Source organism: Phocoena sinus, chromosome 3 (assembly GCF_008692025.1).
Source record: "Phocoena sinus isolate mPhoSin1 chromosome 3, mPhoSin1.pri, whole genome shotgun sequence".
Classification (NCBI taxonomy): Eukaryota; Metazoa; Chordata; class Mammalia; order Artiodactyla; family Phocoenidae; genus Phocoena; species Phocoena sinus.
The window spans coordinates 136,925,443-137,069,621 of NC_045765.1; the positions used below are offsets into that span (position 1 = coordinate 136,925,443).

Consider the following 144,179-nt stretch of genomic DNA (forward strand, 5'->3'; position numbering starts at 1 on the left):
TCCTGTAACCTTGCTATAAATGTTTATAATCTCCATGAGGTGTTTTTTTGTTGTCGTTGATTTTTTTTCTTCAGATTTTCTACATAGACAATTGTCATCTGCAAACAAAGACAGTTTTATTTCTTCCTTCCTAAACTGTATGTATTTTATTTTATTTGTCTTATTATACTAGCTAGGACTGATAGTACAATGTTGAAAAGCAGGAGGTAATAGGGGACATTCTTCCCTTGTTCCTGATCTTAATGGGAAAACTCCAAGTTTCTCATCATTAAGAATGATGTTAGCTATAGGTTTTTGGTAATTGTTCTTTATCAAAATTTGGAAGTTCCCTCTGTGTGTGGAGGGGAGAAGAAGCATTCTATAGTTCTGTGATTATGTCTCAGTCTTTTGGTGAATCTATCTGCTACACTGTGAGCTTCATCATTACTTCTAAATTCTACATCCCCCTGACCTTAGGTGGGACAGAATGGCTAGAGGAAAATTGATTTGGGTATTTCCCTTCTCCTACCTGGAAGGCTAGAGCTGGCCAGAGTTGGATATTTCCTTTCCCCTGGGTAGATTAGGTTCTGATAAAACCCAGAAGGTTAAGCTCTGATAAAATAGTTTTTCCTGAGAAGTCCTCATTAAGAAGACCAGAATGCTCTGGCATATTTCAAAATGGTTCTTTTTTCCTCCCCTTGCAGAAGCATAAGATTTTTCTCCAAAATTTACTCTGAGGATCTGGTAGAGCTTCTGGAAGTAAAACTCCTTCCAGAAGTGTGGGAGCACTCCTATGACTGGGTCCTCATGGAGTTTTTAACTCTCAAAGTCATACACACTGATCATCCAGCAATTTGCCAACTACTGTTTACATTGTTCTACCCTGGCACTTGTTCCTGTGGAGATTTCTGCTGATGGATTTCTGCTTCCATAAATTGTGACTCTCAATCTACCTGTCTGTCTCTTCAATATTTGGGGTAGTGGTTTGGACTGTGACCTCGGAATCTCTAGCAGATCTAAGAAGAATTGTTGATTTTTCAGTTTGTTCAGCTTTTTACTTGTTTTTAGGATGAAGTGGTAACTTCTAAACAGCTTACACGCTGTTTTCCAAACCCTCAATCTCAACTAAGTTTCTTTTTATTTTTAATCTGGATACCCAGTTATTACAACATTTGCTGAAAATATTTTCCTTTACCACTGGATTGCTTAAGTCACTTTGCTGAAAATCAAATCACCATACAAATATGGGTCTATTTCTGAGATTTCTATTCTGTTCCATTATCAGTCTTTTTCTCTGTCCCATGCTGTCTTGATATGCAGAATTATAGTAAGGCTTTAAATCATCCAATTTTGTTCTTCTTGAAGAGTGCCTTAAGTATTTTAAATTGTTTTGCATTGCTACATATATTTCAGAATCATTTGTAGATTTTACAAATAAATATGCTAAGATTATGGTTGGGATTGCATTGAATCTATACATCAATTTTGGGAGAATTAACATCTTAAAAATACTGGGTCTTCCAATTCATGAACATGGGGTATCTCTTTATGTAGGTCTTCTTAATTTCTGTCAACAATGTTTTGTTGTTTTCAGTGCAGAGATCTCATACATTTACTGTTTAATTCATCCTTAAGTATTATGCGTATTGTGACATGATTGCAAATGCAGTTTTTTAATATTTTATTTTCCAACTGTTTACTGCTAGTATGTAAAAGTACAATAGGTTGTTTTTTTCTGTTGTCTGTGTTTTTTTTTCCCTATCAGGCTTGTATCCTGCATCACTCTCAAATTTAACTATTATATCTGGTATTTTTTGTAGATTCCTTAGAATATTCTATACAAATAATCATATCATCTGTGAATTAAAGGCAATTTTATTTCTTCCTACCTGATCCTTACATCTTAAAATTTTTATTCTTTGTCTTATTCCAATGACTAGGACTTCCAACCAATGTTGAATACAAAGGGTGACTGTGGGTATTTTTGCCTTGTTTCCAATATTTGGGAGAAAATGTTCAATATTTTGGCAATGTGTATGATATTAGCTGTATATTTTTACATGTATCCTCTATCAGATTAAGGAAATCCCCTTTTATTCCTAGTTTGCTGGGAATGTTTATCATAAATTGGTGATGAATTTTCTCTAATGTTTCCTCTGCATTTATTGAAATAATTTTTATTTTGTTAATATAGTAATTTGTTAATATAGTTAATAAAATAGATTTTAAATGTTAAAATGGGCATTTCTAAGATAAACTGCTTAGTCAAGATTTAATGTGCTTTTTATGTTAATGTTTTGTTATGCTAATACTTCGTTATTAGCATATATACTTAATCTATAGTCACAAGGGATATTGTTCATTAGTTTCTTTCTTCTTTTTTTTCCCTTGCAGTGCCTTAGTCAGCCTTTCTACTAGTCTCATCATAATTTTGGAGAAACTTTTCCTCTTTATCATGAAATGTTTAGTGTAATATTGGGTTATTTCTTCATTAATGTTTCTTAGAATTTATCAGTGAAACCCTCTGGGGCTGCAGTTTATTCCATGATAAAATTTTCTATAATAATTCAATCTACTTAAGAGATCTAGGGATATTGTTCATATAAGTCACTGAGCTGCTGTGAATCTATAAATTTTTGTCTTTCACAATTTCAGCCACTATTTCTCCCTCCTCCTCTTCTGCCTCCTCCTTCTTCCTGCCATATTTTCTCCTTTCTCTCCTTAGGGGTACCAACTACACGTATATTAGAACTAATAATATTATTCTATAAGCCCCAGAGTCTCTTTTATGTTTTTAAAATCTTTTTCTCTATATTCTTTAGATAATTGCCTTCACCCAGTTGAGTCTCACTGATTATTTTCCTTGAAATATCCATTATATTATTAAGTGACATTTCTATTGAGGATGTTGTATTTTCAGCTCCAGAATTTCTATTTGTTTTTCCTTTTGAATGTTTTTATCTCTATGATTTGATTTCTTACCTTTTTAGTCATTGTGAGCATATTTTTCTTTACCTTAATTTGCCTCATTGAGTAACTCCTTAAAGTCCTTCTATGCTAATTTCAACATTTGGGTTATCTTGGTATTGGTATCTGCTAATTGTCCTTTCTCTTGAGAAAGGGTCATATTTTCCTGATTTTTCATATGTTGAGTGATTTGGGGTTATATACTGGACACTGGAAATGATATGCTGTGGATTCTATTATATTTCTCTGGCTAATTAATTTGATTGGATTCAAAGTACAAATTCTTCAGTAGCTCAGATCTCAGCTCAGTTATTTTATCTTTAGCTAGGGTCTGTTGCACACATGCATGTTTCAGTGGTTAGCCAGATAATTAGGCAGAGCTTGTCAGGAAAACTTGGGACTACAATATTCTGATTCTTCAGTTTCCAGAACTGACCGTCACTTTCCAATGGTTAAAGTCATCACTCTGTATTTTGGTGTTTCAGACTAGAAAGCCTGTGATTTCATCAGAGTTTCAGTCACTGCAGATGGCTGCTTACTGTAGTCTACACCTTCCTTCATAGACACAAATTGCCATTGTTCCAGAGACCTCATCTACATAAGACAATGGCTGGCATATGAAAAAAGGCATCTCTTTATTTATCAGTAAGGTTGCCAGAAGTCTTCCCTTATTCCAGAACTATGTCACATGCCCATCCTAAAACCAATCACCAACAAAAACAATAGTATATAGTGAGTTATATGGCCCTGAAGAGGAGGGTGGATTTACCAAATAAATTAGCAACCGTGTCACAAAGAGAAAGGCTGGCAATAGTTCTTGGATTGGCAGCCAGTAGTGTCTGCTACATAAATCTCAGCATTGCAAATGCACTGCAAAATACCAGGAGACATTTTTCACATAGACTAACACAGGAATGATGGACCCCAGAATTGTGCAATGTGGCACTGTTAAAATTAATTACTAGATAATTTTATGAAAATGGGATTGGGAAATTCATAAAGTGAAAATCAGTTTTATTTCCAGATAATGGAAGAACCACTTAAATGGAAGTGAGATTAGTGTTGATTAAGAATTCAATGTATGAACCCCCTAAGCATGGATATATAAGAAATAAGGAGAGCATTCTAAGGGGAAAGTACCCAGAGTAGTATAGAATCATACTGAGAAAATATATGGATAAAGAGAAATCATTAGACTAAGATTTTATTAAAAGTCTAAGTTTTCCCAAAATAAATAAAGCAAAACAAAATCATATTAAAAACAAAAACCACAAAGTGATTATAAAAGAAAACTTCTGTGTTTAAAGAAGTATCCTAGAGGAGACAGGACCAAAATATGCAAGGTGGAAGTCCAGTTAGTGCAATGGTGAGATAGGTATTAAAACTTAAGTCATCTTTCCACAGATGACAGGGAAGGTCAAAGATTATTTTCTTGGGGTAAATTCCTAGAAATCACCTGATGAAAGAGTTCATCAAAACCTATGGGACGCAGCAAAAGCAGTTCTAAGAGGGAAGTTTATAGCAATACAATCCTACCTTAAGAAACAGGAAACATCTCAAATAAACAATCTAACCTTGCACCTAAAGCAATTAGAGAAAGTAGAACAAAAAAACCCCAAGGTGAGCAGAAGGAACGAAATCATAAAGATCAGATCAGAAATAAATGAAGAAGAAATGAAGGAAACGATAGAAAAGATCAATAAAACTAGAAGCTGGTTCTTTGAGAAGATAAACAAAATTGATAAACCATTAGCCAGACTCATCAAGAAAAAAAGGGAGAAGACTCAAATCAATAGAATTAGAAACGAAAAAGGAGAAGTAACTACTGACACTGCAGAAATACAAAAGATCAGGAGAGATTACTACAAGCAACGCTATGCCAATAAAATGGACAACATAGAAGAAATGGACAAATTCTTAGAAATGCACAACCTGCCAAGACTGAACCAGGAAGAAATATAAAATATGAACAGACCAATCACAAGCACTGAAATTCAGACTGTGATTAAAAACCTTCCAACAAACAGAAGCCCAGGACCAGATGGCTTCACAGGCGAATTCTATCAAACATTTAGAGAAGAGCTAACACCTATCCTTCTCGAACTCTTCCAAAATATAGCAGAGGGAGGAACACTCCAAAACTCATTTTATGAGGCCACCATCACCCTGATACCAAAACCAGACAAAGATGTCACAAAGAAAGAAAACTACAGGCCAATATCACTGATGAACATAGATGCAAAAATCCTTAACAAAATACCAGCAAACAGAATCCAAGAGCAGATTAAAAGGATCATACACCATGATCAAGTGGGGTTTATCCCAGGAATGCAAGGATTCTTCAATATATGCAAATCAATCAACGTGATACACCATATTAACAAATTGAAGGAGAAAAACCATATGATCATCTCAATAGATGCAGAGAAAGCTTTTGACAAAATTCAACACCCATTTATGATAGAAACCCTGCAGAAAGTAGGCATAGAGTGAACTTTCCTCAACATAATAAAGGTCATATATGACAAACCTACAGCCAACATCGTCCTCAATGGTGAAAAACTGAAAGCATTTCCACGAAGACAACAACAAGACAAGGTTGCCCACTCTCACCACTCTTATTCAACATAGTTTTGGAAGTTTTAGCCACAGCAATCAGAGAAGAACAGAAAATAAAAGGAATCCAAGTCGGAAAAGAAGAAGTAAAGCTGTCACTGTTTGCAGATCACATGATGCTATACACAGAGAATTGTAAAGATGTTACCAGAAAACTACTAGAGCTAATCAATGAATTTGGTAAAGTAGCAGAATACAAAATTAATGCACACAAATCTCTTGCATTCCTATACACTAATGATGAAAAATTTGAAAGTGAAATTAAGAAAACACTCCCACTTACCACTGTAACAAAAAGAACAAAATATCTAGTAATAAACCTACCTAAGGAGACAAAAGACCTGTATGCAGAAAATTATAAGACACTGACGAAAGAAATTAAAAATGATACAAATAGATGGAGAGATATACCATGTTCTTGGATTGGAAGAATAAACATTGTGAAAATGACTCTACTACCCAAAGCAATCTACAGATTCAATGCAATCCCTATCAATGTACCACTGGCATTTTTCACAGAACTAGAACAAAAAATTTCACAATTTGTATAGAAACACAAAAGACCCCGAATAGCCAAAGCAATCTTGTGAATGAAAAATGGAGCTGGAGGAATCAGGCTCCCTGACTTCAGACTATACTACAAAGCTACAGTAATCAAGACAGTATGGTACTGGCACTAAAACAGAAACATAGATCAATGGAACAGGATAGAAAGCCCAGAGATAAACCCATGCACATATGGTCACCTTATCTTTGATAAAGGAGGCAGGAATGTACAGTGGAGAAAGGACAGCCTCTTCAATAAGTGGTGCTGGGAAAACTTGACAGGTACGTGTAAAAGTATGAGATTAGAACACTCCCTAAGACCATACACAAATATAAGCTCAAAATGAATTAAAGTCCTAAATGTAAGGCCAGAAACTATCAAACTCTTAGAGGAAAACATAGGCAGAACACTCTATGACATCAATCACAGAAACATCCTTTTTGACCCATCTCCTAGAGAAATGGAAATAAACACAAAAATAAACAAATGGGACCTAATGAAACTTAAAAGGTTTTGCACAGCAAAGGAAACCATAAACAAGACCAAAAGACAACCCTCAGAATGGGAGAATATATTTGCAAATGAAGCAACTGACAAAGAATTAATCTCCAAAATTTACAAGCAGCTTATGCAGCTCGATATCAAAAAAACAAACAACCCAATACAAAAATGGGCAGAAGACCTAAATAATTTCTCCAAAGAAGATATACAGATTACCAAAAAACACATGAAAGAATGCTCAAAATCATTAGAGAAATGCAAATCAAAACTACAATGAGATATCATCTCACACCGGTCAGAATGGCCATCATTAAAAAATCTAGAAACAACAAATGCTGCAGAGAATATGGAGAAAAGGGAACACTCTTGCACTGCTGGTGGGAATGTAAATTGATACAGCCACTATGGAGAACAGTATGGAGGTTCCTTAAAAAACTACAAATAGAACTACTATACGACCCAGCAATCCCACTACTGGGCATATACCCTAAGAAAACCATAATTCAAAAAGAGTCATGTACCAAAATGTTCATTGCAGCTCTATTTACAATAGCCCGGAGATGGAAGCAACCTAAGTGTCCATCATCGGATGAATGGATAAAGAAGATGTGGCACATATATACAATGGAATATTACTCAGCCATAAAAGGAAACGAAATTGAGTTATTTGTAGTGAGGTGGATGGACCTAGAGTCTGTCATACAGAGTGAAGTAAGTCAGAAAGAGAAAAACAAATATCATATGCTAACACATATATATGGAATCTAAGAAAAAAAAAAAGGTCATGAAGAAACTAGGGGTAAGATGGGAATAAAGACACAGACCTACTAGACAATGGACTTCAAGATATGGGGAGGGGGAAGGGGAAGGTGTGACAAAGCAAGAGAGTGGCATGGACATATATACACTACCAAATGTAAAATAGATAGCTAGTGGGAAGCAGCCGCATAGCACAGTGAGATCAGCTCAGTGCTTTGTGACCTCCTAGAGGGGTGGGATAGGGAGGGTGGGAGGGAGGGAGACGCAAGAGGGAAGAGATATGGGAACCTATGTATATGTATAACTGGTTCACTTTGTTATGAAGCAGAAACTAACACACCATTGTAAAGCAATTATACTCCAATAAAGATGTTAAAAAAATGAAACAAAATTAAAAAAAATAGAGTTCATCATTTTTCTGCTCGTTCATGTAGTGTTTTGATAATTTGTTTTCAATTAATTTCTATTGGCTGAGAACGTTCAACTGTAGATTATTTCAGTATCATTGAGGACTCTAAAATATAATTATAAATAAGTAATCAAACAGATTTGTCTTATCCCATCAGGGTCACCTATGGTTACTCTTGATTTCTTATCTTTAATCAAGTACCATGGACTTGACTTCCAACCCCTTCCCATCCTAAGTAACTAGATTTATGCCAAAGTCTTTTTTATAGTAACTTGTATAAGATTTTTTTAAAAAATCCATTTAGTCAGAGTTCCCCTTTATCTACATTTGCATTTACTCACTACATTTCTCACTCTATTACTTATCTTTCTAAAAACAAAAATTTTACACTACATTTGCTTCAAAAGATGGGTATAAGAGAAAAGAATATTGGAAAGTTGCAGCACGCAGCTTCTACAGGTTCTGTCACTAATTAGCTGGATAATCTTGGGCAAGTAATTTTTCCTTTCTGGACCATAGTTGCCTCCTGTGCAACTGTAAGGAGAAAAATGAAAATAGAGTATGATAGTAAATGGGCATTCAGTTCTATCATTCCATGATTCCACAAATAATTCAAGTGACAAGATCAGACTCTCAATGTTAAATGCTATTTGTTCCTACTAGTGCCATATGCAGTACTGGTAAAATACATCCTTCATTATTCTGGGTCTCACATGTTCGGTAATTTTAGAGCCAAAGGGTATCTACTCTTTTACCTAAATATTAGTGCTAGGCCTCAAAATTATTAGTGTTAGAACTAGAAATATAATCTAGATTTCCTAAGTTCCAGGGCTAGTGCCCTTCCCTCTTTTCCTATTCACCTGCAAATGTAATAATTATAATGATTACACTTATAAATATAATAATATACAAAAGCCTGACAAATATTCTGAGTTATTCTTTCCCCCCACAGGAACAACTGTAGAAGATACTATTAGAAGAGATAATTAAAACACAGATTAACAAGCATTTGCCATTCTACATCTAACTTGCATCTGGACAGACTTGGGCAGTCTCCAGCAATGTGAAAGTATAGAAAGTGAAGGCTGAGAAACTGCATATTTTCCTATAAGAGACAGTTCCAAGAAATACACCTCTGTCAGAAAATAAACCCAAAATAATATTCAACAGCATGTAGCACACACAACATCTGCTGAGGCAAAGACTGATTTGAGTTTCCATGTATCGCCCAGTTTCAAACACATTACTTTCTCATTCTATAAAAGATTCTCTCCCTTTTAAACAAAAGCATGTTACTATTACTAACTTTGATAATATCCATACAACAGTGCTGAAAGTAAAACATTACAAGAGAAGAGTGATGACTTATGTTAGGGTTCTTAAAGTGGTTTTGCTTTTAAAAAATGTGCACCAAAGGAGCAACCACTCCCTCCTGTCATTCCTACCTAAGCTTCCAGCCTCCTCCACTGAACCTTACACACCTTTAGAATTGAGAACAGTGCCTCGTCTACTTCTCTCCACAAAAAGAGGAAAGTGCCAAGGCTCAGGCTCTTGGTCTTACAGCTGCTTTGATGAAAGGCAGGGATCTGGATCAGAACCCCCTCCATCTGCATGCCAGCAGAGTGGCTGGGCTCTCTCCATCCCCCACCACTGGGCCCTAGGAGGGAACAGCCTGTGTGACAAAATATTTCACCTTCCCTTCATCCCTTCTTAATAGTAATTTACTTCCAGATTCTGCTCTTTCCTGATGGAAGTTAGAGGGTACAGAGCCTTTTCTTTCTCCACCTACCAACATAATGTCAGGCACAGATTTCCAATTTTCCCTAATAGTCACTCAGCAGAATAGCTTTGGAAAATCTACTTGGTGATAAAGACAATTCAAACAGGAAAAAATGGATTCCTTCCAAGTGACAGAAGCAAATATCTTCAAGACAAAAAATGATGTAAATGAAACTGGCTCCCAAAACTTTATACAGCAATTAATTTCTTCCTAAAACATCTATCTGCTGTCATGTGGATATAGCCTTGTGTATTTTCAGTAGGCCTAAAAGGGTAGTGTTTATCAATAAAATGTTCTTACGTACCAAAACTAATTATACTTTATGTTGCTAAATCTGAAAATTGCTTTATTAAAAAAAAATCTGAGGTTTCTGTCTTTACCAAATATGTGGCTTCCTTGCTGTCTGTATTTCATTTCCCTTGCTTATTTACCAAAAGATAAACTAGTCACTTTTTCCCACTGGCTTTGCTTAGTTATAATTTTTTTTAACATCACAGTCAACTTTATTTTGCATTTTGATAATGGGAGATCCTGTCCTTAGGTGTTCCATGTTTGTTCTAATTTAAAGTTTTACTTAATTTAAAAGTACATTAACAAAAATTCATCTGACAAACTCAAAATACAAAAGCAAAGTTGAAAATGACAGCAGTTTGTTACCTAAATTCTAATTCTTAAGCAGTGAGTAAATAGGGATTTTTTACCCCCATGGCCCCCTTTGTTCTCTGAAAAAATGAGATTGGGGTCTTGTGTTAAGAATCCTCACCAAAGGAAGTTCCAGTTGCTCACTGGGAATGTCCTCAAATAGTTTGAAATTTTTTTTCTCCACTAATTATGTAGAATCTATGTGCAGCCATCAGCCTTCAATTCCTAAGCAAGATAACCAAATTATTTTTTATCTTGGCACAAAATTAGCTCAGAAGTCAGGTCTCTGCCCCCAAGGGATAAAAGGAGAAGGGCAACTTAACACATAAAGCACATCCCCCAAGTTACGAGAAAAGGCTCTCTTTACCGTTACTGCTGCAGCATCAATAATGAAGCAGAAGAAGCAGTTGTGCAGAACAAATGTCTGCATTTAGAAAAGGAATAAAGAAGCAGAGGACATGCTTTCATTTGAGCCTACATTCAGAACCCTGAACTTTCTGGAAGAAATAATAAAATGAGGTATCTAAAAAAGAAAACTACAAAAAGACATCATTACAAAGTACCACTGCTGTTACCCACTGGATCTTCCCAACAGATACCCCCAAACTTTGCTAACTGGCATTTCTGAGGTTCAAAGTACTCAATCTGTGTACCCAGTGTTTTTCTATTCACAGGATTGTGTGGGAATCCTGCCATTTGGGCAGGTTACTCCACCTCCCTGGACTTCAACGTGTACTTCTAAGGTCAATACTCCTTTCTACTTCCTCCGCTATCTTATTCATTGATGACAAAGAACTCACAGTTTGTCTACAGTTTCTATTACTGTAACATTTAACTTTCTTTGATAAACCAAATGTTCATAGTTGCCTTCCAATTACAATAGACTACTTTCTCTGTTCCACTAAGTAATTCTTTTGCTAGCTTTATTTCTGTCAATCTAGAAGTTGACCTCTAAAACAGAGAGCATCCAGTACTAATTTGTATAAATAACAAAAATCTGTTATAGGTAAATATTGAACTAGTGCAAAAGTTGTTTATGTATTTGGAGGAAGGTGGTCAAAAGGTTTACAAAATAAATAAGTAGTAGGGATGTAATGCACAACATGATGACTATAGCTAACACTGTATAATATACAGGGACGTTGATAAGAGAGTAGATCCTAAGAGTTCTCACCCCAACGAGAAATTTTTTTTTCTTTTTCTTTTCTTTTTGTTTTATCTATATGATATGATGGATGTTAACTAAACCTGTTGTGGTAATCATTTCACAATATATGTAGATCAAATCATCATGCTGTATATCTTAAATTTATACAGAGATGCGTGTCAATTATTTATTTCTCAATAAAACTGGAATAAAAGAGAAAATAATGAAAATGAGCCACTGTAATTTTTGGCCATCTTCCTAATTCAAGCTTTGGAGTTAAAAAAATTATTTTTCAATCAATTCTAAATGATCTGACAGGCTTTATTTTTCAATAATTCAAAACAAAACTAGATAGCTAACAAGAAGTGCTTAAAGGTGTGTGTGTGTGTGTGTGTGTGTGTGTGTGTGTGTGTGTGTGTGTGTGTGTAATGATAGGAATGAGGGACTGCGTAAGGTGATTTCCCACAATTAAGTTTCTAATTGCAGAAAATATGAGATTAAAATATTTCTCATATATATTTTCCTATTTTTTAACCATGGCAAATATAGGTAAAACCAATACGAGATAAATACATAAATCCAGAAAATGTAATGCTATAAAGTAGGAAGAGCATACCCTAATCCATGCACAAGTGAGTATAATTTTGGTTAAAGACAAAATAATATTGCTTTCTCACAAGTTAGCCAAAGAAATATTTCTAAGTCCTTTTTCTCTCTGCCCATAAAATTTAAATATATCAAACCAAATTATCCAAACCTCCACTGATAACTGAAATAGGAACATAAAAGCCAGAATGGCAGAGACAAGAAGAAGCCCTTATAGATTCTTGATTAATTTTAAAATGACATATTTTGAACTATTATTCCAAGAGCAATCTCTTTACCCCTTAGCTAGGATTTATGTAGACGCTTTCCTAATTCGGGGGTAACTTCATATGTTAACCACAGGGACTTGCTCTTCTAAAGGCACGCATTGGAATAAACCCTGAGAATTCTCCAAACAGCATGCTAAATGCCCTGGAGATTCTGAAATGTTCCTTTTCTCCCTCCCTGTCCCACAGCCTCAGCAGGGGCCACTGTTGTTCTTGCAAGGAGATTACATCCATTAAGTATGTGAAAGCTGAAATTCTTGCAATTTGCTATTTTAGTGCATACGTACTGGCTCATCACTGTCATCCTGAACAGCTTGCTTCATCTTCCCAGGCCTTTTCTCTTCTTCTTTTTTCACCTATAAAGAACTAAGGAAGTTAAAAGTCTTTTCCAGCTATAAAGCTTTATCATTGTTCAGGGTGATAAAGTGAGAGGATAAAAGTGAAATCCTTGATCTGCGCTCCATATATTCTAGGCTATATTGATTTCTATAACAAATTATACTTCTGTCAAATTTGTGTAATTGTCTGAAAGGTGGTCAGCTCACAAAATTATCTGTATGTGTATTTAATTTGGGGAGTTTTGGTACCATAACCAGCTTTTATGCCCAACTGTATATTTCAAGCCTGCCTACATCTCTGTTCTTAAAGATTTGTTTTTATATAAAAACAAAGTAGGCCAGAAAATAATACTGTTAATTCCCCTCCTTCCTTTCTTTACTAAACTATAAGCAAAGGTCAGTTAGTACAACAAATTTACTCACAAAAAATTAATGATTTTTAAAGATTAGTAAAGATTTAAATCAGGAAACAGTTAAAGTTTCATACCAAACTAAAATGAAGAAAGCTAATTTTAATATAGAGCTTTTTATAGCTTTCCACAAATACATATCCTTTCTATGAACACAATTTCTACTTTACTGAATTCCTTTTCTAAATTTATCTATGTAAAAGTGTTCTATTGCACATTTGGTAACCAAAATGTCTACTCTTTAATTTTGTACTTCAAAATCATTCACCAAATCAAAAAACTTCCACGATAATCAATCAAAACTTAATACTAGATTCTACACTTCTTGAGGGCAAATGACGTGTGTCGCTATCTTTCGTACAGCTCAAGGAATATAGCACGTCAAGCAAGCACTAGATGCTCCCCAAGGTACTTTGTATTAAATTACACTCCCCTGTGGAGTTTTGCATATATACAAAATGTATTTTATTATACGCTGGTTATCAGAATATATATACCATAGTTGGTGTCCTGACTAGGACACAAAATTTACCCTCATTGCTTCATGTGAAGAGACTTGAACAAAATTACTAGTTATAGAGGTGTATGTATGTGAAAGGAAAGAGCAAAGGATGCTGCAGATTTGCAATAGAGAGGAACTGTTACCACCCCTTGCACTTCAGGGCTGAGGGGAGGAAATATTGTAGGAACTCCAGTGGTAGCTGGAGCCCTGGAGGAGAGGATCTGGCGGGACACAGCCACTCCTAGAAAAGTGACACTGAAACAAAGAGGAGGAGAGGAAGAAATACCCAGAAGTTCTCTAATCTTCTGAAGATCCCATTCTCCCACTGCCAAAACCAACTGCAAGTCATCCATCCATCCAAGGGACACTGGTGATGCACAGATGTCAGGACAGAGCTGAGCAGAAAAGGGCAGAAAATCGGTCTGGGGACCAACCCAAGAAAAACCAGCACCGTGCATATTGCATTCCTCCAAAACAATAATATTTCTGTTAATACTAATTTGTAATATTCTATGAATACTAATTCATTGATAATAAATCTTTGTCAAAGTCTATTTATCAGAGAAAAATTTGTCAAATAGGGAGAACGGATGTTAGGTCAAATTATATTTGATGATGTGTATGTTTTAATGGGAAGCACATGGCAGCAGATAGATTAGGGAACTCTTAGCGGGAAATAATTAACATAATGAGCTAGAAAACAAAAATGTGCATCCAGGAGTCTGAGAACAGAAGGAAAAGAAACCGAGTCAGGTTCAGTTAGCAGAAAGGACGTAGCCCAAATCCCCAGAGTTCAGGAGAAAGTGTAGGGGTTGTGCCAGGGCCATAAAGCCGTCAAAGATCGAGTCTTGCTCCTTCATGAAGCTGAGAATAGAGTTCAGGGTTTCCTTCAGCTCTTCCTGTAAGGAGTAGAACAACCAGAAAGAAATTTCAGGGGCTCTTCTTTCTCTTCTCAATCTCTCCATTTGCTGTCTGAGTCCTAAGATAACCCTGTTTCGTCCATCAATAATAAAGTGTCTAAGATCATTCATTTTTTTTTTTTTTTTTTTTTTTTTTTTTTGCGGTACGTGGGCCTCTGACTGTTGTGGCCTCTCCCGTTGCGAAGTGCAGGCTCAGCGGCCATGGCTCACGGGCCCAGCCGCTCCGCGGCATGTGGGATCTTCCCGGACCGGGGCACGAACCCGTGTCCGCTGCATCGACAGGCGGACTCTCAACCACTGCGCCACCAGGGAAGCCCTAAGATCATTCATTTGTTCATTCATTCATTCATTCATGCTCTTTGAAAGGTAAATTGCTCTCATTTATTGTAAAATCCTGCAAAATGTACAATGTCCAGCTAGCACACAGTAGGTATCAATAAACATTAGTTGAATAAAAACCAATTAGTGAATGGATGGAGAAATGAAGATACTACAAATGTTGTTATAAAACGTTGCAACTTTAAAGAAAACACTACGACCTGCCAATTAATTCACAAACATAAATGACTGAGATCAAAATGTTTAAAATTTTGATCTAGGGTACAGGACTAAGAAACCTAGAGAGCTTGAAGTGAAAGGAGGCACATTTCGACAAAGGGACAGCTGAGAACACAGAAAACAAACAGAACTCTTCAGAGACTTCACAGCTTTGTCAAGGGAAGGTTCTGTTTACCATCAGCTGGAAGGAGACAAACAGCAGCTTTGTGGAAATATGTTTGTTGTGTTTGGTGCCAAGATGCAGAGTTCAGTTTCCAGGAATTTTTGGTGATTTATTAAATGATTTAAACATCCTTATATAGAATATTTTTTCCTTCAAAAATTCCTTTTCACCATCTTGGCCATTTTTCCTTCTCAATGAGATCATTAAGTCTGTTTGAGAGCTAGGGAATAGGAAATTTACATTAGCTTCAAACTTTGTAAAAAATTGTTTAATCCAATACCTATGCTCTGAAATATCATACTGCTTTATGGAAACTTAATAGTAGAATACAGAAAACAGAATCAAATTATAAATCTACTTTTCTAGAAGTTGCCATAAATTTTCTGGAGGATAACTTATAAATTAGATTATGTATTTTTAAAAATCCTTGAATATTCTAGAAATATGTATATACATTGCTTTCCAATTGTGTTCATTTCACAGGCTTTGATAAAATAGCCCCCTTTGCCAAATAAATCTCAATATTTATTTGGCTAGTCAACTGGTACTTAATAATTCAACACTAAATTATTTTATTACTTTTCTCTGGCTAATCTACTATAACAAAGAAATATTAGTTTTTCCATAAGTAAAGCCTCCTAACCCTTTTTATCATTTCCCTGCTGGCATCTCAGACATTAGAGTGATGAGTGGTCAATGATAAGGACAAGAGGAGCAGAGAGGGGAAAAGAGAAAAGAGACAAGACAGGTGTTACCAAAAAATTAGGACAATAGCCCATAACCTAGTACCTGAGTTCCAAACTCTGTTCTACCACTGAGTGACTTGGGCATCAGTTGTTCATTCACCTATGAAATGAATGAGTTAGATTCAATTATTGCTAAGAGTCCCATTGGCTCTGCAGTATTACACTACTCTCCATGAGGTAAGACCTCTTTTCCTTTCATTTGAAACCCCTAGTTAAAAACCAATAAGATATCACTATTTTATTTTCCCCCAGATATTATGACTATTAGCATCATCTCTAGTTGCATCCTGGTAAGATCACAAGCCCCAACAAAGCCTTAAAACTGGCATCTTCCGTATCCCAAAGAAAAAACGAGCTGGAGTACATACTCATAAAGGCACACTTCAAAAATGAGGCCTGCACATGTCTACTTTGTAGAACAGCCTGGCTGACTTTTGACCTGACTTAGTATTATTTAAAGCAGCTTACTGACACTGCCAATAACATCGCACATAATAGAACACACATCTTGTAAGTGAACCACAGATAGTGCCAGGCAACATAAAGAATCCAACTGCTTCAACAGAATAGCTACTGAAGGATCTGGAAGCAAATACACAAACTGCTTCTCTGAGGTCAAATAACCACGTTTTAGGATTCTTCAGTGGCTGCTGCCATAGTCTTGCTTTTAAAAGCCTCAATAATTTCTCAAGACATCGTGTTTAACAAAAGGCCACATCTATTTCCCCCAGTAAAGATTTAGCCTAACATTACTGGATATGTTTAGGGCATAGAAATAAAGCATGCCTTCCAGAGGTTGGAAAGAAGAGAAAAACTGCCTTTTAGAATTAGTAGGTACCATTCTAATCTGAAGCTTGTACTGTCCTTTTCAATCGTTGCAGAGAAACAATTAATAAAGGAATCCATTAAGACCTGATTATTGCTGCTAAAAAAGGAAGGTAGAATTTCAGTCCTTTGAAGTAACTGAGAATGATTCAGGCCTCATTACAGAGATATAATCTACATTCATACATTTATGTTAGTGATTCAAATCTATTGGGAGAGATTGAATTCCGTTAAATAGTGCATCTTTCCTGTGGAACTTTTCTCAGGCTTTCTCGGGCTAACCTAAGAGGTGACCTAACAATGCAAAGCAGTGGAGTATTTAGGGATTCAACTGTGCTATAAAAGAAAGGCTGTACAGAAAAGAGAAAGAAGAATGAGATATAATCTAAAAAGCTATGTCAGCTTTTCCTTTGGGCTGTTTTGTAAATGCCCTTCCTGTCATCACGCTGTACAGAAGAGAGGCGAAAGGGCTCTAGAACTTTTAAACACTGCACCTGCTGCAAGCAGATTTTAATATGGAAGTTTTAAAGATGTATTTTTCCCATTTAGGACAGAATAAAAATACAAACCCTCTAACTTAAATGTCTGAACAGCTTCTTCTACTGGAGAAGAAAGTTGGTAGATGTGTGTGTGTGTGAAAGAGAGACAAGAGAGTGTGTATGTGTGAGAGAGAGAGACAGAGACAGAGAGAGACAGAGAGACTACTTTCGAGGTTTGGGGTGGGGGTTTGTCTATTGTGAGTTAAAAGAATTGAAAGGATCTCAAGCTGGCACCAATACTGTTGGTGCCCAGTGCAGAGAAACCTCAAAATAATAACTTCATGTGTTTTGTAACTTTTCATGGCAGGATTTTTATTGTACGGTTTCATCAAACATATTTTTATTTTCAAAAAAAATATGTAGGTTTAATTACTTGTCAATTCAAACATTTGGATTCTGCTGAACAACTGGGCTGAAACTATTTCCTTAGAAACACTACACTCTTTTTTAGGCATTTTTCAGCTCAGGTATAAAACAATGAACTAGAAAATTGAAATTAGCACTGTGAGTTTATTTTTAAATATCCATGCTTTAATGAAAGAACCAGACTTGTTTGACATATGCTCTTTATTTGCTTAACTCTCCAATTAATAGCTACAGAAATCAGAGCTAATTACATTGAATATAAAAATCTACTGTGTTTACCACATTGTCAAAGTCTTCTGAATAAGCATTGCAATGGTTTATAAATAATGCAGTTAAAATCCTGATTCTAGTATTAAAATGTTCTGTTTCAAAGGCTCTGAATGCACAGGAAACTATAAGAGCACGGTGTAAAGTCATTTTTCAAGTCACCAAACAACATAATTAGGCAATATTCCTAAAGCCCATTTCCAAAGGTAGATTTTTAAATTTCTTTGTCTTTTCTCCTGTTCAATGAAGACTGAGACCAAATGCACATTGCAGGGACTCTGGTTTGTAGTATATACACAAGCTCGCCTGATTAGTTCCCTCCGAATTACAGTTGCAGAGGTCAAACTCCCAAGTTCACCTTGAAGTGATTCACCCTCTTAGGATAGCTGCCTAAAAATTAGGTCGAACCATATGAAACTGCCACTTCTGAAGGTCAAAAACCATAAAATATTGGCAATTTCACATGCTTCAACATAACACACAGGTCCAACTGCCTTACAGAACATAAATACTTTATACCAATACATCTTCAGTCACTTCTTCCAGTCAGGCTGTCCCTAGTTTAGAGTAATTCTTAAAGAGACTCTCTAGGAATTCTTACTCAGATTGGAACGGATTATCACAGTATCTCCTTCTTTGTGCCTCTTAATCCTTGGCAAAGGCTGCCTAGCCAGGGACTTGATTCTGTCTGTACCTGAGACATGAGCAAGTTTATTAGCAATGAAGGAGTTTCAGGGTGGTGAATGTGAAAAAGAGAGGGAGACGGGTGGTACAGTTATTTTATAAAATAGAGCCCTTTAAACATTAAAATTTGAAGACAGAAGAAAGAAAATACCTCTTGATGGCAAAGGAAATTGCCTAGGAAACAGCAGAATATTCGGCAAAATCGTATGGTTAAATCTTCGCAATCTCAATAAAATGAGTTCGCTTTGAAGTGCACGCGTTATTCTGTAAACGACCCTTGTTAGCTATCAGAAATCGGTCATTTCGGTCCCTGATTTCACTTGCGCCGAGAGAGGCGACTTTTAGGGGTGGTGATAAATCTCCCTGAGCTTAAAAGTCAGAGAGGGCCAAAGTGTGAACTTTTTACTTCAGCAAAGGAAGCGAGAAATCAGTGATTCATTAAAGCAGAGACCTCCTTGGAAGCTGGCAGAAGAGGAGGAAAGGAAGCTAATTATGTCTTCCTTTTCTTTGCTCGCTCCCACCAAGTTTATAATCTACTGCCTTGGAGGGTTTATCCTCAGCATCTTCTGTTTTCTCCCTCAGCCCTCCCTTGCTTCTGTGAGCGAGGGGGGAAAAAAAAGTCAGCCAAACCCCAGGCTCCAGGTGGCTCTCAAGTACTTCACTGCCAAAAGGAAAAAATAAATAAAAAATCCTATACTGGAAAACAAGTGAGAAAGGGGCTCCCCAGAGGGGATTGGTTCAGACTGGAAGACAGCAAAATTCGGAAGGCGTGAGGATACTGCTCGCTCCGGTGACCAGCGCTGCGAGCACAAGGACGCTTTCGCAGCAATTAGCCCAAGCTGGAGGCGCTGGCGGAGCCTGCAGGCTGCGGCGGCCCGGGTGGCGAGGAAAGGACCCGCAGCCCCCGAGCTCCAGGCAGAGGCATCGCGCTCCCTTCTCCTCGCTCCCCTGCTCTCCCCACTCCCTGCCCCCTCCCCCTCCCTCTCCTCGGCGTTCCCAGCAGCCGAGGGTTTCAGATGTCCCACCGCCGTTTGACCCCCTTTCCCCCCGCCCGCCCCCCGCTTCTCCACCCCTGCAAATGAGGTTTGGCCAGCAGAGGCAGAGCCCACCTCTGGCTTAGAATCACTGACATTTAGACTCCAGGCTTCAACCTGTTTACAAGCGGGCTTTCCAAAGGAAGGGGGGCGGCGGGGGGAGGAAAATAGGGCCAAACAAAACACCAACCGCCATCCCCTCCAAACAAGAAGTGACTTTCTGGAGGCTTCAAATCAACAGGCACCACCAAAAAGAGAAAGCAAGAGGGGGAAGAGAACAACGGCGACCGGGCAGCTGACTCCAGTTCTGACAACTCAAAGGGACTCACTTTTAGAACTGGCCAGCAAGCTGGGGCTGTGCAGAGAGGGACCAGAAGGTGCCAACCGCAGAAGGGCGCAGATACCTCCCCCAGCCTCCCACCCCAGCCCCTTTGGGTTTTGTTCACCGTGCTGTCATCTGTTTTTCAGACCTTTTTCTGCATCTAACATGGTGAAGAAAGGAGTGAAGAAGAGAACAAAGTAACTCCCGGGGGAGCGAAGATCGAGGGTTACCCACACCACGACGGCCACCACCAGCTCCTGCTACTGCGGCCACCCACGTCCACATTCACCGGGAGACCGAGGGGCGCGCGGCAGCGGATCCGAGAAAGGAGCGAGAAGAGGCAGCCGGCCCTTCCGAGGAGTTATGGATGTTGGTGCTTTCACTTCTGGCCAGATCCGAGCCCAGAGGGAGCTAACCAGCGGCCGCCACCTCCAGCTGTCTCCTTGCCTCGCACCAGGTCTTACCGTTCCAGTATGTTCCTTCTGATGAGACAATTTCCAGTGCCGAGAGTTTCAGTACAATGTGGAAATGGATACTGACACATTGTGCCTCAGCCTTTCCCCACCTGCCCGGCTGCTGCTGCTGCTGCTTCTTGTTGCTGTTCTTAGTGTCTTCCGTCCCTGTCACCTGCCAAGCCCTTGGTCAGGGCATGGTGTCACCAGAGGCCACCAACTCCTCTTCTTCCTCGTCCTTCTCCTCTCCTTCCAGTGCGGGGAGGCATGTGCGGAGCTACAATCACCTCCAAGGAGATGTCCGCTGGAGAAAGCTCTTCTCTTTCACCAAGTACTTTCTCAAGATTGAGAACGGGAAGGTCAGCGGTACCAAGAAGGAGAACTGCCCGTACAGTAAGTAACAAATGCGCGCTCCCCTCCTTCCAATTATCCACCCCACCCCACGGAGGGGGGGGGAATCTGTTCCAGATGTGGCCAGCTAAATATTTACGTCCCCAACTCCTGTAAAATGATTAAGTGGAATACTTTCACACTAAATCACCCCCCCCCCCGGGTGTATACATTGCGCCGCCTAACCCCCTCCCCGTAGCGCGCTCCCTCCCACCCCCCACCCAGGCTCTTTGCCACCCTGCCCGCCCCGTCTCTCTGGCTTGTCACTCGCGGGACCACGCAGGGCGTCCAAGAGTTGTTGCAGTGCATAGATGCCCCTCTCTGTCTCCATCGCCCTTCCCCACCTCACCCCAAGGTCTCCCTTCCCTCCCTTCTGGAAATGGCTCAAGTAAACACATTTTGTTCTTTTGGCTGGCAATCTTATTAAGAGTTTCAGGACAGTTTCCTCAAGCTGAAAATAATTATCCGCTGTCAATTATAGGGACTTTATGGGAACTTTATTTAAGAAAGAAAAGTCAATTTCACTCTCCCCCACCCCCATCCCTTTACCCTACCACCCCTCTAGATAGGAGCAAGAGCATTTTTCTGGTTTTGATTTTTTTTTTTTTTTTTTTGGTCCCTCATGTTGGTTTGAGTGATTGCAGTCCATGAAGTTAGCTTTTCAGGCACCACCGCTGCTATTTGTCTTCTGCCTGCCTTCTCTCTTGGTAACATGATGCTCATGTCTGCATTGTCAATAGCATATGCGCTGCTTTGTGGTGTCCTGTTGTACTCGTTTCTTCTCAAACCTCTCATATTGCAGAGCCATAGTACTACGGCACTGTAAACATCTGGGACTGGAGTCACACAGACCTCACACAAATTTCATTGTCATTCTTTTATTTTCAAAGTAAAAGTCATAAGTCTGTTTCCATGGTGTTGGTTTATCCCATAGGATGAGGTTTTCACCTCAGTACAAATTATGCCCCATCCTTGGATTTCTTGCCTTTCTCCTTTCTCCCTCCCTCTTTCCTTCTTTAGCTCTTTCACTTCTTTCTTTCTTGCAGGGATGTGGGTTGGGTAGGGGGAGGGAGAACTAGAAGAGGAGGAGTGAACATTGTGTCTCTTCCTGAATCAGTCCAGCAAAGCCAGATTACTCTGTTGGCTTCCTTTCCTGCTTACTTTCAAGTGGTGAGACTTATTCATCCTCTATTGATTGCAATTTGAAAGGATCCCTGAGGCTATGTAATGGCACACTGAAGACAGTAGACAATAACATTTAAACATCTTTAATGACCATTTAGCATTATCTCAATGGTGGTTCCAAGTCACCTTTTCAAAGGATTTTTTTGTGTCAGTTGTTTGGGAATTCCAAGCATATATTTGCTAGCTAACTTAAATACATGAGTCATATACTTCATGATTCCTTAGCCCAGAAAGTTTCTGGTATTAATGGGAAAGACAGTTAACAAGAACTTAGCATTATCTTTTTAAAATAAAGATTTACAAGAAATAAGACATTTTTCTTACTTGGGGACTCACATACCTTCAACATTAACTTCTGTTCTTCCTCAGCTGCTATTTCCATTTACTAAAATTAACAATATGTTTACAAGTAATAAAAAAGATTTGTGTGTTTTAAAGTATTCCATTTGATGTTTACTGCCAGAGATGTACCTATAGTCCATTACCTATATTTTTTCCATTCTTATTCATAAGAAGTGGCTGAAATAATGTCATTTTTTTTTTTTGCTCCAAAGTAATTTGTTACTTGAATTTATTAGATACGATGTATAGATGTTATGGTTATTAATTTAAAATTTTAATACTTTTATTCACTTCTAAAACAAAAGAGTTGTGATATCATCCAGGTAGGACGATGGGGAAGAAGTGGCCCAAACACTTACTGAAGAGTGAGCTGGGAGATAAAAAAAAAAAAACTCACAGGGACTGAAATTCTTTGTATTTTTAGTTCATGGAAATAACTCAAAGAAATATAATAAAATTTCAGAGTGTTAACCTTGAGCAAAAATTTTTTTACACTAACTTGACTTTGCTATTGCTGTATTTTAAGTGTCTTTATGATGTGATGTAAGGAGCAATCTATAGTAGTTTATTTATGCAACTTAAATTACTGTTTTCTAAAATAATGATCACTGTGTGATTAACCATTTAGTAAATGGTTTCCAGTGTACACATTAAAATAACTTTTTACAGTAAGAATTATCTGCAAAGAGAAAAGTATCTGATTTTTATCGTGTAAAAACAAGTGTGGAAAATTTTCATCCTGTTTAAAATATACTAATACGTCTTCCATGTGATAAATGATAACTAATAGTCCCTGTTAAAATTATAATATCATATAGTAATGCAATCCTAATCAATGGTTGAAAATGAAAGGGGGTGGAGCTTGCTATGTTAAATAATGTCAAACCATAAATAAGTTAGGTTTTCCAAGAACATCTGTATCAAGACATAGCAAGTGAATAGTAGAGGCTGAAACAGCTTTCATTTCACATGTGGCTGGGTAATCAGAATGCTGCTACAGTTTCCAGCTGGACTGATTCAGCTGAACTACATGGTATCATTAAGATATTGTCTAAATGTTGCATAATTACATGAGAACAAACTTTTGCTATGCCTACAGGGTAACCAGCCAGCCAGCCCACCAAATGGTAGCCTGTTAAATATTAGGGTATCTAACCTCTGAAGAGTGTCAGTTCCTTGTCCAAAAACCACATTTCAGTAACATTTTCCTAAACAAGTTATTAATTATTCTCAATACACAAAGCTGTTCTTTTAAGGTTTGCTTATTTGAAGCTTAATTTTCTTTGTTACTTTTGACCCTAGTATTACTGCTGCTAAAATACAGTAATAGCTTATCTAAGAGGTTACATGTTTGTGATGGTCCTGGGTAATTAAACAACTGTTTTACTGGCTTTTTGCCAGCAAAATGCTAACAAAAGAGAAGTAAGGAAATCACCCATGAGCACTGAAAAATCATTTTTAACTTCTACCTCCAAAGTTGGTTCCCAGAAATTGGATGGTTCTAAAAATATTACATGTGCTAGAGAAACTCTTCTCCATCTTGAGTGATTATTATAAATTTTTAGGGGTGGGGTATTTTTTGTTTGCTCCTTTGCCATTATATGAGAGTAGAATAAAGGGAGCAGTGATGAATTATGTTTCTCCTGCTAGAAGTCTGAGAAAGCTTGAATAATTTAGAATAGCTGTGGCGTATCTGTCACTAGATATGCTCGGGCTCATTTAGGTTTGTTATATCATTCTTTACATCTAGAGCTTTGCCCTTGAAACATTACCACTCGTCTCCAGTTCTGGCCTACTAGAAAGGCTGGATACAGCTGTTAGGTACCCGTGCAACTGGAACCGGTGGACTTATTTCTGGATGTGAGTAAAACAGCTGTGGGCTACTCCCCTGATGGTCACTTATAGAAAAGGGGAGTCTAGTGAAAAGAAAATGTATCCCTAAACTTGAGAGAGCCAAGGATAGATACTCTCAAAATGGAAAGCCACAGTGCTTATGAGTCTTTTCAGGAAAGGAGTATGTGAGACATTAGAGAAATCAGTGTGCACTGAGTATGCAGTATGTGCCCTATTTCTTTAAATATATATCTCATTTAACACTCATAATAGTTCTGTGATTTAGATAGGACTATCCACATTTTTCAAATATGAAAACTAACCCTGAAAAAATGTAAATTACCCAAGGTCATTCAGCTAGAAATTGACAGAGCCAGATTAAGCCCAAGTCGATTTGGTTTTATCATTACTTATTTCTTCTACCTCGCTACTACTGACAACATTGCTGTCGATATATCAGAAGTAGACACCACAAAACTCTGAAAACCAAATTATCCAGATCCTTAATTGCTTTTTGCTATGCACACCAACTGTTCATCAGAAGGAAATTGGAAGAGCAGTAAAATGACAGTGGAACAGAGTGAGTATGTTAAAGTTATTATTGCAGGTGTCTGCATCTTATCAGAGAATGTTAGTGCATTCTCTGGGTGAAATCTCTCTTTTGATATTACATTTGAGAATATAACTGCTCATGGACACACAATGTACACATACATCCATCTCACAGAAGGCATTAGGAATACATGACTAAGAAAAATCCACGAATATCATTGTATATAGTAATTGTTTACAGCTGAGGGCCAAATGTTTAATTGTTCCCACATGTTATAAAACAATTTGATTGTAAGTACAAGTGTGAAATTGGGCTGCCGAAGAAACTTCTGATGTATGACTCTAAAAGGAGCAAATCTTAGAGACCTGAAGCTTTAAAATGACTCTGCAAATCAAAAAGGTATTTCACCACATAGAAATGACTGATTATGGTCTTGTAAATAAGGTTTACATTATTACTTTTTAATCAGGACTAGAGCTTATTTTAGGAAGTTAAATAAGAAAATAATTTTTGAGGAAAATAAGGACTTGAATATTATCTCCTAATAAATATACAACAGTTTTCTGGGAAGAAAAACCTATATACAACTTATGGCTTCCACTGGTGTCTTATTTAAGTTGTGGTTGTTTCTAGAGTTTGGTTGCATAATTTATAACTGGCAGCATTTAGTCATGAGGCTCGAGGATTTATGAAGGTGGAAGGCACTATTTAATGTTTACATGACACTGTCCTGTTACCTTTACTGCATTCCTACCATATGGACCCTCCACTTTGATGGATTTATCATAAATCCATTAAAATGCACAATTACAGAGAGTTTCCTCTTTATAAACCTGATTTATAACCATCTACTACAAGAAACTCAAGAAAACAGTTGGCAGAAATCACATGCCAATACTGGAGTATGAGAATTCAGAGACACCAATCTCCAGGTCTTGAGTATTTTAGTAATCTATTACCGAAAGGCATGCACCATTCTTTAAAAACAGGTGTTTTCAAAATGATGTTTAAGCACAGAGCTTAAAAGAAGAAGAATTGTGCCTTATACAGTGAAGGAAACTCCACTGCATGCATTTTTCCTCTACAATTTTACTACCCAGTTTAGAGCGAAAAGCCTTACTCCAGTTCATTTCTTCATTTTTTAATGAACTTAGGGTAGAACCTGAATGAGCACTTTAAATTCCTACACAAATACCTTAATGTTCAGAGGCAAACCCCATTTATTATCCAAACGTCTGACTTTCCACAAGCCAAAATGTTGGAAAAAAGTTGACGGCTCATTTGAAATGGAGCTAATGTTCCTCACATTTATGAGCTGCCTATGAATGTCTCCATCTTTCCTAAGCCTTAAATGTCTGTACACTTATCCAAAATTGCAGTACAAATGATATTTCTTTATTATGCTTCAGAAGGAAGAATAATACATGCGTATTAGTTCAAAGTGATTTTAATCTATCTTAACATTAATTCTGTGAACTTTGCAATGAAGAGTAATTCAGATGACGTTTTTAGTATTACTGTTGCAACATTTGTCAGCATTAATAGTTGATCTTTGCTTAGTGTAAGTAAAACATTAGCATTTCCCTCCCAGAAATTAAAGTTCTCCTTTAATTTTCCAGTAAAATTGGGCATAAGATTTATGTTAATTTTAATACAGTTTTATTACAATCTAGCAGAGTAATGAAACTCATTTTGTCTCAAGCTTTTTATGCAGAAGTATCTTAATTTTTCATGTATTGATATATTGCAATGTTTTAAGATCATTTACCTTTGCCATTTGACAAAAGGTGTTTGTTACTTGGCTTTGCAGATTAAAAATAATTACTTTTCATAATCGGGACTTGTTCTTTCAGTGCCTATTACCTCTACCTGTGCTGGTCAGTCAGTATAACAAGTGATAACCTAGAAACGTGCCTTTAAAATTAGTGTAAGAAAATATACCTGCACCTTGGGAAGCCACCAGTGACACTCTGGTACCGAATTAATGAATAAAATGTGTCAATGTTTTACAGAATTAGTTTAAAACCAAGTATTTATTTAGTACAGATTTTGTACAAATAGAAAATTTCAAGATATCTAAAAGGGAGCTGGGTCACCCACAAAATAATGACCTTAAAGATTTCCTTGCTTTTAAATCAGGTCAGTTGTATTCTTTCTTTGAACGCTATGTCCTAATTGGAACAATAAATCAAAGGTGACACTCAGAGTAGATTCCCATGTAAGGTGGACAACTGGACAGTGACTTTTTACTGCTGCTAACACGTGCATCCAATTACCATTTGATAGATTCATGGTGCTGGCAGTAAAGTATTGCCTCATTTTATACTTCACCTAATAATTCTTCAGCCTAAACCTGTCTACCTTTACCTATATCTAATCTGTCAGTATGTGTGTTATCATTAATGAGGAAGTTTCAAATGTTTGGCATGCTTCCTACAATGAGCAATGACATTAAGATATTAATGAATCATTTAATTAACCATAACAGATGAGGTAAAATATTAAGTCAATATATCCCCAACTTCACGTAACTGTCAACTAAATATAACCTAATAATTTCACTACAATGATAACTTAATTATGAATAGTGGGGGTTAACTGGAACTTAATTCTAAAGAGCAAAATTAAGAACTTTAAAAATACTATTAACTTTAATAATTCGAATTAATTAATCCTAACTGCAAAATTAAGAATTCTTTTAAACAGGCATTTTTCCATAATAATTATTATTTCCTATCATCATTATTCTTTTCTTTCAAGGACCTTACGTTAACATGTTTTACTGATAAACATATGTGTTAGTTCATCCTTAACCTTTTTTGAGGCACTGCCCCTGTTTGAGGATAACTTGACATATTCATAGAATCTACAATTCAAGACCCATCAGCTGCTTTCTAATAGTTCTATCTTGAGGCAGTTATATGTCTGAAATAGCAGCCGTCTGAGGCACTGTGAATCCCTGATATTTTATCACCCCTTCACCACTTCATTATTTTCTCCTCCTTTTTTTTTTTTTTTTCCTTTTCCCTCATGTCTAAACCCCTTACATACCACTTAAGCAAGAGAAAGTCATCCATTATCATTCTTTAGCATCCCATGTTACCTTTAGAACCAGTAGCCTAGCTGTTTTTGGATGTATCACTTGGGCACATCAACAACCAAAACATGTAGTTTATATTCTATGCAAAAAAGTCTTCAGCAATGCAAATTCAACATACTCCACCAGGTGCCTCTTCTCATTTTGAATCTCCAGTGAAGTCCCATTATCCCAGCACTCAGGCCAATTTCTTAAAGCTTTGCCTTTCGTGAAGTGGGCAAACCACGAATAAGCATCTTCTGAGAATGGATACTGATTGTCTAGTTACTAAACCATCAATCTGCATTTTCCCTTCAGGTTAAATATTCTGTTCCCAGTAACTCTCCCTACACATTCATTTCACCTTTCTTCTAAAAGTTGTTTCAGTATATGCAACACTTACTAATTACTTTGTCAATTTTCTGACCTTTTTGCATTTGTCTGGACTCCTATAAGAGAAAGAAAGTGAAGATGATTTAGGAAATCAAATAATTATTTTGCTTCTTTTTGAAGTCATCGTTTACTTCAAAAAGATGAACACTAATTTGGAGGTCTTTAATATTTCCAACTTCCAGAACCTCACTTAGATTATAAAGCTTCTCTGTACACCCCTGCCAACTGTAGCTCTTTAAAATGAAACGAATGTTCTCATTTTAATACTGGTTATCAAAGGGGAAAAATGTAAAACGTAAATGCATGTGTATTTCAGGCTGACCAAATATAGAAATGCACATAGCTTTATTAGAAAACATTGAGACACTGACAGGAGTTAAAATTTAAATTCATAGCATATGTGTATTCACATACTTCTCTCAAGAAAGAACCTTTTGGCACTGATTGCTGAATTAGATTTATTTTTATTATATGCAGAATCCGACTATTTACGTATGTTAGATTGGTTTGTTACTGTAATAATAATTAAAAGCTGAGCTTCTTTTTACAGTTTGTTTCAAATTATATAGATAGATCGATACAGATATAGACAGATGGATTTCCATCTATCTATAGTGATAGCTTTGATTTATTGATAGAATTATTTTAAAAAATTAACATTCTGCAACATGAGGAAACATGACACTAATTTTTATATTATTTATGATCTGAAGTGAGATATATTTACAATGTTATTAATAACAGTAATTAGCAATGTAGTAAGCCAGATTTCTAGGGCATTTTTTGGAATGTCTCTATAGAAGGATGTGATTCCACAAAGATGAAGAGAAAAAGTGCTAGGGATAGTAATCAGATTATGGTATAAAAAGCTGGCGAATGAAACTACATAAATGCTTTAAAGCTGAAGCAAGAGAGATGGTAAAGAACATATAATTAGAATGTTAGAAGCCAGAGGAAAAGCAGAAAAGGCCATAGAGCATTTAGACATAGACTGTGAAAGGAGGAGGAGATGCTTTGCTGGAGTGATGAAGACAAGGGTTTTGAACTCTCAGGAAGGAGATCAAGCTAATGAGTAGCGCTGCAAAAGGGCTGACATGACAAGAAAGGTGTGAGGGAAATATAACCCAATCCCTGGCATTCAACTGGATGTTAAATTAACTGAAATGAGAACCTGTGATCTAAAAGGAATCCCACAGAAGTAATCGCAGCCATGGTATCAGAGTAAGGAAGGCTAAATCTGAGTTCCTGCTAAAGAGGCAGAAGGGTAGAGGGGTTAAAAGTGTGGGCTTTGATTAAAAGTGATTACAATTATGGGCCTGGATCAAAAGTAAGCTTTGTAGACACAGAAGTGGGTGCATTTGAGGCTCCAAACTGCCAGACAATAGTGTATCACTTGGGCAAGTTGTCATCAGTAAAACAAGGATATTAACAATACCTATCTCTTTTCTACGTGGTAGAGATAAATGAGATCATTTATTCATGCAACAGAAATATATTAAGTGCCTGCTTTGTGTCAGATACTGTCTGACACTTAAATACATGCTGAACAAAGATGCTGGTTTTGCTCTCTCAGAGCTTCACTCTACAGACAATATCAAAAAAAACAAACAAAGAGATATGTGATGAAAAATTGGGGTAACTGTATGGAAAACAAGCAGGGTACTCTAACAGAAAACAGTTGGGAACTATTCTAGGCTAGAGAAGCCTTCTGAAGATGGGAGGTAGGAGGAAGGGAACAGCATGGGGAGAGTTTGGTGCCTCCTCCAAGAAGTACAGAAAAGGCACACTGAGCCTGGGGTTTGGTGAGAAGTTTGGAGAAGTTGAAGTTAGTGTTTGTAGTAGCTTAACGGTGCCCTCATCAAATGGGTATTATATAAGGGAAAAGTAAATGTGATGCTTCTCTTTTTTCAAGGGAAAGTATCAGGAAAGCAACCAGCAGATTACTTGATGAAGTGGAAACTAAAACTATTAGAAAAAAGAAGGAATGAGGAATGCACTTGGCATTTTTCTAAAACAGAAATATTAGAACACCTGAAATAATTTAAGGTTTGGAATTGTAGTATCCATAATGTTCTGAAGTTTGGGGGAAGCACAGAGGTTCATTAAGAGACTAGTAGCAGACATTTGAAAATTGAAGATGAGGAGAGAGTGAAGAACTAAAAATAAAGAAAAGAAGGTAACAAATGTGTCCAAGGACAGAACAATAAAAAAGAACAAAAGAAAGAAAAACAACAACAACAAAATAAGGACAAAACAGGTAACCATGAAGACTAGAAGAAGACAGATTACTGCATTAAAGGAAAAAATAAAAGTGACTCAATTTTTAAATATTTCAAAGTAAATCTTATATTTCAAGTTATGATATGGTTTTGAACCAGGATTGTCACAGATGCTCAGCTTTCAGGATATTCTATAGTTAAACTTGTTTCTCATCCCATGACTGTGAACTTTTTGGCCCATACCCTCAAAGGGTCTGCAATCTAGAGATAGAGACAGATCTTCCCAGGTGGCTGGAAGGTAATATAAGGCAGTTTATACTAAATTCCAAAGAAGCAGGATGGAATTTAAGTAAACAGCAACCTGTAACTGAGGGAGGGATGAATGACAAGGGGAGTATCACACTGAGGATAAGGGACTCCAGATAGAATTAGATAAGAAGAAAGGAGTAAGAATATTCTAAAAGAAGGCACAGAACCTTACATGAAGTTTTCAGGAAACAACAGGCAGGCCACTGGGGTGGAGCAGAATTTACAAATTGGTGGGTATCTTATGAAATACAAAGCAAAATACACTAGAATGTGCCATCATGTGACAGGGAAGTATGTAAATATACTTAGATTTGAGGACTTAAGTTCTCTGCTAAAATATTACACTTATATAGTTTGCATTTAAAATCGGCCTTCTCTATTTTATATTTGCTTTACTTTTTGAAGTAAAGAAAAAAGAGAAGGCAAAGAGATATTTGAAAAGGGTATAAATTATAGTATAATTGACATAACCTAAAAATATTAAAACTGTAGCTTGATCTGACAAAAAAACCCAGAACTACTTTCATACTAGGGACATGAAAAAGTAGTTCCTGTGATCTATACCAAATGGCTTCATCTTTAGCATTCCTGATTTGCTAAATGATCACTACTTAAAATAGCTCCTCCTGCAGAAGTTCTTAACTTACACATATCACTGGGAAGGGGTTTTACAACTTCACAGCAGATTCCCAAAGGGAACTACTGAGGCATCAATATTACTTGCTCCACCTGTATATTTTTTCTTGTCATTGCCATTCTAAATTGTCTCAGATTTACTTCGTTTAGGTGATTAGGGGGGAAAAAAATCGACTACAGCTCTTTTTCTTGTGAAAGAGTATACTTAAGTCTTTTAAGGGAGCAGGCTGCCGACAGCATATATGCAACTGCATCCACTATTAAGACCATGAGCTTTGCAGACAAACTTCTTGATGTAGAATCTGGGTTCTAAAACTGCATAGTTGTGTGGCCTTGGACAAAGGACTCCCAGGGACTTGATCTGTGCAACTGTTAAGTGAGGATAATAATATCACCCACCTGATCACTGTTAGAAGGATGAGTTTGTAAATTTACAAATGAGACTATAAATGTAAATTTCTCAGTATAGGGCCTGTCACATTTTAAGAGCTCAAAAATGTTAGCTCTTATTACTGTTTTATGCTGTGACTACTGTGTTGATTTGAATTATCCCATTTTCTGAAAAGACCCCTAAGTCATAAGATAATAAAAAATTAAACAGAAAAGAAAGTGATATTGTATACCACCTTACTTTATTTTATAGTTTATAAAGAATTCTAACGTTTTCATCAGTTGGATCGCAGAAAAATTCTGTGAAATGGGTAAAAGAGTCACTGTTACCCCCATACTATCTTTAGATGAGAAGACTGAGTCTAAAAGTTATGGTGCCCAGACTGAAGTTATATAGTTACCATAAGTGAGGCAGAATTCAAACCTAGGACAGCCTTGGCTAGGGTGACCTTCCATCCTGGTTTGCCTGGAGCAGTCTCAGATGTGCCTCTTGTTCTGGCATGTTATCAGTAGCAGCCTATTCACTCTCAAAGTACCGCATTACAGAATCACCCTAGTCTTAGCCATTCTGATTTGTGTAAGGCACAAATCTACACAAGCCAGTTCTCTATGAAATACTTCAGTTTCTTCCCAGTACCTTCAAAATAATGACTCCATCTCTTTGCCTGTCATGTAAAGTCCTCACCCGCACCTCCTTTCTTACTATACTCCCCATCACAGACATACTGAGTTGATTTTAGCTCCCGAACATACCTTGTTCCTTCACATGCAGCCTTTGCACACACTCCTAGGTCTGGCTGGAGTGATGTTCCTGCCCCTTGTCCCCTTTCTTTCAGGTCGCAGTTAGATGTCATCTCTAGGAAACCTTACTGACCACTCTACTGTCTCCACAGAACCCAACACTCAGTATCTAGTATTTTAACACAATCTCACACTTGATTAATTTACCCACCTAGTTTCCTCATACACAGAAAGCTTGTTGAGGGTGAACATTGTATGCATCACACTGACCTTTGCCTGCCAGCCCTTAATGTACTGTCTGGAATATAATGGGTCCTCTCTATATGTTTATTTGATAAATTTCTCTTTTTAACCATGTGCCCTTGAGCCAAGACACTTAAGACTTTCTTTGGTCTCGTCACCTGGTCTGGAAAGTGTGATTAACATATTACCCACCTGAAAAATGCGGTTGAAGTAAATTATCTTTTAAAATCCCATTGAGTTCTAAGTTCTACAATTCTGAGAACTTAGAAGATAAATCAGGCCTTATTACTTAACTAAATGCTAAATACTTGCATTCATACAAACTTCCGAATGAAAGTTTGTGTAATCTTTGAAATGGGTTGTTTCCCATATTTCTCCTGTTTGCCTCAGGTTACTACTGACTGTTCAGTAGAGATACGTGATGAATTTACTCTTTTAAAATTGATGCTGACTGTGGGATAGTTATTTATAGCTTCAGAGTTGTATTTGGGTTCTGGGGTAATTTGCTGACAATTAAGAAATGAGCAATTCTTGGTAATTCATTTAGAGAAGAACATACTGCAAAAGAGTGGGAGTAAAGAGATATGGTTCATGGCTTGGTTGTGTCAAAACATTTGCTGTGCAATCAGGCACATCATTTACTTTATCTTGGCCTCAGAAACTTAATCTATGAAATGAGTATATTAAACCAAATACAATTATTAAAATATTTTTGTTCAATCGTTTCCAAGGTTAAGGACTGGATTCTAGGAGCATACCTATTTTAGGAGATAATAACTATAGTATGCTGAAAAACAGTCACTCAAAGATATCAGGCCCTAATCCCCAGAGTATGTGAATGTGACATTTATATGATAAAATTTTTGCAGATGTAATAAAGTTAAGGATCTTGAGATGAGGAAATCATCCTGCATTATCAAGGGCAGTCCTAAATGCTATCACTTGTTCTTATTATAAAAGAGAGACAGGGAGATTAGACACACAGGGTGATTAGATAGCAGAAGGCACTTTGATGATGGAAGCAGACAAAGAGAGACATAAAGATGCAAAGCTCTGGCTGTGAAGACGAAGGAGCCAAGAGCCAAGGAATGTGGCTATAGAAGCTGGAAGAGGAGGAAACCATATTTTCTCCCTAGAGCCCATGGAGAGAGCTTGGCCCTACTGATACCTTGAATTGGGCCCAGTGAAACTAATATTAGGCTTCCAGCCTCCAGAACTGTGAAGGAATAAATTTCTATTGTTTTAAGACACCAAATTTGTGATAATTTGTTATAGCAGACACAGGAAACCAGCACAGGTTTTGATACCTCAGAGTGGGGTGCTGCTATAGCATATACCTAAAACTGTGGAAATGACTTTGGAACTAGGTAATGAGTATGGGCTGGAAGTATTTTGAAGCACATGATAGAAAAAACCTAGATTGCCTTAAATGTACTTTTGGGAGAAATATAGATATTAAAGACCCATTGGTGGGCTCAGAAGGAAGTGAAGAGCACAGTAGAGAAAGCCTGTGTCATCTTAGAGAATACCTGTATCTTCATAGAGAGAATGTTGGTAGAAATAGAAATATTAAAAATGCTGCTGGTGAGAGATAGGGGAAATAGGGAGCACGTTATTAGAAACTGGAGGAAAGGAAATTCATGTTATACAGTGGCAGATACTTAGGTGAACTGTGTCTTATCATTGTGTGGAAAGCAGTAAGTGGTGAACTTGGAAATTTAAATGAGGAAGTTTCTAAGGAAAGTGTTGAAGGTGCAGTCTGGTTTCTTCTTGCTGCTTACAGTAAAATGTGAGAGGAAAGAGATAAAGTGAAGAAAGAACTGTTAAGTAAAATGGAACCAACACTTGACTGGGAACTTCTCAACTTATCCTGACTGCAAAAGATGCTAAATTAAAAGATTCATTATTCGGAAAGTATGCTCTAAAGAAAAGGCCAATGGTGTGGCTGAACAGCTTATGCTAGTGTGTGTGAATGACGGGTTCCCTCAGCCATCTCAACAGAAGCAAGAAATAGAAATTATCAGAGATATGGGGAGCACCATCTTGTCTACTGACATGAATGCCTGTGATATACACAGGAGACCCACAAAGTTTTTGAGAACGTTATATCAGCAGAAGCACTGCCTGCTTGGACTGAAAGAAACTGAGATAGGACAAAATGAAGGAAAACTGTCAGACTCCCCAAATTCTACAAGCAGGAAACAGGCTGACAAAACCATTCAGCTGCAAACACATGCTAGCTTTCAGGTAAAGGAAGGGTCATGGTGAGGGCAGATCCTTGGGCAGAGAAGGCAGAACCACAGATGCAGAAGCAGGACCCTCCAGCCACAAAGGACTAATCCCAAGTCTTGACACCTAATGGAATTTGTCCTGCTGGCTTTTGAAATTAGTTGGGACTGGTGACCCTTTTCTTCCTTCATTTTTCCCTTTCCCTTTTCTGTAATGGGAATGTCTGTAACACTAGTACTATGCCTTTCCCACTGTTGTATTTTGGGAATAGATACTTTATTTTCAAGTTTTACAGATCCAGAGATATAGAGGACTTTTGCCCCAACATGGATCATACCTAGAGTTTCACCCATACTTAATTTAGGTTAGGTGATGAGACTTGGGATTTTTGAGCTCATGATATTTAAATGAGATTTTGGACTGAAATTCATACTATGATGTGTGGAAATTTGGGGGGATGTTGGGGTGGAGTGAACATACTTTATGTATGGAATGGATATAAATTTTGGCGGTCCAGAAGGTGGACTGTAGTATGCTGAATAATGACCATTCAAAGATATCAGGTCCTCTAGAGACTGTCATACTGAGTGAAGTAAGTCAGACAGAGAAAGAGAAATATCGTATGGTATCACTTATATGCAGAATCTAAAAAACAAAAAAATGGTACAAATGAACTTATTTATAAAACAGAAACAGACTCACAGACTTAGAGAACAAATTTATGGTTACCAGGGGGAAGGGTGTTGGGGGGGGAGGGATAGTTAGGGAGTTTGGGATTGACATGTACACACTGCTATATTTAAAATGGATAACCAACAAGGATCTACTGTATAGCACAGGGAACTCTGCTCAGTATTGTGTAACTACCTAATTGGGAAAAGAATCTGAAAAAGAATAGATACATGAAAGTGTATAACTGAATCACTTTGTTGTACACCTGAAACTAACACATTGTTAATCAACTATACTCTAATATAAAATAAAAATTTAAAAAACAAACAAACAAAAACAAAGATATGAGGTCCTAATCACTGAAATGTGTGAATGTTATCTTATGTAGTAAAGTTTTACAGATATGATTAGATTAAAAATCTTGAGTTGAAGAGATTGAGATTATCCTGGATTATCCAAGTGAACCCTAAATACCATCACAAATGTCTTCATAAGATAGAAGCAAAGGGAGATTTGACATACAGAAGGTAGAGGGTGATTTGATGATGGAAGCAGAGAGAGATCTGAAGATACTATACCGTTGCCTGTGAACATAGAGGAAAGGCCATGAGCCAAGCAATGTGCCTCAAGAAATGTGCCTTCCTTGAAGAGGCAAGGAAGAGTTTCTCTCTGAGAGAGGCTTCAGAGGGAATATGACTCCACCAACATCTTGGTTTCAGCCCGATGAAACTGATAATGGATTTCTGGCTCCCAGAACTGTGAGAGAATACCTTTCTGTTGTTTTAAGCCACCAACTTTGTGCTAATTTGTTACAGCAGCCCTAGGAAAATAATACAGTAACCTATGACAGATTTATGTGGCCCAAATTAATGGTGATTTGACAAAAACAGTATCTTATAATAGAAAGCATTAAGTTTTCTTAGTGCTTTCTTGATTTCTTAAATCAAATAGATTTAAGTTCTAACACTTTATCCACCACTTACTACTTGTGTGACTGAGATAGGTCTCAGAGCTTCTGATTCTTCATCTGACCAATGAAGATTAAAATAATTTATCTAAAAATATCTAGGAAAGTACTAGGCTCATAATGGAACCCCATATTTTAGTTGAATCTAAATTGATGACAAGTTTAAATGACTATATATCTGTAAAACATTGTTCTAAAAATATAGTTTATTTGCACCTAGTACTTTGACTGCTGGACACTACAAGACCAAAGGAAGAGCTCTGATTGTTTGACATAGAACCTAGCTATAAAGGTGGTCTGTTTTTCCATTGGGTTGTAAATTCAATCTGGGTTAAAGAATATTTGTTCTCTTCCTCTTCACTTGTCCAAGAGCCACTGTCCTGAAGATGCATGCTAAACCATGGGAACCTTTCCAACTTACAGTTAAGGATGATAAAAGATCTATTTTATAAATGGATAATTAGTATAATTAAAATGTAAGCAAGTGGTACTTTCTGAAATATTTCATGTTTAAATATGTTGAAGTTACTATACTTGTGCTCTCATTGAAACAATACCCTGCATCACCTATCCTCTTTCACTATGGGTAGAATTCATGCAACATCCCATGTTTAAGCCTCTCACATCTCAAAATGTTTCCATACTAGTATAACTCTCCTAAAGTTTATTATCATGACTGTTTCTGTATCTTGAAATTTTAAGGTAAGGCCTGGAAAAGCAGGATTCTAAAACTGGCATTTCCTCTTCCAGAAAATTAATTTCTCTCACAGTTATAGAAGCTATGAAGTGGTAGACGATAAATGTTTTATTGTCATGTCTTAGGGTAATGGGGCTTTTTCTAAGCTAAGGCTGACAGTGGCACCTCCTAATTTAGAGTGTTATGGAGCGTACTCCTTTTTAGCCTTAACACTCATTGTTAACTGAGTGCTGGGGTTATAGTAATTTTGAGAAGAGAAGTAATGGTGGTGAAATGGGAAAGGTGAGTGCAATTAGGAATAGGGCCCTGGTACATGAAAACTGGGTATAAGATCTGATCCAGGACTTTCTCGAGCACAGTGAGCATGCTAACGGGGAGGATCAATCCTACCACCCCTGGTGGTACTTATAGTCTCTGAAACCTGGCAAATAATATAGGTACATACAGATCTACAGCAGGCTTCTGAAACTTTCTTAGCAGTAGAATGGACAGAGAGACAGTTGTGAGTTATGGTTTGAGATCCAGCCCCTACCCATTTCTCTTTTTTTTTTTCTTTAAAGATCTATCTATTTATTTATTTAATTTTTTGGCTGCGTCGGGTCTTAGTTGCGGCACATGGGATCATCATTGAGGCATGTGGGATCTTTCATTGTGGCACGTGGGATGTTTCGTTGTGGCGCACGGGCTTCTCTCTAGTTGTGGCGTGTGGGTTTTCCCTCTCTAGTTGTGGCGTGCAGGCTCCAGGGGGCATGGGCTCTGTAGTTTGCGGCACGCAGGCTCTCTTGTTGAGGCACTTGGGCTCAGTAGTTGTGGCGCACGGGCTTAGTTGCCCCGTTACATGTGGGATCTTAGTTCCCTGATCAGGGATCGAACCCACAGCCCCTGCATTGTAAGGCAGATTCTTTACCACTGGACCACCAGGAAAGTCCCCTACCCGTTTCTCTTAATTAAAATAAGATTCCTTTTAATAAGTCATTAGAAAAGAGATTTGAAGCAAAAGGAGAGGCCAGATTTGAAATAGCTAATAATAATAGGTAATGCTAGGTAGTTTTCAAAGTTGGGCCTATGGACCACATGATAAGAACGAACCAGGTGCTTGCTCAAAATGCACATTAGGGGCTTCCCTGGTGGCGCAGTGGTTGAGAGTCCGCCTGCCGATGCAGGGGACACAGGTTCGTGCCCCGGTCCGGGAAGATCCCACATGCCGTGAAGCGGCTGGGCCCGTGAGCCATGGCCACTGAGCCTGTGTGTCCGGAGCCCGTGCTCTGCAACGGGAGAGGCCACAGCGGCGAGAGGCCCGCGTACCGCAAAAAAAAAAAAGCACATTAGGAGTCCTATTCCAGAAGTACTGCACAAGGGAAGAGGAGACGGATAAGAGGGGACACACAGGAATTTGAACTTTATTAAACACCCCAAGCAATTCTTAATGCTAATGAACCTCTAAGAAACAATAAAATTAAGGGTGACACTAAGTTAAGTGTAGTGGTGAGGAATGAAAGGCCAAAGGTGTTTTGAGTTTGGGATAATCTGAAAAATTTGGCAGAATGAATTTCATGGACATATTCCATTTTTGCACATATTTTGCGAAAGAAGAAAGCGACAGTATATTCTGTAAAGAGAAAGTAATTTTTAAAGTTAAGACATATTCTAAAGTTAAATACCCCTTGGTTGGTGGAAGATTTTCTGATAAATCTGAGATTAGTCAGTTTTCAGCTCACTACAGTAAGTGTATGAGATGTGTGTTTGCTACATCTGCGGTGATGGGCAAGAAGAGATGGTACCTGTCTAAAACTGGCTGTGTTCTCACCATGTCAGTATACTCTGCCACTACTATATATGAGGAAGAGCTGGGGGTGCTACACCAAATGACAATTACGTAAAAGAACTTTTAGAGATTCAGGGATCCTTCTCACTTGTTTTTTTTCTTAAGCCACAGGAATTTGTTCATAAGCGCCTCTAATCCTAAGCATGTTGGCAGAAACCTAGCCTTCAAAGTAATCACTTGAGTTTGTAGTACAGCTTCCAAAGCTGAAAAAGTGAAAAAGGAATACTGGTGAGATTCTATAGTTTCCTCAGGAATGATCTTTCAAACTTACACAGCTCCTTAATGTCTTATGCGTTCTTGGGAGGAATTTCTCTTTATCTTGAGGAATTTTTTTCTTTCAGCTGTGGAAAGTACCTTTGTTTCAGTTCCTGTGTATGACCCTCTCTTCATATGACTGAGACTGGCACTACAGTAAAAGCTGTGACTATGTCCACCTTGGATGTTCCAGAGTATGCAAACTATAGGTTTCCTCCAGGTATCAGTGACATTTCTTTATACTTACAAAAGACACCTTGGACCAGATTTACAGTCCATATGGAATGTAAATGGAATGTCTACTGCTAAGTCACAGGGAATATGGATCTGGAAATGTTAATAAAATTGAAAACACTTAGCACACTCTTGGAGGCATCTTTTTTTTCTTCTGTGTATTTTTTTTTCTTTTTATATATTTTTTCTTTGTACTGAAGGCTTCAAAATCATTTAATAAGATTAATCAGCATACGTTCAGCTGAGCTTAGCAGTGTGTAACCACTGACACCGGCCATAATTTATTAGTCTGAGATGATTATTGTACTGAGCAACCTAAACTAGTGTGGTTGGGCTTTTCACAATCCAAAAAGACTTCCTGGGGTTTGAAATTATTTGTTATATCCTGTCGTGCTATATGAAGCAATTGGCCCAAGGCGTTTTTGCCCTAATGTTTTGTGCTCCAAAGAAGGCATCAAATTATTTCCACTATTAAAGAATCTGAAAATGAACACTGCTGATTTTATTCACCATCAATTGCCATATTATTTTCTTTTCTGGTGACAATGATTATAGAATAAAAGCTCCTTGTTCTAGACCTTCTTACCGTCCCATGTCCTTATTCAGTGACTAACACTTTAATGGAACTAACAATGTTTTCAACTAGTAACAGTGAAATATTTTGATGGAGCAGAGCCGGATACTAGAAAGAAAAATTAGAACTTGGAATAAATTTATTATTAACTTCATTCTTATTTTACATTAAAAATAAATGAAGCATTCAGTAATATTCTAAAATCTCTTAGACTGACTACATAAACATTTTTTGTTTTTCTATGTCGATCATGGAAAATGTTGTGAGGTAGTTCAGTTTTAATTAACATATGGGTTCTTCATGCGACATTGTGCTTTTTTAAAAAAATCATTTTGGACATCAGCAGAATCTATTGAATAAACAGGTAAAGGGGTTTTTGTTTTGTTTTGTTTTGTTTTTAAGTTAACAGGGATTTTATCAGTCAGCATTGAATGACTGACGCAAACTGGGTGAATATTCTCAACTACTGATATCAAGCTCCATGGTTTTAGACACTGCTTCAGCAGTTTTTAGAATGAGATAAAGTAATAATAACAGCTAATGATACTGAATAGCTAGTCTTAAATACTTCACACGTGTACTCATTTAATCTTCAAGCAGCCCTAGGGTATGGATACTAGTGTCATCCCAGTTTACAGATGGGAAAATCTGAAGCCACTAAGAGACTGAGTAACTTCACTGAAGTATTATACTTAATAAGTGGTGGAATTAGGATTTGAACCTTAGTAGAGCTGCTCTAGTGCACATATACTTAAACACCATAATACTGCACCCTTCAATAAGACACAACCTGTAACTAGTCCAATGTGAAATCCTTTAGTCAAGCAGAGGCAAACGGCATTGTGGTACATCAGCAAATTAAGTTTTATAGCTGGAGGAGCCTTATATAGTACTCTATGCTTCTTGACTCAACTTTGTCTACACAAAGACCAAAGAATATCTCTTCTTGCCATCTACAGATTTGTACCTGCAGCTGAAAAAATCTGGCCCCGATCACTTTTGTCTTCACAATGACTAAAATAAGAAACAGATCAAAAAATAGATGAACCTTTCCAGTAGTTCCCTTTTTAAAGAATGACAAACTGGAAATGTTTCAAAAATAAATTTTATAGTATGAGTTCATTTTTCTATCAATTCTTTCAGCTTAAAATCCTTTATATCATTCATTTAGTATCAAAGATGATACTTTTAATCTAATCACATATGAAAAGAAAATATTTATTCTGTTTTCTTGCAGTTAGGGAAATAGTTGTCTGGATGCCAAACTGCCCAAAGACATACTCTTTCACTAAGAAAGCAAAATATTAAGACAAGTTTACTTGGAATTGCTGATCTTTTCCCTTTTACTTAATGTCTCAATAGTTTCCAAGTTCAAGACTTGAAGTATTCTCCTTATCAAAGAAAGTCATCCATATTAAACTCCTACATCTACATGTAGCCATTTTTCAAGCTCAGAGGAGAACTTAAAAACGATCCAAATAAAATATTTATTTTCTCATCTTATCCTAATGAATTTCAACCAAACTAACTGAAAATCAGCTTCTGACATACCTCATGCTAATGGTAGATTTGCTTTCTGCTTTTGAAGGTGCATTGATATTCACAAATCATATGTCACAAGCCACTAAAAGTGTCAAAATCCCACAGCAGGCCCTTGGTGGCTTGTTAATCTCTCCTGTTTAAAGGAAACAGACTAATTCACTTAAATATAACGAAAGCCATGCCTGCTCCAGCTCGGTCCCTCAAAGAGTGTCAGCCCATGCAAGTCCTGCCTTCTTTCTTCACCTCCTTCTTTCCTGGCTCTGACAATTAAACGTGAAACTAAGAAGCAATGATTTCCTTAATGTTGCCACGTCTGAGTTATTTCAGATGTCACATATGTACAAAATGTAGAATCCTTTTATTGGGGGGGGGCATTGAAAATATGTACAAGGAGGTGTTTCTGCCCACTTCTCTCTATTGTTCTCAACAAAGCACAAAAGATAAACCAAGATGTTAAATGGGGGAACCAGATGTATATATAACCTTTTGCCCTCATTATCCTAATTGGCTTCCATTAGGGGGAGGGAGGAAAAAAATAAAGTAGTACAAAATAGGAAACAATTGTTACAGAGGTATGAGAGTGAACTTTTCCGGTAGATTGGTTAAAATCTAGAAATATTATGGTCGGAGTGATAGAAGAGCAGTTTTCAAAAGGATCAAATCAAAGATGATTGCTATAATAGTAATAGGAGGGAGGGAAAGACTTTATATTGATTCTGTACATCCAGAAATTGTCCAACTGTGGGCAATTATGCCCAAGCTATATTATTTTTAACATTTCTCATTTATTTCTGTACTTTGGAGGGACAGTCAAATGTTCTCTCTTATTGCCCAGATACACACAACCCACACATTTTTGGCTAATTATATCTGTAGTTAATTTCCCTCTTCTAACCTTGTGTATTTTTCCGCTTTAATAGCATTATCTGTTTGTGGTTCTCCATGCTGAAATTATCTGCAACGTTTAGTAAGGTTAGACCTTCCTATCAAGTACCTAGTGACAAAAGAAGGAACCTAGGAATGGGATGAAAACTTCCTAGGATGAAACAGAGTTTTACTTTTAACATATGTCTTAATCAAGGCTTAGAGTCATAAGAATAAAAATCTGGAGTTAGGACATTTAGGGGGAAAAAACAATTTTCATTGCAAGCATGCTGTACATGTTAGTCATGGCTCAGAGGAGTGGGAATTTCATGGAGCAAGAAGGGGGAGGTGCAAAAAGAAGGTTTTGAGTTTCCTTCCAAATGTATTTTTAAAATAACATTACAGAATCATGATTTATGAAGAAAGGAAGACAATAACAAGAAGAAAGCTTTTTCTTTTGGCCAATTATTTGAGAACTGGATTGACCACCAGGAAAGGAACGTGAAGAGGCGAAAAGGAGGCAATTGATTGAAGAGCTCCTTAATGTGGCAATGTCTGGAATCCTACAGGACAATCTGCTCGAGCCTGCTGACAGCTAATCTTGGGGTATAAAGTCTGAGTGGAGGTTGGAGGTATGGAAGAAGCTTTCAGAGGCCATTTACATCACCTCCACTCTCCCTCCACAGAACCCACTCTATGTCATTTTAGACATATCACGCCCATACTGGTATTTGACAATAATCATAATCGGAGAATCTACGACACTCATTAATAGCCAATTCTAGTGTTTGGATATAACATCTGGATGTATATTAAAATTTTATCTTAAAGCTCTGGTTCTCTAATTTTAGCTCATTATGTCTTGGTTTCTCAGTGAGCACGAGAGATAACTGAGTAACCTACTTAATATCTTTATAATGACCTACTTAAAATCTTTACATTTTCCATTTATTTGTGTCTTCAATTCTTTCATTAATGTTTTATCATTGTCGGTGTACAGGTCTGTCATCTCCTTGGTTAAATTTATTCTTAAGCATTTTATTGTTTTTGATACTATTGTTAATGGGATCATTTTATTTCTTTTTCAGATAGTTGGTTGATAGTGTATAGAAATGCAACTTATTTTTGTATGTTGGTTTTGTATCCTGCAACTTTACATTTTCAATGTAAAAACCATCCACAAAGATTATTTTGCCACATTTCTATCTTGATTTCCTTGAATCAAAAGGAGTTATGTTGTGGCTGAATTCACTCAGATACTTTACTTGTTTTACAGGACTCTTTCATATATATGATCTTATTTGGTTTTCACAATAGCTCTTTGAATTAGGCAGGGTAGGTGGTAATATCTTCATTATATATGTGAAAAAACTAATCATATTGCACTTAATCTAGAATTCTCTTCCTTTGGTTACTAATTAATAATCTTTCCACTGTACTATTATATTTCTCCTGGAATAGGGTTTCCTAGCCGCAGCACTTCTGACATTTTGGGTTGGATAATTCTTTGCTGCGCAAGGCTGCCCGATGAGTTGTAGGATGTTTAGCAATATATCCACTACCTCTTCCCGTTGGATGCTAGTAATAGTCCTCTCCCACTTGTGACAACCAGAAATTGTCATCGTCATAGTCCGTGGGCTAGGAGACTGACAATCTGATCTTATCTGGAGAATAACTGTATTCAATTACTGTTAGATATCATGAAATTCCCCCAATATAAGATGTGTATCTTTCTATTAATATTCATAGGATTGTTGCGTTGTCATCTTTTAATAATGAGTGCCTGTCCACTCACAGAGGATATAATCTAGTATCTTCCCTTAATACTTCTAAAGCTTTTAGCCTCCCATCCTAATTTTCCATCTGTACTTTAGAAAGAGTCACAGTAAACTTTTTTTTTTTGTTTTCTTAAACTACAAAAGAAAAAGATGTAACTCAGATGAGTTTGGAAGTCTCTCAGGCTCCAAAGCCAAGGTCTCAGTCTATAGCCAAGATTTGAGCCCTGAAGTGTTCTTTCCTTTTTGCAGTACTCTCTGAAGCTATCAGTTTCTGACATGTAGAGTGAATTCTACAACTCAATTCAAATATAAAGAAGTTGTGTTTATTACCAGTTGATAATTTGTTGCCTCATTACTATGTGATCCAGGGCTATCTTACTTGTGTAAGTGGGGGCATATGAAAGAGCTGAAGAGACAAACTATGAAGGAAAAGTTTATCTGGGGTGACCTAGAAAATAGCTAATGAAAGCAAAAAGAATAATTAAGATTTCCCATAGACCACAATGTATATAAATTATGAGTGATTTCAAGTGAATATGTAGTCAGTGACACTCTACCTTCTAAGTTAATAATAAGTTTTCTGATTACAAAGAACTAATACCAGGTTGCCAAAAATTACTTCCTTTATATTGTAAAGAGGGTCTCATTAATCAATGAAGAAAGATACTGTCAATAACCTCATTGGAAAGATATTGTCAATAACCTCATTGGAAAGTCACAAACCCTTTATGTTCATTTTTCACTTTTCAACAAACATCTATTTTTGGTGCTCCTTGGGTGTATAAGATCATCGGTGTGAAAGTCCAAGCTCTGTGAAATGTGCTTGGTCCAAGGTTCTCACAGAAAATTTAGAGTGGTCAAGCTTTATCTGAGATGTCTTTAAAAGCTTCCAATCTATATTTTTTAACTTGCTATTGATTTCAAAAATGCCTAATGGCTAAGTCTTGCTGGTTTACTGTAAGTAATAATTTACATCCTTATGAAAGGTTAAATACCCATTTCATTACTTCTACTTATCTAAGTGTCCTGATGACAGTCACAATTAGCTATTAAATGAGAATTATGTTTAACTGAGATACACCAGTTATTTTAATGCAAGTTTTCACTTGAAGAGCCATTATCTTTTGTATTGCAAGTTAAAACTGTATTAATAGTGCATTAAATTATGGGCATTTAGAGATCTGAGGCAAGTGAAACAAAATTACATGTTTTTTTATAACATGTAATTTTTAGGTAAATTACATTCATCTGTTGTTTTTCCCCAAAATGAAGTCCAGGAAAATTGATATTGTCATGAACGATTGGAAAAGTCACAGAGCACACTTATTCAGGAGTACATTCATTATTCAACAAACATTTATTGACTACCTATTAAATTCCAAGTCCTGTGAAATATTTTGGGGACAACAAAATTAGTCACTGCTGTCTCCCACATGGAACTCACAGTCTAGAACCAGGAATAGACACATAAACACATAATCGTATAATACCGTTAGTGCAAAAGAACAGTGCAGTGGAGGCACAAAAAGAGGGAAGAGTTAACTTTGCCTCAGAGCGTTTTGGGCGGGAACACTCAGAAATGAGTAATGTCAATTCAAGTTTCTCCAGGGAGAATCTCTTCAGCAGAGGATAAAGCATATATAGAATATCTCCAAGATATTAGAGGCATTGTAAATAGAGGGAGAATAGCACAAATAAGGGCAGATAGGATTGAAATAATTCGTCATATTTAGGAAAATTTTAAATTCCTTACTTATTATCAATATTTATCCTCTAGCACATAGCATCCATTGATACTCTGATATCTCTATGTAGGACAGAGGATATGACAAAATGTTTACAGGATCGGTTACTGTGAATAATATTAGTGTTATCAAATATGAGGAAATATAAGAATAGCTGCTATGCTGTATGCTGGGTTACAGGAACTCTACATATGTCTAGGTTAATTCTATCAAAAATACATGGAACAGGGCTTCCCTGGTGGCGCAGTGGTTGAGAGTCCGCCTGCCGATGCAGGGGACACGGGTTCGTGCCCCGGTCCAGGAAGATCCCACGTGCCGCGAAGCAGCTGGGCCCGTGAGCCATGGCCGCTGAGCCTGTGCGTCCGGAGCCTGTGCCCCGCAACGGGAGAGGCCACAACAGTGAGAGGCCCGCGTACCGCAAAAACAAACAAACAAAAAAACATGGAACAGTTGATATTTTTCAGAAGAATTAAAGGATCACTTGTGAAAGCTGATGAGGACAGTGAGGAGCAGGGCCACGATGTCAAGCCGCATCTGCATGACCCCAACCACTATGTGGAATACTGTCCTTCTTCTGTGTGTGTTATCTGACTTAGTAAGAATTTTTTAGAGATTATAGTCTTCTCAAGCGACCTAAAAGAAATGGAAGCAGAAGGTATAAAAGCATAGGATTTGTTTGGACAAAATAAATACAGATCACCTTTCTGGTAAAGGGAGCAACTGAGAGAGTGGTAGGAGCTGGCTTTGTGTGTAGGTGTACTTGAGACACTTTTTGCAAATGCAGATGAAAGGGAATGAGAAATAGTATCTAGGTGCTTCGGAAATGGGAATTACAAAACTGCTGAGCAGACAAACCAAAATCGGTGAAAATTTTCAAGTAAACTTACAGAAAATATCAAATGCAGATTTATTAAGTGCTACATAATAATGAGTTTGTAAGGCACAAAGAATCTGTAGAAGCCCAACATTTCTAAGTCTTGCCAGACTGTGCAAGACAGACTTCTCTCTCCTCCCTGGCTCAGCTCCTAAACAGAGCTATTATCCGGAGAGATAATTCCAGATGCTTTGACCCCTTCCAAATTCTTATTTGATGAACAGTCATCTGGAGTGGAACTCTTACTCTTCATTGGGTTTTCAGAGTGATGCACCAAGCTTCACTCTCCTCATTAACACTATGGGTCATCTCCATGCACCCAGTAGTTCTTGGAGACTGTCAGATTCTCAAATCTATGACACTGCCTCTGGGGAGGATAGGGTTGGGTGGACCCCTTGAGTGGCCTTCAAATGCCTCAGTATTAAAATAGAAGTCTCTTGTGAGTGTCTGAAAAATCTCAGCTGTTATTTCTCCAAATTAAAAAAAATTTTGAACTCAGAAAGCAATAAACTACAAGCTAAGAAGGCCCATAGAGCTTCTGTGGGACAGCAGAAGCTGTTTTTAGCTGAACTAGCAAACTCTGATTGTCATCATTCCAGTCAAGATTTCAACACTGAAGAATAATCTTGACACAGAGTTGCCTCTGCAAGGCAAGTCTTTCCATTTAAAATTTTTATTATTGCTTGTAAGCCCATAGAATACCTTTTAATATAGATATTTGGGGGCACTTGGGTTTGTGTTCTATATTGGGCCACTGAGATAACTAGGAGGACATTTATTCAGAAAAAGTTGGAAGTTTAAACTAGACAAAAATTAGGAATTCACCTATGTTTTCATCAGCACCAGGCCTCCTTAGAAGACCCAAATCTTGAAATATCATTAAGACAGTATATTTTCTAGAGGAAGTCATACCCTTAATATTCTTTGACAATCAGTCAGTTGGTGATAGGGTTGCTAGAGGTGTCTTGCTACTTTTAATGGCAGTGATAATAATGATTGCAGGCATAACATAAACAGGCATAATATTCCAGCCCCCAAGCTTGAGTCTTCAATCTAGTTTATAAGACTGAAGTTGGTCATGTAATAAGTACCTATAAAAATTCCTAATTACTGAGTACAAAAGGAATAGTATATAAAATCAATAGAGAGGCAGGCATGAAGAAGCCATAGAGGCAGACACTTGAGAGATGCTCTTTGAAGGAAATATGCAATCTAGGCAAGTGTCTGAGATGGCAAGGAACACGAGGTGGCGGCCATGGCCTAAATGAGAAATGTGGCCAGTATGCTCAGGGTTCAAGGACAGACGCTTATAGGAGAATGAATGGTTGCCACAGGCAAGAGAGTGTGGGAGATTGGCAGGAAAAGCTAAACGGGCATATCAAGAGCCATTAGAGAAACTCAAATGTAAGGTTAGGTTGGAAAGTTCAATCAACACACTAAATGGTTTACCCTTCAAAACTTCTTGATGGAGTATTTTAAACAATTAAATGGAATCTGTTTTAAAGATGATCCTTATGTGATTAAGATAATGTCATTTTATAGTGGAACAATGAATTGTAACATTTGGACTTCAGAATTCTCCAAATGTGTCTTGACAAACATCATCCCATGAAGTTTTATATGTCACTATGAGCCAAAGCATCAAATGAACACTTGTCAGTGCAAAGCCTTTTTGTGGTTTTCTGGACTGTGAGGATTGGGATGATTTGAAAGGGGAAACTCTTAGGGTTCCTAAAAGAGTACAGGTATCCCAAGAAGGGGGTTCAGTCCAGGAATGTGGCACTTTCTAAACAACCACAGGTTTAAACATAGATCACAAATTTTCAAGATGGAGTTAGGTTTTCCAGTCTAGTCAAATTAGACCACCATTACTTAGCCAGCACAAGCTACCTTGGGAACCAAGGGGCAAAGTAACCAACCATTAAAGTGTATCTGCCATATGCAAATGATTACATGTGCTGTTGGATAGGTCTCTACTGAAAAGTCCAACGAACAACACCCTCCCTTTGATTAAGTCTGCAGAACTGCCCCAAAAGAGGCTTATCTACTATGGAATTCCCCTCTCCCAGGTAATGTGGAAGGTTTTGTGATTTCCTTGGAAAGCTGCAGAATGCCATGTAGAATAATTAAGGATTCTTTTCCCTAGGAGATCCAGAATATCATATGTCATTGTCTTTGAATATGCATCTGATTTTTAATACTATCTTGCCAATGCATTTCAATACAATTTTTCCTTGCAAGATCCTTTATGTAAAAATGTGCAGGTTCAGAGCATACCTAATAGCAGGGAGAAAAATCTCAAGACTACTAGCACATAAACTAGATATAAGCACTCTGCAAGGTACTGTGGATGGTTCAAAAGCAGTGTAAGATGGTACCCTGCCCGCAGCCCCCGACCTTTACAAGATTTCAAATCTTAGTAGGAGGCTCTCTTTGGGGTATAATAAGACTGCATATAATCAACTGGTGAAAGGCTTGAGCCTTTGTGCACACTGAGGTTTGGACGTTTGGGGTTGTGTGTATCGCATCACACGAAAAACAAATGTATGCAAAAACAGAGTTGTTCTTAGAGAATATCATTCTGAAATTTTCTATTTTGGGGAGCTAAATCTATTCATTATATAATTTCCATTTTTCATGGCTTTAAAAATAGATACATCAATTTAAGATACAATGTACTAACTTTTAGTGTTGTCATGGGTAGAGCATGTACCATTAAAATTGATGTGTGGAGATAATATGCACCACATGGTTTCTTACTGTCTATATGTCTGGCTTTAATCACAAATTCTTCATGAAATGTTGCAATCCTGGGGTGAGTTAGCTGTGAGATTCTTCTGGGGTACAGACTGGGCTGTGGATTATAGGTGAAACTGCATTATGAGGCTACTGAGGTTAATTACATCTGAAAGTTTCCAGGACAATTCACATCAGTTGACACTCTGTGCTCACTAAATAAACAATCTGGAGGGAGTCCTTTATTAGCAGAGCAAGAAAGCAGCTAGCTGTCTGTGTTCTATAATGTCCTTTTGTTTTTCAGAGCTTCTGACTCAAATAGCCTTTCTGTTTGCTTAATGTATGCTTTATTAAGCCAAATAACGAAGAGCCAAGAGGATCAAAACCTTGAATATAAATTCTCTATCTCAAGGAACAGTTGTTAATTTAAGATTATGTGCCCCAGGACAGCAGTTCAATGCACCACAGGGAAAGAATTCCAGTATTGACCCAAAACTTGAAAGTACGTAGTGTAGTGCTAAGAGCCTTCCTTACCTGCAGGAGTTTTATAAAGAAGTTAGCCGACAAGCATTAAGTTATAGATCTTCTCCCTTGAGTATGTTCTGCCTTATCTATCGGAATTTCTGCATATAGAAGCCTCCTAATTCTCAATGAGTCACAATCCTCTTATCTGTAACACTCTTTCAGTTCTTAAACAAAGGAAGGGTAAAAAAACAAAAAAACAAAAAAAAAACCTGGGGACCCAATAGTCTAATTTGACCTGGAAATACAACTGTCTTCCATCAAGCCTCCTGTTTTTGAAGTCACTCAGCCTCTGGGGTACACCAGTTCCACTTTTCCTCACATGGCCTCTGTTTCATTATCTTATAATTTGGTGGGTATGATAAGTTCTGAAGGCAATAGAGGGAAATATATAATTCCTACAGGTCTTCCTAGGAACCTCCATGGCAGAAAAAAAAAAAAAATTGGGTAGCTTGTGAGGAAAAAGAGACTGTACTTAGCTATAAACAGAAACCTATATTCCCCAAGATGTTGAGAAAGCAGGAGAATTTTGCCCCCAATTGGCATCTCTGTCATTAAGCTACTTAAGCACCTTATAAAGAGAGGTGAAATACCATAAGATTAAGAGCAAGGACACTGGATTTGATGTTGAGTTTGAATCCTGGCTTCACCTTCATGAGGTATGTGACCTCAGGCACGTTACTGAACCTCAGGTGCATGTTATCTTTCAGTAAAATAGGATACTAATAGTATCTCTCTCATAGGGCTGTTAGATGGTTAAATGACTTGATCTGTGTTACCTGGTATGCTTTAAACAAAATTGCAACTGGAAATTTTTAATTTCATCCACTTCTCTGATATCAAGTTCACTTTTAGAATTCACATATAGATCAATTTTTACATCTGTAAACTAGTGAGAAAAGAAACACACACAGATGACAAGATGTAGAAGTTTTCGCCCTATCCCAGCACTGGCGAGCTGTGTGACTATGCAATTACTTGGTCTTTTGAGGTTCAGGTTTCCTCAGCTGTAAAATGAGGAGGTTGAAGTAGATTACGTCTATGGCCCCTTTCAGGTCTAACATCCAATTACTCCAACTCAAGAGATTTGTTGTTGTCCAGCCAAAATAACTCATCATGTTTCCAAATTGCATCAGAATGTTTGTTTTTTCATAAAATCTTAGGAAATTACAGATAAGTGTTAGTGATCTAAATGCCATCCCTCACCTACACGCACATACATTTTTTTCTTTGTAACAATCCTTTTTCTAAAAGTTTTGGCAGTTGGAGCAGGAAGAAGTGAAACATTAGATTTTTGAAAGCAAAGTATATTGCAGGGAAAGGGTTATAAGGTCACCCGGTTAGTCTGAAGTGTGTAATTCTTTTCTCTCTCACCTCATTCTTGCTTCTTCAGAGTAGCAGTTGAGTAATATTGCATCAGTTTGATAAGGCTCTCTTGCCCTTCCTAACAACTAAAACCATCCTGGACACCTTTTCATGGACACTCCCTACATTAAAGTATCAGAGAACTTTAGAACTGCTTTTAAAAATAGCAGATATATTAATGATTTTCTTGAGAAATTCTTTTCACTAGAAGAGTCTGACTGAGAAACAGTTGATAATGCCATATAACATCCCCTTACTGAATAAAGACATGGAACATTTCTGTCTCCAGAAACATGCTCCGAAAATATCCCTGAGACATTGATATTAGAAAAGGAACAGACACAAGCTCCACTGCATTTGGCTGCCAGTGAAGATCTCATTTTGTTTACATTATTACTCTCCAAAGAAGACAAGATGAGATTGTCATTATCCAAATGTTGTCCAGTGTTTTCCAACTCAGTTCTTGAGCTAAAGTAAGAGATTGCCAAAAATCATGTTTACAACACTGAATGCATAGTGTAATAAAGTGTTTGGTAGATCAGCTAATAAAATTACTTTAGACTTAAATCTGAGTTGAATTTGGGTCTAATTCTCTCCCCCAAAGGGGACAAAGAGAGCTGATTTTTCAATAAACTGAAACATACTCAACTTTTTATTGATAATAGACGGTGAGATCTCTTACCTAGATGTTGCCCATGAGAAGCACTCCTTTTCAGTGGGAGAAGTTAGCCAATCTCAACTGAATCGCTGATGCTCATCTATCTAATTGATTTTGATTCTCAAATTTGTTAAAATGAAGTTGGCAAAAAATATTCTTTATTGTCCCTGTTGGCTGACCTATGGACTCTGAGTCAGAAAGAAGTTGGTAAAAGTTAGGGAATGGAGATGAAATTAAATCCTTAGATTCCAATCATTGATTTCCTAAGGGAGATTGTAACAGCTTCACCTCCCACCCTTTTCTGACACCGAAAGTTGTATGATCAGCATTTCCTTGTTAAAACATTAGTGGTTCAAGCCTCTTGGGAAAAGCAGTGATGTGCTTTGCATATTTGGCCCAAAGTACCACTTAAGATAATTTATCTCAATTTATCCTACTTATAAAATTCAGATTAGGAAAACAGAATCATGATGCCTTAAATATAAACACACCCTAATCTCAAAATAGCCACACGGAGTCATATATAAGAAGTTTTCTCTTCTATGCTATGTTGTACATACTGTTATCATTTTAGTGTTGCTAAAGTATTGCAGAAAAATATGGGCCATTGCACTCTCCTTGTTTTTATGATACCTTTGTGCACTAATACCTAATAAGTCATTCTTTATTTCGAGCCCAGGAATCTGAGATGCTTGTTAGTTCTCTCTTTCTTAGTAAATGGTACCATTTTAATGTAGATTGTAAATATATACCAGAATATCCCACACTTTTGAGTCCTCAGCAAGTTTCCTGTTCTACTTGATTCTGTTCATGTCAGATCCTTGTAAGTTGTGTTCTCTTTCTGTTCAATCTTTTATTATGTCTACAACAAATACATTATTATCCCATGAAGAAAGCGAATATACTTTGACTTTTCTATAAATGTCCCCATAGAAGATCATTTGTAATATTAGGTTGGGGCCACATACATGAGAGTGTTTTGGTAGGATGAGGCTTTACACATGCTGAAGAGTCCAGGAGACAATGGCTGTTCTTCTTGAATCAACTGTCTCCTTCCCTACACCATTTTTCCAACTCTAAATACAAGTGAAATAAATGTTCTTGTAAGTCCTATTTTCCTTTTCATGCCATTGAGACCATAGTTCCACACGATATGGACACATAATTTGGAGACTGGTACGTGCAAAGAAGATGAAGTCATTGCCTTTTTAAGACCTGAGTTTACATCAACACTGCCTAGCCAGATAGAAAGCCTAATGAATGGAAAAGGGAACTAGTATTACAACAGTAGTGAATCATGAAAGCTAATAAAAACAAGATCCGACCAAAGCTGCATCTGGGAGTGAGGTTTTAAGGAGCAGGCAGGAATGTGCACTAATTATCAGATTGTTAATGTGTTACATGTGTTTTGGAGAGGAGATAGTGTGACTCAGGGCAGGCAGTAGCCAAACCAGTAGCCCTGGGTTTTATCCATCACAGATTTAGTATTAAAACACCAGCTGCATATAACTTTTCTAATGCAAGAGATTCCCATACACAACCTGGTGCTATAACCAAACATACTACCACTGTTAGAGATGTTAATATTATATGAAGACTGGGTTCTACCTGGATACCTTCTGAAAGGGATCAAAAGTTTAGATACGTCCACACATTAGGTGATGTTTACAGCTCTGCAAGGACAATGAACAAAATTTGAGGGCTCTTAAGGTCTTCAGATACAATTAGACTTAAGAGCAAATGAATTATTTGACTTATAAAAGTCAATGTAATTGCCCTTTAGCATGAGGTAGTTGGGGTCAAGGAAGATATATTAAATATAATATAGTACAGATTATATTAAATTTATATTTAATAAGCAGTTCTAATTAAAAGTGTACCTTCCTCAGCCATTCTGAGAGATGCCATTCATTACAATATTAAGGTAATATGCATGCTAGACAAAAACATGTAAGAACTGAGAACACAGACATTTTAACATGTCACCCATTACGAGTTCTACTTGAAAAGATTTAAATGTTGCTAGAGATGCAATTTAAGAATCTTGTATGTTCTTTGTTAAGCAGTCTGTTTCTTTCTTTCTTTTTTTTTTTGTATTCCCCTAAGAAAAGGGAACTTTCTAACATTTAATAAATAATGTAGATCCAACATACTCTAATCCACCTAAACTAAGAATCCCAGAGAGTTATAGCTTGTTATTCACCATCTTATTTTATTCTTTATTTTATTACTTAGCTGTACTGCTCTAGTAGGAGAGACAAAGATAGAGGGAAAAATCCTCAAATTATTTATGGAATAAGTGCATTTGTTACAATTTCATTTCGTTTTAGAAATGGCAACATATGAGCTAGCTGGATAAACTACAAGTACCCTTTCAAGCTCAGCTGCATTCTAGCAAGGAAAATAAGAGCCTTTTCCTTCATGATAAATTACTGAGTTTCCTCCCCCAATGATGACTTAGAAGACAGTTCACTTAATCCTAAAGCTAATAGGATGAGATTGTAGAGCCTCCACAAATTCCTTACCCCACAGCTTCTGCCAAAGAAAAATTTTCCAGATACATCCAATTTTACGAACAGAGTCTTCCAATTTAGAAGGTATCTGAGAAGCTCTCATTATGAATTTGAAAAGTACCCTCAGGATTTCTTTTATTATTTCTACCTAATTACCAAAGGATTTGAGGCAATTTAAAATAAAATACAAATGTAAACAAAACCATTAAAATAAGGAAATAAGAATATATAGGAATTATATAATAAGGGCTTTAGTTGCAACAGTTTTAATAGAAACTATGTTTGGGCTTGCTACTGAGCATAACATTTAGCTCTAAACTTATTAAAATGTAAAGAAAAAAGAAAACACAGAACAAAGCATATAGTTCTCAACAAAAAGCCAAAGTAAAACGAACAGAGCAAAAACAAACAACCACTACCACAACAACAATAACAGAGAGGTTATCTGGACAATAAAAATATTTCTTGGTATTGGATTCTTTTGTGGATACTGAAGAGGGAGGATGGATTACAGATATGGAAACTAATGTTAACTGAGAAAAGACTATTGACCAGACACTGTTCTAGATACTTTATCCACATAATCTAATTTATAATCGTCACAAGATCTCTATGAGGTGAGTTAGTATTATCTCCATGAAAAAAATGAAAACACTGAGGTTATGTGGTTTCATTCTACCTACACGTGGCACTATGTCATATTAAGGGAAATTTTTTTTAACTCCAAAACATTTTTGCTAAGAAAGTTTCTCATATCCATTCTTGTAACAAGTCTAAGTAAGAAGTCTGAGAATTTATTTTTAATAGTAACAAAACAACTTATGCAAGCATTTATTGAGCACATACTATACATTAACTCATTTGAACCTGAGAAAAATTCTTGTGTTAGATACTATTAACATCCCTATTTTACGGATGAGGAAAAGTAGTCACAGAGGGATCAATTGGCCTAGGTTCCCATAATTACAGAACCTAGAGCTTTCCTGGGTAATGTCCAAATCATATGCTCCCGGTGATCTGAATTAATGCAGGGATGGGTCTTAGAATACCTTGACAGATACTCCTGGATTTCAGACTACCGATTTCAAAACTCAGTTATCTCAATCAAAGTTCTGATAGGAGCTTGGTAGGAGTCAGGTAGAGTTCCTACAGTTGATACTTTGTTTCCAAAACCGAAGAGCCTGCCTTGTACCCTGGCCCAGGTAAGGGCCATGCCACCTCTGCATTGTTGCTGCCTGGGGGCATGGAGTGTCAGGCATGAGTTTCCTCTGTGGCAGGTTCTGCATTGTATACAAGTAGTTCTTTTACTGAACCCTTGAGTTCTGACAGTAGATTCCAACACATCCTGCACTTGTGCATCAGAAACTTCAGAAAAGCTCCTAAAAGCCAAAGCCCTCACCTGCTAAGTGGGTCAGCAGCATGGTGTTCTTTTTGCTCATCAAGCCCAATGTTGTGTCCAGGGCTGAATGACAGTTACCCTCCCACATGTCAGTGTACCCCAAATGTGCTCTTCTTACATGGACTATAAGTTTTGGCCCTCCTTAGCCTGAGATGGAATCAGTAATAAAATAATTGATTGATTCTACAAATATCCACTAGCTTCTAAATTTTTACCACTGAATTAATATTAAAACACAGTATCCTAGTTGTTGGAAAATTCACATCTTAAAGAAAAAAAAAGACATAAATCAATAAATATTTAACTCTAGATTATGTATATGTGTGAATGGTGTGTGTGTTTTAATTTGAAGAAAGGAATACACCCATTGTGCATCTTTTGGCACAGATTGTTAGGTTGAATCATGTATTATTGACTACATTCCTCCAAATCTTATGTATAAAAATGGAAATTTACATGATTCAGTCTAGTATCTGCAAAATACCAAACTATTGGTAGTAGCAAAATATCAATAGAAATGGTATAGAAATTTAGCCAGTGGTAACCTGGAAGCCGTCTTTCCTCGAGAAGATGAGATTCCAGTGATGAGCTGGCCTGTAAATTACATACTTCTGGTTTTCACAAGGGAAGCACACATTGTAGCATGTATATCTGTTTAATTTTAAGTGCACAGGGTATTTGTGATTCTCTAATACAAATTTTAATTATAGTTCTCAATTCTTCAAAGATTTTTGTTTTTAAACATTTGGAAAACCACTTAACTTTAAAAACAAGCTAGATCATATCAAATGGAATAAATCAGAGACTATCTTTCATTGAGCATAGCCTCTAAGCATTACAAATATAAGAATAAATCCCTAACTCATTTTATCTGTTATCCATCTCTCTGTCTCTCTATCTAATCTGTCTATCATTGGATGACAATTTAAGCCAGTCTTTTATGTAAGGATATCCATAGACACTGTCATGTCTTTAAAGCATGCCTTGTGCAGCTGATTAGTGTATTTGGAGTCAGTAAATAAGAAACTCATATCATGGATTATCTTCTCTCAAGATAGAGAGAATAGGAGTACTTAAAATCCAAGAGAATTCAAATTTCAACATGGGCTAAATTGAATTAGCTTATTTTTTATTAATTTAACAACCAGAGTAAGCAATCTGACCTGAGAAGATTAATTTTCAATATTAATTTCAATATTTACTTGAGTACCTTTGAAATTCTTAGGGGCAATGTAATTCATATAACAGTGTTCATTTAGCATTATTTTCTAAGCTACCTAATGATGCAAATATAAACAAGTTTTCTCAACATGTAAGCTACTAAAAACATTCTCCTAAAAAAATATATATATATAACTGCACTGCCATCTAAAACATGAATCAAAACCAAGAATTACTATAGTTATTTAATAAGCTATTTGCTAAACATAGACACTGATTTTTTTTCAAGTAATGAACCATGGATAGAATAAAAATAATCTTTCAAAAATTATTATCGATGATTTTAAACTGAATATTTCTTATATAAAATTTAAGAGCATATATATTATATATACTCATGTTACATATGTATGTGTTATGCTTGTGTTTATATATACACATATATGATTTTCTTATTGCTATTATTATTGCATGTCCATTGTTAGAAATATATAAGGAGGTATTAAAATAATAATTCCTCATAATTTTACTACCCAGAGGTGACTGCTGTTTTATTTTGGTCAATTTCCTTTCATTCCTTTCTCTGTGTCTATGATTATATAATTCTATATTATGCAGCTATTCCTAGTGGATATCATACTGTACATACTATATTTTATCCTGGCTATAACTTTGTTTCTTCTTGGACACTTTTTCATATTATTAAAAATATTCATAAATATTAGTTTAAGACTCCTATAAGATCCTGACATATCTATATCATAGCTTACCCATTTACATATAATATATATTTATTAGATATATATTTAGGAAATATATATGTCAATAGTTAAAATATTCAAAATAATCTTATTAGTTTAATATTCTTGTTATCCCAATCTCTCTAAACATGACTTAGATTTTCCATAGCTAGTAGATGACAAAACAAGGATTGTCCGTATGATTCAAAACACGATGCTCTTAGCCACAGCTTCACTGTCTTCAAATGATTTCGTAGAAGCCAACTTTTTAGGTCAAAGAGTATTCAGATTTTTTTTTTTTTTTTTTTTGAGTATTCAGATTTTTAAAGTTACCAACACATATTCCCAAACAGCTTTTCAGTTTTTTCTCAAGATATTTAACCAGAGTAAAATTAGAATATTAAACTATTTTCAAAACCTAGTATGAGTCAAACTGGTATGACATATACACCTAGGCCAAGTCTAATTTGATTTCAAAATAAAGAGACTACATTCCAGCAAGGGAAATAAAGTGATTTTTGCCAAAGTTGCATGCGTGCGTGTGTGTGTGTGTGTGTGTGTATGATATCTCTTAGGGAAGAACTGCTATTTGTTAAAAAATTAAGGCCATGAAGACGTGATCTATAAAGTGATGGTGAAGAAGATAAGATGGCAAAATTGCATTGCATGTGAACTTAGAAATCGCTACTGGGCTGAGTAGCAAGACAGGAGAGAAGGTTGAAGAAATTAAAGAGGAGGTGAAACAAAATAGGAGACAAAGGACTATGGAGACAAGTGGGTAGTGAGCAACTGGTCATAGGGAAAAGTAGGAAGGGGGTAGGGAGTGTGATTAAAGTATGCTAGAAAATAAACACATCTTTTATTTAATCTTAAATTATTTAAACCGCTATGACCTGTATCCTCTCCCTAGTTTCAAATGTAAATGTTAAGTGAAGCCCACTATATACACAAATGCCTTGAATGAGTTAGAGGAACATTACAGAAAAGAAGCCCTGTTTCACAGTGTGAAACAGCTCACACAGGCAGTGTGAGCATAAAGAAGAGAAGATTCATGGAAAGTGTGGTTGAACTTTTAGCGGGCACATAAGATTGAGAGTTTAGTGCAGACAAGAATTTAGAGCCATAGGTAATGTGTCTTAAATATTGCATGGGATATGTTTACACTAAAAAACGTCATTCATTGTTTATCTGAAATTCAAATTTAATTAAGCATTCTGTATTTTTATTTACTAAATCTGCAACCTACTCCTAATAACCTCCAGAGATAACAGGAAGGATGACAGGTTCCGCCTTATCTGGGACAGGAGTGAGAGAAATTTGTGCTGAATTTTCTTTACAATTTAGAGGATAGGGCAAAAACAAATATGCATAGTTAGTGTCAGAATTATTATGAAGTACAGATCCCATGTTAAGTGCTTGCTGTGGTCTGAATGTATCTCCTCAAAATTCATATGTTGAAATCCTAAGCCCCTAAGGTGATGGTATTAGTAGGTGGGGTCTTTGGGAGGTGATTGGGTCACGAGGGTGGCACCCTCATAAACGTGATTAGTGCTCTTATAGAAGAGATCCTAAGAAACTCCCTAGCTCCTCGTGCGCTGTTAGGACATGAGAAGTTTGTGACCTGGAAAGAGGGCCCTCATCCGACCACACTAGCACCCTGATCTCAGATATCCAGCTTCCAGAACTGTGAGCAACAAATTTCTGCTGTTTATATGCCATCTGGTCTGTAGTGTTTTGTTAGCTGCCCGGCTAGAATAAAACAGTGTCCTTTTTTCTGTCTCTAGTTCTGCTCCTGTTGTGGTAGGATTATTCCATTAGTACATTTTATTAGCATTAGCTTTGTTTAATACTTATAGAATATTTCATCCTACTATCATCAGTGGTTTCATATAAGAAAATTAATAGCTCACTTCTGGCCCACCTTTAAATGCACAACTCTTTGGAATAGTTCACACATTTCCTTAAAGAAATGTTGCAAGACTAGCTATGCCTTACTAACCACCTCATCCATGGTACAGCTAGAAGGCAAGTAGAATCCTTGAGATCTTCTAACTATCCTCATAGTTGTAAAATATTTTCACTTTGACAGGATCTATACACATTTTACACCAAAATCTGACAGTCTTAAGAAAAATGACATATTGTAGAATGGTTGTATGGAAGACTCCTATATTTACCTTCTAAATTCAATAAAAATATAATATGGCCCCAACATAAATAAAAATCATATTACTCAGACACTAAAAACAATTGTTCTATGTAGTAAAAATGGAAGAAAATAATTACTTTTCTGTAGGAAAAATAAAAGCCTTGAGCCAGACCCACTGAGTCCCATCCATTAGTACAATGGAACCCTGCTATAAGGACATGAGCTGAATTTAATTAACAACTATCAATGGAGCACTTACTAAGTGCTACAGCTAGAATTTTGCTCTGTGCTAAGGTTATAAAAGTAAGCCAAAGTCCCTGAAACCAAGTACAATATATTCATGTAGCCATCAAAGTATGAATAAGGTATTAAATGTACACATACACACAAAGGGGCTATTCTCAGCAAGAGAAGGAAGATTTGCCGTGGGTGAATCATCATACAAAACATTTCTTTGGGTTTTTGAAGGATACGTGAGGATTTGCCAAACATGAAGAGGAAGCGTAGTTCCCACCAGCCTAAGATGTGTGAAAACTGCTAGTACCTCAGTATTGCTTGAGTGTAAGATGAGAGGTGGGGAGAGCCATCTATGCAGAAGTCACCATATCATTAAGGGATGCTCATGATAGTGACCTACACCAAAGTGTTTTAAGCAGGAGTGTGTCACTTGATCACAGAAGTAACTCAAAATCATCACTTAGTGACATGAAGGAGAGATTTGAGTGAGGCAGAAGTAGGATGAGGTCATCCAGGGAGGAAACTATTATCAATAGTCTGAACTAAAGATACTACAACACAGGCCTGACTTCAGCCAGAAACAGAGGGGATGGGTTCATCCATTCTTTCATTTATCTATTTTTTCTGCAAATATTTATTGAGTACCTACTATGTGCAGGGCCCTCTTCTGGGTTCTGAGTACATAGAAACAAACAGACAAAAATGTTCCTGTTCTATGAAGCTTATACTGTAGAGAAGAAAAATGTTTTTTCAAAAGTATATCAACAAATTTTAAAATAATACTATGATTTTAGATTATATTTTAAAAATAGAATGAAGTGCTGTGCTACAACTGCACTAATCAATATGGTGGCTGCTAACCACAAGTAGCTATTTTAATTTAGATTAATTTAATTAATGAAAATTAAATTATTCAGTTTCTGATTATCACTAGCCCCATGTTAAGTGCTCAATAATTACATATTGGACAACACAGATTATCAAACATTTCTTTCACTGCAGAAATTCAGGATGGAGCTACTTTAAGATAGATTCTTTATATAAACGTATTTATCTATGAGGAAATGATACTTGTACTGAAACCCGAATGATGGGATAGAGTCAGCCATGTCAAAATCAGGGGAAATAAAGCTCAGGCAGAGGACACAAGTGCAAGAGTCCTGAAGAATGAAATCAATATTTTCAAGAAAGAGAGAGAAAGCCAGAGGGGCTGGAGAACGGTGTGTGAAGGAGAGAATGGTGGGTGAAGTTTAAAAAGTAGATTGTGGTTCCCGTGGCCCACACTAGGGAGTCTGACAATTATTCTAACTTAATAGGAAGCCAATGAATGAATGAATATATATGAATGACATCATGGGATTTACATTTTGTTCTTTTTTATAATCACTTTATTTGTGGACAAGAGATAGTTGGAGGGAAAATGAAAACATTATGGTGGTAGAAAAAAATGTTAGTGCTTTGGATTGCACTAACAACAGCACTGTAGAGAAGTAGTAGGGTCCAGACACAATTTGGAGGCAGAACAAACAAATCTTCATGTTTGACAGTAAATGGGGGTGGGAGGTGAAGAGATGAGAGAAAGAATGAATGATACTGCTTTGTACTGAGATGAAGAAATCTGCGGGGGCAAGGAACAGCTTTGGGAGGAAAAATCAGTTGTTTAATTTTGGAGATATTAAGATCAGTATTAAAATTTAAGAGCAGCTGGCAAGTAGAGGTTTATGAACTTAGAAAAGAAGTCAGGGCTGGAGATGTATGTTTGGGCATCATCATCATATGTACGGAATTTAAAGTCATGAAACTGAGAGATACTTGTGGAGACAGCATAGAATACCTGGCTGGGTCTGAGTCCAAAGTCAACCCAATTATCTCCATATTCAGTAGAGCAAGGGGAGAAGATACAAAAATGACTTAGAAAGAGTACCAAAGAGATAGGAGAAAAATCCAAAGAGTGAATTCTCAGAAGGCAAGTGTGAAAATTGTTTCTAGAAGTGTGGAAGAACAGTGATTTCAAATGCCACGGGAGTTGGGGTAAGACTAGAAGAAACCACCGGAACTTAGCAGCATGGAATTTGTTGGCGCCTGATGAAAGCGTGCCAAGATGAAGCCCAGTTTCACTGAGCTGAGGAAGAGAATGAAAAGTGAAAAATGGGTATATGTAGACAACTTATGCTTTGCTGAGAAGGGGAGAAAAAAATGGAGAAAAATTGGAGAAAAGCTTGAGGTCAAAGGAATGTTTGAAGATCAGCAATACCCAGACAAACTGTAGAGAATGACCCTGTACTGGGGCAGACATTGATGATGGTAATGGTCATTTGCTTGAGCTAAGATGAACAGATGTTCAAAGATAATGCAAAATTTTTTGATAATGCAAAATTTTAATGTATTAATATTCTTATAAACAGAAGACTAAAAAAATCTGGTTGAAATCTGATATTCTCAGGCACTATAATCTTAGTTCAGTTTAACTTTGCTTATTTTTCCCCAAAGTATTCTCAAATCAAATTTTCTCACTCTATCATTTAATATTTTTCTATAATCAAATAATATACTGTAATTCACAACCTTTTAACATTTGCAGACTCTGTTTAAGGTTAATATATTTTTAGACTCCCATATGAAATCTTATAACTACCTAATGATGGAAGGCTAGTAGGTATGCTTTAAAATAAATTTCATCACTACAAAATGCTTTAAAATCAATTGTATCACTACAAAATTTCCACAATTATTGAGAAATAGTATATACTCATTAGATATGATGCTTATTCAGGTTACAGACAATGAGCAAGGGGACCATTGATCATAATAACTGAGATCCTTTAGGCACACAGATTGGAGGGAGGTCTATATACAATATGAAAAGAAGCCAACAAATAATTGTATATACTACTGTAGCCTGAATCCGGAAAGTTACTAGGAATATATGAGTGCTTTTATCCAAATTCAAAAAGTTATTTTTCAAATGAAATCCTTTGAAAGTCCAAACACTTCCTTTCCTCTACTGACCCCTAAAAACCACTGACCCAGCACATACCATAAAATAAGAACAATGCTGAAACTTACTGTTATTATTAGCAAATGTTTCAAAGAAAGTCATCTTAAAAGAAAATTTGTAATCTCTCAATCCTAAGTATTGAAAATACAAAATATTTGTCCCAGGAAGAAATCAGTCAGGGAGTTGCTTAAAAAACAAAACAGAACTATAAAACCCTAATTTTGTTAAAAAGAAAAAAACGAACTTTTACCCAAGATATCACTCAGCTTAAATCTGTCATTTTTACGGTGTTTTAAATTTAGGAAACAAAAACCATTCGTTTAATATTTAAAAAATTTTCAAATCATATATCCTTTGGTTTTATAGCAAACCTAGTGTGAAGTACAATTTTTCCAAATGCTATTCTGCTAATGGTTAGTCTTTAATTGGACATGGTGTCATTATCTACCTGAATTTATCACCATGCAGGGATGAAGTTTGGTTATGCCTCAAAACTGGACTATGACAATGGAATGCATTGAAGTACTTAGGCTGAGAAAGCAGCTTGCCTCAGCCTCAGAGCTGATACCTGTTCTGTGCTGTCATGCTCACCTCTCTCATTGTTCTCTTTAGATGTCCCTTTGCTGTCTGTCCAGATTTCTGACCATCCAACTTAGCTTGTCCTCTTGGTCCTATGTCTGGATTTATATCTTTCCACCTCTATGATTCCTTGGTCATAGCCTTGCCTTGATCTGTCTGCACGCAGCAGCATTTTTACTCTTGGAGAGTAAAAAGTGATGTCATTCAGTCTGCAGACATCACTGAACTCCTCTAAGGAGAAACATTCCCCAACCTAAAATTCTTGAAATCTCTCAGAGTATGTAATTTATTTGTTTAAAATGTAGATGAACTTTAACATGGGTGAGGTTATAAAGAATTTCATCATATTTTCATTTCCTTTACCGTAAGGGTCCCTTGCCTCCCTCCTTCTGCCTGTGTTTTACTAGAGTGCTTGACCTAAAGCTGGCAGTCAGTAAATACTCTGAATAATGGATTCTGTTTTTCCCATAAAACCTTCCATAACCTTCCTAATCCAAAATCCTTGTTCTCTTGAACTCCTGTTGAAGTTCTTCTTTATGCAATTTACTTGGCATCATATATATATTACATATGGACATCTGTATCTAATATTTATTAACTTTTCAAATATTCTTTTGCCCCTTGATAGAATGTGCCTAATACAGGGTTCAGTGAATTTGAGTGGCTTAATTAAAAGTAAGATCTAGATGCTAGAGTGTGACTTCCACTTCCTTGTATCCTGTAGTAAATAATATATATGTGGTACTTCACAAGTGGTCATTGATTTGTCTGTGATGCTTATGAATATCAAATTTAAGACTAAAATAATATAACTTTATAGAGGAGACAGTTAACTACGGAATAGCTAACAAGAGGTGGTATCCACTGAAAGCATAAGTCCACTAACTTCCAAATAGGATTCAATTCACAAATATTAAAGGTATAATAGGGTTATTAAGGAATACATGCCTAGTTTTTAAAGCTTATGTTAGACAATGCTGCCTTCCCAGCTCTGCCTTCGTCATCATCAAAGGTATTTTTGCAAAGCCTGCTGGATCAGTTAGAATATAGAAATAAGAATATCCATTATTTGTTGAACATTTTCCATGCATTAAAAAATTTATTCTCTTATATAAACCTTATGAAGTAGGGTTGTTTAATATCACCCAAAATAATAATAGAAGGCAGACAGGTCTATCTGGTTTTAAATTCTGTGCTCAATCCACTGTCCCATGATTTCACCCCAGTCACTACAGCTCATATTCACATATGTTTCTGTTCTTACATTTGGGTCCTATAATAGCAGGACAGTCAGCTCCAGCCAACTGTCAGGGCCAACTATGGGACTTGATCATCCACAGATTCCAGTATCTACAACAGTTCCTGGAACCGATCCACCATGATGCTGACTGCACTGAGCAACACTAACGGTTCCCTAGTTGATTTAGGTCTTCAAATAATGGTGTAAAATCCCTTCCAAGATGCCTCCCTTATAGTGGGGGTGGTCTATAATGTGGACATTATAGGACTTTCATTGTTTCGTCCAATGTCTTGAGTTTTAAAATAACTCACTTACTTGTAAACTCTGATAAATGCTGTGTCATTGTTTTCTAATGATGAGTAGCTGAGACTATCTATCTATAACTCATATACCTACCTGGATATGTAAAATAATGGACCATGTTGTTGGTCTTTCACTTATTCAGTAAATCAGATCCATAACCTAATGAAGTAGAATTGCGTGATGTAGTTCTATTTTTTTAAATTCTTCTTTCTAAAAATTCCTTAAAAGCTAAATCCAACCAACTTTTATCTAGCCCAGTATTTATTACATATATTAAATTTCCAAGAACACATGTTCAATGAATCTGTATAATATAAATAGGAAAAAAGTAAATTCCATTATAAAACATTATATTATAATAGTTATTATATTAACAAACATTTACTGCCACTTATTTCACCTAGAACTCATGTGCAAACTTTTACTCTGGAACCTTATAGATCAGACAGACCCCAGAGATGCTGAAAAATAAGAACAAAGGAAGAACTGATTAGAATAAATTTTTCTCGTATTACATAGACGATATATTTCAGATCATCGTGTAAACCCATTTGGATGGTTCTCATGTTAACTTCTAGGATATATATAGAGAAGTGCATTTTCTTCTTCCTGGGCTGATTCTACTTCCATGAAAGACTTCCATGTCTTTTTTTTTCCTTTTTGGGTAAGGGAGAATACATAAAATCCTACTTCTATTTTCTTTTCTGTATTTCTGAATTTATTCAAGGTGGTAGATCCAAAATCCTAGAAATAAGATACCTATTCCATTGGAGCCCAAATGAATTTCATGTTTGGTAACACTCTCCAGTCATAAAGTGAACACTACAGGCTAGCAATCTATATATTACTATTGTTGGAATAACTAAAAGAAAAACTATCTCTTTGACAAAAGATAATACCTATAGCCATCATGATAAAGAAACAAACATTTAACTGTGTCCTGGGGTTAACACTCCTTGTCTTAATGCCTGTATATGCCATGTTCTTAAACTTTCAATATTTTACTGTTTCATAATATTTTAATATTATGTCAGTGGGGTGTGTTTTTTAAAGAGTTAAAGGGGATTACCAAAAACCTAAAAGATGAGAACTGTATGGGTAGAGGGTAGATTTCAAAGGTTAATGACTCTCACTCAAGTTGATAACTCTCAGGCAATCCTTGAGGAAATTGGAAAAGAGGCAAATCTAAGGCATGTCATTCCTGTTCTTTGGGCCACTCTCATTTCACCTTCCAGTTCTGTGTTGGTGTATAGTTCTGCTTTCTCCCTGCACCTACTCTTTTGGTCTCAACTGCTCATGTCATTTTTAATATATCCTTCTCATCTTTATTGCCACTCCTCCTTAACTGTCCAAAGTGGTAGATGTGTGTGAAGTGGAAAATTTCATGGTCACTTTGGCAAGACCAGCAGTTGGTGAGTGGGGCAAAGATATGACTGCATTCTAAAATCTCTCACTCCCAGTCTCCCATGAATTCTGGTTTCTTACCATTTTCTGTCCTCTTAACCAAATTGTAGAGAAAGACCTGTAAAGTTAAGGGAAATGAGCAAGGTTGTACCTTATTTTAAAGAGGTGTGTAAGAGTGGAGAACTGAGTCTTCAGAGGCAAAATGTGGGTGTTGATAGGAGAGTAAAAAGAATGGGGGCAGATGGCCTGAAGTGGTGTCCTTTGTTCAAAATAAGGAGTCTGTAAGAGGGGGAGAATGCAGTCAAAAGTGAGAAAGTGAGGCGCTGAAGAACAAAGAGCAGAAAGCAAGATATTAAAGATAGGGGTCAAATGGCCAGAGGAGACCTTTCAGATAAGAGGACACCTTTCAAAGAATTTCAAAAGTGAAAAAGGAAGAAATAAGTGGAATTTCTCAGCATGGGCCGAATAGGTAACAGTTTCACATATAGAGTGTTGATAGGAGGTTATCACTGCATTTTAGATAATTTGCAAATACACGACATGGAAAATTCTCTTGCTAGAGCAGAGCACAATCCATTTGTATTAAAAAAAAGATAATTTCCATAATAGAAGGCTTTATACTAAATTTTTATTCTGTGTTTTGTTTTTCTATTTTCCCCAACCTCACATTTCTTTAATATATTTTAAGGGCAGAATCATTTGTACATTTAAAAGTTAAACCCTACTTAAATTATGTGTAACATATTTGAGGGGTGGGTTAATCTACATTTACTTGGATTACTGAATTCTAAAATGATTTATCTATTCTGACCATCACTTTATGACATTTAGAACCTTAGATATACAGGCTTCAAATAAAAATAATCAGATTTTTTAAATGTTCTTTGTGCTTGGATTTTAATCTCTGTTTTGAGACTTTAGATATTTTGGGAATTTTCAAAAATACCTTATTTAGATCATTTCATTGTTTTCTTTGGTCACTTTTAGAAAAGAAAATAGTAAACAGAAAGGGGCTTTTTAAAATTAAATATACTTGGCCCTAAAAGAACAGAAAATTAGATCCATTGATTTGGCTTTATGTGAACAGCTATCCAAATTCTAATTGACATTCTTAACATGCTTTAAATTTATTATTAAGTAGATGGTTAGACAATCTCAACCTAAATATAGCTTGCTTTTCTACATTAATTCTCTAAGTTATCTTCTTGCATTCCTCACTGAAGAACAATAAAATGTCTATTATTTGTCTTTGATACTTGAAACAGAACATATAAATCACAAACCACTAATGAAAATTAGTAGAGTACTTTAACTCAGCTGTTGGGGCATTTCTGATATAAAGTTATAGATAAACTTTACATTGTAATTCAAAGCTAGAGAGAAGCTTCTGTTACAATTCAGCCCCTTCATAATAAATGTTTCTTTGAACTTGTGCTGTAGTGAGGGAAGGCAGAGGGAAAACTTTGCTGATCTTTTAAACACATCAAAGCCTTAGGAAGCTAAGTATGCTGGACAGATGCTTTTGTCAATCTGAATTATCTGTGCCCCATCTTCCTATGGAGATACAGCATTTATCTCCTCTAAATGGCAGACAGGAGCTCCTGTCACTGCAGGGACTCTGTGAGGTCTACATGGAACTTCATAATTTCTGTTTCTTTTAGTATCGCTCAACCTTGTTAAGTCATCTTTTCCGAAAGTCAATTCTATGCTTGGGAAAAAGGTTCTAAACACTGGTTGTAGAAAATACAGAAGATTATAAAGAAAAATAAAAATCACCAATAAAGCCAACACTCAGAAATAATCACTGCTATTTTAGATTATCTTTCTCCTTTCCGATATATAACTATATATGTCGAATTGTCGTTTTTATGGAATTGTGATCACACAGTACCATGTTTAAAGCTTACGTTATTAGCAATTCCTCAAATCATTAAATAATGTTATTTCTAACAGTTTCTATGATTGCTAGTGGAAATAAAATATGTAATCATAAGTTAGAAGAATGATTTATCTAACACTTTTAGTTGGACATTTAGATTGTTTTCTGTTTGTCAGTATTATGTAATAATTTCAATGTACATTTAATACATAAATTTGGTTTTGGCAGTTGTAACCATTTCTTCAGCATAGATTTCTAAAACTGAAATTATTCGGTTAAGGGCATAACAGTTTGAAGGCTATTCTAGCAAGTGCTTAATTGCTTTAAAAATGTTCCAGGGCTTCCCTGGTGGCGCAGTGGTTGAGAGTCCGCCTGCCAATGCAGTGGACACGGGTTCGTGCCCGGTCCGGGAAGATCCCACATGCCGCAGAGCGGCTGCGCCCGTGAGCCATGGCTGCTGAGCCTGCGCGGCCGGAGCCTGTGCTCCACAACGGGAGAGGCCACAACAGTGAGAGGCCCGCGTACCGCAAAAAAAAAAAAAAGTTCCAGTTTACAGGCCTATCGGCAATTCACCAAACCAATTCCAACACTGGCTATTATATTTTTTTCATCTTAGCTAATTTGATAAGCAAAATATTTTACCTTGTTTTAATCTGGATTTATTTTACTAACTAGAGGACTAAATATTTTATATGCTTAAAACCTGTATTTTTCTTCTTTTGAATTATATATTTATGTTATTTGCTCAATTTTCTCTTGAGTTTATCTTTTTTTTATCAATTTTTGTGAGCTCTTAAAGACTTAGGTTAGTTCCCTTGTCAAATTTGTGGTAGAGAATAGTCTCTTTTTCTAAATCTTTTCTTTTTATTATGTATTTTGATGTACAGAATCATTAACTTTTTAAATATTCAAATCCATAATTTTCACTTTGAGAGTTTGTCAGTGTGTTTTATGTTTTTCATATCCTGAGATTAGACTACTTCCCTATATTTTTACTTCTGATCATATTATGGTATTGTTTTTCATAGGTAATGTTTTCATTAACTAGGAGTTTATTATTGATTTGAGAAAAGGATCCAATAGCTCCCCTTTTTGCCCAAATAGGTAATTATCCAGCACTCTATAATGACTCTATTTCTAATTTTTATGCTATGTTAATTGTAAACCATATTTGACATACTGTTATTATTTATCATTTATTTACACTGTGTCTAGTTCCAAATTACTTAAGAAAATGTATAAAGGATAAAACAAAGGTAAAATAAGTAAAATGAAGCAAAGAAAATATAATAATTGAAATTGTAGATAGAGTCAAGAATGAGTTAACACAAATTTTCTGCCTTCAAATGTTATACCTATGCAAAGAATAGGCCATAAATAGTGCCCCTTAGGTTTTCAAAAAGTTAGGGAGAAAAGGCAAGTTTAGTGTGTTATGGGATTCAGAATTCACAGATATAAAAAACTAATGCTCTTAAAAATCACAAATTTTAAAAAATCACAAATTTTCTGCCCAGTGAAACCATAAAGAAGAACACTATGTAGTATGGTGAAATATATTTTTTACTATATCTTTATAACAAACAGAACAACACTAAAAATTCCGTTGTATTAACCTGCTCTTTTCAAGCCCATGGCTTTAGTTTTCTTATGAGTTTAATTCAAGTATAGTTTTAAAAATATTCCTAAGAATGTATTGCATATCTCTCATAATGACTGATACTCTTATACAAGCTTTTGAAAGATATTGAGTAGGCATAAATTCAAGAATATTCAACCTTGGCGGGGGGGGGGGGGGCACTAATGAATGCAGCCAGCTGAGGGCAGAACAAGGATTAACAATTTGAAGAGTTAGGATAGAACTGACATCTTCTTGAGCAAATAGAAGAGTGTCAAAAGGTCATGTCAAGTTTCTGAATGGAGGTCCACTCATCCTCTGCTTGGAGGAAATTTTTATACATAGGATAATTAGTGTCTGAGCCATTTATTCCATCCATCAATCTCACTGTACTTTTCTCACATTGATTAAATTATTGTATCTATAAAATATATTTTATTACCTGAGAGTAAAATGTTCTCAAAATTACATATTTTAAAGGAAAATTTGACTATTTTTAACTATTTATTTTTCCCAATGAAGTATAAGACCACTTTGCCAAATTAAAATGTTGAAATTGTGATTGAAATTGTATTAAGCACATAATAAATGAAAAACTGAAATGTTTACAATATTTTATCTCTTTATACTCATCTTTCTTCTATATCTCTCAAAATTTTATGTTTCTTCTTATAAGTGCTGCATATTTCTCTTATGATTATTTATTGCTTTTTTTCTCATGATTTTACAAGGGGATTATTTTCATTTTCTTTTCTAATACTGGTTGGCATATTTTTAAAAAGCTATTAATTTTAAATATCCTATAATGATCCAAAGTAAAGAACTATTAAGGTTTCCAGTAGATTATTTTGCCATTTAAGTTAGCTAATCCTATCACTCAAAGGTAATAACAGTGTTGCTTACTCTTTTCGATGCATATTCTTCTAATCTTTGTCTAATTTTGCTGTATTGCATTGACCTGAACTTCTTGGTTAATGTTAAATACTAGTTCTGTCAATGGGTGTAGTTTACCTAATATCAAACTATATTTGAATTGCTGGATAAATCTCACTTGATCATAAAGGCATCTTCCTATATTGTGCTATTGAAATCGACTAATTAGTAGTTTATTTAGGATTCAATGGTAGCTTTCTTTGTACTATCTTTATCATATTTCAGTGTCAGAGGTATGCTTTTTGGCAAAATAAATTGGAATTATGAATACAGCATGGGTTTACCTGTTTTAGAATATTTAATAACTTTCACAAGTATAACCACTGGTTCCTAGAGCCATTTTTAGGATTGGAGAAATTGTTTTACAATAGTAATGGTAGTAATGGTGGTATTTTATCTCATTAAAAGTAGACCCTTTTCTCAGTTTGAATCAGGTAATGAAGAATATAGGTTCTAAGGATGTTTGAGGGTCACGTTTGGTGTTGAAGTCATTATCATTATTAACATTTATTAATTATATTCTGATGCTTTTAATATTCAAGAATATGAATAGTTATATGAGCTCTTAAAATGGGTATGCATATGTAATATAGAATATTCTCTACAGTTTACAGAATTTTTTTTTCCATTTTCACAACTTGTACTCTACTGATATGTATAGTCAATAGGGAAGAAAACAGTAAATTAAAGCTAAACATACAAGAAAAGTCTAAGATATAACTTAACTACTATGTGAATTTGTATAGAGGACTTGTTTTCTATGATTAGCTTGTATTACAAAATGAATTAAAATAGTGACCTAAATAGAACTTCATTGATCTCCATTAAGGATGTTCAAGATGTAAATCACTGAATAAATTTAGTTGTATGTGACCTGTAGCTTTGGGATCATAAAATCTAAATTTTTCTTCCCAGTAGAATTCCCAAGAAGACTTTCGTTTAAATTTTCTTTTATTTTGATGAAGTGTCCTTAATATAAAAAGAGAGTTTTTATTATATGCTAAGATATGTACTAAGTACAACACTAGATATGAACAGGATTGGAGATACAGCCAAAATGGAAGCTTTTCAATTATCAAAACTATCAAAATTTCTTGACACAAAAAAGAAATCTGGAGACTTTTCCAATCAAATAGCACTTGCTTAAGAGAAAGTGGAGTAGGCCATTTCCTCTCATCATTAAGATGCATGAGTGTCTCCTGGTGAGTGACCATCGTTACGAATATCCTTGTCATGTTGTGATCTACATATTCCCACCTGTAGGCATAAGTTCTTATAATTTATGGTTAGAAAAATACAAGCTATTTAGATTTTTAACTTATCCCCATGCTATTATTCACCATTCTTTACACTGAAGTTAAATTCTGAGTCTGGCACTATGTAGAAGGGATTAAATTAAACCAAATACAATATTATATTATTTAAAATCTTACAGCATTAACAGGGGGAATGTGCAAGTGAGAATGATTAGGAGAGAGAAAGAAAAGGTCTTGTTATGGGGATTTTTCTCATGGTCACTTATGATTTACTCCCCAGCGTTTATGATCAATTTCCACTGAGCTTTCCCTGGGTTTGTTTATGACCAGTATCTTTATTTTCCAACCAACTAAGCAATACCAGGCATCAGCACTCCTGTTTGCCAGGCATTACCACCTCAGATGGTAACGACCTTGCAGAGTACTTTTTTTCTAGAGCTAGTGGAAAGAACATTTGGCTGGGATTGAAAAAACTTGCATTGGAATTTCAGCTGGGCTAACCACCAGTTGTATAAAGCCAAGTAACTCATTTAACCATTCTGTCATTCTACCTAATCCAAATTATTGACATTCTTTAATATGACCTCTAATAACATGTGTATTGATACGCTTCTAAAGCATTTCTGAATTCAGTTCTTCTTGTATGAAGTGGCCATATTCCCCTTCGTAGTTGGGGTGAGGCAGAGACAGGCATTCCTTTTTAGTGAATTGGGAGCAAACTTACGTTCTTTCTGCGTTTCAAGAAATTTTTGTAGAGGTGGCCTAGAAATATTCCAAACACACTTGAGGAAAGGGCCAGTGGAAGCAGTTATTTTTCAATTAGATTCTCCCTCTAGAATGCAGGGATAATAAGGTAAAATGGGAGAAGATGCAAAGACTAAAGTGATAAGGCATTTATATCCTCATTCAGAAAAATGATTTAGGGCATCACAAAGTTTCAAGCAACTGAGGTTTACTGAAAGCGGAATACTGGTAAGAAAAGTTGGAAGTAACATTTACTATTATTGAATGGAAGTGTTGTCCTTCCTAGTTGTAGGAGCAAGAGAGATGAGAATCACCTTTGCACCAGGTGACCATTTGTTTCTGAAAAAAAAAAAAGCGAGGCCCAGAAGACTTGGTGTAAGAGAAGGAAAGCTCTGATGGAGTGGGAGACCAGATCTAAAATACAGATGAGAGTGTCAGGCTCTGCCTTCCCTCCTCCTGCCAGCTCCTCCCTCTTCCTACAATAACATGCCCAACACATAGAATACAAACACAGAGATAGTGGGATCCAACACACGTCTTTTATTATTCAAACTGGCAGCCTCAGCATTATCTCCTTCCATTGCTAACAGACTAAAGAGGCAGCTGTTGAGAATATGGAAATCAAATCACACAGAGGGAGTTTGTTAGTTAACATTTTGAAAGCCAATGAAATGCAACATCATTTAGTGCTTAAGAGCCTGCACATTTGATGTCATATAAGCGTTTGGACCTTAACGCTGAGCTCTTTCGATTTTAGCTTCCTTATGTATATAATGGGACGTATAATGCAGCCATCAGTGTTAATGACCACAGTGTTCTAAGCATAGGGTCAAGTACATAGGGATACCTATGAACTGGAGCTATAAGTTTTAACTTTTTTTTTTTTTTTTTTTTTCCTTGTGGTACGCGGGCCTCTCACTGTTGTGGCCTCTCCCGTTGCGGAGCACAGGCTCCGGAAGCACAGGCTCAGCAGCCATGGCTCACGGGTGCAGCCGCTCCGTGGCATGTGGGATCTTCCCGGACCGGGGCACGAACCCGTGTCCCCTGCATCGGCAGGCGGACTCTCAACCACTGCACCACCAGGGAAGCCCAAGTTTTAACTTTTATCACAGTTATATGTTCATTTTCTCTCTTCCCTTCTGTGAAATGAACTCATGACCACTGTTGTCCTCCTTGTTCAGCTCTATACCCTGAGCACCTAGGATAGTGCTTTGAACATAGGTAGATAGTTTTTTGCTGCTAAACTTAGACCACTGCTTTCTGGAAAGAAATCCCACTATGCAAGAGTTCAGTGCATCTGGCCGTATGTACTCATTGTTCCATCAATACAGCCTACTTATGTAATAAGTTACACAAATATGGTGAATATTTTCTATCTAGACTGGCTTTAATGTGTGTTTTTACATAATTATAGAGTTGTAAAATCCTGACAGGTTCAACTCGTTCTAATTTTTTTGCAGGCCTATCTGTTAATTAACTAAAATATAATAAAATATTAGAAGGAGACTATGTAAGTCCAAACACGTATACTGTCATGTTAAGACTTAGAAACTTCCTAGAGATGGCTAGTGATCAAGAGGAACGTGGCTTTGCCACAGGAGCCCTTTCAGTCTGGTGGATTGATTTCCTCCTCCGCTTTTCTTCTCCTCCTGCCCTTCTCTTTCCTCCTCCTTTTTCTCCTCCTCCTTCCTCTTCTACTAGCTAGAAACATACTTCTTAGCCCATGCTGAATATGCTTCCTTCCTTACTTCAACCAAGTCTGTGCCAAAGAACACTAATCACTTAAATTCTTGCTACTCAAAGTGTAGTCCTAGGACCCGCAGCAGTGAAATTACTTGGGAGTTGCAGAAACTGGGACCCCACCTCAGGTGATTTGAGTAAAGCTTGAGCAGCTCTATCTTAGCCAGTCTTGTAGGTAATCTAGGGAAGATATGGTTTCACCCACTAGAGGGCAGTAGGACATGTGCGCCACTAGGCACTGCATGTATTTCCCAAGTATGATTAAAAATTCTTATAACTACCCACAGTTGCCAAAGGGATAGTATGCTTAGTTCCTTTAAAGGAAAAACAACAAAGTCAAACCAGGTTATATAGAGAAATTCAACATGTGAGATTAATGAAATAAGCAGTTCCATGGCACTAGCATAGTATAAAATCAGGTGCCAAATCCTAAATTGTAATGTTGGCTCTTGTTCATAGATTATAGAATTGTAAAGCTGGAAAAGGCTTTGATAATCACCTCTGGGGCAACCTCCTTATTTTACAGATGAGGAAGGAGACTCTGAGAGGTTAACTGCCCCTTTCAAATTCATACAGCTCACAGTTTGCCAAGCCAAAGCTGGAACTACTACCAACAGACTCCCTACCAAGAGTAAAAAGATTTTAACAAGATGCTAAACAAATCTCTGTAGTATTCATGGTAAAATGGAGTTCATACTTGTGCTTTACACAGATGATGGGTTTAATATTGTTAGCTGTTTCCTTAGAGGGAGGAGATAGCAACGGAGGCGTTTGTCTTTTTCTTTCCTTCACTTATTTATACTCAGTTGTATTACTGTCAGAACACAGCATAGGGACATCCCTGGCATTCCAGTGGTTAAGATTTCACCTTCCAATGCAGGGGGTGTGGGTTCGATCCCTGGTCGGGGAGCTAGGCTCCCACATGCCTCAGGGCCAAAAGGGTCGAAACGTAAACCAGAAGCAATATTGTAACATATTCAATAAAGACTTTAAAAATGGCCCACATCAAAAAAACAAACAAACAAAACACAGCATAGATGTCTCTAGCTCCAGTCCCATAAGTCTCCACATGTAAATATCAACCAATCATTAAGTATTAAGCAATCATAGTATTCATGGTACTGTTTCATATTCCTTTTAGCATGATGCTAGCATGATTTCTGCTCTTGGTGGTCTTTAGTGATGTCTGTTATAATAGCTTGGCTGGTAACTGCTTTTAATTCTCAATCCCCATATGTTTTTTGCATGCAAAATGGGATCAACGTTATGTCAGACCAAAAGATACAGAAGGCAATGAAAACTGAGCTGGTGGATCCTTATTCATCTAAGAATCTGGAAAGGCTTTACAGAAAAAGGAACCCTAATTGCACATACAACACCCTCAGTACAACTTGCTCACATGTCTTCAAAATGACCTTTTAAAGAATGCTTTAAATATCAATGCCTTTTTAGAAAACATTGAGCCAAACATGGAAATCGCATGAGAAGAATTTCTGAATCTCCAATTAAAGGCACAAAGAGCCACATTTTCAATTTCCTCTGCCTTTTCTCTTTCTCTAACTTGTCAATGCAATTATTTAATAAAAACTAAAATCACATAAAATTAGTTAGGCGTAAGCATTTGAATGTTGATGGATATAATACAAGCAGTTTCTTAGACAGAGCTCCAGTTTTTGAGCAAAGTTCCAGGATAAAAAATGTGAAGCAAAGTTTTGGTGGAGTGACCCCAGCAACAAAAATGCTCCAAAAATAAGAGCATACGTTATTTAAGGAGTATCTTTTATTTTTTTAACATCTTTATTGGAGTATAATTGCTTCACAATGGTGTGTTAATTTCTGCTTTATAACAAAGTGAATCAGCTATACATATACATATATCTCCATATCTCCTCCCTCTTGCATCTCCCTCCTATCCTCCCTATCCCGCCCCTCTAGGTGGTCACAAAGCATGGAGCTGATCTCCCTGAAGGAATATCTAATCTTGCTCAATTTCTAGCTTCACAAAGAAATTTAAATCTAGCTCCTGAACAAATTTTTCAGAGTCCTGATTTACCCATCTCTCCTCTTACCTTTAGCTGCAGTGTATAAATGATGTCCTAATCAACTGTCATAATTTTACATCAAAATTGTTTATAATGAGTTACCCACACGCTCACTTTAATTATCAAGAATATAAATGCAAAACACAGCTGCTAAGATTGGAGCAGAGTCTAAAGTAAAAGGTCTAAGTAGGTTTTGATTTTCCCATTTTAAACTAAAAAGGAAATAATCTTAGCAAAAGAATGACGATGTCTGATCGACTGAGCTAGTAATCCATAATCTATAACTTAAACAACTTAAATTGTAATTTTGATTTTCCTAAGGGATACACCAATTATATACTATTTGATAGGATATGTGTTTCCTCTACCATTAACAGTACAACAACAATAAAGAAAAACAGTAGCATTTAAAAAACTATTTTTTAGCATTCATATAAAAGTGTATATGCAGTTATTTTAGGAGGTTAATATTACCATTGGGACTTAATTTACCTATTTTATCTGAGAACATTCTTTTTTCCCATTATAATAAAAGAACAGCTCTCAGTTATTGCCAGTAATATTAGTGGCATACTCATGTTTATATCTCAAATATGCTTTTAGTTTTCTGATGCAGAGGCAAATTGCTGGTGATATCTTAATGTTTTGAGGTAGTTAATGCCAAAAGGCTTGGACCTGATCTTAAACTGAATATTTCCCAGATGTGTGGTAGGGTGAAAGGTGGAACAAGTAACAGAAACCAACTTCCTATCCATGTTAGACTTACTTAGGTGAATTTTAAGTAAGGATTAATTAGACAATGAGACCTTATAAGCAGTCAACTTCACAGCTCCCAGAGATAAAAGCTGGGAACCTGCTCAGTTGTAACATAAGCCATATGTTGAGAAAGAGAAGTATCAACTACCAGTGTCTCCTTGCACCTTGTTTATAATGCTCTTTTAGCCAACTTTCTTTTGAAAATCCAATACTTTGGGAAATGTTGAAATGCTATTTACTAAAGGATGAAAAAAACTTAGTTTTTGAAAAAGTATCAGATAAATATTGAAGTAGCAAAAAAAAATGTGAAACATTTAACTCATATGGATGGGCTCATAAATATAAAAAGACAGCTTAAGAATGACAAGAGGAAACTGCTATTAATGTGGCTTATCCTAGACCAGCTTTGTACTGACAGATACCCTGGGGACACTAATGCTCTGAAACGCTATGTCTCCGTGGGAAGCCAGGCTGCCCATTTTAGGAAGAGGAATTTGGCGCAAATTTACAGTCATTTGTCCAGATTCAGTAGAGACGAAAGATGAATTGGAACAAGATCTTGCCAATTATTCATTCTTAAGGGTTGGGTGCTTTAACTTGACAAGATCTTGCCACCTAAACCAGCTGTTTTGTGTTGGAAACTAGATGGTCTAGTTTAGACCATGCCGGAACTACTTAGAAGGTCTGAGCCATAAATGTCAAAGCAAATGTTTCTGATATTGGGTACATGCTCATTTTGTGATATTTTTCATTTGGATTATCATGTGGAATGGGTGCTGGCTTAGATCAGTGGTGTTGAAGTAGAAGACAGTGATGTCAAGCTAAAAGCCTAGGATCAAAATATGTCAGCCAATCAGGAGAAGATCTGCTTCAACGAACAATGAAAACTAGACTTGGTCCAAGTCATAAGAAACCAATCTGGTGCACTTATTTGCCAACAGTAAGAGCAAAATCTTCATCAATAATATCAGTTCTTCAATTAAGTCAAGTTATTCTGGGTAGAAATCTACTTGAAATAATTTTCCTTATATGGCCTTTTCCTTAGATTTTTTAAATTATGTATTAACATAGTGAGATTTCAGGTTATAGTAAGGGATAAGAGAAATGTAAAGAATCTGAAAAAGTATCTTGCAAAGCAAGTAACTGATTATATATTTTTTCTGCCAGTAATAAATTTGCCAGAAAATCTTGTCTACCAAAAAAGTCAGTGTGTTGATATTTTGCTTCAATTTAAAGGTCAAAAATATCTGACTTTTCACGTGATTACCTTACAAAGTAGTCAGCTAGCAAGGGCAATTAAAAAAGAAAACTATCAGGTTCCAAAGAGGAGTACGCTGCTCACTCCACAGAAACGTCAGTATTTTTGGAGGGGTTGAATGAAGGTGAAAGAAAAAAAACATGAAAACAGTTTTCAAGTACAGCCGTTTAACAGTATAGTGTGCACACCCCTTGAAGTTTGTGAGTGGGAAGAGAGCTAAGATAGTGTCTCTGAAGCTGTCTTTCTGGAAATCAAGTTTGTGTAACTGGACAAGACATGTGGCACAAGTCTGTGCAATTAGATCACATAGCCTAGTACTGCAAACATAATTATTAGCGGCTGTTTTTGTCAACTGGCATGTTAGAGAAACAATAAAAAGAGGAGCTGATGATGATGAAAGAGGAAGGGCGTGAAATGGTTGTACTCTCCTCAGTAGCTTTTAACTTTCAACATAAAGACTTTGTCAAACTCTCCAGACTTAAAAGTGTTGACTGAGAAGGCAAAGAGGGATGAGAAGGCTTTTTGTTGGCTAGAAGAATAAAGATAGGATCTCCCACCACGTCAGAAAGCTGTTAAGCACTCAGAATGAAAACACTCAGGGTTTTAGAGTCAGCAAGCAATTGTTTATATTTGGACATTTGCAGCAGACCTCATTACCTTAACATCCTTGACTAAGTTTCTGAGGCAAAAAACCATCCAGGTTGTGGACTGAGATACTGGACTTTGTGGCTAGGAGACTTCCTTTTTTAACCTTTTAAAATAGGTTGCCATGATTGTACACCTATGAAAGGAAAGGGAACAGAGTGGTTCTTGGCTTTTGCTGTGGTTGAAGCAAGTAGAATTTAGCAGGAAAAGACTGAGCAGAAAAATTTAGGCTTGGGACTCCATTTTATTCTTTCTCTTCCTATAACACACATGTCACAGTGGTTCTTTCTATGCTCAGTAGCTGGCTTTCATACACAGAAAGCACCAAATATTTGTCAATGTGATTTTCATAGGGTTGCATTTGATAATCAGTCCTTTAAGGTACCTGTGCTTTACTCTGAGTTGAATGTACATCCATAAAATAATGCGAGGAATCAGTCTCAGGATAGAGCCCATGCTGAGGTTAGAAGACAAATTGGGACAGGATGGGGGGTGCAGAGGGTGGTATGTTCCTCTATATTCCTGCCATGGAAGGTGAAGATGAACTGGCTTTTGATTTTACCCCACTGAGTACTCTGGGTATAGCTGGCACACTCAAATACCTGCCAATGGAGAAGAGCTTTCCTTTCCTCTTTCCAGAGGAAAATAAGTTGAAACTGGTACTTTGCACATGAGTTCCTTCAGATAAATTACTAATTTGTTCCATGATTATATGTTTGGTACCTGCTATGGGCTAGGTGCTGACAGCACAGATGTGGCCCATTTGGAGAAGTAGAAGAGTCATGCTTTCAATAAACTAACGGCAACTTGAGGCTCTTCCTACCTCCAGCCAAAGGCACTCTCCTCTTTCTTCCCTATAGTTCTCATTTGCATACTGGACTTCTCCTTGACATAAAAATATGCCTAGTCCTTGTATCAAAATGCATAAAGAAATAAGTTCAGCTACATGACAGCTGTAACTAATCCATAAGTAAAAATTTCTTAAGAGAGTTCTAACCCTGAGTTCCATTTCCATGTTCTGCCATAGTTTAATCAAACTTTTCAAGCTTTTTAAGAGCATGTCTATTTTTATTTTAGTTTTTTGAAATTGAAAAAATTGTTTTTCTCACTAGTTTGCTTATGTAAGATAGATGTACATGTTTCTGTTCATCTATTTAATAACAGTAACTATGAAATGTATGTCATCTCATGGGTCTTGAATTTCTGAGTCTGTTTTGGTAAAATATGGAGGCATCAAATATCTACCCTTCTTAAATTATGACACTATATTTGACATCTATTTGTAAAGATTCTTATATGAAAACAAATAAAAAAGGTTTACTTTGAATTTTACCCAAGAATAATATACACTGAAATATTTCAACGTTTGTACTAAATCCAATGGTATTACAATCACAATTTTTTTCTGACCTACTAGAATTAGTGGGAGAAGAAACATTTACAATAGAAATTGAATGGTATGAAACTGTTGAATGTTGCCCATTCTTCTTTATAGATGTTTCCAATAATTTATTAACCTGACTTGCTAAAAAACCAACCAACCACTTTACCTAAATGTGTTTTGCCAATCCGATGACAATTTGACAAATTATTTTCAAATTTGTATTGTCCTTCTCAGCTTCTGTTTTTCTCTACCTTATATCCATGCACCAAAATTTTACTCACCATAAATTTTATAAATTAGTTATTTTATTTCAGTTGAATTTAATAATTATTTGACAAAACAAGCGAGTCAGAATTGAGCAAATCAATTCAAATACTTTCTTGCAATTGAGTATATGAATTAAATAATATTGAGAGCTTTTCTTTTGGGGGGAAATGCTTTCAGATTTTGACGAATAAACGTAAGTGGAAACAGTTCTTCAAAATATAATATACGGAGTTTTATCCAGCTGAACTGAAGTATACTACAAAGAAGTTTAAGATAACTGTTCTTTGAATACTTTTTCCAAATTTTTTAAGATTCTAACAATTTTGAATAAAATGTAATTGAATACAGTGAGCCATTTGCAATTAGCATGTTTGGATATGTATTTTAATGCAAGATATACAAAATCAAGTCGGTAGAACAATTTTAATTCTGTGGTTATTCTCTGTTAACTTTTAGTTTTTGGTTTCCTCTCTCTGTTTTTTTCCCCTGTAATCTGGATACCAGAAAGCATGTCTTATATGCATGAGAGCTCAAGTACATAGTAGTTATAATCTATTTTCTACTCTCAAATGCTGAATGTTCAGCATGTTTTATTCATAACAGTTTACTAAGACTTGCATCAAGATGAGTATGAAATAACACTTGTCTGAAATACATATATATTATACACACACACATTATATATTACTCTACTTATTTGCCTCTCAGCAGCTTTTAAAGCTCTCCTATATGGTCCTGTTGATTATTTGGAGCCAGCACCTACATATAACGTTCTTACCCATCAGTTTTCACTTTCAAACTTGGGTCAGATAGATTGTGTTTTTTCTTAAAGGGTGTGTGTTCTTTCTCAAAAGTATACTATTTTAAATCAATTTAAGCATTGATTTTTTTTTTTTTCGGTACGCGGGCCTCTCACTGTTGTGGCCTCTCCCGTTGCGGAGCACAGTCTCCAGACGCACAGGCTCAGCAGCCATGGCCCACGAGCCCAGCCGCTCCGCGGCATGTGGGACCCTCCCGGACCGGGGCACGAACCCGCGTCCCCTGCATCGGCAGGCGGACTCTCAACCACTGCGCCACCAGGGAAGCCCTACACTAAGTTTTAATTTTAAATTTTATGCTGTCTCAAAATACTCTTTTTAAGTACCAGGAAAATCCCTTATATTAATTTCTAAGAAAGTATTCCCTCCAGTGTACTCTGCAAAATACTGACTGTGTGCTTCACTAGTGACTAGAAATGAATGTGTGATGCTGTCTTCTATCTCCAACCTAAGAGATCTGTTTTCTTTGCCAGTTGTGTGGCAAATGACAGGGCATTTTCATGAACTTTGGAGACAAAATCACTTCTACCTTGGTGTCTGACCAAAAAAGGACATCCTCTTTTGGTCAATGACCAGAGAGCTATGACGTTCCCTGAGCATCTTGATTAAACTTCCCCTTTCCAGCAGAAGTCAGAATTCCTTATTGCAATATATAATTCTATATATGGCAAATGAATAAATGTTTCAATTTGACAAGTATATATAAATAAGTTATCTTTTTGCATAATCAAATAAAAATACACTTACTAAATAGTCGTGTTTACATATCTTAGTATTATAATTATCCACTACCCAAGTAACTATGGGAAGAATCTTCGAAAGTAAAGAAACTAATTATACACCATTCCATATCGTGCTAAAAGCTTTATAAATTTACAAAATACATGTTCAAAGTGAGCCTTGAGCTTGAACTCTAATATATGTTCTACATTAAGTATTTTAAACTACTCAGGGCTGTTCATGCTTAGCTAACATTGCGAACACTTCAATGCATCAAGTAAGACTTTTTCTTTCTAGAAGTCTGACATCAAGATGTGCTCTACTGCGGGATGAATTGGGAGATTGGGATAACTGACATATATACACTAATATGTATAAAATAGATAACTAATAAGAACCTGCTGTATAAAAAATAAAATTCAAAAATTCAAAAAAAAAAAAAAGATGTGCTCTACTGACCCATCTTATGCTTTTCATTAAACTGAGGAGAAAAGATATTCTATATTACATTTAGTTGTATTCAAGAAATTCATTAAAACTTTAGTAAATGTGATAGACATTTTATAAGAATAACTTTAGAGTAAATATATTGACTTGGTGATCATTTAGCAAAATATGTCATGAAATAATTCCTCTAACCCTTTATGTTGGCTTTTACATTTTTTCTTCCTTTATAAATAAAATATACAGTGGTCAAGCTCAACTAGAATGAATTGTTTCTGTGTAATGAGCAAGATAGATTAGGCTATAAAACATTAAGTAGATAGAAAACTTTTGCCTGGCTGCCAACAGTTTTTAAATGTTTATAGGAAGCTCATGTTGTAGTAGAAAGAACATGTACTAACTATTTATTTCAGGCTCTAAGTAATCTTTTAGAGGTGCTTGGATAAGTCCCTGGATATCCCTAGGTCCCCTGGTGTCATCTATTACAGAAGGGAAAGAGATAAACCAGACAATCTCTAGATTTCATCAAGCTCTTCTCTGACTCTACAACTTGTAAGACCTAGCTTTTTCTTAAGCCTTAAATGACCTGAACTTTTCTCACTAAAATAAATGACACGAAGTTTTCTTATTTTGTAATTTTAGTTGATTTTGAGGCTTTAAAATCTGTGCTTTAAATTAGACTGATCAGAAGTTTTGTTTGAACCAAGAATATTTCTCAAAATAATCTATGATAACTCATTTTGGGGGTTGGGGAACAGGAATATCACAATTGATACGCTTACCAAAGCCTCCTTATCGTGATAGATCTAATTTAGAGAGTTGTTTGGCTTTTTCTAGTACATAACACATCTCTAGTATTATTTTGCACTGTCTGTAGATTTTTCCAGCAGCAATAAGATTGCAGTGATTGTCCCTTATTTTCACATGGTTGATATTTAGACCAACCTTTCTACACAGAATAGCAGAAAGAAAGAAAAAAAGAAAATTTCCTTCCCTCCAATGCTCAGTGAGGAGACATAAACCACATAAGGATTCCCTCAGGCTTTTTCCCCAAATGTTAAATACTGGAGACATAATAAGAGTAGGGCCAAAGCGGGGTGTGGCTGGATGCCCAGGCAAGAAATCAGGAATTCTAACATTTTAGAATTTTTTGAAGAATTTGCTTACTAAAGAAAATGGGGGGAAAAATAGCTTTATAACTTTATATATAAATATATTTTCTGACACAAAAATAACTTTACCTTTCAAGAAGAAATACTTTCCGTATTTACTTTCTGCCTTATTATGGCCTTATTACCTACCATTCAAATGCATTGTGCTGGGGTTTTCTGAGAATATCTTCAGCCTCTCTTTTTGTTTTATGCTATTTCCCACCATTTATTCCACTGTACAATGGGATCCAATGTCAATTATCTTGGGTCACAGCAAACGATTCAAACATGTAAGTATTTCCAGTGTTCTTTTTCCAGGATTACTGTTAGTTGGAAGTAGGGCGAGGGTTCCTATCTCCAGAGGCACACAAGCTTTTCTAGGTCTTTATTTCATGCAAAATTAGGCTTACAATTTTTTCTCATTTTTCAAATTAAAGTTACATCAGTACTTACTATGGAAAATTCTCAAGAATTTCAAATAAATTCTTATTCTTAGAAACATGTAATTTATGTCTCACTGTGAATCTACCCTGAGAACACAAAAGTAATGTCTGAAAACACAGCACTGTTACAATATTAGTAATTGTCTATGTCCTGACACAGTGCAATAAAGTTAAATGAACAACCAAAAAAACTCTGCTAGTGAGGAAAAAAACTTAGAAAATATTACATTTACTAAATCTATTGATCTAGTACAGTGTCATGAAGAGCCACATTAGACGGCCATCTGCAAATATTTATTGACTAATGATCATCGTGGAAGACCTCAGAGTCACATTTCATTTGTAATAAAAATACAATAGTGAGGGCTTCCCTGGTGGTGCAGTGGTTGAGAGTCCGCCTGCCGATGCAGGGGACACAGGTTCGTGCCCCGGTCCGGGAAGATCCCACATGCCGCGGAGCGGCTGGGCCCGTGAGCCATGGCCGCTGAGCCTGCGCGTCCGGAGGCTGTGCTCCGCAATGGGAGAGGCCACAACAGTGAGAGGCCCGCGTACCGCAAAAAAAAAAAAAAAAAAAAAAAAAAACAATACAATAATGAGATGAATCTCTAACACACTTTAAAATTTATTTATAACTAGGGAATAAAGTCTCTAGATTGTGTTGCTTCTGACACTTTTAATGTTAGGTCAATGACAATGGTTAAATTACAGTACTGGTCAATTAAAATATAGCCTTAAATTGGGAAATGCTTTAGAATTTGCCACCATATTCATCAATAAGACCAGGCTAGTCACTGAGCTTATACTATGACTTGAAGTACCAGGTGAGAATGTAAAAGGTCATTCTGTACTGTAGCAAATCGGCAAAGATATATCTCCTTATATGGGGATGGTAAAGATTATCTGCTAATGTAGGTCCTGTTTCTGTCTACAATTCTAAATGAATGTCAAGGATATCTGAAAGAACTGTGGCTGATAGAAAAACTAAATAGCTCTATTGCATTATGCTGAAAAGGCAGCCAGAGTCTATAATAGTAGTACAAGGTGGACCAGATGTAGATCAATGATTAGCCCACTCTGGTATCTTCCCTTTAAAGGTAGTGAGATTATTCTAGAGGGTGGGAGATCAAGTGAATCCCTATAGATCTGTAGTAATTTCTTGGCCATTGGCATAATTTTAAGGGAGCCATAGAGTCATTTAATTCTTAGAGTGTCAACACAATTAACCCTATGAAAATGCCTATAAAATTCTTCTTTAGGGGTAGATGAAGGCACTTACATTTCCACCAGCATGTCCGCACTCTTACTGAGGAGAAGAAAATAAAGATTCTGATAATAATCTTATTGCAAGTCTTCAAAAAACTGACTATAGACAGCAATGTACTATACTTGTACACGAATTCCAAATCCACATTATCTCAGTTATGCAGATGTTGAATCCCACACCTATCAAAAACAAGCAAAAGAAAAACCCAGTACTTCTTTCCACATTCTTTAACAATTTTACTTTGATGTTAAGTTGCTACCATTATTTGCATCTATTCCCGTTTGTGGTTTTGCTTCTCTGCACATGTTTCTGTCAATGCTTTTTTATATCAAAGGCCTGCTCTGTCTCTGAATGTAGTGTATAAAACACTGTGTGGTCCTTGGACCAGCAGAATCAGCACTGCCTAGGAAATTGCTAGAAATTTAAATTCTCTGGCCCTACCCCAGGTCTACCAAATCAAAAATCCAAGCAATCTGTTTAAACAAGCCTTCCAAATGATTCTGGTGCATGATCAAGTTTTAGAACCACTGGTGTAGAAGACTGGTTAACTTGACACCATTCTGACTCAGCAGACAGTAAATATCTATTCAATATCCACTGTCTGAGACTCTAGGCAATCCTATGAGCTGTAGGCAGTTAGCCCCAACTTGCAAATGAGGAAACCAAGACTCTGAGTCTTGACTTATCCAAGGTCACACAGCTAGTTAAGAAAGAGAGCTATTAAGCCAAGTTCTTCTGCTTTTTAGAGCTTCTACTAATTTCCCTGTCATTTACACCTAAGTGCCTCCTCTATTAATTTCATTTTGCTATTCATTTTGCTATTAATTTCACTTTGCTATTTCCTTTAAAAAATGTGTGTGTGCTTGTGTGTGTGGTTATTAGCTGCCTATCGTGTTTGTTTGTGTGTGTGTGTGTAAGAGAGACAGAGACAGAGATAGGATAGGATGGAGAGGGAGAAGGGGATGTAGATGGAGAGAAATGAGATGGGAAAATAAGTAGCTGATACAAAATTAAAATTAATATCACAAATGTTGCTGTTGTTCCAGTTACTCTCAATACACAGCAATTACTCAGGTACATTTTGACATTCTTTCAATACAGTTAAGCTAGGGTCTCCAAGCAAATATGCAATCCCAAAAAAGTGTAAAGCATGTGGACCCTTAAGCTAAGAGATACTAACATAGTTCTGTTACCTTTCAGCTAGGTGCTTTCCTCTCCCAGTTTTCAAAAAGCCATACTTTTCTTCACTTACCAGTTGTGAACTATTTTGCTTGCACATGATACCCCTGACTTTGGTGACAGTTTTCTACTCTATAATCCTTGTGAGATTTTTTTTTTAATCTCACGTAACTGTCAAACCAACCAACAAAAAAATCCAGCACCAGATGCTTGTTAAAGGTTACAAGACAGATTTTATTTAGACTACTGCAGTAAGGGAGAGAGACTAGAGTATTAATTGAGCTCAACTCCAACTAAGACAAAGGTGACTGAAGTTTTTAAGGGAGAACAGAGAGGGAATAAAAAGGGATTATGGGGAAGTGATAAAGGGGGGACAAAAAAGAGGCTAGTGGAAATGGAACATTACAGAAGGGAGTGGAATGGAGAATTACTGAAAATAGTTTGGCAAGGGGGGCTGGAAAAATTCAGTTTGGCAGCGTTGTGTTTTCTTAAGCATGGTGGCTAGAGTCACCTTTAGGGACACAGCCTAGTGAGGCTGGAAGCCAGGGTAAAGTTTGACTGAGTCTCTTAGCACAGTGTTCAGGAAAGTCCTTTGTGCTGTGCGGGAGTTCAACAGTTCACATAATGTGTTGAGGCTTCACTGAATTTAGCTCTGTTTCACATTAAAGAGAGGCGAAAACATTATTTGAAATATTTCTAATTAATATGATGACAATTATTTAGCTATTGAAAACCTCTGTGTATTTTTTCTGGACATGATCATGCAGACCTAGAATCTGTCGCACTTTCTAGGTGTAAAGTAGCATTTTATGCTCAAGAACCATGAATGGAATCAAGTTGTCAACAAATTCAAGGGTGTAAATGAACTACCAGCTGAAATAATTTCTGTATAAGTCTTTCAACACTAGTGTTTATAAAGCAAAATTATGCCCCATTAAGTTATTTGCGAATTCGCTGTCATAATTTTTACTACATAAGAAAAATTACATGTGTTTCATGATAGACATAAAAATATCTAATTTTATGTCTATAATGAAATAAATGCAGTTTGTTCTAGACTTAAAGCTATATATTTTATGTTTATCCCAGAATTTTAACATTACACTTGTGTAGATATCCACTCTCCAGAATATAACTGAGAGCCTATCAAAAAGAAATACTAAGGTTTCTGCATAAAGCCTCATGCCCTGTACTCAGAAAAGAAAATCTCCAAACCTTGCTCATATTTTTCATTCAATTTTAACAAGATCACATATTAATTTGGCAGTTTAATGTAGAAGCTCATGAGAGCAATGTACTTTCACAGCAGAGAAAGCCATCAGTGCTAATGTCATCAAGAGAAACAAACTTGTAACTAGTAATCTCCATATATGAACAAGGAAATGAGTGAACTTGAAGATTTAGGAGCCAAGTTATTATTTTTTTTAATAAATAAAGTCTGAGAGCTGAAAAACTTTAGCTACCTAGAAAATTAGTCTATATGGAAGTGAATCCCTTTGTGTGGACTAAAAAGTATGCTTCTCTAAAATACTTTTGAAATCTAAAAATCAAGTGTTTGCTAGAATAGTATAGTACTTTGAGAATAGAATAGTACTTTGGAGAAAAGTATTTAAATAGGTAAAACAATCCTTATCATTGCCTTTGTTATAATTTACCTAAAAGGAATAATAAGCATTTATATTTTATAATTCATCAACTTTCGTTTGAAGCACACATTTTGGCATTTCCTCTAACTTTAATTTGGATGTGGAATTACTAATTAATCTCAAGATTTTACAAAGATGATTACTGTCAAAAGAAAAAAAAATTATTTAATGAACACCCAGTTTTTCTTTCCTCAGCCAGTCATTGGACTGACCACTTATGATTCATTTGTTCATTCAATAAATACATATTGAGCACATATTATGAACTATGCACTGTTCTAATAATTTTCTTAAAAAGACCACTATGATTACTACAGTTCTTTGAGAAAGATACACAATTAATGAGATAGACCCACAGTGATTCTAAACGGAATACCATATTTGGAGCCATTTAGCCCCTCACTATTGGGTATGGTCACATAATCTCAGAGGTATACGGTGTAAATATGACAACAAGCCAAGGCACTCCATAGGTCTTTCTATATTAGTATATAATAGAACTATTCGGGCCACTGAACAATTCATGGGGAAGAAAGAGACTTAGAGAGGATAGGATTTGTGTATCATCTTATACTAGTCATGATATGTTTCAGCACATTGACTAAAACTAACAAACTATATATAGCATTAATATCTATTTTGAGTTAAAATGTTTAGACAAAAGTAAGATGTGACTGATTCTGAATTCATAAGGCTCTGACATTTATTGAGCTGCTTCCAAGTTTCACAATAAATTTTTTGAAAAGTATATTCCTCAGGACTTCCCTCGTGGCACAGTGGTTAAGGATCTGCCTGCCAATGCAGGGGACACGGGTTCCAGCCCTGCTCCAGGAAGATCCCACATGCCACGGATCAACTAAGCCCGCGCGCCACAACTATTGAGCCTGAGCTCTAGAGCCCACGAGCCACAACTACTGAAGCCCGTATGCCTGGACCCCACGCTCCGCAACAAGAGAAGCCACCGCGATGAGAAGCCCGCGCACTGCAACAAAGAGTAGCCCCCGCTCACCACAACTAGAGAAAGCCCGTGCACAGCAACGAAGACCCAATGCAGCCAAATAAATAAAATTTAAAAATTAAAAAAAAAAAAGTACATTCCTCACCCGGGAGAGCATCACTGCTACTCAATGAAGCAGAGCCCTTACTTTTACTGAGTGTCCCCCACAAAGTGCAATCGGTGGGGAGAGCCAACGGTGGCTCAGGCACACACTGAGCTCTTTCCCCTCCTCCATGCCTTTCATTACTCTCACTTTTCTCTACCTAAAATGTTCCCCTCGACTTTTCAATTCCCACCTATTAAAATCCTACCCCCGAAAGGTTCACCTCAAATACCAACCACCTTCTTCAGGATGACTTCTTTACTACTTAAAGCCATGGCAACATATTTTATTTCTAATAGAGCACTTAATATATTTTTCTGTGCTGTAATTACTTAAATTATTCCTGTCTTTCTCCTACCCAGTTTTAAAACTCCTTGAAGGTAAAGATGGTGTCTCGTTTGTTTTTTCATCCTCCATCGTGAGAGCTAACACAAGCCCTGCACATTGGTGCTAGGTACATGTTAGCAGAATTAATTTACTCAAATAATCTCCATGATTTATTTATATATTCATGTTCTGCTTATCTAGGAGAGCAGAATGGGATTCTGCGTTTATTTTTTACATCTAACTTCCCCCCGTATACATCCATTTTCTTAAATGACTTTTACTTTCTTTCTCCTGTTATATCCATGAAAAGGTATTTAAGGAGAAAGTTACTATCTAGGCCAATAGCTTGTTTATTATCATAGCCCGAAGAGAGTAGTCTTGGTCAAATGTAATTGCTGGAGAGAAAACAGTTCAGATGCTTCTCTTCTGGAGAAGGATGAGAGGCATAAACTGAGAAAAATGCTTTTGAATGGCTACGTCCTCAGACTGACAACTCAGTGGTTCATCAAAACATAACTCTTGCCCTAAAGTTAAAAGAATAACTGATTTACATGAAAATTGTGATGTCTATGTTATTTCCATTTGGAGTTCATCAGTTTGCAAAATCCTCCCCATTACTATGGTGATGCTGCCTCATTCGGTAGAATTTGCCATAAATTTATATAAATTTATATAAATCAGTAGATTTATATAAATAAATCATGGAGATTAAATAAATCATGGAGCTGATTTTTGTCACAATCACTTTTGTTTTATTGATTATCAAACTTTATTATTTAAGATTTCAAATACAGTTCAAAATAAAGTTAATATATTGCTATTATTAAAGGAATTTGCTTTAAAAATTGGCTTTTTCTAATATGTTCTTTTAAAAGTTATATATTTTTAGATAAAATATTTCTTATTTGCCAAAATCCTTAGAGTCTGTAGAAGATGGCTGATAACTTGAGACTGACAACTCCCCAGCCTTCTAACAACTTCCTGCCTTGTTCCTCACTTTCCCCTGGCAGGCTTTCCTTCAGTTGGCATTCAATTTTGCATCAAATTATACACCCATAGGACTATAAGTTATTAATCCAACAACAAACATACTTTCCAAAAATGCTTTTATAGGCAAACTTGATCATCCTCACCAAAGAACAGAGAATATGGGAGAGATTCTTCATGAAAAAATAGGCAAGTCCTTTAGACTTGAGTTCCTTAGAAAGTCACACATTCACAGATATTTACAATAAAGACATGTCATTGTCCATTACCCATGAGATTATCAATTATGACTTAATGACATATGGTGTATCCAAAAGTTCATCTTCAGGACTCAAAAGGACTTAAATCATCCAGGTCTTCCTCTTTCTATTTTGAAGCATACTGAACCTTTTCAAGCTAGCTTTAACTGATTGCAGAGTAAGAAAAATGGTTAATTGATTGATGAATTCTTTGAATATTGTGTTCCTATTTTGTGCAAAGCAGAAAGAAACCCAAGGGCTTCTGAGCATAAATATGATCTACCATGTCCAGTGCACTCTCAGAAATAATCAAAGATTCGGTAATATTTATTACACCAGAACATTTTTGCTTCTGCCAACTCAGTCTGTTACTATAGCTTAATCCCACTACTTCTTGTTCACATTCAAAAATCTTTAATTCATTGCTGAAATCAACCTTTTTCATTCTAACAATTTCCAGTTACAAAAGCATACATAGGGAACACCTTATAATTTATTGATAGTACCTACTTGCCTCTTTGGCAGGCAAAGCAAATAGCAGTCTAAATATTTTGCCCCAGATTCTTATCACTACCTTGTTCTATATCTTCTGCTTGTGACATAAATAAAGTATATTGGATTTCCTTCTCTGAGACTCGGGCATCATCCTCTGTGGCCTGCCAGATCCTTGGGAGGAAAAGCATGTTAGTTCGTTAAAGACTATTACCTCGATGAGTCATTACGTCAGTTGGTTTTCTAGCAGAATTCCCTTGTGTAAATGGGAAAGAAGCGGGAGATATGATGGAGAGGCAAAATAGTCAGAGATGGAGAGCAAAATAGTCTGAAAGTGAGAGGCTTAGGTGTTGGGTCCCTCATTATAGACCTATGTCACTTTATCACCTTGTGAGTTACAAAACCTCAGTATCATCCATTTTTTCATCTGTAATTGAGAATAATCATACCTCCTTAGATGACTGTCAGGAGAATTAAAGAAATAAAGTACAAGAAAGTACTTTTTAAAATGCGCAAATAAATGTGTGTATGTGTTTGTACCTTGAGGGCAACTACCAGTATAAGGAAAAGGGATGTTTAAAATACAGATACTGATTCAATATCTTGTAATAACCTATAACTGAAAAGAATCTGAAAAAGAACATATACACAGACACAGACACACAGACATACATATAATTGAATCACTTTGCTGTATACCTGAAACTAACACAACATTGTAAATCAACTATACTCCAATAAAACAAAACAAAAAAATACAGATACTGTCTCCCTCACTCTTCACAATCTTTCCTTGTTTAAGCTTGCCAAATGAGATCTGTTTCAATCTATTAATGAGGAGGTATGCTGTGTTAGGTCGCAGGCTTCCTGTAGAATATAAGAACAGAACGTTCTATGGCATGTAGTTCTGGCACAAGTCTCTCTAGTGATGTCAGCTTTGCTTTGGGGGCATGAAAGCATTTCTATTGACCATGACGTGGCTTGTTAACCTGTGAAGAAAGGAAAGAAGGTGTCCATGTCTTAAGAACAAGACACTCTTTCCCTCTAGGAAGAGTATAAACATAATTTGTGGACCACATTTAGGATGGTGTTTTTTATGATAGTAAGTACAGGATAAACGATAGCATATATTGGCTTTCAGATTTTATGGGCTAAGCCAGTGGGAATTTGTATGTTCTGTTCAGGATTTACACAGCTTGTTGAAGAAGAAGCTTCAAACTCTATAACTGTTGGAGGAAAACTTTCCTCTCATAATAATTAAGGAGGCAGTAAGCTCTAGGCAATTTCTAATTATTTTATATGTACTATCTCATTTAATCATCACAAAACTAGAAGGGAGATACTAATATGCTGCTCATTTTGCAAATGAAATTGAGACATAAGCAGTTCGGTGACTTCTCCTGTGGTCATTCACTACTAAATGCAAAGCCAGGATTCAAATTCAGTCTGGATTCAGAACTTTGCTAATCACAGTGCTACTTCTCTGCCCTGAGAAAGCTTTCCCAAGGGTTTAAAACTAAGAAGTACGTTTAGGACCTGAGGTCTCCTTAACCTAAACTAGGTGGGCATTTTAAGTAGATAGTTCACCTACCAACTTTTCAGAGAAAATTATCTTTAGATGCACCAACCAAAACTTGTCTATTAGGGGAAAAGATCTCTTGTTTATCAGTTCCTAATTCCCTTAGTTTTTCATTCTTTCTAGGAAACAAGAAACTAAAACTTCAAAAAATACTAATGGATTTTCTCCCAACCCAGAGTAGTGACTCTGCTATTTTAAAGACAATGTGTATATTGGGATTAGTCTCCCAGTATTTCAGAATGTCAACACATTTGCCAAAAATAAATTTATCAGTTAAATGTAGCCAAGAGATTTAGTTTATCTAAAAGTCCTACAAAGAAGAAACAGTTTACCACTGTTTTTACAGGTTGAAGTAAATCTGACATATTATTGACATATGCTATAGGTTTAATTTAATACCATAGTACAGATGTGTGCTCTGATAAGTTTTTGTGAAACCTAGGTTAAGATGAGCAGAGCTGTTTCAATATTTATGGGGCTGAAAATGCAGAGTTAGCAAAGGAAGCATTTTAATTAACACGATATTTTCCCCTATATGCGCAGAGTAAAATGCAAGGGAATTCATTTAAAGACTTACTATTTTTTTCCATATTGGTGCTGTGTTTTTAGTCACAGTGGAAAAGGTTGGGGTTTTTTTCCCCCAATTATTTTAGATTTTGATTTTGGAGGCATCAAAAAATAAACCATAATTTCTTCTGATTTTTCTTTCTTTCAACTAAATTTATGTGACTCTTTAAGTTTAGCCTTTTTGAATTGTATATTTTAGGTATCTTGGAGATAACTTCAGTGGAAATTGGAGTTGTTGCCGTCAAAGCCATTAACAGCAACTATTATTTAGCCATGAACAAGAAGGGGAAACTCTATGGCTCAGTAAGTATTCTACTTTTATTTGAAAAGTCCACTTCAGTAAATTATTACCACAGTTTTGCAATGTTTCCCCCAGACATTAAATAGTTTTGTTATCATTCTATTGCTAGTAAATAGAACCACAGAGGGCTGGTCACCAGCGTTTCAGGGGCTGGCAAGGCAGCTCTTCCAACTCTGTAATCCCCTCTGTTGTTCACCCATTAGTCTACCATGCAGACTGTTGCTGGCATTCATCAGTCAGTGCTCTGAATGCTAATATTCTGAATGCTCTGAGCTAACCAGTCAGACTCTCACGGAAGCATCTGGTCAGATTGTCATGGTTGCTGCAGACAACTTGGGGAAGAATCACTGAAAACAAAGATCTTGGATTGAGTAGAAAACCACATACTCTGTGTGTATGTGTTATAGCTGAAGATAAAACGAGGACATGGGTGTTTTGTATTCCGTTAAAATCTGAAATGGGGAGACACATCAGTAAATTCAACATTTTCTGTGCTGTTCAATCAACTCCAGAATTTTATTTACCTAAACAATAATGATTAATTCAGTTACGGAGCTGGTACCCAGCCAGCGCTTTGAGTACATACATCCCTGTGTTCCATAGCAAGTATCAGGGAATATCACTTTAAAATGTGTAAATAAACCTATTGTGTTGATTAGTATAAGGATGATTGCAGTGCCTGCCTCGGGCCAGCAGCTTTCAAACTTAAGTAAGTGTCAGAATCACTCAGTGGATTTGTTAAAACACACTCCCAGATTTTCTGATTCAGTTAAATCTGTAAGACTTTGCATTTCTAACAAGGTCCCAGGTTTCCCTAATGCTCCTGGTATGGTACCCACAATGTGAGAGTCACTGGAAATTGATTCCATCGTTGGTCTGGACATACAACAGCCTTGTATTTCATTCATATCAGATCCACTTATAATTGGGGAGTCAGGCATACCTTGGGTGAGCCTCTTTGATCAGGATAAATGCTTTTTGGGTGAAGCGGTCAGAAAATTTTTAGTTAAATTTTTCCATTATAGGTAGCTCTACTAATGAGCCTAGAAGAGTAATGGACCATTTTAAAAAGTGCTTCCGTTTGGGAGTTCACAGCATAACCACTCTGGAGACATTTTTTTGTTTTTCTTTTCAATAAACATGCCGAGGTCCCTTCCCTCCCTAATTCTTATATAAGAATTACTGAGAAAAAAAAAAAAAAAAAAAAAAAAAAGAATTACTGAGTAAAAGGTCCGGGCACATATTCTTTGAAGAGATACTGATGCATAGTCAAAACCAATGCTTTAAAGTAAAACCTAATTTACCCATAAAATAACCTAAGAAGATTTATTACTCTTTTGACAATGCTTCCTATGTAATTTAACATACCAAATGAACATAATTAGTTTAAAATCTCTCTTTGGGATGTTTCAGGGGCCCTTTGAAGCATCCCAAAGTTAGCAAAAAAAAATAAAAAATAAAGTAAAACCTAATAAAAATTTAGATTAAGAGAGAAAATATAGAAGTTTTAATTGCAATAAAAGATTGAAAAATTTTTAATTGATAAAGTATATTTCTTTAAAAAGGTGACATCAAGGAAAAATGGATAGCTCTCAAGTGAACTGTCATAAAAATATTTAATACTTTTCCTTCCATTCCCCCACTTTTTTCTTCTATCCCAACACAGCTCACACAGTGTGCCTATGCTTCTTCTTGAGCTCTAAGGCCTATGGATTATTTCATTCTCTCTCTATTTCTTATGTAGATGCTCATTTGCTTTCTATCACATCATACCATTTTAATGATCTACAATGGCATTTATCAGATATTTCTCTCAATAATGTGTCTGTTGTTGACTGTCTTCTCCCCGTAGATTGTTGACTTCAAGAGGACAGGGTTTGCCTTGTCCCACATGATTTCTTCAGCATGGAATAGCTCAATGCATTAACGTAACTACCTTTCCAAGTAGCTCAGCCCATAATAGCCGATGCATTCCACTTTCAGCCTGTCTCAGAGAGAAGCTCATTCTCTAACCATAGTGTACTGTTATTATAATTTTGCATTACCACCAGGAAGAGTAAAGAAGTATGGCTTGTTCAAAATTAAATTAAAAATCTACTCAAATTCAGTGCCCTATTCAGGGCAGGATAGGACTAGGAACTTTGCATTTAAAGGGTATATCAAAAAAAAAAAATTCATGAGTACACATCCTATATATTCTGTATATCAGGTGACATACTCTTGTAATTCCTATCTTTTTTTTTTTCAGATAATTTCCATTGATTCCATAGCCTTCTTGAAAATAGCAATTAGGCAAAAACCCAGAGGGGTTGATTAAACTAACACTATATATTCTAGTCTCTTGACTATTTTCCTTGATTCCCTTTTGGGAAACTTATCTCTCTTAGATTTTCATTATTCATCCTCTGAGCAATGTGTCTATTGTATACTGAGTTTTCTCCTGACAGATGGAATTAAGTAAATAGATTATAAAACTGAAGTATAGAGGACAAGCCCTTGTAGGGCATGGTTTAAAAACCAAAGAAATTTCCCTGGTATTCTGAGGAAATCCAAAACCTTTTTCTAAACTACCAAAACCCTACTTTTGAGATCTTGCTCTAGCCTAGATTTTTTTTTTAGACTTTAATATTTATGATTCACCTAAATGCTGTAAACAATAGATTCCTAGGTCTCCTCCAGAGATTCTGATACAAAAATTTGACCAATGGTCTAAGTATTCAAAATACCTGAGATGAGGCGTCTGATACAGGTGTAATTCACTTTCAGAGACATTGTTCTATAAATTAATTTTCGGGAGGAAAAATAATTTAGCATCCATTCCTACTTTTTTATACATAGCTCCATTTCAAATATAAAATCAGCTAAAATAACCTCAATCCTTCTGTACTCTCTAAAATACGCCATCTTTATTGAAAAAATACAATTATTCATGTAAAAAAAACCCTCTCTGCTTTGAAAACCATACAGTTTTAGACAGACTAGGATGAATAAATAGAAAAAAATAAACTCAAATTAAGGATTCAAATCTCTTCTAACGCATAATTTTTATTTTAAAATCATTACCTTAAATGATTTACCTTTTCTTCTTACTTTCAACCAAATAAGTCGTTACTTGAACATTACCTTTAAATATTCTTTATAGAAGAGAAGCACAGAGGATAAATAAATTCCAGAAAACAAAGCTTAAACTGGTAACATTAACATAAAATATACCTGTTCATTACAGTTGTGATAATGTTCAAAATTAGGATCTAGCCTGCAGAAACCTGGATATTTAAATATACACACATTCAGGAGTTGGGAATTTAGTCAAAATTTCCAAAAAGTGCGGAGCTGAGAAAAACTGAACTGCCTAGTAGAAGTTTCAGCTGAAAGATGCCTACAATGCCCTTGATTTGCATAGAGAAGATAGACCCAGAAGAGCAAAAGCCCCAATTCCTTAGCTTTTAAACTGCTTTAGTTTGGGTATAAGGGGAAAGGGATATTTCTGAAGTCAGAGTTTTGAGATTAGTGAGGTATCTCCTCTTTGTTATTAACTCCAGAGTGAGAATCTGGATTTCTAAGATGAATGAGTGATCAATCTTTGTCACAAAAGATCCCCTTAAAAAACTTGGCCACTTGAAACAAAGCCAAAGGACTGTGTCTGTAAAGTGGAATTTCCCAGGACCCAAGTCTTCAGGCTTATACAATATAAGCAGTGCTAGTCACCAGATTTATAGTTTCTTTGACATGGAAATTCACAAAGCAAGGTTGTCTCATGTCCTACCGTTCAACTATTCCTAAACCTCAGAGTAAAATTGGTCAAAATTCCAAGTTACGGAAAATTGTAAATAATTTACAAAATTGAGAAATCTGGTATTTGGAAGAGAGGGACATCCCTCACTCCCAGGGCCTCTTGGTTATCTAGAACTATTATGGTTTTGCTTTAAAATCTGCTTTCTTATCAATGTGTGTGTATTTATTGTGGATTTATAGGTAGATAACATTTGGAAACTTGATAAGCCCACTTTTTTCCTGTAATTCTGTTTTTCCCGTGGAACCCCAGTTATTACTCTGAAAAATAGGATTATAACAACATTCTTTATCATTGGCTCATCACGAATATTGTTACTGGAATGCTTGCTTCTTAACAATCATTCTAGGCACTTAAACATGTCATGTTCAATGCACATCAGCTTTTTAAAAGGGGCCCAATATGTGGTTATGATGATAGATTAAAATAAATCACATGCCTTCTAATGTAGAATCTGTTTTGTCTTTTATGAGTTTTACTCTTCTGTTGTTGATGTTTTGTATTAAGTGCACAACTTATGTACAAAGGGCAACAGTAAATAAAACCCAGGAACTGGAGTTCTCTGGATGGTTTGTGTGAAATAGAATCAAGTATCATCACCGTAGGAATAAAAGATTTTGTTTTTCCCTTGCAGAAAGAATTTAACAATGACTGTAAGCTGAAGGAGAGGATTGAGGAAAACGGATACAATACCTATGCATCCTTTAACTGGCAGCACAATGGGAGGCAAATGTATGTGGCATTGAATGGAAAAGGAGCTCCCAGGAGAGGACAGAAAACACGAAGGAAAAACACCTCAGCTCATTTTCTTCCAATGGTGGTACACTCCTAGAGGAAGGCAATGTTTGTGGATGCAGGATAACCAAAGGCTCTTTTACCAGTTGGTAAAAGTTGGTGTTCTTCGTGAAGATAGTAGCTCAAAAGGAAAAGACACATTGCAAGTATCTGCTTGGTTGAAAGAAAGGAAGCCTTTGAAGGTTTTTGTACTCTCTGCTGACATATGATGTTCTCTTAATTAGTTCTGTGTCCTGCTTTGTAATTGAGATATAAGCAGATCAGATGGGATGGAAGTTATTCCTAAGTGAACAATATTGTGGCTGAGTTTTGGGGTTAAGTTTTTGTTTATGTTTTTGTTTTTAACCTCTGAGATAGAACTTAAAGGACAAGGAACAGTCTGTTGAATGATCTTCGGGAAAGTTATTTATGGAATACGAACTCATATCAAAGACTTTCATTGCTCATTCAAGCCTAATGATTCAATGAGCAGTAAGACACGCAAGCATTTACTGGAAAGCACTTGGGTCATATCATATGCACAACCAAAGGAGCTTTGGGCGTGGCATCATGGAAGAATTGGATAGGATTAAAAAATATAAACATGGTAGTGTAAAACTGTTCTAACAAAACAAATAGTATGGTATGCTTGTGCATTCTGCCTTCACCCCTTTCTATTTCTTTCTAAGTTATTTATTTAATAGGATGTTAAATATCTTTTGGGGTTTTAAAGAGTACCCTCATCAGCTGCCCTCTGATTTACCTTTTCTTTTTCTTTAGCACACCACATGCATGTTCATGACAAAGTGTTTTTAAAACTTGGCAAACACTTCAAGAGTAGGAGATAAAATCGAGGAAAGAGTGTGAGTGCCCCATGTGCTATCAGCTGACTTAATCTGCACTTCTGCCATAAGAACCATCAACAATAAATATGACAGTGCTATGGCATGGCTTGAGTGAGAGATGTTTGCCATCATTTAAAACCATACATCACTCCTAAAGCTTCCTTTCCTAAGAAATAGACCAGAAGGCCAAATTCTTCTCTTTCAATACATCAGTGTGTCTCCAAGATATTAAAAGAAGGAAAATTGTTACATACATTTTAGTAGCCTAGCCTCATTATTTACTAATGATTTTTTGGCCATATATCACAGTGGTAAGTGATGAAGAGGCTGTCTGCATATATAAGAATACTTTATAAGTCTCACATAGTGAATCTCCCCCAAAGGAACTATCAAAGAATTTGGTATGAAGTGCAACCCTCCAAGGGGCTTAAACTGAGCAAATATATTCTGGTATATGTATAACCATATACTGCAACCTGTTCAAGCTGTTCAAGCTGTATGATCTAGTCTTTACAAAATCCAATAAAACTTATTTTCTGTAAATTTAAAGAGCTTTGGAAGGTTCCATAATGTAACCTTATTGAAATTCATTTTGTTAGAGCAGGTATAGAAAACAGTACATAAGAGCGTACCAGTCATCATCACATAGTATTCCACTAAATAAATACATAAGCCTTATTTGCAGTGTCTGTAGTGATCTTTAAAAGTGTAGAAAAATACTATTTGCTCTAAATACTTTAAGTGATAACTATAAGATTATATTGATGCTGCAGTTTTACCTTCATATTTCTTGTTTTGAAAAGGTCTGTTTATTTTTATTGTTTGGACACAGTATTTTGGTACAAAGGAAAGACTCACTAAATGTGTCTTTTTACTAAAGTTTAACCTCTAGAAAGGCTGGTGTTTTGTGATCCTCTCTAATAACTTAATTGTGTCAATGCTTAACCAGCACTTCCAGTTAATCTGTTATTTAAGAATTAGCTTTATTAAGAAACTTTCCCATAAAGTAATCCCATAAAAGGTCATATTTTTCTCATTCCTTAAAAAGTTGGGATTTCAAAGGAAATGCATTTGAGGCAGAGTGTTTTGCCTTATGGCTAAAGTTGCATTTTATGGTACTTGGCTTCCAACTTGCTTTTTGACAAATGGGATTCTAAAAATGTTTAATTTTGTGGTTGGAATCTGTTAAAATTTAATTGGTAACTGAGTCTGAGCGCTATAATGTAATGCATTCCTATGAGAACTAGATTATCTTTAGTGTTTTATTTTAAAATAATAATTGCACCTGACACATGAACATTGACCACCCACAACCAAAATTAAATGTTTGGTGAGACAAATACAGTATTAGATGACCATGGTAACAGCAAATAGGGCACAAACTGGATTCGTATTTCACATAGCCATTTAGATTACCAAGAGACTATGTGTAAACAGTCATCATTATAGTACTCACAACAGTAAAACAGCTTCTAGCAAAATGTATCAAAGCTTGCAGAAGCCAAAAATAGAAAACATTTCCTTCACCTCTCCCCTAAACACACACATTGACAGAGAGAAAGACAGAAACCATTTGGTAAGGAGTAATGAGATTCTCCACATTCAAAAATGGCATCTTTGCTTGGTATTGGGATAGAATTCTGGTCCTCTTTGCAGCTGGATTGTGCTACTGAAGGAAAAGCAGCTCCAGTACTAAATGTCATATGTTTAAAAAGAAAATCATGATTTTGGGAGTTCTGTCTCTGTAGGAAGTGTGACCCCTGGCTACAATGTCAAGGTGCGTCAGCCACAAATGTTTGTCCATCTGAGTGTTGATTTCGAGGAGACTCCTCATAAAGATATAGATTCCCTCCCTCCTCCTACCTCCCAAAAGGCTGAACAGTGTATAGTATGTTACATTTAAATGAATCAATAAAAATGCTGGGAAAAGAAAATGAAAATATTGGCCTTGTTTGTTTTATTAGCCTAAAACTATACCTGGTAATAAAGAGAGAAACTCATGTGTTGTGTGCTTGGCAGGATGTGGTTAAATGCCCCACAGGCCCAAACAACAACAACAGAAAAAAAAATCACTCAAACATTTGTAAGGTTTCTTTAATGTTTTACATGTGTGAGTCAGCTATCCCTACTCTAATAACAACCAAATGCTTTCAATTTTTCCTAAGTATTCAGGTCCACCTAGTTTGCACAGTGGATAAAGAAGGATGAATTAAAAACAAGGATGGCTTGTGAAACAATGAAAGACTTTTGGAGGAAAGCCAGGAGGCTGCAAAATCTGATTTCAAGGGGATAGAGTAAGCCAATGAGTTTGATTTGAAAAGTAGAGAGAAAAAATTACATAATAACGCAAGTTGGGTCCAGGGTCCAAGCAAGGTTGTGGACACTATTTAAATAGATCATCATTAATATGCACAGTTCTAATAATTTGGATGTTTCTTAATTCAGGTTTTATGATTATTCAGCAAAAATAAAACTTACCTTTGCCTTATCAGGGAATGTTTTAGCTGTTCCAAACTTTGTTTAAATAAAGATATTTGTAGGAAGCCATGAAATATTTAAGAGAAGATATCTAGAGCATTAGAAGTAACACATTCACATGCAAACAAGTATCCTGTTGATTAAGGATTCTTGTCTATTTCACCAGACAGGACTTTTTAAACTTAAATTAAGTTGTAAGAAAAGAAGAGGCTTATTTTGGAAAGATCTTGGAAGGAAAAGGGCAATTCTGAGTTCCACCAAAACTGAGACATGAAGCAACTAAAATCCTCTTCCTCTCCGGTACTCTTACCTCTGATTGGCTTTATCTGCTTGGCTACCGCTTGCCTCCGATTCATTTTTTCCAACTCCAAAGCCCAAAACCCCATACCTCCTTTTCTCAAGATTCCAAAACGGAAACATCCAAGGTATGCCTCTTATTGGCCAAGTTTGGATAAGATACCAACTTTCAGAGGAAACAGCAGGACAAGGCATATGGGCACTATGGTTGGCCAAGCTTCAGTTACATGATCCAGAGCTACACCGTGGGGATTTTGGCAGCCCACACCACTGGAACTGGTGAATAACAGTGTACCAAGGAAAGGGCGGTACGGGGCAGGTGTAAAAACAACAACAGTTCTTAGCTACATCTATATAAATGAGACTACCGACAATCTTGCATTTTTTGCTAATTCTAATTAAGCGTCATCTTTTTCTTCAAATCAGGGAGATCAAGATTTTTAAAGGCATTTTTTAAAAGGGAGAGATTGTATTCATTTTGTTTTGTATTAAAGCCAAGAATAGGGCCCTGAATATAGGCACGCTCACTATAATTCTGCAAACTGGTCACTGAGATGAATGCAAGTTTGCACTGAATCAAAAGGTGGTTCTCATACTAAATATCAGTCTATATCACAACATGACATTGTAAGTATTTCTTTACATTTATCCCAAGAGTATGTACTAGTTGTTTCAAATATATCAACGTGAAGAGAAAAATCTGAAACTCAAATGCCATTTGTTTCTTTTTTAATTGTAAAATAAGAAAGTGAAAATGTGCTCTGTCTCTCACTATGTCTTGTATATATTCAATATGAGAGAAAAAAAGCTTTATAACATCAATACCTCTTTTCTTCGGATGATTAGAAAATAATAAAACACAAAATGCCCTTGCAAGTGAATAACCTACTGAAAACACCTTTACAAAGCACCATGTTAAAATGGAATAATCATGATCAAACTAATGAGATCAAAGGAACTGGTCTCATTCCTAAGTGACTAATAATGAACATTTCCATGTGGCTGTTCCATGATAGCAGCTAAGGGCAACAATTCCATACTCAAAGAGAAAAGCCATATGCCAACCATCTATGCATGTGGCATGTATTACCTTACATGTTTTTATTATCCTCCACAAAAGAGCCTATGTTCATGTTTTAACATAGGCAATTGCATCCTCTAAAGATGAGAACAGCAAATGAAGAATCAAGACATCCCATGTTCCTCATTACAACTGTAAATTGAGCATAGGCCTTCGTACAACTTAGGCAGTGACCCCAGTTGCAGAATAACCAACTATGGTACGGCCTTAACCCTCCTAAAGTTTGGTTTTAATTACTTTATACACATCTTAAATGCCTAAATAATCTCACGATTTTTGAAATTGTTTAGTGATAATTTCTGTGGTCAATTTAAGCTGCTGACAATACAAATATTCTCAGAGAGGTCTTTCAAGGAGAAGTAAATTAAAATCAGTGTTTCGTGAGGTATTATAAACCAAAAAAAGACTACTTCTTATGGTTATAGGAGGCATTTGGGTTAAGGGTTATCAATTCAACATTAAAAATATTTTAACATCTGGTATTTAAACACCAGACTTTTCAATTGCCATTTTTTCCATGACACTATCAATATGCTAAACAATAATATTTAAGCCAATATCTACAAAAATGATATTAAAATATCTGTTTATTAGGGAGCTTTCCAACTGAGAAAAATGAAAGAGAAACACTGACATGGTATTGCAAATAAGTAAAGATACAAACAACATCTTACTTGTTTTCCTGATAAATTGAAAATTGGATGTAAAATTCATTTTACAATGAAAGCTTACCCTCATGTAGGAAACAAATGAAACTAAGCAGTATTTTTTTTTTAAATGTTAGTATTTTGGGGACTTCCCTGGTGGCGCAGTGGTTAGGAATCCGCCTGCCAGTGCAGGGGACATGGGTTCGAGCCCTGGTCCGGGAAGATCCCACATGCCGCAGAGCAACCAGGCGCGTGTGCCACAGCTACTGAGCCTGAGCTCCAGAGCCCGCGAGCCACAACTACTGAAGCCCACACGCCTGGAGCCCGTGCTCTGCAGCAAGAGAGGCCACCGCAATGAGAGGCCCGCACACTGCAGCGAGGAGTAGCCCTTGCTCGCCGCAACCAGCGAAAGCAACGAAGACCCAACGCAGCCAAAAATAATAAATAAACTAAATAAATTTTTTAAAAAATACTGGTATTTTAAAGTCAGTATCTGCAATCCTTCCTCCTCATCTTACCCTAGGAAAGTTCTGCATTCCATCCTCCAAGATCTCCTAAGAAATAGTCAAATCACCATATTTCAACTGCAAGAATTTATCTTTCTTTCTAATTTTTGACTCCAGGTGACATTAAATAGCTATGTCAAATCTATTTCCTTATTAGAGTCACAAGAAAAATATAGGCTTTATTTAAACGAATACCTACTTCAGCTGTATCAAATGAGTATAGACTCCACAGTAATATTAGTAGAGATTGTTGGAGACAATATTGAGTACCTGAAATTATTGTTGCACACTCCTATGGGTTTTTTAAAGTTATATTTTCCATGCTTATGAATATTCCCTAGTGATAAAATTAATGGTTCCGAATCATTTAAGTTATTCATTCCTACTACTGGGAAAAAATTAAAACAAAATTTAAACATAGTCCCTAGTAAGGTTTGACGTTCCAGTATCTTAGAATGTGGCCTTATTAGGAAATAGGGTCCTTGCAGATGTGATTAGTTGAGATGAGGTCAAACTAGACTAGGGTGAACATCTAACCCAATATGACCAATGTCCTAATAAAAACAGGAAACTTGAACACAGTCATGCACACAGGGAGAACACCATATGAACATGAAAGCAGAGATTGGGGTGATGAGTCCACAAGCCAAGAAACACCAATGATTGCCATCAAGTCTCTAGAAGCTATTCTCCCTCATAGTGCTCAGAACGAATCAACTCTGCCAGTATCTTGATTTCAGACTTCTAGCATTCAGCACAGTGAGACAATGAAATTCTGTTGCTTAATACAACCAGATGGTGGTACTTTGTTACGGTAGCCCGAGAAAACTAATACAGAGTCTGTAACTTAAGACTTTTAGAACTCAAGTTTAGGAGGTGCTCTGGCACATCTGGAACCATAAGGCTTTCTTGTCAATACAACAGAATTGTTTGACACTAACCTTTATATCAATCAATCTCAACAAACTCCTAAGCCATGTCACCACAAAATCCAATATACAGTTTTGCTTAATAAATCTTTACTTAATAAACCCATAGATTTTTGTAATATACCCAGAATCATGTCACACTTTTCTACAAAAATTTATTTTATAGTTTTCTCAATGACCCCAAATATGACAGAAATCAAATAAATACATGACTTAAGTCTCAATATGCAATTTAGATGAGTTCTATGTAGACCAGAAAATTTAGTGATGAATAGATATTCTATTGGGAGTTCTTATAATTTTAAATGTTGACCTTCTCCGTTAACTAGAGAAACAACAAAAAACTAAATCAAACTGGTACATACAAATATAAACCTATTTATGGTAGCCTCCATTAATTCCTGGTAATTTATAACAATTTTATGAGTTAACATCTAAATAATTATATTTATTTCAGATATTTGGAATTAGACTATAAAGAAGACATTGACTATTAAATAGAATTGGCTAATATATCAAAATTTATATATAAAAATAAATATTGCTCACTTCAGTGTAGAACATTAGGAGACTATATTTTTATTAATAATATTCTTTACCTTAGAAATCAGCTGTTCTCTTACCTAGATCCTACCTCCTTCCAAGCATGTTTTGATCCAAGTGACTTTCCATTTCATCCCATATATAGCAGTTTACACCAGAGGTAGTTACCTGGACACACACTAATTTATAACCCTAGCTTCCATTTTTAAATCTTAATCTTCCCAGGAGAACTGCACAGTCAACTTTTGAATCCAAATACATGATTGAATAGGTTCCTGTCATCCTACTGTGTGCAACTACAAGATGGGGTGGGTAAAACGGGTGCCCTCTCCAAAAATGTTAGTAAATCCATCCAGAACCAATGTTGTATAAAACAATGGAATGCTTGTGTTATGTACCAAAAAACTACAAGGACATTTTGTAACTATAGTCACATTTGCCAACCCTTCTTTCCTCATTTATTTCTCCTTCTCTGATCATTTACTGGAGAAGCCAATAATATGCAGGATTTCTACAGTGTTCAGTGTTTTATCCTCCTTTCTTTACCATCTGAACTTCCATCTTCTTTTGTACAATAAACAAGCAAAAAGCTAACAGGCCTTCAACAAAATAGATGTCTGCTACAGAGATAAAATCACTCTGGGATAACCCAATGCTAAACCAATGTTTCATGTAACCACAGGAGTACCTGACATTCAAAATATCACAGATTGGTTCTGGGACACAACATGGTTCTGATTTGTTCAGATTTGTCTCCAGTATGAAATGCAGTAAATTAGTTGAAATTCTACTTTTACATCCTACTTTTACACCCTAATTTTGTAAGTGATAAAGTTGAAGTTCATTTTCTTTCCCAGAGCTTACTGCCAGGAAATGAATGCAGATCTCCTGATTCCAAAATTACTCTTCTCTCTATTATATGGGCACTCTACCAAAATAAAAAATAAAAATTAATTTTTAAAATCAGATCCACACCATTTACAACCCAGTTTTTTTCAATTCTTTTCAGAAATGTAATTCTAGGGATAATGAAGGTGTTTTATTTTAAATGCCACATTTCTCTTTATAGATACTCTTTTGGGAGGAATGGCATGTACTTTTCAATCAGAGAGACTATTTTTCAATCCTGGCTCTGCCACTTTCTAGCAGTGTAAACATAGAAAAGTTACCTCCTTTAAGATAAAAATGAATGAACAAAAAGCTTGGATAATAATTCATAACACTTGGGACAGTAGTAAGGATTGAATGTTACTATATTAGCTAACAGTCTTGTATAATGACCGGCAAGCAGTAAGTACTCAGTACATGTTGATTTTCTGCCCTTTTGCTGGTCGATGGTAAATATTTATAAAAAGTTTCCTAATGTGTTAAAATCATGTCTGAGTCACTTTCAAAATCTCCACATTCACTCAAGAGATTACTTCATTACACAGATTTCAGGCTCAGTTTGTGTATTATTTCTTTCTTCCCAGGGAACATTTTTCTGACCATTGACTACACCATCAATGTATGTTCAAATCATGCTTCTCTCAGCACTGTGGATTACTGGGTCCTAGGCAAGCTCATGAGGAGGTACTTTGGTTTTGAACTGCAATTTTCTCCCCTGGAAAGATGGGCTTTCTGAGGCATCAGAACAAAGGAGGCCAAGATAACTTACAAATGGACATAGCTTTCTTACTTCAGTTATGGAGATGACACTGTCTGTGGGAAGTTTGGTTTAAGAACCAAGAGGGACTGATGTTTTAAAAATATTCACTTGAAACTAAGGGTACACACTATAAGCATGATAGTTTCTAGAAAAGTTATATATGTCTTAATATAGCAATGGGTTAGCGATATTTCAGCTTTTTTCCCCCCAACAAAGCCTCATTTTCATAGAAAGTGGAAGTGATAGCTATTAAACACACAGGGAACAGGGAGCGCACACACACACACAAAAAACAGAAAAAAATATCTTGCACATTCTGCACTGTGCAGCCACCTACCTCCTGCTAAATTCTTTATATGTTTGTAAATAAATTGGGAAATGAGGGGGAAATATGCCTATCATCTTTGTTTCCAAGACAACAATTCAGCTTTTAGAATCCTGCCTAGTTGTCAGGTGGTGCACTGCCCAGATAGCCTTCTCAGGACCTGGGCACTCATTCCCCAGATGCTGAAAGTAAGTTGCATGCCCCTCCTCTATGGCAGCCACATCCAATGACAGCTCACTGTCACATATAAAACACTTGTCCTCTTGCTCAATTACCAATAATTAAGTGGGGGTCAGCCCTGCGGGACCAGCTGAAACATTTATTGAGACTTCATCCCAGATCAACTTTTTTACTCTGCCTAACCCTGCTTCCTTCACCCCTCAAAGATGTCCCAAGAGCACTCTCCAATAAACTTCCTACATGCAAATCTCCATCACAGAGTCTGTTTCCTCTGGAACTACATCTAAAACATCCTATAAGTGCAGTTTGTTTGTTTTTAAGGTGCAGACTATTCAACAAAACTGTAACAAACCAGGTACCCCTTCTTCTGAATGATGGTTGCATCAGTTTTAACTTAAATAACATGTGAGTTTAACAAGTCCAATGGAGAAACCTAAGGACACACAACACTTCCTAGGAAAAAATTGATGAGGGAAGCAGCAGTTGTTAGGACTAGCTTGACCCAACAGCATAGGAAAGAATGGGTTTCCCATCTAGTCCAGGATATGAACTAGAGGCACATGGGCACTAAGCTAATGGCCAAAATCAAGCAGAGGCAAAATGGAAATTTGTCTAAAATCTTTCCTTTTTATTTTATGAAAGAACCAGCAGAGAGAATGCCTGACAGACACAATTCTGTTGTGGAAAACCTAAGTTAGAAAAGTATACTCAAACATTTCAAATTGAATATTCCTAAATGTTTCCTTACAGGGATAAAAAATGTCCATGTAAAGGGTAAATGAGAGATACGTAGGTATATGAACTTCACATTAAGAGAGTTTGTTTCTATTTATCATGAGTCTAAAAAGCAAAGGATAATATTCTTAAGACTAAGAAAAGTTCCAGAGTAGCCCCTCCAAACAGTTTCTGGGACCTAAGTATTTGTATTTTTGTAAAGAAAATCACGGATAAAAATTTACTATTATTTTTTCCAATGTGCTATGTTGAAATTCCATTACTGGGAACCTCAAACATCATTAACCAGGACAATTCCCTATTATTATGTTGGAAATGAAACTTAATTTTAGGTTTCCAGTTCCAAGTCCCAAGTGGGAACTAAATGTCACAGAACAAAATGTCATGCAATGAGATCGGATACTAAAATATGTGACAGTAACCAGATGTTTCCCTGACAATTACCACACAGCAAAAGCCAGTCAAAGAAATGAGGTACAGCGCTTCTCATAAGTCAAAGGGCACTCCACACTGTTATTTAGCATGTTGGTATTTGTCAGTTTATATTCTGATGAGCACACCCTGAATGCCTCTGAAGAAATACAGAATAAAATGCAAAGTATGGTATTTCTATGAAAGACTTGTTTAAATAAATTATTCAAAAAGGTCTCAAATAGGACAACTCATAGTATCAGCAATATAACCCAATTCTCATTGAAATATGAAGTAGAAGGGAAGAGGTCCTTAATTATTCTACTAAAAACCTCATTGCCATCATACCTGCCCCAACGCCCTGCCATTAAGTACTCTATCATCTGTGAGGCATGTAAAGAGGCAAAAGGAGGAATAAGGGGACATATGAGACAGATCTTCTGCTCAAAGATGAAGAAGCAAAATTAGAGCTGACAAAGAACAAGACCACCATTCCCCTTCACCTTAGATACTATTTATGACCCAGACCTTGGAGTTCCTTGGATTGGTTCCTCAACAACAAATTGCCAATTTCAGGAAGCAAATGATTTGCTTCAGGACAGAAATTCCTTTAGCCAGTTTTAACACAGAGGTAAAGTTACAGTGGCCAGTAGTGAAACCAAAGGTGAAAAATAGAGACACTCCTCAAGCCCAGTGGAAACACTCAACCCTCCATGAGACAAGGGTAAATATTATTTTAATGGATTTATTCATTTAATGGATTAGAGGAAATATTTCAATAACCAAAAGAAAGAAATAGATACAGGGATTACAAGACTTTTGATGTAAAAATAAACTTAGATTAAAACAAGTCTTACACGTAGTCACGGGGTACAACTAACAGTTTCATCCAAGAAAACTTAGTACATATTTAAATCACCTTATATGAACAATGTTTCTTTTATGGAGGCTCTAAAATATTATATGAACTACTATATTTTTATATGACTTAATGAGTTTAACATAGCATAGGCTAAAAATTTTGGAAGTGTTTTAAGTTCTAATATACACCCTTGAATTTTTTTGAAGATCTTGCTCTTTGTTATATCTAAGATATAACTGGGTGGCTAAAATACAACATGCTATACACAGGTTTTATTTTAAATTCTGAGTTTGCTAATAAATCTTAAAATATAAAAGTATACAAATGTCCCTCTTTTCTCACTTTCACAAAAATAATCTTTGATGAGATGTGCACATTCGTCTTCAGCAACCTTGGGATGCAGATGTAGAAAACAAGTGACCGAGTCAATTAGGAGAGGAAAGGAAAAGATACTCCTCCTATATAATTCTGTGCAAATTTTTACTTGGTACATTTGTTTTAATTGCCACATGGCATTCCATTTTATGAAAATACCACAGTTTATTTATCCATCCTCAAACTGTTGCACATACAGGTTGTTTCTAAATTTTTATGACCACTGACGCCGTAAATGTCTCATACACATCCCTTGGTGTACAAGGTCAAAAGGTCTCTTCATTGTGTATCTAGAGATGGGTTTGAGCATCTTTGAATTTCTGCACACATTGTCAAGTTGCTCTCCAAAGTTTCTCCAAAAGATAATTTTTTTTAATGTGGTTTGTAATTTCATGTCATTTTAAAGAAATTCTTCCCCATCTTAATGTTGTAAAGCTTTTCTCTTATAATTATTTCTAAAAGTTATGAAGATTTCTTTCATATTTATATTTTCAATTCATATGGAATGTATTTTTGTTAGTGTTGAATAGGGTTAAAATTTTATTCTCTTCAATATGGATAGCCAATGATATCTCTATTTACTTCTAGGTCCACCCCTCTCATATATATAGGATGACTGTATATATTTTCCATCTAAACCAAAAGGTGTTTGAAACTGAAAAGTGCATTATTAATAATTATGCTTGGACAACAGGCATAAGTCCCAGGAATAGACCCATGCAAACTGGGACATACAGCCATTTTAATCATAAATCAAACTCAATGTGTGGGTATATTTCTTGATTAGTTTTCTCTGTTAAAATTTTTGTCTATTCCTACAGCTGCAACACACAGTTGTAATAATTAAAGGTTTATAATGCCAGATAGTTTCAGGCAAGTTTTAACAAAATTTTAAACAAGATAAAATCTATAGTATAGAAACTATTTCACATAATCTCAACTTTTCAGATTGAGAAACATGTGCAGCACATAATATTGAGAAGGATTAGTATGCAGAATATATCAAGAACTCCTAAAATTTTCTAGAAAATAAAACAAAAAGAGACCACTTCACACCCATCAAATCAGGAAAAATTTGAAATTCTGATAGCACTAAGTATTGAAGAAGAGTTGGTGAAATGGAAAATCTCATGTTCTGCTGGTCTCTTGGCAAACAGGGGAAAAGAGAGATCTATTTAACTTCTTCATCAAAAATGTTCCAAGGTACCTTGTGGCCCTTTTCTATTCTATACGAACTTTCAGATTATCTTGCTCCTCTGAAAACTATTTTGGCTCTTCTGAGTGATTTTCCTGCTCTGAGCTGGGTACATCACAACTTGCTTGCCTAAGAGAGTACCAGTGAATTTAAATTATGGATAATGTTGCTTTACTGCACCAAGGGATAAACACGCCATAGAAGATTTGGTGTCAGAACAGCCTTAACAGAAAGATGCTATGGGAAGAGTGTCGGTTGTCCTCCAGCACCACGATGCTCATTGTTTTAAATTTGTAAACTTGTATTTTCAGATACTTGTAGATTCACATGCTGTTGTAAAAAAAATAATACACACAGATCCTGTGTCCCTTTACCTAATTTTCCCAAATAGTAGTATCTTGTAAAACTATAGGACAAATATCACAACCAGGATACTGGAATTAAAAGAGTCAATATGAGAGAACATTTTTATTGCCATATACATCCCTCATCTTGCCCTTTTATAGCCATGCCCACTTTTTCTCACCTACACCCCTTCCTTAACAACTGGCAACCACTGATCTGTTCTTTATTTCTATAATTCTGTCATTTCAAGAATGCTATATAATGCAATCATACAGCATGTAACCTTTTGGAAGGGGAGGAAATAGAAAGTGAGGAAGGGCAAGGGAGGGAGGTTAGGGAAGGGAAGAGAAGAAAAAGAGGGATTGGAAGCATCATTTTGGGATTTTGATTCAATTGTTGAAAATTCATAGCTTAATTAGGGGGGAATTAATTTTTTCCAATTGTCTCCTCCTCTTATTTAAACAAGCTTTCTACCTCTTCTTGTATATTTATGTTTCCTCTTTTTAAATTACATTCCTGCCAATTGTCCTGACAAATTTGGTGAAGGGAAGACTGAAATTCTAAACTCAAGTAGCAGAGCGCTTTCTATTGTGCATCTAAGTCACAGGAGAACAGCATCAATTTCAGTGACTGTGCTGGTTACTGTTTCTTTTCTGTATAAGCATGTACTCTAGACTCAAAGTCGAGTAACTTTTTCCTGCTCATACCCTGAACATGTCATTTACCATTCTCCACCATGTTCACTCCTCCCCGGCACATTGTTTTCACAGCTTCTCAAACCCATAAACACATAGGACTTTCAGACTTTCTAGTCCTACTTTGTGGGACGCTTCCCCTAGGGTATCTACATGGCTCACTCACTCATTTCCATCAGGTCTCTGCTTAAAGGTCACTTTTCAGAAAGGCCTTTCCCAACCACTGTATATAAAATATTTTTGTACATAGATTCATTTTTCTGCATAGCACTTAATACAATCTAACATATATTTATTTGTTTAATCCCCACTGGAATTTAAGGTACACAGGTCAGATTCTTTTTCTGCCACTGTTATATACCCAGAACTTAGACTAGCTCCTGGCACGTAGATGGCAAGCAATATTTGCTGAGTGAATGAAAAAAAAGTATTTGCACACCCTTAGAAGGCTTGTATATCCCTAATGATTGGGCATGAAGAGATCTTACTGCTGCATATATTTAAGGTAGGGAAATTTAGAGGAAAAGTTTGAAAACAATAACTGAATTAATGGTAAAACAAAGGAGAGAGTCCAAGCTTCAAGATCTAAAGTTTAAACTCTACCCCTCACCCCCATGAAGTGTCTGATAATTCCTTACTTTTGCATTATTATCTAAATTTTCTTTTATTATCTGCGATTTTTGCATTTGTTCAACCCACTGGAAATTTCAGAGTTTTTTAACATAAAATTTATAGCAAAAGTTGACTTCCTCAAGTTAGGTCTAAATTACCCTAAGAACAAGCCTTCCCCATAGAATTTTGGCATTTCCCCTCCTGGCTCCAGTCAGATCCCAGAAGCCAAAAGGTGTTTCAAAGTGAAAAGTAACAGGAAGGAAAAATTAACCAAACTTCTGAAGCCTCCAAAACAATTGGTTTCAAGTTACATTTGCATTTTGGTGTGGATTAGTCATGAGAGGTGAAGGGGAAGGGCTATTATTTTATTCAGTCTAAGCTTTCAGGTTTGAGATGTTTCTCTGTTAAGCTTTCCTTGGAATTTCTTTGTTTAAATCTCTCCTGTTTCTTGCTGACAACTCATCTTTAACAAGGTTCTTTTCCATGTATGTTTAAAGAATTTTCTTAACAGGAGCTAGAACACATTTAACATAACCAGGATGGACCTAATTAAATGGGGGACAGATGTCGATCTCTCCACAATACATGGATATCTTGTAAGATTTCTTTTTAAATGAGCATGAAATATGCAACAGACTTGTTGCCACCTATGTGGAATTACATTCAAGAATAAATATATATGATAGTGTACACACACATACACAATAGTTTACAAAGATACAGGAAAATAAAAAACACCTGTAGAAAATATTTTTCATGTTACTTGTTATGCAGGTCAGCCTAAAACCAAACTTAGTGGCCAGGTTTGAGAAAGAACGATCTTCCATTCCTTTCAGTAATATAGGAGTATACTGTACAAAGATGAAAATCATTATCATTTTTTGCCTCTTCTCATTATTGCCCCCCCACAACACACACACCCAAGATAAAGTAAGAGAATACATAGGTTTTCATAATCTATTTCACAGGTCTATTAAAGAACTAGCCTCAACAATCTCAATGTAGTAGAGAGAATGCGAACATTAGAGTCTGCCAAACGTACATTCAAATCCCAGCTCAGTCATTTATTAGCTGAATTCAGTGTCAGCTATGAATTATTATAAAAGAGGGATTGTAATTTTTTTCTTGAATATTGCTATAAAGATTGGAAACAATGCATGTAAACTCCTAGCACAGATTCTGGATTATGGAAAATGCTCAATAAACACAAAATCATTTGAACTCTGAGAAGAACACCTAAAAGGTTTTTTTTTTTTTTTTTTACCAGTATTTGCTTCAAGTGAAAAAGTAGTTTGCCCCCTAAAATTTTCAGACACATACAACTTACATAATGTTAACATTGGAATACTTTAAAGATCAACTAGTTCAACACATTTGTTTTAGAGATAGTGAAACAGAGGCCCTGAGAAATTAAGTGATGGAGGGGATCAGACCTTGGCAGCCTGGCTTTAAAGTAATAACAAAAAGTTCATAAAAAATGAAATTCATAATTCTATGACCTAGCACTTTCACTTTTCTGGTATTATTTCTCCCAACTCTTTTCATATGGATATTTCTTCTCATGTATTGGAATTATAGCCTACACATAATTTTTTTTGAAAGCCTATGATTTAAGAAGTGGGAGAAGAAAAAAATGGAATTGAAGAAACACAAAAATAGAATACTCTTCTGGGGGAATTACTGTTGTTTATAACCTTCAATTCTGGACAGCCAGTTGTCTTTACATTTATGGAATTTTCTTTTTCTTTATATATGGGTAAAAGGCCATTAGAATCTAATATCATGATCCTCACCAGGGGTAGTGGAGAAGTAGTATGTACATGTTGATTGTGAAAAAGTTTCTTTGGTGATTTTTCATCTCCCTACCCTCCATTAACAATCACTAGAATAATTCATAGGCTCTAGAAAGTGGGCATACAAGCCACAAAATGATCTGTGTGTCGTATATTATATCTTTTAAATGAAAAAGTAAAATGGAAACAAAGCTTTGCTAATACCTAACATACACAGATCCTGTTGACTTCCCATAGGCCCTTTGTCCAATGGTCATGAGCACTTACAAGGTGAGGTACCCTCAGAGAAAGAAGGTGGACAGTGATGTATTTGCTTTTAAAATATTAGCATACTGTGGAATTTACATGTGGCCAATTAATTAGAATTACAGGTTATATTATCTAGTTTTAATTAAACTAACTCTAACAAGATGGACAAATGGTTTTAAAAGATTTCTATAAAAATTTCAGAATAAAGATAACATTACTAATAGAATCACAAACAACTAGAAAATAGAACTTGCACTTCTACTCTTGAACAAGCTTTAGCTTCCTTACAAGGTTAAAAATAATGACAGTGCAATCCAATCTGATATGGTAAACTAGCATGTAGTTTCTGAAAAAATTTTTAAAAAAATCTCTTCAAAGTAAGGTTTTATCAATGGGCTTGAAAAGTAAAGCTTTTTAAGTAAATATATATCTTATGTGGTAAGAATAATTTGAAAATAGAAGCTTGGAAATATTTCCATTGTCACATGATTTTATGTTGAAACATATATTTATTACTTATAAAATTTCAAATTTCTGTGCTTAACTCTAACAAGTTGTGCCCGTGTGCATAGACACACACACACTGTGAATCCTTTTCCTAAATTCCATTTTCACTATTTTAATTTTCATACCTTTGTCTCTAAAACAATCCTCCTCTTTATATTTTAAAATTTGAAGATACACATCAAAGAGTTCTTTCTTCCTATAACTTCATTATGAGGCTTTCTTTAAGGGTTTTATAATAAAGTGACTTTTAGTCAAAATATAATTCAATAAAAAATGTGTGAGAATTTGTATTTATTCTCAATTCTTTGCTAAAGGCTGTGAGGCTGTAAAAATTAAGGCCTTATGACTTTTGTCTTTGAGATGGTAGCAATATAAAAAAGAAATGATAGACAAGAAGATAAACTTATAAAAGCTATCATGTGACAAATAATTTAATAAAGACATATTACAGAAAAGTCTGGGTAAATTCTGGAAGAGGATCGTGGTGAAAGAATATTACAAACAGGTAAGATCTGAACAGGTGAATATTAGAGGAGAAGAAAGAGGAGAGGCAAAAAGAATAAATAGTGCCATCAAAGGAAAGAGGAGCAAGATACTAACGGAAGGGAATGTTGGGATAATCAAGGCCTCATTTTTCACAATAGTTTTACCACATATGGATGTATGCCCAAGCAACTTATTGTTTAGTTAAGCTTACTTTTGAATTCTCTATGAAAGGAACCAAATTGTATGTACTTTGTTACTTTTTTTCCCAAATTGGGGTTTGAAACTCATCCATGTTGATAAATTGGCTGCAGTTAATTCATATCCATTGTTGCATAGTTTTATGAAGGTATCACTATTTATTTATTCCAGTAGTAAAGGATTTGGTTTTGTTTGTTTCCTTGTTTCTGTCTTTTGCTCCTGTAAACACATCTTCTAGTATACACACACCTAAGAGCAGAATTGCTGGGGTATGAACATTTACTATTTAAATGGTTTTTCACAGTATGGTAATAGTTATACTCCCAGAGTGTTCCCATCACAACACATCCTCACCAACACTTGAACTTTGAGAATTTTAAAAAATATTCTTAGTAACCTGGTCCTGTGACATGGTATCTCATTGTTACCATTTATTAATAATCATGGAAAATAATTTCCATGATTATTAATAAAGAGCACTTTATATGTCTATAGGTCATACTTGGCATAAGGTCTGTCCTCAACAACTATTTCTTAAATTAGTGAATAAATGAAGAATCAAACAGCATTATGTGAATTCTATCAAATCGTGAATAGTGTTATAGCAAGATCTATTTTTCCTAGGGAGCCAAGAATTTTGAAAACCAAACTAATGTTTGGAGAATGTTGCTATGTATCTTTTAGGGTTACAGCTGATTGAGTAGAAACAAAGTAGAATGGTATGTTTCTTATTTAACTCTGATTTTTCCTTATCATTTATACTGGCTCTATAAGAATATTTTCTTCTAACTATAGAAATGCCCAGATAACATTACCTTGCCCTTAAATTTCTTAAACTTTGATAGGCAATGTAAGATTAGATTTACTATATTTAAGAAATGTGTAGTTACAGATCACATGTTTATAAATCATGAATATAGATCAGTCATAATATCCTGCTCTATATCCACATGGAATCACCCCTGATGTTCTGTTAAATCCAACATAGGTTCTAGCCATAGTGAACTTATTTCAGGTTTCTGAAGGTGCCATGAACTTTGTCATCTCCAGGTCTTTAAATATGCAGTACTTTCTGTTATTAATTCCTCCACCCCAACCCATCTTTCAGGTTCTGGGTCCATTTAGACACTACATAACAAAAAATTATTTTTTAAATATTGACATTAAACCACTGTGGTAGATCCTTGCAATCACTTCCTCCTTCCATTTTTCATACAATCATATTCTAGTTTATCATCTTTCCTAAATACTCTTCGTTCACATAAAAATTATGTAGGACGCTGTTATTTTGAATTTATATTTTAAAAATAATCTTCAGATGTTTTAACATCCACAGAGTCCAAGAAGCCAGTAGATATTTTTATTATTAAAGACATATTTTTAAATAAAATTAATGGTGTAGTCATCAGAATCTTTTGTTTGTTCTTTACAACTTTAACATTTGGGAACAGTTATATTCTTACCACTACAAATTTTATGTATATTGTCTAGAAGACTGTTTTCATAAATATATATTCACTATTTGAATAAATCCCATTTGTGTTTTTTTCACCATATTTAATATACATGGTTTAAATAAAGAAGAAAATGTGTTTAATTCACCATTTCAATGAAAGTAGTGAAAATAAATAGTAATTTCCAGAAAAAAATAAAAGAATTGAGTCAGTAGAAATGCTAGCACCAGTTTAAATATTTTTACTTATCCAGATATGACCATATCATTCCTTACATACAAATAAGTCTGCCCTTATGAAACCAAAGCAATTTACTTGGTGAGCCATTTGTTTTGGTTTTCATTTGCTTCCCCCTCAAAATACAGTTAGGCACTATTACACATCTGCATTTACAGAATTTAATGTTAGAAATATGCAATTTGAAAGTGTTGTTTGTATATACTATTTCAACCTTATTCTCTAAACATTTTTCTAGACATAAAGGAAGCATCATTTCTGTACACCAGAGGCAGAAATGTGTTTCACTTCCGTCCTCCTACTCCCCAAATTCAAATTCTTCCCCTAGACCATGAGGTGGGCTGGGAAACCTCTTGGTACTTCATCACCTGCTTACTCTTGGAGAGGACGTTTCCTGTTACTTCAGGTAATTATTGGGGTTGCCTTGCAGACACTAGCCATTCTATGCAAAGAGTCAAAACTAGGGTTTCAATCCTGCTCCAGGAATACCAAGCTTCACCCTTAACCTCTAGAGTTTCTTCCATGGTGAATAACTTATTTTGGAAACAGTGTATTATCCCATGAGTAAAGGGGCATTGAAAGGAAACAGAGACAAAAGATACAGCTCTCTCTTGCCCTGAGTACTTAATGTGAGGTGCTGATGTGTTTCTTCAAACTGACTATCCTTATATACTCTTTTCAAAATACTAACCCATTTAATATCTTCATCATATTTAATCTAGCAAAGCAATCTTTTTAGTCTGATTCTAGCATCCTATAAGAAATGCCTTTTTTTCAAAATTTTGAATATTTTGTATTTCAACCAAAATTATTGAACATTACCAGTTAAAGCTAGATATGGAATTAGTTATTGATTTTATTTCAAATCTGAAAATAGGGATAGTTATTGAAGGAACAATATTCTTTGTACTTTTACATATTATATCAATACATCTTGTTACAGAAAGTATTTCATTACTTCATTTGATATTCCTTGCATGTGTAAATTATAGCAATTTACACACAATTTACACACACATATACACATAAGGAAGCAAATCTTATTGGTTGAACAAAACCTAATATTCTGTGTGTTATATAATATTATAATTTCCATTGAAGTAACTTAATTACTTTTAAATATTTCTTGGATTTTTAAGATTTTTAAAATTATGCTTCCGTGTTTTAATTCTGTCAAGAATTTCATGAATTTTATTATTTCAAGTTACCAAGTAACTTAGGTGATTAGCAAATAATTTTGTGTTTTTGGTTTTGGTTTTGTATTGGATAACATTCTTACCATAGATGAGTAGCCTGTAAAATGAATTCGAAAATCTCTCAGCTGTGAGTCACTCCATCATAACTTGGACCTATGGATCCCAGAGAAAAAAGAATTTAGTTATATAGCTAAATTCAATAGCTTGTAGCTTGTAGAATAATTAGGACACTTTAGGTTTTGGAATTTCACTGGATCAATTCCATTCACTAGTTAGAATTTTAAAATGCCATCTTTCTTGTAACCTCTCTCACATTGTGCTATGAGGTGAATACAGTCCACCTATGACCAATAATTAAGACAACCCACTATTTTGGGAGAACTATCAATTGAACACCTACTGTGGACTTGACACTAATTAATTTTGTCTGATTTTTAACCATTTCTATCTTAAGAGTTTCTCCAACCACTCCTATTTAAGAATATGCCTAAATAACCCATTTCTATTTCCTGAACTTGATCTATCCAGGTGACACAAAGATAGAGTGATGGGACTGAGAACAGCAAATTTAGAACCTACTGTGTTATCCCAGCTACTAGTTTTCGTTTTTGTTCTGCTTTTACACATGTTCCTAGCAAGTATTAATGCTATGGAAGAAGTATATGACAATTTTCTATTTTCATGGAACTATTAGTCTTGTTGGGAAGAGAATGAATGGAAACAAGATTTATACATGTGAAACAGAGAACAAAATGTGAATTTCAACCTTAGAGTGATGGTGAGAGTAAGCATACTTTCCTCTTTCCCAATCTTAAAGGGAAAGAATTCAGTCTTTCACAATTAGTATTATGTTAGTCCTATTTTCTTGGTTGATTCTCTACTGGGTTGAAACCAATAAATTATTCCTATTTTATCAAGGGTTTTAACACAAATGGATGTTAAATTTTGTCAAATACTTCTTCTGTATAAACACAATTATATGGATTTTCTTCTTTAATAAACTGATATATTGATAACAATGATTTTGAATGTTGAACTAACCTTGCATTCCCAGGATAAATCCCACTCAATCTTGGTGTCATAATATTTTTTTAAGTTGTTGAATTTAATTTGATATGTTGTTGAGGATTTTTGCATCTATGTTCATGAGAAATATCAGTCTATGGTCTTCTTTTCTTATAGGGTCTTTGGTTTTGTTAAAAAGGTAATTCTGACTTCATAAAATGAATCAAGAAGTGTTCACGCTCCTCTTCTGTGTTCTGGAAGAGCTTGTGTAGAATTGACATTATTTCTTCCTTGAATGTTTGGTATAGCTTTTTTGTTTGTTTGTTTGTTTTGCGGTATGCGGGCCTCTCATTTTCGTGGCCTCTCCCGTTGCAGAGCACAGGCTCCGGACGCACAGGCTCAGCGGCCATGGCTCACGGGCCTAGCCGCTCTGCGGCATGTGGGATCTTCCCGGACTGGGATACGAACCCATGTCCCCTGCATCAGCAGGTGGACTCTCAACCACTGCACCACCAGGGAAGTCTTGGTATAGGCTTTTAATATCTAAATCAATTCCACTCCACTAAACATAATTTGAAGTCAACAATTTCATATAAACCAATACCATCTGTATCAGAAATGCTATGTGACAACCAGCATTTGGGGTAAGAATCCTCAATGTTTTAAAGATGTCACTTCTTAAACTGACTTTTGGAGTTATTTGTCTAAATTGTAATAGAACTTTACAAGGAATTTGACAAGTTGATTCTAAGTTTATGTGCACAAAAAAAGAATAATCAAAGCATTGCTAAAGAAGGATAAAAATATATGTTGTACCCCATGAAATATCAATGTTTATTGCAAAACTGTAATAATTAAGTCAGTGTGGTATTGGCATAGGATAGACAAATTGACTAGCGTAAATAGAGAGGAGAGAAACAAACTCCTACATATAAGGATATGGGAATATGAGACAAATGACAGAAATGGATTATAACTCCCTGAGGAAATGTTGAACCCTTAAAAATATAAGTTCTATGACCACTGATGATAAGACCATATGGGAAAACCAAAATTTATTTCTTACTTGTGCTATTTATAAAAATTAATTTCTAATGGGTTAAAAACTAATATGAAAGGAAAAATTTAAAGAAACCATAGAATACCCATGACCTTGAGTAGGAAAGAATGCATTAAATTAGATACAAGGAAAAAAATTCTAACAAAGAAAGTAGGTCGATTAATAAGATAACATTGAAATTAAGAATTTCTGTTAGTCAAAAGACATAAAGTAAAAAAAAGATACAGGTAAAATTGAGACATGTTACTTGCAGCACAAAACTAACAAAGAAACAGTACAGCCGTAATATATAAAAGACTATAAAATGATAAGATAAAATGGCCAATAAGAAAATCATCAAAAATAAAACAGACATTCCCCACAATAGTGAATATAAATGTAAATATACAAAAAAAGAAAATGTACATTCTCAGTAATAATCACATAAATTTAAAATAAGACTATGAGACACCATTTTATATCCACTACATTGGCAAGAACTAAGAAGTCGAATATTAACCAGTACTAGAGTGCAATGAGGATGGATCAATAGGAACTCATACATACTATCCATGGGAAAGCAAATTTGTTATGGCATTTTGGGAAAATAATTAGGCACTATCTTGTAAAGTGGAACTTTTTATGTCTTAAAACAGTGATTTCACTCCCAGACAAATGTTTGCACATGAGCACCAGAATACATATATATATTCCAGAAAATATGTACAGGAATATTCAGAGAAGCAATATTATTTATAATTGCAAAACAACAGAAACTGAAATGCCCTTCAGCATCCACAGGTAAATGAATAAATTATGCTATACTCACTCGGTAGAACAATATAGAATGACTTTATAGCTACACACAAAGCCACAAATAAATTGTAGAAATACAATACTGATAGAATAAACACGCCCTAGAAGACAATATATGATAACACTGTTTTTTATAAAGCTCAACTGGCTTAGGGATTCATACAGGGTAGAAAAACTACTTTTTATAACAAGGTAGTGACAATATTCAGGATAGTGGTTGTAGGAAGAGTAAGGGATTGTGATAGGAGAGGAATACATGAGCCTTCATTGATTTTGATTTCATACCTGAGTACTTTTTATTATGCTACATAATTAACCTACTTTACATATATATTCTTTGGTTTATATCAAATATATAATTTTAAAGATTAAATAAGGTTATGTATGTACGTGTGTCTATGCACTTTTAGAAGGTTTACTTGTTATCTCAATAACATGATTTAATCCTATGCAGAGGAAATGAGCAAATGACCAAATTTCCCAGATTCCTCCAACCCCTTACACTGAGTGATGAGAAAAAGAATTTCCATCTGGATTAAGGGCTCAATGACGACAATATGATTCACTCCAGCACTGTACCACTCCTGCTAAGAGACCCAACTCCTCAGCCTGCTCTAGCTTAAAGCTTCGGCTTCCTGTTTAGGGCTTCTGTTTCTATGGTTAAAGCAATGAAAAAGTCAAAAAAGAAGCTTTATCACCAGGAATGAGCTCAGTCTTTTTGTCTCTCCAACCCCTCCCACAAAAGAGAAGCAAAGAGAAGACCACATAAGTCTAAAACTCTGAGGGTAAACAAGGCCAATGCATTCCATAATACTATAAGCCATCCATTAAATAAGTAAAATCAAAACAAACAAATGTGGGGAAAGAAAAGAAACAATGCTTGACTAGTTGCTGAAATTCTTCTATTTTTGACCCTTTGAAGTTCAAGGCACATTTTTAGCTTTTAGATAAACTTGTACAACAACTGGATGCAGATAAAATGACAATATAATCTATCTTATGAGATATTTTTTCAAAACTGTTCAATTTTCTAGAAATACTTTGAACAATCTACTGACATTCCTGTGGTCAAATTATTATGGCAATAAATATGATGCAGATGATATGTTAAGTGGTGTGAAGCAGCCCCTTCCAAGAGATGTTTTTGCCATGGCCTTGCCAAACCAAGGAGAGGCAGCCCTGAACCTATCACAATTCACACTCAAAACTTTCATCCATATCAACTGCATGATTATGGCAATCTTCATGAGCACGTGGTGGTTTCAACAAACTAGGAAAAATCTTGTGAGAATTACTGTGAGATATATCTTTACTATAAAATTACTGAGCCATAACCCACTGGTCCAGTGTCACAGCAGAGATAGAACACAGAGCAATAAGTAAAAGGCAACTCAACTTATGTCTTAAATCATTTGAACACCATTAAGTGGATATACAGTAAGTCCCCTTCATACAAATGAGTTCCATTCCAAGAGCATGTTCATAAGTCCAATTTGTTCGTAAGCCCAACAAAGTTAGCCTAGGTACCCAACGAACCCAATCACCTATATAGTACTGCACTGTAATAGGTTTATAATACTTTTCACACAAATAATACATAAAAAACAAACACAAAAATAAAGAAAACACGTTTAATCTTACAGTACGCTACTGTGAAAAGTACAGTAGTACAGTACAATAGCTGGCATCCAGGGGCTGGCATCGAGTGAACAGGCAAGATGAGTTACTGACTGGAGGAAGGAGAGGAGGTGGGAGATGGTAGAGCTGAAGGATCATCAGCAGTAGGAGACAGAGGGCAAGCTGCAATTTCACTCCTTCCTGACGTTGATGGCACAGGTTCTGGTTCCTTATTGTATTCAATTCTATCTACCCTCTTGAAAAAATGATCCGGTGATGTCTGGGTAGTAGCTCTTTTTTTCTCATCGTAGATGACATGGTAGCACTGGATTGCAATCTGAACACGTGCTGCTCCAACCTTCGTGTACCATTCTATATTCGGGTCTTGTGCCTCAAAAACTAACAGCGTCTCCTAAAACAGAACTAACTTATGTGACTGGACACATGAACACATGTTAGCACCTTTGAAAGTTTGCAACTTGAAGGTTCGTATGTAGGGGACTTACTGTATTTCACAGCAACACTTATTTGAAAACTCCTGTTCTTGCCCATAAGTTTTCCTCATATACAGCTACTACTTTCATGCTAGCTTCTAAGAAAGAAAGAAAGGAAGGAAGGAAGGAAGGAAGAAAAGGAGGGAGGAAGGAAGGAAGGGAGGGAGGGAGGGAGAGAGAGAGAAAGAAAAAGAAAGAAAGAAACAAAGAAAGAAAGAAACAAAGAAAGAAAGAAAGGAAGGAAGGAAAGAAAGAAAGAAAGAACAAAAGGAGGAAAGAAAGAAGGAGGTAGAGAGGGAAGGAGGGAGGAGGGGAAAGAGGAAGGAAGGAAGGAAGGAAACAAATGTGAGAGAAAGAAAAAAGTAAAGAGAAATTCTCTAAGTCTTGATCAGCCTTCTTTTCTACTTCTCTTTCTCTTTCTGCTATGTAGGTAGCTCCTAAAAGGGAGGGGAAGGGAAAAAACTGAGTTCACAAGGCCAGAATCTTCTTTAGTTGTCAGCAGTAGAGAGGACTGTGGACAAATTTAAGTTAAACATTGTTGACTAAGGCTTTTTATAAGAATCCTTCCATACGTTCTTACTGTGGACAAATTTAAGTTAAACATTGTTGACTAAGGCTTTTTATAAGAATCCTTCCATACATTCTTGCCATCTAAGCAAATTTTACCTAAACCACTTGTTCTCAAACTTGGCTGTGAATTTGAGACACTAAAGGGGCTTTCATTTTTCCCTCACTACTGAAGGATAATATTTTTTATATTATATATTCATATTAATTTAAGAACGTAATATATAGTCACACAAATATATACACACATTAGTTTTTTTGAGGTATATTTGATACACACTATTATGTAAGTTACAGGTGTATAAAATAGTGATTCACAATTTGTAAAGGTTATATTCCATTTATAATTATTATAAAATATTGGTTGTATTCCATGTGTTCTACAGTACATTCTTGTAGCTTATTTTATTTATTTTATACACAATAGTATAAAATTTAAAAAAATTTTTAACATCTTTATTGGAGTATAATTGCTTTACAATGGTGTTAGTTTCTGCTTTATAACAAAGTGAATCAGGTATACATATACATATATCCCCATATCTCCTCGCTCTTGCGTCTCCCTCCCACCATCCCTATCCCACCCCTCTAGGTGGTCACAAAGCACCGAGCTGATCTCCCTGTGCTATGCGGCTGCTTCCCACTAGCTATCTCTTTTACATTTGGTAGTACATATAAGTCCATGCCACTCTCTCACTTCATCCCAGCTTACACTGCCCGTTCCCTGTGTCCTTAGGTCCATTATCTACATCTGCATCTTTATTCCTGTCCTGCCCCTAGGTTCTTCAGAACCACTTTGTTTTCTTTTTAAATTCCATATATATGTGTTAGCATACAGTATTTGTTTTTCTCTTTCTAACTTACTTCACTCTATATGACACACTCTAGGTCCGTCCACCTCACTACATATAACTCAATTTCATTTATTTTATGGCTGAGTAATATTCCACTGTATATATGTGCCACATCTTCTTTATCCATTCATCTGTCCATGGACACTTAGGATGCTTCCATGTCCTGGCTATTGTAAATAGAGCTGCAATGAACATTGTGGTACATGACACTTTTTTTTTTTTTTCTCTTTGCGGTACGCGGGTCTTCTCACTGTTGTGGCCTCTCCCATTGCGGAGCACAGGCTCCGGATACGCAGGCTCAGCAGCCATGGCTGACGGGCCTATCCGCTCCATGGCATGTGGTATCTTCCCAGACCAGGGCATGAACGGAATCTCAACCACTGTGCCACCAGGGAAGCCCCCATGACACTTTCTGAATTATGGTTTTCTCAGGGGATATGCCCATAGTGGGACTGCTGGGTCATATGATAGTTCTATTTTTAGTTTCTTAAAGAACCTCCATACTGTTCTCCATAGTGGCTGTACCAATTTACATTCCCATCAACAGTGGAAGAGGGTTCTCTTTCCTCCACACCCTCTCCAGCATTTATTGTTGGTAGATTTTTTGATAATGGCCATTCTGACTGATGTGAGGTGATACCTCACTGTAGTTTTGATTTGCATTTCTCTAATGATTAGTGATGTTGAGCATTCTTTCATGTGTTTGTTGCAAATCTGTATATCTTCTTTGGAGAAATGTCTAATTAGGTCTTCTGTCCATTTTTGGATTATTTGAATTTTTTTGATATTGAGCTGCATGAGCTGCTTGTAAATTTTGGAGATTAATCCTTTGTCAGTTGCTTCAGTTGCAAATATTTTCTCCCATTCTGAGGATTGTCTTTTCGTCTTGTTTATAGTCTCCTTTGCTGTTTAAAAGCTTTTAAGTTTCATTAGGTCCCATTTGTTTATTTTTGGGTTTATTTCCATTTCTCTAAGAGGTGGGTCAAAAAGGATCTGGCTGTGATTTATGTCATAGAGTGTTCTGCCTATGTTTTCCTTTAAGAGTTTGATAGTGCCTGGTCTTACATTTAGGTCTTTAATCCATTTTGAGTTTATTTTTGTGTACGGTGTTAGGGAGTGTTCTAATTTCATTTTTTCACATGTAGATGTCCTGTTTTCCCAGCACCACTTACTGAAGAGGCTGTCTTTTCTCCATTGTATATTTTGCCTCCTTTATCAAAAATAAGGTGACCATATGTGCGTGGGTTTATCTCTGGGATTTCTATCCTGTTCCATTGATCTATATTTCTGTTTTTGTGACAGTACCATATTGTCTTGGTTAGTGTAGCTTTGTAGTATAGTCTGAATTCTGGGAGCCTGATTCCTCCAGCTCTGTTTTTCTTTCTCAAGATTGCTTTGGCTGTTCGGGGTCTTTTGTGTTTCCATATAAATTGTGAAATTTTTTGTTCTGGTTCTGTGAAAAATTGCATTGCTAGTTTCATAGGGATTGCATTGAATTTGTAGATTGCTTTGGGTAGTAGAGTCATTTTCACAATGTTGATTCTTCCAATCCAAGAACATGGTATATCTCTCCATCTGTTTGTATCATCTTTAATTTCTTTCATCAGTGTCTTATAATTTTCTGTATACAGGTCTTTTGTCTCCTTACGTAGGTTTATTCCTAGGTATTTTATTCTTTTTTTGCAATGGTAAATGGGAGTATTTCCTTAATTTCTCTTTCAGATTTTTCATTTTTAGTGCATAGGAATGCAAGAGATTTCTGTTCATTAATTTTGTATCCTGCTACTTTACCAAATTCATTAATTAACTCTAGTAATTTTCTGGTAGAGTTTTTAGGATTCTCTAGGTATAGTTTCATGTCATCTGCAAACAGTGACAGCTTTACTTCTTCTTTTCCAGTTTATATTCCTTTTATTTCTTTTTCTTCTCTGATTGCTTCCAAAACTATGTTGAATAATAGTGGTGAGAGTGGACAACCTTGTCTTGTTCCTGATCTTAGTGGACATGGTTTCAGTTTTTCACCATTGAGGACGATGTTGGCTGTGGGTTTGTCATATATGGCCTTTATTATGTTGAGGAAAGTTCCCGCTATGCCTACTTTCTGGAGGGCTTTTTTCATAAATGAGTGTTGAACTTTGTTGAAAGATTTTCTGCATCTATTGAGATGATCATATGGTTTTTATCCTTCAATTTGTTAATATGGTGTATCACACTGATTGATTTGCGTATACTGAAGAATCCTTGCATTCCTCAGATAAACCCACTTGATCATGGTGTATGATCCTTTTAATGTGCTGTCAGATTCTCTTTGCTAGTATTTTGTTGAGGATTTTTGCATCTATGTTAATCAGTGATACTGGCTTGTAGTTTTCTTTCTTTGTGACATCTTTGTCTGGTTTTGGTATCAGGGTGATGGTGGCCTTGTATAATGAGTTTGAGGGTGTTCCTCCCTCTGCTATATTTTGGAAGAGTTTGAGAAGGATAGGTGTTAGCTCTTCTCTAAATGTTTGATAGAATTCGCCTGTGAATCCAGCTGATCTTGGGCTTTTGTTTGTTGGAAGATTTTTAATCACAGTCTCAATTTCAGTGCTTGTGATCGGTCTTTATATTTTCTATTTCTTCCTGGTTCAGTCTAGGAAGCTTGTGCTATTCTAAGAATTTGTCCATTTCCTCCAGTTTGTCCATTTTATTGGCATGTAGTTGCTTGCAGTTATCTCTCATGATCCTTTGTATTTCTGCATTGTCAGTTGTCACTTCTCCTTTTTCATTTTTAATTTTATTGATTTGAGCCCTCTCCCGCTTTTCCTTCGTGAGTCTGGCTAATGGTTTATCAATTTCGTTTATCTCCTCAAAGAACCAGCTTTTAGTTTTATTGATCTTTGCAATTGTTTTCTTTATTTCTATTTCATTCTTTCTGTTCTGATCTTTATGATTTCTTTCCTTCTGCTAACTTTGGGGTTTTTTTTGTTCTTTCTCTAACTGCTTTAGGTGTAAGGTCAGTTTGTTTATTTGAGATGTTTCTTGTTTCTTGAGGTAGGATTGTATTGCTACAAACTTCCCTCTTAGAACCGCTTTTGCTGTACCACATAGGTTTTGAATCATCGTGTTTTATTGTCATTTGTTTCTAGGTATTTTTTGATTTCTTCAGTGATCTCTTGGTTATTTAGTAGTGTATTGTTTAGTTTCCATGTGCTTATATGTTTTACAGATCTTTTCCTGCAACTGACATCTAGTATCATAGCACTGTGGTCAGAAAAGATACTTGATACAATTTCAATTTTCTTAAATTTGCCAAGGCTTGATTTGTGACCCAAGATATGATCTATCCTGGAGAATGTTCCATGACCACTTGAAAAAAATGTGTATTCTGTTGCTTTTGGATGGAATGTCCTATAAATATCAATTAAGTCCATGTTGTTTAATGTATCATTTAAAGCTTGTGTTTCCTTATTTATTTTCATTTTGGATGATCTGTCCGTTGGTGAAAGTGGGGTGTTAAAGTCCACTACTATGATTGTGTTACTGTTGATCTCCGCTTTTATGGCTGTCAGCATTTGCCTTATGTATTGAGCTGCTCCTATGTTGGGTGCATAAATATTTACAATTGTTATATCTTCTTCTTAGATTGATCCCTTGATCATTTTGTAGTGTCCTTCTTTGCCTCTTGTAACAGTCTTTATTTTAATGTCTATTTTGTCTGATATGAGAATTGCTACTCAAGCTTTCCTTTGATTTCCATTTGCATGGAATATCTTTTTCCATCCCCTCACTTTCAGTCTGTATGTGTCCCTAGGTCTGAAGTGGGTCTCCTGTAGACAGCATATATATGGGTCTTGCTTTTGTATCGATTCAGACAGTCTATGTCTTTTGGTTGGAGCATTTAATCCATTTACATTTAAGGTAATTATCGATATGTATGTTCCTATTACCATTTTCTTAATTGTTTGGGGTTTGTTATTGTAGGTCTTTTCCTTCTCTTGTGTTTCCTGCCTAGAGAAGTTCCTTTAGCATTTGTTGCAAAGCTGGCTTGGTGGTGCTGAATTCTCTTAGCTTTTGCTTGTCTGTATAGGATTTAATTTCTCCATCAAGTATGAATGAGACCCTTGCTGGGTAGAGTAATCTTGGTTGTAGTTTCTTCCCTTTCATCACTTTAAATATGTCCCGCCTCTCCCTTCTGGCTTGCAGCATTTCTCCTGATCGATTAGCTGTTAACCTTATGGGAGTTCCCTTGTATGTTATTTGTTGTTTTTCCCTTGTTGCTTTTAGTATTGTTTTCTTTGTATTTAATTTTTGATAGTTTGATTAATATGTGTCTTGGCAGGTTTCTCCTTGGATTTATCCTGTATGGGACTCTCTGTGATTCCTGGACTTGATTAACTATTTCCTTTCCCATATTAGGGAAATTTTCAACTTTAGTCTCTTCAAATATTTTCTCAGACCCTTTCTTCTTCTCTTATTCTGGGACCCCTATAATTCAAATGTTGGTGTGCTTAATGTTGTCCCACAGGTCTCTTGAGACTGTCCTCAATTCTTTTCATTCTTTTTTTTTATTCTGCTCTGCAATAGTTATTTCCACTATTTTATCTTCCAGGTCACTTATCCATTCTTCTGCCTTAGTTATTCTGCTATTGATTCCTTCTAGAGAATTTTTAATTTCACTTATTGTGTTGTTTACCAGTGTTTGTTTGCTCTTTAGTTCTTCTAGGTCCTTGTTAAACGCTTCTTGTATTTTCTCCATTCTATTTCCAAGATTTTGGATCATCTTTACTATTATTACTCTGAATTCTTTTTCAGGTATATTGCTTATTTCTTCTTCATTTATTTGGTCTGGTGGGTTTTTACCTTGCTCCTTCATCTGCTGTGTGTTTCTCTGTCTCCTCATTTTGCTTAACTTACTGTGTTTGGGATCTCCTTTTCACAGGCTGAAGGTTCATAGCTCCCATTGTTTTTGGTGTCTGCCCCAGTGGCTAAGGTTGGTTCAGTGGGTTGTGTAGGCTTCCTGGTGGAGGGGACTGGTACCTGTGTTCTGATGGATGAGGCTGGCTCTTGTCTTTCTGGTGGCAGGACTGTGTCCGGTGGTGTTTTTGGGGTGTCTGTGACCTTATTATGATTTTAGGCAGCCTCTCTGCTAATGAATGTGGTTGTTTTCTTGTCTTGCTAGTTGTTTGGCATAGGGTGTCCAGCACTGTAACTTGCTGGTCGTTGAATGGAGCTGGGTCTTAGCATTGAGATGGACATCTCTGGGAGAGCTTTCACCATCTGATATTACGTGGAGCTGGGAGGTCTCTGGTGGACCAGTGTCCTGAACTCAGCTCTCCCACCTCAGAGGCACAGGCCTGACACCCGACTGGCACACCAAGACCCTGCAAGCCACACGGCTCAGAAGAAAAGTGAGAAAAAAGAAAGAAAGAGAAATAAAATAAAATAAAATAAAGTTATTGAAATAAAAAAATATTAAAAATACAAAAACAAGTAAAAAGTTATAAAAAAATAGGGCTTCCCTGGTGGCACAGTGGTTGAGAGTCCGCCTGCCGATGCAGGGAACACGGGTTCGTGCCCCGGCCCGGGAGGATCCCACGTGCCGCGGAGCGGCTGGGCCCGTGAGCCATGGCCGCTGAGCCTGCGCGTCCGGAGCCTGTGCCCCACAGCGGGAGAGGCCACAGCAGTGAGAGGCCCGCATACCGCAAAAAAAAAAGTTATAAAAAAATAGAAAAGAAGAAAAAAAAATAAAGAAAGAGAGCAACCAAGCCAAAAAACAAATCCACCAATGATAACAAGTTCTAAGAACTCTACTAAAAAAACAAAACAAAACAAAAAAATGGACAGACAGACCCTAGGACAAATGGTAAAAGCAAATCTATACAGAAAAAATCACAAAAAGAAGCATACACATACACACTCAGAAAAAGAGAAAAAGGAAAAAAATATATATATCATTACTCCCAAAGTCCAACATCTCAATTTTTGGATGATTCACTGTCTATACAGGTATTCCACATGATACAGGGTACATCATGTTGATTGTGGAGATTTAATCTGCTTCTCCTGAGGCTGCTAGGAGAGATTTCCCTTTCTCTTCTTTGTCCACACAGCTCCTGGGGTTCAGCTTTGGATCTGGCCCCGCCTCTGTGTGTAGGTCGCCTGAGGGCGTCTGTTCTTCGCTTAGACAGGATGGGGTTAAAGGAGGAGCTAATTAGGGCTCTGGCTCACTCAGGGCAGGGGAAGGAGGGATACGGAATGTGGGGCAAGCCTGTGGTGGCAGTGGCCAGCGTGACATTGCACCAGTCTGAAGCACGCTGTGTGTTCTCCCAGGGAAGTTGTCCCTGGCTCATGGGACCTTGGCAGTGGCGGGCTGCACAGGCTCTCGGAAGGGGATGTGTAGATAGTGACCTGTGCTTGCACACAGGCTTCTTGGTGGCTGCAGCAGCAGCCTTAGTGTCTCATGCCCGTCTCTGGTGTCCGCGCTGACAGCCGCAGCTCACGTCCATCCCTGGAGCTTGTTTAGGCAGTGCTCTGAATCCCCTCTCCTCATGCACCCCAAAACAATGGTCTCTTGCCTCTTAGGCAGGTCCAGACTTTTTCCTGGACTGCCTCCCATCTAGCCATGCTGCACTAGCCCCCTTCAGGCTGTGTTCACACAGCCAACCCCAGTCTTCTCCCTGGGATCTGACCTCCGAAGCCTGAGCCTCAGCTCCCAACCCCAACGCGCGCCAGCAGGAGAGCAGAGAAGCCTCTCAGGCTGGTGAGTGCTGGTCGGCACTGATCCTCTGTGCGGGAATCTCTCCACTTTGACCTCTGCACCCCTGTCACTGCACTCTCCTCCATCGCTCCAAAGCTTCTCCCCTGCCACCCCTGGTCTCCATCTTCACATCTCCCTCCCAGTGGTGCAGGTCCTATCCTTATTCTTTTGTCTCTGTTTTTTCTTTTTTCTTTTTTTAATTTTGCTCTATGCAGATACATGGGGAGTTTCTTGCCTTTTGGAAGTCTGAGGTCTTTTGCCAGCATTCAGAAGGTGTTCTGTAGGAGTTGTTCCACATGTAGATGTATTTCTGATGTATCTGTAGGGAGGAAGATGATCTCCACGTCTTACTCTTCCACCATCTTGAAGGTCTCTTTGAAGGATAATTCTGCTGGTTGTAGAATTCTAGGTTGATGAGTTTTTTTCTTTTAACACTTTAAATATTTCATCCCACTTTCTTCTTGCTGGCATGGTTTATGATAAAAAGTCTGCTGTAATTCTTATCCTGCCAATCTATATTTAAGGTGTTTTATTCCCTCTGACTTCTCTCAAGATGTTCTCTTTTCTTTTGGTTTTCTGCATTTTGAATAGTATATGCCTACATGTATATTGTTTAGTTCACTCTGTTTGACTAACTCTCCACGTTTGGGCAAGGTGATTTTCTCTGTGATACTTTCAACAAAAGTTACTGACCTTTAGTTCATTCAGATTTTTTCTGATTGTAAGTTCAGGAATAATGAATTCCAACCTATTTATGTGTCAGGGCTGAAACCAGAAGATGCTTTTAAAAGTTCAGCTGGACTGAGTTGTTGCCAGGAATTTGGTTTTTACTACCCCAAGTGATTGTATGTGCAGCCAGTATTAACAGCCACTTCCTTAGATTTTTAGATCTTAAAACATTTCTAAATGATGTCACTACTCAAGATCACCTGATAACAGATAACATGACTCTAAATATTTATTTTCCATAACATATTCTTTTAGCAGCATTTTTTAAATGATGAGCGTCCTTAAATCTGAGACCATGGTTGTGGCACCTCAGGCCTTGAACCTGAATATCAGAACCAATTTACCACCACTCAGAATCTCACTCACATGGGACAAAGAGCTCCTGGATCAGTCACTTATTCCAGACTAAGCCCTGTTATTATCACAGAGAACTTCAAAATCCATATAAGGAAATCACAAGCTGTAGTCTCATAGATCCATTACCTCAAGTCCTGAGGATTCACTCCTGTTCCTCTTAAACTACATGGTTGCCTTCTTTACCTTACCTGACCTCAACAGCACTTAGCAATATTGTTCACTCTGTCCTCAACAATATGCCCTTCCATCACTCTCATAATACTCTTCTGGCATCTCTCCTTTCTCTTTGGCTATTGCTTCTTACTTGCCTTCATGGGCTCCTATTCCTCCATTCCTTCCTAATTGTGTCTTTCAGTGTTCCTTTTCTTCCTCCTTCTTCTTGTTCTAAATACTTCCCAATGATGATTTCATCCATATTTTTGGTTTCAATTATCATCCATCAATGAAACCAAAGAACTATTCCTCCACTTTCACTAAGAAGACATGTGTACAAGTAGGTATTTCTATTATTTTGGTTATATGTATCATAATTTGAAAGAGTATAGTTTGATTAATTTTTTAATTATATAATACAATAAGTTAAAATATGTTACTTTTGCAAAAGTTTTAAATATCCATCAGATTCAAAAGGGGCCTACCACCAAGAAAAAAGTAAATATCACTGGTCTAGGTAAGTGATATAACATTTCTTACTGATTGACTAAATTTAAACATACACTTACTGCTCCAATGCAAAAAATTGGAGATAACATTTATAGTTAGAGGAAAACTACAAGTTGTCATCAATTACTTGTTGTTTTTCTTTTCTTTTTTTTTTTTGTACAAATATCCAGTCTCCTATACTATATAGTAATCTCCTTCCCCTCTGCAGAAAGACTCAGGTGTCTCTTTTAGGATAACTCCCCCAGAACAATGAACCTCAAACTGGGTTAGCAACAAGATTACGGTGACCTACCACCATCCACAATTACAAACTGCCCAGATGATTCTGTTACAAAGCATAGTAGCCTAGTCTGGTTCAGTGTTGAAGACCTAGTAGTTACTGATAAGAGCTTGTTAACTGATTAAATGATTCTTCTCTAAACAGCTATAAATTTGCCTCCACATTAGTTTTCTAATAGGTATGAAAGTTTTCTTATTGTTTTTGTTTTGCCTTGCTTTGGCTTTTATTTCCTGTTTAGCAATTTGACTTTGGATGCAAATAGGATAACTTCCTTGCATTAATGGGATCATTATCCCTCTATTTTCTTTGACACATCTATTATAAAAAAAGGCTTTAGAAAGCCTGTATAAACATATGCTTTATAAATCCTCCAAAATTCTCATTAATTTATAGCATATTTACCTTTTTATGAAAGAAAAAATGATATACTCATGGTTATTCAGCATAAATCATATTATCTATAATCTATTACTCCCAATGCTTCTTTCCATTTTTTCCGAGTAAGCAGTTACAACTCCATCATTAAACATCATTCAAATCATGACTGTACCCATATAAAATAATGTCAAATATGGGAGAAGATAAAGTCTAGATTCCAGCACCAATCATGAGTTAAGCTTATCCAGGGGGTACACATTTTTGAGAGGGGAAATGTGACATAGCCTTAAATTTAGCCCTTAAGCACAGTACAATATTTAGTGAGCCATTATTTTTCACAGTTCATCAAAATAAGTAGCTTTGCCTTATTTGCTTTATAGGGAACATATTATCCACCACGTAAAAATCTTTTTTCCCTCCCCCCTTCTTTAAGCAAGTGTTGATGATTAAACATTGAATTTTAATTAGTATCAGAATATCCTCGTTCACTGAGATTAGAAGCTGTCATTTGCTGTCATTTTGCTAGCTTCACGAAAACTTTTCTAACCCTCTCTAGCAAAATATATTGCTACTGCTTTGAATTTCATTCACCACATAACTTCCATTAACTACCAGCAACCAGACTTCTTTGTGTTGTTTTGTGCACCTGGTTTGCAGACGGGATGTAGTAACAGAAGCCAACAGAGCACACCCAGACTGCAGTATAGGTCAGAGTGTTGGCTACTCTCAACTAATTTTATGTGTCTGTGGAAAAGACAGCTTTGAATTTCAAGCAGCTGAAGTTACTGTTTGCTGCTTCTCTATTCAACATTAACGTTGTTCTGTGCAAAGTCAGAAAAAGAAAAGTGAATTTTCAAGATGTTGATAAAGACATCATTTAATTTCAGTCCTATTCCGATAACTATGGATTCATATGTTGAAATTAAAACTACACGGATCAAAGCCTCCCAGTGATTTGGAGCTTTGTCATTGACTTTGCCTATGAACAGCATAATATCTGTCTAGTAATAATTTCACAGTAAAGGATGAGGGCTCCTCTGGAAAAAAAACAAACAAAAAAATGCCTTAATATTCTGCATTCTTATTTACCATTACTGTCTGTATTAGCTCAGAGAGTTGAAACATCTCCTTAAAGTAAGTCTTAAAATTTCTTCCCTGCATGTGGCATGACCTGCACATCTGTAACATGGCCAATAAATATTTGGGGAGAAAGAATGATGCCTTGTTTTTATTGTGAAATAAGACTCTCTTCATTCTTATTTGTCTCACATTCAGGATAGGTTTTCTGACAAGGAACTAGCCACAGAAGCTCATCCTTGGGTCTTGCTTCTCTGGGATCTCTCTAGTAAGCCCTCCAGATGAAAGTGTCGACAACCTTTTTGCGCACTATTCCAAGATAGGTCTTGTAGGATGAGTGGTGCAAGTTCTGCACAAGAGTGTGGGAAGAGTACTTTCTCAGCTTTGACTGGGGGGTAACACTGGACTCAAGATACAGATGGAGCAAAGAGCATGGTATAATTCCTCAAAGATCTCCAGCGCAGCTGAGTTAAAATTGATGATTACAGGCCCCTTTCAGGTACATTACAAAAATCCTCACAACTTCAGCACTCCAAAATAAAATGCAAAAGGATATAGGAACTCTTGGACTTTATATGCTATCTCTTGACCCCCATGGACCTCAATTTAGAGAGGTCTAGGACCATGAAAAACATTCCAAAACTGCTTTTATAGCCACTATGTGGCACTTCAAGGAACTATCAGAATCTTCCCATAATAACAACAGACCATTTGGTCCAGAGTTTTGTTACTTCCGATAATGTCATCAAGAAGAATGAAATAAGGTTATTCAGGGAGACTGATTTCATGAGAGGGCTGGGGGACATGTAGAAATATTTAAAACTTAAGAAAACCAAACATTTTAAATGTTTTCTGTCATAGATATGGCTACTTCATTTTGTGTGTGTGTGTGTGTGTATTTTGTTTTGGGGGGTTTGTTTGTTTTTGGTTTTCTTACGTCTTAACTGTAGTATAACTGCTTTACAATGTTGTGTTAGTTTCTGCTGTATAACAAAGTGAATCAGCTATAGGTATACATATATCCCCATATCTCCTCCCTCTTAAGCCTCCCTCCCACCCTCCCTATCCCACCCCTCTAGGTGGTCACAAAGCACCGAGCTGATCTCCCTGTGCTAGGCGGCTGCTTCCCACTAGCTATCGATTTTACATTTGGTAGTGTATATATGTCCATGCCACTCTCTCACTTGGTCCCAGCTTCCTCTTCCCCTGCTGTGTCCTCAAGTCCATTCTCTTCATATGCGTCTTTATTCCTACCCTGCCACCAGGTTCATCAGTACCGTTTTTTTAGATTCCATATATATATTCATTAGCATATGGTATTTGTGGCTACTTAATTTTAAAATTAAATAGTTTAGCTGAAAAAATATTTAATACTCTATTTAATTTTTTTCTACCTAAAGAACAGATACAGAAGTAGAAAAGTTGCTTGACTATACAACAAAATGAAATGTATAGCATTTCCTCTAACATTGATTTTATCATTTAAGAAATAATTAGAATTTTTCTTCTAGAGAACAGACTTTGATAAAAATGTCAAAAGATTTTTGCTAACTTTATCTTTTAATCTTAGTTTTTGTGGCAATTATTCCCAGACCTTATTGTGGTTTCCTGCACAAAATGATACCCTTAAGCATAGCAGACTTACATTTACTACAGGCTCAAGACAATAAAAAGTCAACAGCAGGAGAAAATATGCTTTATATGTTCAGTTAACTTTACACACAACTGGAAAATATTGGCAAGTGGCACTTAATTATGTTACTATAGTTTCTTTAATAGATCTCAAAAATTGCCAACCTTAAGAGATTATTAATTTCTAGTTATTTAGAGATAGAATAACTATTTCTATTGTTAAAGCCTTCAAATAAGTCTCTGTATTTATGATTTGAAAATTTCTTCCCTATTCAATGTTGTAGCATTGTCACTCTATTTTTTAACTTACAGTAACTTCAAATATAAAATGAAGGAATATTTATTTCATTTGAGATACATAAAAATATAAATAAACTCGACGTGAGTAATTCTAATTTCTTTAGCAGGTTGATTTGGGCATTGTATTTGTTTAATATTCAGATCTGAGATCTTTCCATTGATGACAGAATATTTACACATTATATATTGCAATCTAACAAATTACTTTAAAACTTGGCTGCTTAAAACAACAGACACTTATTTTCTTACACTTCTGTGGGTTAGAAATTTAGAGGTGGCTTCACTAAGTGATTCTGGCTCAGGTTCTCCCGTGAGACTACAGGTAATAAGTCAGCCAGGGCTGCGGTCACCTGAACACTCAGCTGGAGCTAGCGTTCCAAGATGGCTCACTCCTTTGCCTACTGGCAAGAGGTCTCAGTTCCTCACTGGTTACCGGCAGAAAGCCTCAGGTTTTTGACACATGGGTTTTTCCATAGGGCTTCTTGAGCGTACTTATGACATGGCAGCTGGCTTTCCCCAAAGCAAGTCATATAAGAAAGCAAAAGGAAGCCCCGATGTCTATTATCACTTAGCTTCAGAAGTTACATTCCATCATTTCCACAATATTCTATAGCTTACAAAAATTACCTCTATTTAACATGGGAGGGGACTATACCAGAGTGTGAATACAGGAGACAAAGATTATTGAGATGAGCTACAACAATCTAGTCCAGCAAAGAAATTAAAAAAAGACACAAGAAAGAATTTCCATACACATGAAAGTTGGACTGCAAGGTCATAAACAGTAAAAATTTCACATCATGACTAGTTGGCACATTTTTAGTATTTAAATGTTTCTGGGAATACTACACAAAAACTACTCATTCTTTAAATAAAGCCCATATGCAAGTGACCAAAACCATGTGGAATTCTAGGACATGTACCTGCCTTTTATTCATTTATCTTAATTTCATTTCTCTTAAATCTTTCAATAATTGAAACTTATCATAATTGCTGCTTGGATTTCTTAATTCCTCTAAACACTCTAATCCCCCTCTAAACACTAAGAAGACACAGAATAGCATGTATAAGAGGAACCTCATGACATTTTGCAAAACAGAAATTAAATTCAAATGATAGAAACAATCAGTTGTTACCATTTGAATTGTAAGCTGACAGTGCTGTGGCTAGACAACTAAAAGTAAGATTTGTAAACCACAATCTGAGTTTGTACATATATAAACAAAACCTCTGCTAGAAATGCCATATGTGTACCCTATGTGTAATAGAGACCATAAGGAGGTATAAACAAAAAGCATTTTTGCAGTTTCTCAGTCCTCTTAGATAACTGACCTATTGGTCCTACTTCTTTTTTGACAAGAAATCTTCAAAGGAAATATCATGATTGGTTTTATTCTCCCAGGACTGACTTTCTGGTTACACTGAAGGATGTTTACTGCCAGAATGACTGTGTCCCTTGATGAAATTAAATAGTGACTCCCAGCGCCCAAGATATGAGAGTGAGAAACATATGAATGGTGAGGTCAAATACTTTATTAGCCTATGGTCTGCCCTTTGTGACAAAGGCCAGAAGGCACCACATAGCCTTAAATTAGACATAGACATCAAACTGAAGGGAAGCACAGTGAATCTAAGTGCAAAAATGGTAATTGAGCCCAGTAGAATGAAAAAAGACTTAGAAGGGAATGAGCTGAAAGTGAGGAGAAACAGCAACTTGGATAAGCTGAAGTTACATGGGACCATGAACATACTATAAAACTTCAGGTGGGGAAAATGAAAAAAATAAAAACAACAAGAGTGTAGGGGAAGAGGCAAAAAGAATTTCATTGGCGTTTACATCCAGCACAGCAGCTACTGAGAAATATACTGCAGCACAGCAAGTACATGAAGAGAGATACTCTCATCCACACACAGGCAGAGCTGAGGCATAAGAAAGTCTTGGGGTTATAGCTGGCTAGAGAGTCAGAACTGAGGAATGGAGTTAGAGGTAAATCCTGGCTTGTATTTAGGTAGTGCTCAGCCTCATCTAGGACATCTTTCACGTATGTGTTGGGGGCATGGGTAGGAGGAGGTTGGGGTGTAGGAGGCAGGTAGAGAAGGAGCGGGGGGTAAAGTTTGGCCCCCAAGGAGCATCAGGCATCACAAATGGAATAAAAGAGGTTGGAGAAGAGAGCCCCGGCAAGTTCTGAAAATCACACTCTTCTAGTTTTTATTCACATAGACACAATGACAGAGCTCCATTACCAAATTCACCTAATGGCACAGAGCAGCTTATCACAAGAAACCCATGAATCAAGAAACCACGAATCAAACGTTAATTATCCATGACAAGAGAGACTATAGGATTCATAATGCCAAGGTGGCTTTACTGAGATCCTGAATTTGCAAAGTCCCAGATATGAAGTTACATGAATGAATGTAGCATATTACCAGGCACTCTACAGATTCTACTGAGCTATCTTTTTACTTGTATTTCTTACTTTCCTATGACTTAAAAATTATGAGAGGGCTTCCCTGGTGGCGCAGTGGTTGGGAGTCCGCCTGCCGATGCAGGGGACACGGGTTTGTGCCCCGGTCCGGGAAGATCCCCCATGCCGCGGAGCGGCTGCGCCCGTGAGCCATGGCCGCTGAGCCTGCGCGTCCGGCGCCTGTGCTCCGCAATGGGAGAGGCCACAACGGTGAGAGGCCCAAATACAGCAAAAAAGAGAAAAAAAAAATGAGAAAAAAGTTAACGCTACCCTTGGGCAGTTTTAGTAGGCGGCTGAAAAAAATGTGAGTGGGGCTTAACCATGTAGTAATGAAGGATGTGGCTCAAAATATAGAGGTGGAATAAACTGAAGAGCCAAGTAGCTCTATAAATCTGTGGTTCTACTGACCACATGAGAGCACCAGTTGATATAAACAGTGCACTTTTAATCTTTTGAAGTACTTCCACATATTTTCCATATTCCATTTCATAGCCTTACAACAGTCCTGGTGTAAGTCGGGTAGGTATATCTGTTCCTTTAGCTGGAGAAATAGACTCACAGAGGATAAATGATTTATATAAGCTGGTATGTGACAGAGCCATGTTATACAAGTCCCCTGATCCCAGTCCGATATTTGTCTCCCACAGACCAGAGCTTTAGGAACTTTAATATTTACAAATCACTGGGAATCTTGAACTCTAGATTCTGATGTAGTAGGTCCAGAGCGGGTCCTAATACTGTGCACTTCTAGTAAGTTCCCAGGTGATAGCGATGCTGCTAGTCTGTAGTTCTAAACCAGAGTGCATCTAATTCAATAATCTCTTAATTAAATGGCTGCACATCAATTGTTGTTTTTTTTTTAAAACAGGGATTCACTCAGGCTTCAGTTCCCTGCCAGCCCACAGAATTATTCAAACAAGCCAGTAATATCCTCCTGTGGGAAATGAGCCTTCCACCCTTTGGATCCGACACAGCCTGCCTCCCACAGCTCCTGCTTGTACACTGTTCCCGAGTGCAACTCCTCACTGGCAGTGCCTGGTATGTGGTGTCTTCCTCTGGGCTGTGAGTACAGGTGACTAATGAACTGCTGCCAATCACTGAATCAATCAATCAGTCAGGGATTTAAGAGCCCTAGCCCAGAGGATTTAGCAGGTCTGACACAGAGCCCTGACATCGGCATTTTTTGTAAAGTTCCACATGTGACTTTGATTCATAACCATGGCTTAGAACTTTTGCACACTAAGAAGTCACAGCACCTGTAATGTACGTTTTTAAAATTTAAAGTGAGTCTTTTCATTGCTTTATACTGACTCTAGTTCCATCCTAATAAGCAAGAGAACTGTTTAATACGTTTATAGAATATTGAACTTTATTTCTTTCTGATTTCTCCCTCCCATCTTTTGATCTTTTGTTTCTCTAGTTCCCAAAGTACAAAATATCATAGCACTCTATAATGTCACAAGATGTCAGTTTCACTCATTTTTGTTTAAAATAACATCACTTACAAATTTCAATCCCCATTTTCTTTGATCTTTTAAGATGTCTACGCTTCTTGGAGAATTTATTGTCAGGTGTAATCTTCATTATAAGGCACATTTTAGAGGTCTTTACAGAGACAAGGAGGAAGTGTTCAAGAAATAAAAATTGTTTCAAGAATTACATTTTGGAAGAGGAAAAAAAACTAACATCTGAATGACAAAGATTTGGCAACCTTACTGCCACAATTAAGCTTCCCAAGTGAGCACATGGCAAAGACAGGTTGAGATAAGAGCAGGAACTGATAGAAGGCGTGAGGGATGATGTGCCACGCTGGTCTTGCATGTGGTCTTTGGAACTTTGATAATCCAGCAAGTGATCTTCCAGGTTTTACACTCTGAGGGGCAGGTTAAGAGCAGTCTAAAGATGCAGTTTTCTTTGTAAGGATGACCTTGGCTTTCAAATCGCTAAACTCAACTGTAGCCCATGTTTACTCCTCAGATTAAAGCAAACAAACGTGGTGGCCACAGGGTGTAGGATTCTAGAATAATAGCCCAAGGTTCTTCTCACCCCAAAACCCCCCAACCACAATCTCAATGTCTTCATGTTATTGCTTTCGGGTCCTTATGAGATAATGTCCCTAGAGCAGGAATCAGTTCTCAGTTTACACTATTCTTAATGTCTGTAAGTTTTTCACAGCACAGCCTAACCAAAAGAAACATTAATAGTTCTATTTATTAAGCAGTTAGGTCCAAACAATTTTAAAGTACTTATATGCCAACAATTCAGTGACTGCTGAGCACAGCACAACTTCTCAAACCTTAGAATCAGTGGGACACTGCAACCTTCATTTTGTGTTCTGAAATGATTTTTACATGGTCCTTGCTTTTTATCACATAAAACCTAGCTTCACAAAAATATGACATGAACCAATGGAACATAGCAATCTAATGTTCAAACTGTTAATTCATGTAGGGTCCAAAATAGATTACTGTATTTCCCTTGACATTTTAAAATATTTAGTTATGTCCCTATACATCTTCTACAGCACCCCGCAATGCCTTAGCACAAAATTTGGGAATGATGGCACCCAAATTTGAAGTCCAAGACTCATATTTCTGGTCATAGCTGTTGAGACTTGGCCATGACTTATGGGTGAAGTCTCTTAATTACTGTAAGCTAAGCTTCAGTTTCTTCATGTTAAAATAGAAACAATTTTCAGTGTTCTAAGAGGGAACACAACCAAAAGTACTTTGTATGTAGAAATGCTAAAGATGTAGAGTGTTCTCTTAAAAGTGAGTTGGTCAAAGGTAGTGAATTTTAAACTCTTACTTTCTTGAATATAGAATCCCTTCTTCAAATAAAACATCCCTAAGATGCAAAACACACATTTTAAAAACATAGATATCCCATTGAAAAAGGCATGCTGATCATTTTCCTCAGACCCATTCCTCATCCTCTTCACGCACTGCTCTGTTTTCCAAGGGGGATAGACACGCATTGTGTTTCCTAGACCTTCCTGCAAATTGGCTTCTCACTGAGCTCATCTTATAGGCTACTGGAGGGAGAATCCAAGGTATTCCCCCAACTCTGTCTCGCAG

At 36.3% G+C, this 144,179-nt stretch overlaps 1 protein-coding gene across 1 annotated transcript; it reads left to right on the forward strand.

The window, feature by feature from the left end:
* Window positions 1-19,060: 19,060 nt before the first annotated feature.
* On the forward strand, window positions 19,061-100,120 carry FGF10 (fibroblast growth factor 10). The gene is made up of 3 exons (XM_032627371.1): window positions 19,061-20,738; window positions 94,590-94,693; window positions 99,119-100,120. The coding sequence occupies exons 1-3, from the start codon at window positions 20,414-20,416 to the stop codon at window positions 99,314-99,316; spliced, it is 627 nt and encodes a 208-aa protein (XP_032483262.1). The 5' UTR covers window positions 19,061-20,413; the 3' UTR covers window positions 99,317-100,120.
* Window positions 100,121-144,179: the final 44,059 nt, after the last annotated feature.

Bases quoted from the DNA above. Each gene is read 5' to 3' on its own strand.
- FGF10 (XM_032627371.1), top strand. From the start codon at position 20,414: ATGTGGAAATGGATACTGACACATTGTGCCTCAGCCTTTCCCCACCTG. The intron at 20,739-94,589 runs GTAAGTAACAAA...TGTATATTTTAG, and splicing joins GAAGGAGAACTGCCCGTACA to GTATCTTGGAGATAACTTCA. The intron at 94,694-99,118 runs GTAAGTATTCTA...TTTCCCTTGCAG, and splicing joins AGGGGAAACTCTATGGCTCA to AAAGAATTTAACAATGACTG.